Source organism: Oenanthe melanoleuca, chromosome 1A (assembly GCF_029582105.1).
Source record: "Oenanthe melanoleuca isolate GR-GAL-2019-014 chromosome 1A, OMel1.0, whole genome shotgun sequence".
Classification (NCBI taxonomy): domain Eukaryota; kingdom Metazoa; phylum Chordata; class Aves; order Passeriformes; family Muscicapidae; genus Oenanthe; species Oenanthe melanoleuca.
The window spans coordinates 68,130,545-68,244,199 of NC_079334.1; the positions used below are offsets into that span (position 1 = coordinate 68,130,545).

A 113,655-nucleotide genomic window follows, 5' to 3' on the forward strand; every position below is an offset into this window, starting at 1 on the left:
TCCTCCTCTTTTCTCCTCTTTTCTAAAAGCTCTGCTCCCTTTTTATTTTGCTATTCCTTCTCTCTTTTATGTTCAAATTGCCGCTCGTTATTCCCATTAACTCATCGTTTGGATCATTCCTGCTCCTCTTCTTTATTCCCTGTGATTGTGCATTGAATTAACAACGGATTAACCCGTTATTCCCCCCCAAAACTCTGATTTTTTTTTAATGCTCTTTTCCCCCATTTCTTGCTCCCTGTTTTGGTTTTTCGGGGATTCTGAATCCCTGGAGTCTGGAGCGCACCAGACTCGGAGTTCAGCGGGGTGGGAATGGTTTATAAGCCATAATTTGAATTTATTGTGGGTATTAAATTTCCCAGGAAAACTGGGATCACACAGAATCCTGTTGGATCATTCCCTCCCAAATCCTCTCATTCCAAACCCCCAAACCACTAAATCAGGCAATTCCCATCCCAAACACCAATTTTTTTATTATTATTTTTTTATTATTATTTTTTTATTATTATTTTTTGGGGGGGGAAAGAGCTCAAAACTGCAACAAACAATCCTGACCAAACCCATTCCGCCAAAACCCAGCAGGGAATTTATAAAATCTGGATAAAAAGCCACGGCTGGAGCTGCGAGGTGGAGATTCCATTTGCATCATCCCATCAAATATTGAAATATTGAGGAGCAGCAGCAGCGGGAGGTGGAAAAACCTTTTAGGAGAATTTTGGGGGATTCATCCTCCCTTTTTTTTTTGATGTGAGTGGCTTCAAAGGGCTCCATCCTTTCGGGGGAGCATCCCGATGGATTCCAGCCTTTCCCAGGGCGTCCCTGCTCATTCCCGGCTCCTCCTCCGCTGGAATTTTTTTTTTTTTTTTTTTTTTTTTTTCCTTTTTTGCCTGGAAGCAAAATCCAAGTTTTTTTTCTGCGTCACAGGGTTGGTGACTCAGCCTCTCTGCGTTCGCAGTTCAATTCCAGCAACGTTTTAATCCCAAATCCGACGAGCCAGAGCCGCTTCCAGTATTCCCGCAGTAATTGCCTTTAAATTGCCATTGAAATTTTAATTTACTGCCGTTTATCGGCCAGCCTTGATTTCCCTGGCACGACACTGGGGTGGAAATCCGAGGGAAGGAATTTCCATTTTGGCTTCTTTGCGTTGTTTTTTTTTTTTTTTTTTTTTTTTTTTTTTTTTGGTTGTGTTTTTTAGTTGTTTTTGTTTTTTTGGTTTTTTTTACATATATATTTTTTTCTTTTCTTTTCTTTTCTTTTTTTTTTTCTTTTAGTTCCTCCTATCCCATCTTTTCCCTGTCCTGGGAAAGCATCACCTCCATGACCTTCTTCCCCTCCAGGCCATGTCCAATCCTGATTTTAAACCATATTCCAAAATTTCTCCAGCCCAGGACAAGCAGGAAACCATTTATGAGAGACAAAACCCGGGTCTAAATTTTATTTTTGTTGCCTGGACTAGGCCTGGCTTAGACTCAGCTTTCCCACACAGCCTTAAGTGAGTTTAACTTTTCCTAAAACCATTTGAGATCCTCTCAGGACAAGAAGGATTAAAAACATTAAAAACCTGGCACTGGAGATATTTGGGATAATTTTGAGAAATATTTCAGCTAATTAGGAGAACTCTAATTAATGTCAGGTTTTTAGTGCACAAAAAGAATTTTTTTTTGAGCCATCCCTTGTCTGATCCCAGCTCCTTCAAAACTCCAGGCACTTGAAGGTCTCCTGGATTTGTGGGATTTAAGCATCACACAAATGGTTTATTACCCTCCAATCTGTCCCAGCAAACAGAGACATTCCCAGGTTTTTATGGTTTATTTACATCCCCAAATGGAATTTTCTATTGATTGTGTCAATAAACAGTCACCAATAAAGAGATATTTGTGTCTGATAGTGCCTGGAAAACTGAGTAACATGGATTTTCCCTCATCCAGGGAGTCCCTGCCACACAAATCTGATGGTTTTTTAATCTGTATTTTATTTTAAATGAATTTGTTTTCCTCCAACAACCACAGCAAACAAATTCCAAGCAGAGAATTCCACTTGTTCAGCTCCTGATTTGCTCAAGCAGCCAATTCATTCTCCCCTGAGAGAGATGAGGGGCTCAAGTGGGGATAAATCCAATTTTTCCTTCGCTTCCAGATGCTGGAAAATGCCATCAAAATTGGCCAGGATGGGTGAGGAGTCTGTGGCAACCTTGGAAAAAAAAAATTAATATAAAAATAAAAAATAAGTGAGGCTTTTTAACAGCTTTATTTGCAACCACAACAATGAAAAGATTTCCCAGTGCTGGATGTAGCTCCAGAAGCCAAAAAAATTCCAAATTGGGATAAAAAAAGCTGCAGCCCCCTGGGTCACACATTCCCTAAATCCTGTTCCCATTCCCAACTCCATCCAAAAATCCTTGGCCTGGAATGACCCTTGTGCTGCCAAAATTTCCCAAGGAATTACAAATTAATCCCCTCCAAGTTTCATTTGTCAGGGATTTACAATCCCATGGGACTGGGGTGAGGAATGGGACCCAAATCCCAACCTCAGGTCTTGGGGCAGTTTTTGATGTCAGATTGAGGGATCCTGCAGTTGGTTTTCCATCCTGGATTGTCCTCACCCCTCTTCCCTGTAAAAAAAAAAATAAGCTCTGGAGTGAAATTTTCCCAATTTTCTGACAGGGTGCAGCAGGACTGGATGGGAAAAACGGGATCAAGGGAGCCAAAGGTGACAGAGGCCTCCAGGGACAGAAGGGGAAACCGGTGAGTGAAAGGAAAGGACATGGATTGTTTGGGAAAAATCTGCTCCTTCCTGGATCCCACATTCCTGTCTCTGCTCCTTCCTGGATCCCACATTCCTGTCTGTGCCTTCCTGGATCCCAAATTCCTGTCTGTGCTTCCCAGATCCCACATTCCTGTCTGTGCCATCCCAGATCCCACATTCCTGTCTGTGCCATCCCAGATCCCACATTCCTGTCTGTGCTTCCCAGATCCCACATTCCTGTCTGTGCATTCCCAGATCCCAAATTCCTGTCTGTGCCATCCCAGATCCCACATTCCTGTCTGTGCATTCCCAGATCCCAAATTCCTGTCTGTGCTCCCCAGATCCCACATTCCTGTTTGTCCATTCCCAGATCCCACATTCCTGTTTGTCCATTCCCAGATCCCACATTCCTGTCTGTACTTCCCAGATCCCACATTCCTGTCTCTGCTCCTTCCCAGATCCCACATTCCTGTTTGTCCATTCCCAGATCCCACATTCCTGTCTGTGCCTTCCTGGATCCCAAATTCCTGTCTGTGCTTCCCAGATCCCACATTCCTGTCTGTGCATTCCCAGATCCCACATTCCTGTCTGTGCCATCCCAGATCCCACATTCCTGTCTGTGCTTCCCAGATCCCACATTCCTGTCTGTGCATTCCCAGATCCCAAATTCCTGTCTGTGCCATCCCAGATCCCACATTCCTGTTTGTCCATTCCCAGATCCCACATTCCTGTCTGTGCATTCCCAGATCCCAAATTCCTGTCTGTGCTCAATCCCAGATCCCACATTCCTGTCTGTGCATTCCCAGATCCCACATTCCTGTCTGTGCCATCCCAGATCCCACATTCCTGTCTGTGCTTCCCAGATCCCACATTCCTGTCTGTGCATTCCCAGATCCCAAATTCCTGTCTGTGCTTCCCAGATCCCACATTCCTGTCTGTGCATTCCCAGATCCCAAATTCCTGTCTGTGCTCCCCAGATCCCACATTCCTGTTTGTCCATTCCCAGATCCCACATTCCTGTTTGTCCATTCCCAGATCCCACATTCCTGTCTGTACTTCCCAGATCCCACATTCCTGTCTCTGCTCCTTCCCAGATCCCACATTCCTGTTTGTCCATTCCCAGATCCCACATTCCTGTCTGTGCATTCCCAGATCCCAAATTCCTGTCTGTGCATTCCCAGATCCCAAATTCCTGTCTCTGCTCCTTCCCAAATCCCACATTCCTGTTTGTCCATTCCCAAATCTCACATTCCTGTCTGTGCCATCCCAGATCCCACATTCCTGTTTGTCCATTCCCAGATCCCAAATTCCTGTCTGTGCCATCCCAGATCCCACATTCCTGTCTGTGCCATCCCAGATCCCACATTCCTGTCTGTGCCTTCCCAGATCCCAAATTCCTGTCTGTGCATTCCCATATCCCACATTCCTGTCTGTGCATTCCCAGATCCCACATTCCTTTCCATTCCTTCCCAGATCCCAAATTCCTGTCTGTGCTTCCCAGATCCCAAATTCCTGTCTGTGCTTCCCAGATCCCAAATTCCTGTCTGTGCTTCCCAGATCCCACATTCCTGTCTCTGCTCCTTCCCAGATCCCACATTCCTGTTTGTCCATTCCCAGATCCCACATTCCTGTCTGTGCCTTCCCAGATCCCACATTCCTGTCTGTGCTTCCCAGATCCCAAATTCCTCTCCATTCCTTCCCAGATCCCAAATTCCTGTCTGCTCTTCCTTGGATCCCACATTCCTTTCCCTTCCCACTCTCTAAATACCTCCATGCCTTCCTCATGGTCTTTCCCAAATCCTGGAAAACTCTCTTGTCCTGTTTTTTAGGAGTTGTCCTCCTCCAGTTCCCAGCATGCCCATATCCCAAAATTTCTTACTTATCCCATGTTTACCAACCTGAGTTTTCCTCTGTTTCTTACCAAAGCCCGAATTTCAATTTTCTTCTCATCCCAAATCCCTCTCTGCCCAGGAAACCAAGGAATCCTTCACCAAATCCCTCCTGGATCTCTCTTTCCTTGGATCAGCTCCCTCCTAAAAAAACTTCCAGCACACAGATGGGATTTTGGCCCAAAATTCCTGAAAATTCATCTCCTTTGTCCTTTTTTTTTCCATGCAGGGAGGGAAAGGTGACCCTGGGACCACTGGTGACACTGGGCAGAAAGGGACAAAGGTAGGACATGGATGAGATCCAGAGAAACCTCCATCCTTTGGGATGCCCAAAATTTTTGGGAAAGTGGTGACAGATCTTTGGGATGGCGCTGCTTGGATTGGGAGCTGGAAAAACATCCAGAGCTCCAAATAATAAAATTTGGATAAGCAGAAATAAATATGGGACAAGCAGAAATGGGGAAGGAGCTCCCAGCATTATCAGAATTCCTCCTCTGCCCTCATTCCCTGTGGAATTCCCTCATTCCTGCCTTTATTCCCAGGGATTTCGGGGGTTTCCAGGCAGGACCGGCGCCCCCGGAGCCAAAGGTGCCAAGGTGAGCCAAGCCCAGGATAATCTGGGATTAAAAACTAAAACTAAACCCTAAATCCTTTCTGATCCATAGCATGGAATCCTGAAGAATCCATCCCATTTCTGTGGGAAAATCCCTCTTGGAAGGAAGGGAATCACAGATAGGGAAATTTTTAGGCTTGCAGGGAATTTAAGGATAATCTGATGTTAAAAACTAAAGCAAACCCAGTTCAAATCCCTCCTGATCCATGGCACAGAATCCTGAGGAATCCACCCCATGCCTGTGGGAATATCCCTTTTGGAAGGCAGGGAATCACAGACTGGGAAATTTTTAGGCTTGTAGGAAATTTTGGGATAAAAAACTAAACCCTGACCAAATTCCTCCTGATCTAATTCCTTCCTCTATCCTGAGGAATCCATCCCATTTCTCTGGGAAAATCCCTTTTGGAAAGTCTATGAAGAGCAGGGAATCATGGAATGGGAAATTCTTTGATTTGTAGGGAATTTAGAGATAATCTGGGATAAAAAACTAAACTAAATCCTGCCTAAATCCCTCCTAATCCATATGGAATCCTGAGGAATCCATCCCATTTCTGTGGGAAAATCCCTTTTGGAAGGTAGGGAATTACAGACTGGGAAATTTTTAGGCATGTAGGAAATTTTGGGATAAAAAACTAAACTAAACCCAGCCCAAATCCCTCCTGATCCATGGTATGGAATCCTGAGGAATCCACCCCATTCCTATGGGAAAATCCCTCTTGGAAAGTCTATGAAAAGCAGGGAATCATGGAATGGGAAATTCTTAGATTTGTAGGGAATTTAGGGATAATGTGGGGTTAAAAACTGAACCAAACTTTGCCTAAATCCTTCCTGATCCGTGGTATGGAATCCTGAAGAATCCACCCCATTCCTGTGGGAAAATCCCTCTTGGAAATCCTACAAAGAGCAGGGAATCATGGATTGGGAAATTCCTAAATTTTCAGGGATTTTAGGGATAACCTGGGGTTAAAAACTAAACTAAACCCAGCTCAAATCCCTCCTGATCCATGGCGTGGAATCCTGAGGAATCCACCCCATTTTGTGGGAAAATCCTTGGAAGAATCAAGGGAATCCCTCTTGGACCAGGGAATCATGGACTGGGAAATTTTTAAGTTTGTAGGGAATTTTGGGATAATCTGGGATAAAAAACTAAACTAAATTCTGCCTAAATCCCTCCTGATCCATGGCGTGGAATCCTGAGGAATCCATCCCATTCCTGTGAGAAAATCCCTCTTGGAAATCCTACAAAGAGCAGGGAATCTCAGATTGGGAAGCTTTAAGGTTTGCAGGGAACTTTGGGATAATCTGGGGTTAAAAACGAAACCAAACCCAGCCCAAATCCCTCCTGACCCGTGACTTAGCAACGGCCTGGGCTCAGTTCTAAATTCGTGCAGGGCTCTTATCAGCACCATTAGTCCCTTATCAGCAAACAACGCTAATGAGCCTTAATGGGCTTTTTATGGGGGGTTTGGAAAGCTCGAGAAGAGAAATGGGAGCTGTTGGTGAGGGAGACAATGTTGTTGTTGTTATTATTGCGGTTGTAATAACTTTTAATTAATATTATTTTGATTATTATTGCTGTTAATATTTGATTTCATCAAGCCCCCCCCCCACCCCCGGCTCCATTTCGTGACTGAATTTTTGTCTGGGGAATTTCTCACTTATTTTCCTCTAGGAGAGCTTGGAGTTGGGATAAGCTCCAGTTTTAAGGATTTCCAGTTGTGTTGGTTATGAGTTTAAATTGGTGTTAATTAGTTCATTTGTCTCATTTGCCATGGGTTAAATTTTAGTGAGTTGAAATTTCTAGGCTGAGATGAGACTTTATCTCTGGATTATCCCTTTCCTTGCTTTTCCAGAGTTTTCCCAATAGATTTGGGGTTCTTTGTCCTCACAGCCCCTCTGCTGCTTTTCCATCCACAGGGAGAAATTGGCAGTCCTGGAAAACCAGGAATTCCAGGATCAAATGGACAAGATGGAGCAAAGGTGAGGATCTGAATCATCACAGAATCATGGAATGGTTTGGGAAGGGATGATTAAAGATCATCCCACAAGAGTTTTCCCAGAAGTTTTCCTAAATCCACCTCAGGAAAATGTTCGTTTCTTCCAAAGGGCATAAATTGGGATTTGCTGGAGCTGTTCCCATAAATCAGCACGGATTGGGTGAAGGTTCTTGGATATTGGGATTGGGATCTTTACTCACCTCAGCTGAGTTCATCCCTCCCAATCCTGATGCTCCACAGGCTCTTTTCCATTTTAAAGGGAATTTTCCCTCTCCTGGAACAACACCAGTGCCCAAACTGAGGTGACACTCAGCAAATCACTCCAATCCAAGGAAAAACCAGTTTATTCCCAAAATCCCAACCTTTCCAAGCCACAATTTTGCCTTGGCTCCTTCCAGGGAGAACCAGGAGCCTCAGGGAGCGACGGCGCCTCAGGAATTCCTGGGGAAAAAGGAGAAAAGGTTGGTGCTGACCACACTGCCATTTCCAAGGGATAAATCCCACATCCATCAGCTGGAGCTAACAAAATTTAACATTTTCCACATCACTGGTGCCCTTTCCAGAGGGGAAATGTCAAGTGGCTGGGACAGTAGGGTTGGGAATGCAGTTGGAAAAGGGCAGGGGAGGGAGGTCTCCTTAAATTCACCTCTGTCCATGGAGAAAATCCCAGTTTAGTGGGAGGAAAAGCCATCCAGAGGGGCTGGGATTCATTTATTGGGGATTTATTTGGGATTTTTATGGGATTCAGTCAGTTATTCCACCACCATTCCCAGGGTAAATCCCTGGGATGCTCTGGGGAGGAAAAAGTGGATCAGGCTGTGGGATGGGAAATGGGAAAGGTTTCCAGGCTGATCCTGAGTTCTGTTCTCATCCTCCTGAGGAATTCCCACCTGGATCACTCCCCACCAATCTTCCTTCTCAGCATTCCTTCATTTCCTGCTTTATTCCTTAAAAAAAACAAAAATAAACAAAACCCAAAAAACAAAACAAAACAAAAAAACACAAAAAAACCATACCAAAACCCAACCCCCTCAAAAAAAAAAAAAAACACCAAACCTAAATTTGTACTTTTCCATAAGGGAAAAAAAAATAAATCAAAATTTCTGTTAAAACAGACAATTTTTAAGGAAAAAAAACCCCAACAAACACAATCTCAGCAGCCTCCATCAAATCTCTTGGCATTTTCCAGCCCTTCAGGCCCTTCCTGCATTCCAGTCTCCAGCAGATTTGGGATCTAAAATGGATTTTATTGATAACAAACCCTGATGGTCAAACACCTCCTGAAGTCTCAGGTTGGATTCTTGATCATCATTCCCAGGGAATTCTCATTTCTTTCCTCTCCTGGTTTTCTCCTCTCCCACAAATTTCTTTTCCTCCACTGCTGGCTGTTGGATTTTTCCTTCTTCTGGGTTTCATGGGAATATTTTCTGTTCCAGCAGCCCTGGGAGAAAGCTCAGTGGTGAAGATGAGTGGGAAATTTATAGGTTTGGGATTTTTCTCTTTCCTGGTTTTTCCCAAATGAAAGGGTTCTGTTTATGTTCTGAGCTGGGAATTTAGGAATTCTTGGGAATAGTTGGATGGCAAATCCTGGACAAGGAAATGTGGAGAGCAGAGCTCCCACTCCAAAGGTGGAATGTGTTCCCATTTTCCCAATGCCATGGAAATGTTTGGATGGCTCTGGCTGCCCCATCCCACACCCCTGTGATTCCCAGGGAGCCAAGGGAGTTCCTGGGCTGGCAGGATTCAAAGGACAGACGGGATGGCCTGGGAAGGATGGAGGGGCTGGAGCAGCTGGAGCTCCAGGGCCACAGGGAGAGCCAGGCCCACAGGTGAGCAGCACCCTGGAACCCCATGGGAATCCCACAGCTCCTGAATCCCACAGGAATCCTACAGCTCCTGAATCCCACAGGAATCCCACAGCTCCTGAATCCCACAGGAATCCCACAGATCCAGAATTCCACAGGAATCCCACAGCTCCTGAATCCCACAGGAATCCTACAGATCCTGAATCCCACAGGAATCCCACAGATCCTGAATCCCACAGGAATCCCACAGCTCCTGAATCCCACAGGAATCCTACAGATCCTGAATCCCACAGGAATCCCACAGATCCAGAATTCCACAGGAATCCCACAGCTCCTGAATCCCACAGGAATCCTACAGATCCTGAATCCCACAGGAATCCCACAGATCCAGAATTCCACAGGAATCCCACAGCTCCTGAATCCCACAGGAATCCTACAGATCCTGAATCCCACAGGAATCCCACAGATCCTGAATCCCACAGGAATCCCACAGCTCCTGAATCCCACAGGAATCCTACAGATCCTGAATCCCACAGGAATCCCACAGATCCTGAATCCCACAGGAATCCCACAGGAATCCCACAGCTCCTGAATCCCATAGCTCCTGAATCCCACGGGAATCCCACAGCTCCTGAATCCCACAGGAATCCCACAGATCCTGAATCCCACAGGAATCCCACAGATCCTGAATCCCACGGGAATCCTACAGCTCCTGAATCCCATGGGAATCCCACAGATCCTGAATCCCACAGGAATCCCACAGATCCTGAATCCCACAGGAATCCCACAGCTCCTGAATCCCACAGCTCCTGAATCCCACAGGAATCCCACAGATCCTGAATCCAAACAGATCCTGAATCCCACAGGAATCCCACAGCTCCTGAATCCCACGGGAATCCCACAGATCCTGAATCCTACAGGAATCCCACAGCTCCTGAATCCCACAGGAATCCAAACAGGTCCAGAATCCCAGCAGGTCCTGAATCCCACGGGAATCCAAACAGGTCCAGAATCCCACAGCTCCTGAATCCCACAGGAATCCCACAGCTCCTGAATCCAAACAGCTCCTGAATCCCACAGGAATCCCAACAGGTCCAGAATCCAAACAGCTCCTGAATCCCACAGGAATCCCAAAGGTCCAGAATCCCAGCAGGTCCTGAATCTCACAGATCCTAAATCCCAACAGGTCCAGAATCCCACAGGAATCCCATAGGTCCAGAATCCCAGAAAGTCCAGAATCCCACAGATCCAGAATCCCACAGGTCCTGAATCTCACAGATCCTGAATCCCAGAAATTCCTAAATCCCAGCAGGTCCTGAATCCCACAGGAATCCCACAGATCCCAAATCCCAGCAGGTCCTGAATCCCACAGGTCCTGAATTCCACAGGAATTCCAGCAGGTTCTCAACCCCACGTCCAGAATCCCAGCAGGTCCAGAATCCCAGAGATGTGAATCCCACAGGTCCTGAATTGCACAGATCCTGAATCCCAGAAAGTCCCAAATCCCAGAGATCCTGAATCCCAGCAGGTCCAGAATCCCACAGGAATCTCACAGGTCCAGAATCCTACAAGAATCCCAGTAGGTGCAGAATCCCACAGGTCCTGGATCCCACAGGAATCCCAGCAGGTTCTCAGTCCCACAAATCCTGAATCCCAGAAGGTCCCAAATCCCACAGGTCCTGAATTCCACAGGAGTCCCATAGGTCCCAAATCCCAGCAGATCCAGAATCCCACAGATCTGGAATCCCAGCAGGTCTTGAATTCCACAGATCCCCAATCCCACAGGAATCCCACAGATCCTGAATCCCACAGGTCCTGAATCAGTCAGATCCTGGATCCCACAGGAATCCCAGCAGGTTCTGAATCCCACAGAAATCCCGGTAGATCCAGAATCCCACAGGAATCACAGCAGTTTCTGAATCACACAGGAATCCCACAGATCCTGAATCTTACAGATCCTGAATCCCAGGAGGTCCAAAATCCCACAGGTTATGAATCCCAGCAGGTCCTGAATCCCACAGGAATCCCACAGCTCCCAAATCCCAGCAGATCCATAATCCTACAGATACAGAATCCCACAGGAATCCCTGCAAGTCCCCAATCCCACATGAATCCCACAGATCCCCAATCCCACAGGAATCCCAGCAGGTCCTGAATCCCACAAATCCTGAATTCCAGCAGGCCCTGAATCCCAGAGATCCCAAATCCCACAGGAATCCCAGCAGGTCCTGAATCACTCAGGTCCTGAATCCCACAAATCCTGAATTCCAGCAGGCCCTGAATCCCACAGATCCCAAATCCCACAGGAATCCCACAGATCCCAAATCCCACAGATCCCAAATCCCACAGATCCCAAATCCCACAGGAATCCCTGCAAGTCCTGAATTGCACAGATCCCCAATCCCACAGATCCCAAATCCCACAGATCCCGAATCCCACAGATCCCCAATCCCACAGGAATCCCACAGGAGACCCACAGATTCCCAATCCCACAGATCCCCAATCCCACAGGAATCCCACAGATCCCAAATCCCACAGGAATCCCACAGATCCCCAATCCCACAGATCCCAAATCCCACAGGAATCCCACAGATCCCCAATCCCACAGATCCCAAATCCCACAGCAATCCCACAGATCCCCAATCCCACAGATCCCCAACCCCACAGGGATGCTCCCTGGCCACCCTGCTGTGCCCTGCAGTGTCCCCATGTCCCCCATCCCACGGCATCTCCATCCTCCTGCCCCACCCCCATTTCATTCCTCTCCCCAAATTTCCCCTCCCTCCCTCCGGGGAGGATCTGCCCTCCCCACGGAGCAACAATTCCAAGTGATCAGGACACCAGGTCATTCATTATCCCAGCATCAGGAGCTGCTGCCTCTCAGCTCCTCTTTTTAATGAATATTTTTGCATTCCAGCCACGCCAGGCACCTTTAGAAACACTTGGGGAAAAAAAAAAAAAATAAACCTGGAAATGAAATGTTAATTCCATCCATGAGCAGTATCACCCTGCCCTGGAAGTTTTCTTGAGGCAGCTTTGAGAAATAAAAAACTTTCCAAAGTGAAAAAAAAAAAAGGTTGGAAATTAAAATTCCCTCCGTTTGCTGGGAGAGTTTCAGGTTTGGATTAAAGAATGCAAAAAATTACCTGGAAGAACAAAGGATAAAAGAAAAGTTTAATAAAATAAAATAATGATTAAATAAAATAAATTGAACAATTGAATAAAATAACCTGAAAAACCAAATTTTATCCATAAGACCTGGTTGATTCCTGACAATGACAGCAATAATTTGGATTTTGGAGGATGGAAGTTGGGACAATTCCAAATTTTCTAGGAAAATCTGAATGAGTCTGGATCTCCAAGGTCTCCTTATCCTGCAGGAATTCTGACATGGATGGGTCACTTAAAAAAAAAAATCTCTATTCCACCTCATTCCAGCAGAATTTTCCTACATTTTTCCCAAAAAGCCAAAAGATTGACAACTTTTACACCACATCAGCCCCATCAGGATCAAAATTTGACGGGATTTTGGCAAATTCCACATGAAAATTAATGTTTTAATTAATTAATTAAAACCTACAATATCAATATCTAGAATAGGAGATGTTGATCAGAACATGAGGCTGCTCTTCAGAAAGATAAAAAATGGAATTAAAATGGAATTTAAATGAAATTTTAAAAAAAATGGGATTTAAGGCAAGAACAGAGGGATGCAGAGCAGAAAGATGAACAAGCAACTCAACCCACATTTAGCAATTCACAATTTTTTTTAAATCTCCTTAATCAACTCTTTTATCACAAAATCAACTTCATTTTTTCCTTTTTTTCCTCCCCAAATATTTTTTTTTTTCCCCCAAAGAGACTTGGGTTTTCTCCCTGCTGATTTGCCTGATAGAAACTGAATTTTACCTGGAAAATACCTCTGGAAATTGGCATCTTCCTTAAAAAGAAGAGCTTGAAGTCACTGAATAAAGCTCTTTAAAAGGAATTTTGAAGGGTGCTTATAGGAAGAAGGTGGAAAAAGGTCCTTCCAGAATAATAAAATATGGATTAAATCCCCCTCCAGCCCATGGAAACAAAATTATTCTTCCTTCTCCTGCTCCCCAGGCTGTGCCTTGCCATGAAAAATAAATCAAAGGAATCACAGGAGGGAGGAGGGAGCCAAAAGGTACAAGATTCCCTCATGGATATTTAAAAAGGCTGGAATTTTTGATGTTATTAGCAAGCCCAGAAAAGCCTGTCTGGGATAATAAATGACTTTTTTTTTTTTTTTTTTTTTTTTTTGGACACTGATTAAAGAGAAGCTGTGAGGTGCCACTTTTCCCACCCACACTGCTCCTGTGGCTTCTCCTGGAATTAAAGGAGAAACTCCAGGAATGCCTTTTGGGGTTGGGACAGAGGGAAAAAATTCCAGAGTGATGATCCCATCCCATCTGGAAAACACCTGACTGTCTTCTACTGATGGCCAGGTTGGGTTTTAGGGGGAAAATCCAAAAAAAAAAAAATGTTGGATAATTCTGGGAGTGCTGCCTGAAATCTCCTTTTCCTCTCCAGGGTCCACCAGGGAAAAGAGGGAGATCCCAGCTCTGCCTCCAGGGACCCCCAGGCATGGATGGGCCAAAAGGAGAAGTGGTCAGTACGGATCAGCACATCCCAAAATTCCAGACTGGGCTTGGATGAGCCTTGGATCTTCCAGGTTTTCATTTCTCAGCTTTCCAAATCTTACAGCAAGAGCAGAGATATTGAAATCCCGAATTCCAGGCAATTTTGCTGCCCAAATTTCTGCCTGGGGGAAGATTCCTGTGGGAAAACATCCAGCTTTGGATCAGCACATCCTCAATGCAGAGCAGGAATGAACCAATAATCAGTAATTAATGTGCAATGAATTAATTAATTCTCTGCTCAGCAGAGAATTCCAACAGGAGCTTCAGATCCCAATCCCAACCTGTTTGGGGTCAGTCCCTACACCCTGCAAATCCCAATGTCCCAAAGGGATTTTAGGGTCAGGAGTGGCACTGCTTTAACTCCATGTGCTGCTGGTGGATAATGTGATTTTTCCTGGCACTGGAAGCGAGTGTGGATTGAGAAAAATGATCCTCCCAGCTTTAATTGGGATCATCCTTCTTGTGCTCCTTGTCCTTTAATATTTTTGAGTAGCCTTAATGCACAAATCCAGTTTCCAGCAGTTCTGAGTGGAAAATCTGTCAGAGTGTTTTTATCCCTTGTTGACAAAGCTGGACATCTGGTTTTCCCATTTTTCCAGCACTGAGGAAATTGGAATTCATTGGAAGTTGGAATTTTCAATTGGAATTAATTGGAAGTTTCAAATCTTCTGCTTGAGCTGATTTCTCAAAGATTCTGTGCAGGCCAGATCCTCTCCATGTATCCAACCTCTTAAACTGATTTAAGGTGTTAAAATCCACATTGTTAGGGGGCTGAGCTCCCAAAAAATCCAGGATCTGGATGAGCTACTCACAGATATCCCTAAAATTTACAGGAAAACACGTCAGGCTTTTTGCCCACCTCCCCCCCAAGCTCTCATCCCTCAGGAGCACTAATTCCCAGAGCATTTCATGGGCAATCTCTGGAGATTTGGTAATGATCAAAGTGTTTTCAACAGGGGGAAAATGGTCCTGCAGGGCAGAAAGGAGCCAAGGGAGATCCAGGCCTTTCTGTGAGTGCTTTCTCCCAAAATCATTTCCCATTACAGGGGGGAAAAATGGAGAAAATCAGCCCTGAGAGGCTGAGGGGAGGAGGGGAATGCTGAGAAATGGGTTTGCTCTGAGAATATCTGGGAAATGAGGCTGCTGGTGTTACCCAGGGATGGCAGAGCTGGGCTCTGCAAAGCCAAGCCTAAACCCCCTTTAAGGCAGATTTTTTCCTCCCTCATCCTTCCCACAACTCCCAATTCCTGCTTGGCTGCTCCAGGGATGATCCAGCCCTGAGGAAAAGCAGGAGAGGGAATTGTGCCCCTTTTTCAAAGCATTTAGGGAAAAGCTGCTGCCCTGAAATCCTGAGAAGGAAGGAGAGGTTGAGCCACATGGATCAAAATTCCTCTTGCAGCTCCCTCCATCATCCTGGATTTTGTGCCACAAAAATTTCCAGAAATTTTTGTGCCACAAAATTCCCATTTTTTCCAGGGTTAATTTGGATTAATTTTCCAAGCAGGATTAATTTTAGCAGGGGCGTTGTGGGAAAGGATCTCCTAAATTTGGGCTGCTGAAAATTCCAGCTCCCTGCACGGAAAATATCCCAAAATTCAGAATCCCAAGAAGAATAAGAGGTGATGAAAAGATTCCCAATGGGATCAGTGGCTGTTGGCTGTCCCAGGGATGAAGGATGGGCTCCAAATCCATGAGATTGGAGTTTTCATTCCATGGGGAACAGCCTTGGCTGGGAAAGAGGCAGAGGAAACAGGAGGGGATGCAGCTCCAAAATCACCAAATGTGATCCCACAGCTCATCCCAAAGGGATAATTTGGATGCAGGTGGCTCCATGGGAAGTTTGGGAAATTGTGGCTTTGGGGACAATCCAGGAGGGTGGGGACACTCCTTGGAAAGCCAGCCCAGATTTGAGATGTGACATGGGCTGGGATCTCATTCCTCATGGCCAGAGGAGCTGGCTGCAGGAAAACCAGGAATTTCCATTGGGAATGAGCCACAAATCTTGCACAGAGCTCACCATCACACCAATCTCTGATATTGCACCCAAAACGAGGTGACTCCACTTTGGGGGGACAATTCAAGAGGGTGGGGACTCTCCTTGGAAAGCCAGCCCAGATTTGAGATGTGACATGGGTTGGAATTTCAATTCTTTGTGGCCAGAGGAGCTGGCTGCAGAAAAACCAGGAATTTCCAGAGGGAATGAGCCCCAAATCTTCAAATCTTGAACCCCGTGACACCAAATCCCCACTCTGGTTACACCCCAAACTAGGTGGCTCCACCTCGATGGGACAAGCAGGGAGGTGGTGCTGGGGTTGGAATTCATCCCTAAATTCCCTTTTCCCGCTCTGGCACAGGAGGAAGAGGTGAAGGAAGTGCTCAGGAGCGAGATGAGAGGGATTTGTGGTGAGTTGGCCCCGTGGTGACCCTGCCAGCAGCTAAATTGGAGCCATTTCTGTGCCAGCACACTTGAAAATGTCACCCATCAGCAGCAGGGGGTTGTGGAATTCCAGGCTCCTGACTCCCTGGAACTTTTCATTTTTATCCCTTAACTCCCCTCTCTCTTCCCATTTGGTTTTGGCAGCAAATCTTTCCCAAATTTCCTCGTGGATTGGGAAGGTGCTGGGTCACAGTGGGAAGTTTGGAGCTCACTGAACCTTTTAATTCCTGATTTTTGGTGGCATTTCTTGGCACACAGAATTCTCCTCTCCCACAGCACAAATTCTCCTCTCTACCACCAGCACAAAATAAAATTTTTAAAAATTTGGGATGGTTTTATCTTGGAATCCCAATACTTAAAGTTTTTAGGGTCTTGCTTTCCTTGCCCTGCAGAAATCCTTTTATTTGAGATCCTGAAAAACAAATTTTTTAAAAATTTGGGATGATTTTATCCCAGAATCCCAACATTTAAATTTTTCGGGGTCTTGCTTTTCTTGCCCTGCAGAAATCCATTTATTTGAGATCCAGCAGAACCTTCCTGCCCCATTCCCTGGGCTTTCCCTATGGATATGGAAAATTTTTAGGTTCACACCCACTGGAGTTGATAGGAAGCATTTGAACCCTTGAAAAGGGGGGAAAGGGATGAAAAATAATCCATAAAAAAAATTATTTCCTTGAAAAAAAAAAATCTTATTTGTGCTGGAAAAATAAAAGAGGCAAACAAACTCTTCCCTGTCTCTTCTTCCAGGTTGTGGAGGTGAGTTGGGAAGGAAGTCCATGGAAAAGGGTAAGGCTGGGAATTCATGCAGGAAAGGATCTTCTCCTTGCCCCAAAGCAGCCTGAAACTGCAAGTGAAAAGGTGGTTTTTAGGAATTAATGCTTTTTTTTTTTTTTTTCCTGAAAAATGTTGGATCACCAACAGCTTTTGGATTCTGGTTTGGGGGGGATTGGGTCTCCCTGAAAGGAATCTGAGAGATCACCTGAACCCTCTGGATTTCACCCTCTCCTCCAGGACATGATTAAATCCCTTCCTGACTCCCAGTTTTTAAAGCTGAACCCACAGAAATCCCAATCCCAGGATTCCTCTACCACCCCAAACCATGCCCAGGATGAGCTCCAGGACTCATGGAACCCTCAAATCCAATGATCCACGGAGCCTGGAGACCCCAAAAAAATCAAATTAATCCTCCATGATGCTCAATCCACAGGTCTGGAAGCCCACAGGCAGCTCCAAGGGTATTCCCAGCCTGGGGAATCCACTGGGAATGGTGGAAATTGGGAAGAAAATCTTGGCACAACTCATGGCACGACCCCATTGGAGACTCCAGTGAAACTTTCCTTGGAGCCTCCTCCCCTCCTTCCAGGTGAGCTCTGCTGCTCCTTCCCATCTTTCCAACCATGGAATCCTCTGGAGCATCCCCTAAATCCTCTTCCCTGGAATTGGGCAGGAATGAGGCAGGGATGGGATTCCCACTGAGCTGACAGTGAGGAAAATCAAAATATTCTTGGGATCAGTGGTGATCCCAACCTTCCAAAGGATTCCTTTTGAAAGGCTGGGAGGAGGCAGCTGTTTCCAAGCTGATTTTTCTCCCATTTTTCCCACCACATCCTTGGCTAATTCCAGTAAAACTTCCAGCCAGGCAGAAATGGCATCTCTGAGACCAAACACTCATCTCAGATTATTTCTGTCCAGGGCCTCATGAACATTTTAATAAAAACCACAGTTTAAAACTCAGGGAACAACAACAGGATCTGTTCCTGTTTGTGTTTTCCATGAGGCAAGAGCCACTCATGGACCTCCTGATCCCTCATCAGGGCTTGGATTTCCACCTGGATTTGTGGGAGAGAGGGAAAACAAAAGAGGGAGAAATTGAGGAATTATGCAGGGTTTCTCAAAACCCAAACTTCAGGGCAGGATTAAAAAGGAGGGAGAGTTTGGGATCACTTCTTGTAATTCAGTGAATGAAGATGCTCAGATTTTGTCACCAGGAGGAGGAGGAGGGTTGGGTACAGCAGAAAAATAATTTTTTCCTGGATGGCACAGCCAGAAAAATAATTCAGAATAAATTAAAAATCCCATTACACTGAGCAAGTCACCCCAATGTTGTCACCTTTACACCCCAAAATCAGCTGTGGTGTTGTCCTACAGTTTATAGGTGTGGGGTTTTATTAGGGATGCAAGTTTGGGAATTCCTTCCAAATTAGGGGGATGGAGCTGTGGAATGATTTCCCAGCCTGGGGGTTCGGGGCTTAATTAAATTTGATCACTGCCATTAAATCCTCTTTGTCATCCCAAGAATATCCTGTAGGGGAGGTCTCAATGCTCCAAATTCCAGTCTAAGAGGGAGCTGGACTCCATGATCCTTCCAATACCTTCCAGCTTGGGATGTGGAATAGTTTGGAATGAAAGAGCCTTAAAAATCATCCAATTCCAGGCCAAGGAGTCCAACAGAGATTTGGGTTCCAGGGTTTTTACAGCCCAGTTTCCAGTTTGGGACATGGAATGATTTGGGATGGAAAGGATCTTAAAAATCATCCAATTCCAAGGCAAAGATTCCAATGGGGATTTGGATTCCAGAGTTTTTACAGACCCTTCCAGTTTGGGACACGGAATGGTTTGGGATGGAAGGGACTTAAAAATCATCCAATTCCAGGCCAAAGGGTCCAATGGGAATTTGTATTCCAGGGTTTTTACAGCCCTCTTTCCAGTTTGGGACATGGAATGGTTTAGGATGGAAAGGATCTTAAAAACTATCCAATTCCAAGGCTGGGAGTCCAACAGAGGTTTGGATTCCAGGGTTTTTACAGGCCAGTTTCCAGTTTGGGACATGGAATGGTTTGGGATGGAAGAACCTTAAAAATCATCCAATTCCAGGCCAAGGAGTCCAATGGGAATTTGTATTCCAGGATTTTTACGGCCCTCTTTCCAGTTTGGGACATGGAATGGTTTGGCATAGAAGAGCCTTAAAAATCATCCAATTCCAAGGCAAAGATTCCAATGGGGATTTGGATTCCAGAGTTTTTACAGACCCTTCCAGTTTGGGACACGGAATGGTTTGGCATGGAAAGGATCTTAAAAATCATCCAATTCCAAGGCAGGGATTCCAACAGAGTTGGACTCAATGGTCTTTATTGATCCCTTCCAATTTGGGATGTGGAATGGCTTGGGCTGGAAGAGCCTTAAAAATCATCCAGTTTCAGGGCAAGGAGTCCAATGGAGATTTGGATTCCATTTTGGGACATGGAATGGTTTGGGATGGAAAGGATCTTAAAAACTATCCAATTCCAAGGCTGGGAATCCAACAGAGATTTGGATTCTAGGGTTTTTACAGGCCAGTTTCCAGTTTGGGACATGGAATGGTTTGGGATGGAATGGACTTAAAAATCATCCAATTCCAGGCCAAGGAGTCCAATGGAGAGTTGGATTCCAGGGTTTTTACAGATCCTTCCAATTTGGGACATGGAATGGTTTGGGATGGAAGGACCTTAAGGATCACCCAATCCCAAGCTCATATTCTATGATTTCATGGCTCCCCAAGACAGAGAGCTTTGGGAAGAGCTTCAGGAGTTTTGGGAAGGGTTTTGAGTCAAACCCATCAGTGATGGCCCCATGTAAGGAATGAACACATCCCAAAAAACCAGCCAAGCCTAGAACCAAACCCCAACCACCCTCACTCCCCTCCCGCCGCCGGTGCCGGACGTCAGAGTCTCCCATCTGGATCTAAACTCGATTTATGCCCCGGCAGCGCTCGGGATCAGATGGATGGGACATTCCAGGTGTTATTGAATCACAGCAGCAGCCAACAATCCCATTAAAAGCTGGGGCTGAGGCAGGAGGGCTCATAAATCCCCGTGCTAAGTGACGAGCGCGGAGCGGCTCCAAATATTAACAGGATTCTGCAGCCCCGGCGTTATTGCCGCCAGATTCCAATCGCTCCCGGCTTTCCCGAGCCTCCCCAGCTCCAGCCTGACATTTATCTCCAACAAACAGCCTCAAACACTTCCATTTTCTCTGACGAACGCCCAACCTTTCCCACGGAGTTGTTTAACACCATTAAGGGTTTTATTGCCGCCGGTTCCTCGCTGCCCCTGGCCGGTTGCTCCGTGACATTTATTAGGAGAACTCGTTAGCCACGGAAGGCTCCCAGGATCTTGGTTGAAATGCAGGATAATTTGTTTGCACGCCCTCATTCCGTGTGATTTCCTTGGTTTTTTTTTTGGTTTTTTTTCCTCCCCCCCAGCCCAGGCACGGCAGACAATGGGAACCTCTCAGCCAGAAGCAGACGGCCAATTACCAGGTGAAAAGCAGGAATTAAGTGGCATTTAGGGAAGTCACTTCCCAGGTGGGAAGGGCTGCTTGGCCTCGGGATCAAGGATGTGGCACTGAAGGAGTTGCACCAGGTTAAAACTCAGCTGGGTTTGAGCTGGTGGTGAAGGAACTGGAGGGGGTTTTGATCCAGAAAAAGGATCCTCCTGGAATTCCCTGCGTGCAAACATTCCTGTGAAAATATCCCACCTGGAATCCAGGGTTTAACCATCCCTTGGGAAAGGTCAGGGGTCACCGTGGTGGGAATCACAGGATGGGTGATGGAGCAACACGGAGCTCATCCCACTCTGGGAATCCAGAGCTGGATTTCCCTCTTTGTCCCCTCTGGGGGGTCTGGGTATCCCCATCTTTCCAATTTGGGAATCCACTCCTGGGAATCCCCACTTTTCCAATTTGGGAATCCACTCCTGGGTATCCCCACTTTTCCAGTTTGGGAATCCACTCCTGGGTATCCCCATTTTTCCAATTAAGGAATCCAGTGCTGGATGTTTCCCTTTGTCCCCTTTGGGAACCCACTCGGATTCCCTCCTTTGTCCACTGTGGGATCCAACCCTTGGATGGTTATGGGGTTGTTTTCCATACTGTGCCCTTTTCCCACCTGGATCCAACCCCTGAGTGGGTGTGGGGGTGTTTTCCAGAGCAAATCCAACCCCTGGATGGTTTTGGGGTGTTTATCCCCCTTGATCAAACCTCTGGATGGTTTTGGGGATATTTTCCAGAGCAAATCCAATCCATGTGTGGTTGTGGGGTGTATTCCTACCTGGATTCAACCTCTGGATGGTTATGGGGTGTTTTCCAGAACAAATCCAACTCCTGGATGATTGTGGGGTGTTTTCCAGAGTGGATTCAACCTCTGGATGGTTTTGGAGTGTTTTCCCACCCAGATCCAACCCCTGGGTGGTTTTTGGGTGTTTTCCCACCCAGATCCAATCTCTGGATGGTTTTTGGGTGTTTTCCCACCCGGATCCAACCCCTGGATGGTTTTGGAGTGTTTTCCCACCCGGATCCAACCCCTGGGTGGTTTCTGGGTGTTTTCCCACCCAGATCCAACCTCTGGATTGTTTTTGGGTGTTTTCCCATCCAGATCCAACCCCTGGGTGGTTTTTGGGTGTTTTCCCACCCGGATCAAACCCCTGGGTGTTTTTTGGGTGTTTTCCCACCCTGATCCAACCCCTGGGGGTTTTTGGGTGTTTCCCTGCAGCCCTGTGCCTGCAGCCCATGGATGAGGGCTCCTGCCAGCACCACTCCCTGCTCTGGTACTTCCACAGCCCCACAAACTCCTGCCGGCCCTTCCTGTTCGGGGGCTGCCGAGGGAACAGCAACCGCTTCCCGTCCCGGCGGGACTGCGAGCGGCGCTGCCAGGGCTCCGCAGGTGAGGCTGGAAATTCCCCCAGATCCCCTTTTCCTACAGCCAGGAGCTAAAACACTGAGCTGGAAACCCATTCAGGATTTTCCAGAGCAGGAAAACCCAGCCAGGATCATCCAGAGCAGGAAAACCCATCCAGGATTTTCCAGAACAGGAAATCCCATCCAGGATTTTCCAGAACAGGAAATCCCATCCAGGATTTTCCAGAGCAGCAAAACCCATCCAGGATTTTTAGAGCAGGAAATCCCATCCAGGATTTTTAGAGCAGGAAATCCCACCTGGGATTTTCTAGAGCAGGAAAACCCAGCCAGGATCATCCAGAGCAGGAAAACCCATCCAGGATTTTCCAGAACAGGAAATCTCATCCAGGATTTTCCAGAGCAGCAAAACCCATCTTGGATTTTCTAGAGCAGGAAAACCCATCCAGGATCTTCCAGAGCAGGAAATCTCATCCAGGATTTTCCAGAGCTGGAAAACCCATCTGGGATTTTCTAGAACAGGGAAATCCCATCCAAGATTTTCCAGAGCAGCAAAACCCATCCAGGTTCTTCCAGAGCAGGAAATCCCATCCAGGATTTTCCAGAGCAGAAAATCCCACTGAGGATTTTTAGAGCAGGAAATCCCATCCAGGATTTTCCAGAGCAGAAAATCCCACTGAAGATTTTTAGAGCAGGAAATCCCATCCAGGATTTTCCAGAGCAGCAAAACCCATCTGGGATTTTCTAGAGCAGGAAATCCCACTGAGGATTTGCCAGAGCAGCAAAACCCATCTGGGATTTTCCAGAGCAGGAAATCCCATCCAGGATTTTCCAGAACAGGAAATCCCATCCAGGATTTTCTAGAGCAGGAAATCCCATCCAGGATTTCCCAGGACAGGAAAAACCCATCTAGGATTTTCTAAAGCAGGAAATCAAATCCAGGATTTTCCAGAGCAGGAAATCTCATCCAGGATTTTCCAGAGCAGGAAATCCCATCCAGGATTAATCCCAATCCAGGACAATTCCTGAGCCCTCTGTGTGCCCATTTTTCCTGGCTGATCCTCAACAGAGCCAGGATTCAGCCAGGATTGGGATATTTATGGATGTGGGATGGGACAATCCCATGGTGTTCCTGAGCCACTGTGAGCTTGGGAATTCCAAGAGGGAGCCCAAACTGCAGCCAACTTCTGAAATTCCCATTTTTCCTCTTCCCTCTTTTTCCCAAACCAGGCAGAGGGAGATGAGCAGCTCCAAGAGCTTCGTTTAAATCCTGGAAGGATCCAAAACCTCTGGGATGGACAAGAAAAAACAAACATGAAGATGTTGGAAAGAAAGAAAACTGGAATTATGGACATTATGGGATGAGGAGAGGGAAACCTCTGGATGCTCAGGAAAAGGAGGATGGGAAGGACAGAATTCCTGAGCCAAACCAGGTGGCACAAATTCCTGAGTTTTATTTTTGTAAAATAAAAGTGTCTCAATGCCATGAAATTATGGATTATTTGCCAGGAAGAAGGAAACCTTGGGAATGGCAGAGAAAAGGGGGAATATCTGTTTTTTCCAGCTGGATCAGGTGGGTGGGAACCTTTTAGCCTGGTAAATAATTCCCTGTGAATTTTAGAAATTCCCACTTTCTTCCCCATTTGGGAATTCCCTGGGGCCTTTAGGAATTCCCACTTTCATCCCCATTTGGGAATTCCCTGTGACCTTTAGGAATCCCCAATTTCTTCTCCATTTGAGAATTCCCTGGGCAGAATAAAAGGAGCCATCCCAAAATCTCCAAGAAAAACAAGAGGGATCCAAACCAGGCTTCTCCCAAAAAAAATTCCACTTCCAATTCCTTGAGGAGCTCAGAGCTGCAACTTGTGGAAATCCAGTAAGAGGAATTCTAGGCAGGACTAAGGTCAGGCTCAGATTAAACCCAGCTCAAATTCCCATCAGAGAAATCTTGGAGAAACTGAGAACTGGAATATTTTTTAATTCCCATTGGATTAATCAAATGTTCCCTATGGATTTGCCATCCAGGCTTTGGCAGGGCCAAAACATCCTGGGAGTGGAGCCCCAGCATTTCCTTGGAAATGCCAGGTCAGCTCATGGAGTTCCTTGGAATTATCTCAGTGTGGGAGTGGGGGAGAGGTTTTAGGGCTCCAGAAAATTCCTGAGCATCTTTTGGAGAAAGGCCCTTGGAAAAAGCAGAGCTGAGCAGTGGAAATCTGGGATTTAAAGCTCAAAAATCCTCATGGGATTTGGAAATAAGGAGGGATTTTGGATGGTGTCCTGTCAGGATCTGTGGCTCCAGCACTGATGCAAATCCATGGATTTAGGATTGGAGTCTCACCTCACCCAGATGTTCAATGGGAAAAACTTCTGGAAGCACAGCTTGGCTTCCAGTGCCAGATCCAGGGGATTTGGGATCAGTTTGGGTGGATTTTCCCTCGTCTCCCAGGGAAAATGGGCCCTGGCAGGAAAGCAAACCCTGCTGCAAGCAGGGCAGGAGCTGTGGCTGATCCCAGCCTTCCAAGGAAAATATTTCTCTCTCAGAATTCCCTCCTTCTGGAAAAAAAAAAAAAAAAATCCATGAATTCTCCACAATCTATTAAAAAAAAAAAATCAAAATTCAGGTGAGGTTTGTCTGCTCTGGGCTTGAGGGAATCTTTGAAAAGAGAGGAATTGAAGGCTCAGATCCATAATTTTGGGAATCATTCCAAGAGTTTGGGATCCAGGCTCTTTCCAGGAGGGGATTCCTGCTGCTTCCAGCCAGGGAATCTTGAAACCCTCCAGGCTGCAGCTCTGATGCCCACGGTGGTTCCTAAGCAACCCTGACAAAGGAGAGGGAGGAGAGGCTGGGTTGGGATAATTTGGTAATTGGGAAATGAGGCTGAGCCTCCCCCAGCACCCCTGGATGAGATTGGATTGGATTCCTTGGGAAGGAGCCAAAATCCTGCCAGGTGGGAAAGCAGCCCTGGAAATGTTCCCAGCTGGAACTGGGGTGGTTAATTCTGGATTTTTACACTGGGAGGAATTAAAGGTGCCATTAATGGAGGGATGGATTTAATCCTGGATCGTGGAATGCTTTGGTTGGAAAGGATCTTAAAGCTCATCCCAAGGGCAGGGACACTTCCCATTATCCCAGGCTTGGGATGAGCCTCATCCAGCCTGGCCTAAATCTTGGGAAAGCCTCTGTGACCCCCTCCATCCTCTCTGGGAGCTTTTCCTGCCATGCACAGTCCTTTTGGGGTGAAATCCCTATTCCCAAATCCCCATCCCTGTTCCTAAATCCCCATCCCTGCTCCTAAATCCCTGTTCCCAAATCCCCATCCCCGTCCTTGTTCCCAAATCTCCATCCCTGTTCCCAAATCCCCATTCCTGTTCCCAAAATCCCCATTCCTGTTCCCAAATCCCCGTTCCCAAATCCCCATCCCCGTCCTTGTTCCCAAATCCCTGTTCCCAAATCCCCATTCCTGTTCCAAAATCCTCATCCCTGTTCCCAAAATCTCCATTCCTGTTCCCAAATCTCCATCCTTGTTCCCAAATCCCCATCCCTGTCCTTTTTCCCAAATCCCTGTTCCCAAAATCCCCATCCCTGTCCTTGTTCCCAAATCCCTTTTCCCAAATCCTCATCCCTGTTCCCAAATCCTCATCCCTGCTCCCAAATCCCTTTTCCCATTCCCAAATCCCCATCCCAGTTTGGAGCAGGAGCTCTATCCCTGAATTCCCATCCCCATCCCAAGACTGGAATTGCATCCCAACATCCCTGGGAAGGCAGAAAATCCTTGGAAAAACCTGGAAAACCTTCAGTGCCAGGCAGCTCTGCAGGGGGGAAAAAATCAGGATGGGTTTGTTCCTGGAAAACCAAGGGAAAAATCCACCTTGGGCTCATCCTGCTCCACTTGGCACCTGGAAAATCCCAAAAAATCCTGGAAAGGCAACAATGGAAGGAATGAAACATTCCCAGAAATTTCCCATAACTTTTCCAGCCTCAGCAGTGGGATCAGATCCCACATCTGGGTGCAGGAAAAATCAGGAGCAGCTCCTCCAAGACTCAGATTTTTGGGATAAAAGTGGATTTTATGTTGGAAAACAAAAAATCAGGGAAAATTCCCAGAGTCTGGGTGAGGATCCAAGCTTCCTTCATATTTTCCTGGATTTTTTTTCCTTTCCAACCAGGAATTTTTCCTGCATTTCCAGGGAGGTGCAAAAATCCCTTTGGAAAAGGGAACAGAATGAATAAAACAAACATTCCAGGAAAATTTGGAGGATTTGGGATTGTTTTTCCTCCTCCATCACTTTTTTTCCCTCCTTTTCCTTTGGAGGGAAAGCAGCAAAATCCAAATTTAATTCCAAGGAGTTGGATTTTTGGGTTTGGCCCAAAGTGATTTTTGGGAATTTCCAAAATATCCCAAATCCAGTTCATCCCAAGGAGCTTTCCTGGCATCCAAAGCTCCAGGCTTTAATTAATTTTATTAATGAATGGAACTAATTTAATTAATTCACAAGAAGATGAAACACAGTTTCATGGAAATCCAGGGATGCAAATCCCCATGGAAAAGGTGAAAAAAAAAGTGCAAAAAATGCAAAATAATTATTCAGGATTTTGTATTCCCAGCTCTTCTTTTCCTTATGGATGGAGTTTTCCAATATTTGGCCACCTTGGGAAAACTTTATGGATTTGAGCTGTCAGGAGGAGTGAAAATCACCCCAAAAATTGGGATTTTAAGGAATAAAAATCCCATAAAATCCCCTAAATCAGCCTCGGGGCAGAGGAAAGGTTTGCTGTAGGATTTTAGGGAAATTGGGAATTTCCCTGGGAAATCCTCCTCCTTCCACAGCCTGGAAAATGAAAATTAAATCTTAAAAATTGGGGGGGAAAAAGGGGAAAGACAAGTAGGAAAATCCTCCTGGCAAAACTTCTGGGATTTAGGATTTTTTTTTTTTTTTTTTTTTTTGGAATGACCCCAAATCCCTGATTTTTGATTTTTCCTGGTTTTGTGGAGATGAAATTTTAATGAGCTCCAAGCAATGATTCACTCCAGGAAATTCAGCTCCCAGGAAAGGTGGGAAAAGGGCTCCTGACCCTCACATCCTGCATTTTTTATAAATTTGGGACTTTTCAGGGAAACTTTTGGGAAGTTTGAGCCCTCCACGTCCTGTGGGTGCCCTGGGATGTTTCCTGCCTCAGAGATTTTTCTGGATTTTTTTTCCCCCTTGGAAATACAAAATTTCTGCAGGAAATTATCTTCCCTGCTCCTCCCAGGGTGGGGAATTCCAAATTGTGGCAGCCAAAAAAAAAAAAAAAAAAAAAAAAAAAAAAAAAAAAAAAAAAAAAAAAGTAGGATTTGCTTTTTAAAGGATAAACCAGAAAATTCCTTTTTTTTTTTTTTTTTTTTTTTTTTTTCTGCTTTCTCTTCCCTATTTTTTCTTAATAAAACCATGAAAATTCCATTTCTGGAGCCTCCCACAAGGATATTTTCCCTTCCCAGCAAAGCATTTTGTGGGAAAATAAATTTTTTGGGGGGAATAAAATTCAGGAAAACACCTCAGGATTGGATCCAGAGGTGGAAAAGCCACAATTTTGGGAGTGGGAACATCTCCCCACCCTAAATCAGAGCCCACCCAGGTCTCTGCTGCCTCCAGGGGTTTCTCCCAGGATTTTCCCACTTTCAGCAGGATTTGCCTCATTCCCAGGGAAAACTGCTCCCCTCCAGCTCAGCAATTCCTTTTCCAAGGAAGCTTCAGAAAGGAAATTTGGATAATTTGGTCCTGGAGCCTCCAGGAGAATCCAGCCCAGCCACAAATCCATGGTGGGACCCTTTGGAGGGAGCTGAGATCTTACTTGGATCCCATGGAAAAATCTCCATCCCCATCCCTGATCCTCATCCTGATCCCAGATCCCAAATTTCCATCCCAGTTCCCAAATCTCCATCCTGATCCCTGTTCCCAAATCTCCATCCTGATCCCAGTCCCCAAATCTCCATCCCAGTTCCCAAATTTCCATCCTGATCCCTGTTACCAAATCTCCATCCCGATCCCAGTTCCCAAATTTCCATCCCAGTTCCCAAATCTCCATCCTGATCCCCGTTCCCAAATCTCCATCCCAGTCCCCAAATCTCCATCCTGATCCCAGTTCCCAAATCTCCATCCTGATCCCCATTCCCAGATCTCCATCCTGATCCCCGTTCCCAAATCTCCATCCCTGATCCCAGTTCCCAAATCTCCATCCCAGTTCCCAAATCTCCATCCTCATCCCAGTTCCCAAATCTCCATCCTGATCCCCGTTCCCAAATCTCCATCCCCATCCCCGTTCCCAAATCTCCATCCTGATCCCAGTTCCCAAATCTCCATCCCAGTCCCCAAATCTCCATCCCAGTTCCCAAATCTCCATCCTGATCCCCATTCCCAGATCTCCATCCCAGTTCCCAAATCTCCATCCCTCATCCCAGTTCCCAAATCTCCATCCCCATCCCAGTTCCCAAATTTCCATCCCAGTTCCCAAATTTCCATCCTGCTCCCTGTTCCCAAATCTCCATCCTGCTCCCTGTTCCCAAATCTCCATCCCCATCCCAGTTCCCAAAATCCCCATCCCCGTTCCCAAATCTCCATCCCCATCCCAGTTCCCAAATTTCCATCCCAGTTCCCAAATCTCCATCCTGCTCCCTGTTCCCAAATTTCCCTCCCCACCCTTTTCTGCTCCCAAACCTTGGGGGATTCCAGGAGTTTCTGGGCACACTGGGACCAGTCAGTGCTGGGAGCCCAAACTGGGAATTTTTCCCACCTGGCAGCTGTTTTGGGGTGATCCAAGTTAATCCTGCTGGAGTTTTAGGGAATTTTAGGGAATCCCACACCTCGTCCTAACCATCCTTTTCTTCGGATTCTGCTAAATCCTGGAAGTTTTCCCAAAATTTCCATTTCCCAGGGATTTCCCTCCATGAATAGAAATGGGGGAAAAACAGGGAAAACCCTCCTAAATCCCGACTCTGGGAATAAAACCCCGTTTTTTTGGGATAACATCAATCCATCCCTGGAGCCAGAAAAACCTTTGGAATCCTCCCTGCCCCCAAAACCCCGGGGACAAAGACGTGCGTGATCCCACAAAATCCCGGCACTGACGCCAGCCCCACTTTGGGGTGACTCTTCCCAGATTTTGGGATCCGACGTCTTTCCCCCCCTTCCCTCCCCCCATTCCCGGTTTTTTCCCTCCGTGACGTCACCGGCTCGCTCTGATCTCATTTTAATGAAATCATTCCCAAGACAAGGCTCCACGTCTGGAATTACGACTCTAACCCCGTGATCCCTGATTTTTTTATAAATGCACCAGGGAGCGGGGAAAGGTTTCCAGAGAGAGGAAAAAAAAAATTATATATCTCAGCCCCTGAAAAAAAAAATAAAAATAATAATAAAAAAAAATAGATATAAAAGTCAGGGAGCAGCCAGAAGTTCGGGAAAGGCTCCTGATGCTTCTTTCCTGGCAGTGATTCCACGGCAAATCCTTCCCATCCCAAGATCCAGGAGAAGCAGGTGAGTGCCTGGATTTCATTTATCCCCCAGTTTGCAGAAACTTTAAAAATTCCTTGGAAATTTTCCTTGGGAAATCAGATTCCAGGGGGTTTATTTTAGGGAAAAAAAAAAAATTAGGCAGGGTAGGGAAAAGCAATGAAAGATATTTTGATATCAAGGGATTGCAAATTCCCTTCACCCTCCCTCCTAAGAAAAATATTTTTTTATTATTCCAGCAATTCTGGGAGGCAGATTGGAATAGGCAGCATGGGAAGGGTTGGGAAATGTTGGGAAAAGGAAAATTAGGGAGATAAATCCCTGCAGGGATGGGGAGCAGAGCGAGGCACCAGCGATCCAATTCCCTGGATTTTTGGGAATCAGCACCGGGAAAAGCTCCTCGGGGGAAGAGGAGCTGAAGAAGGTCCCACCCACAGTTTTATCCCAGACTTACTTCGGGAACAGGGAAAATTCCGGTTCCATCTCCAGCAAATCCCCGATCCCGCTTTTCCAGAGCGTTTTTTCCAGGGGCGTTTTTCTCCTTTGGAGCCGAGCGGGAGATTTCTCAAACGCTCCTTTCGGCTCGGCAGCATCCCGAAAAAATTCCTGGAAAACATTCCCAGCAATTCCCAGCGGGAGGAGCGGCTCTCGCAGGTCGCCCTGCAGCAGCGCGGGTTTCATTCCCATTTCCTCAAATCCTTTTTTTTTTTTTTTTTTTTTTTTTCTCTTTCCTTTTCCTGCTTTTTTTTAGCAAGCAGCTATTCCCAATTCCAGCTTTTTTTCCTGCTCCATAAAAACTTCCTGGAGCGTTGGAGCACAACCCCCCCCTCCCCCTCCCCCGGCAAAAACAAACCAAATCCTAAAAAAAAAAAAAATCAGTTTTTCTTTGCTTTTTTCCCTTTGATTTTTAAATCCATCCCGGCGAGGAGCAGGGATGGGCGGGGATGTTTTCAGCCGCGTTTTCCTCTTGTTCTGCCTTTCCCTCAGCTCAGCTGAGATTCCCAGATTTTTGTGAAGCAGGAAAAGCTGGAAAAAATCCCAGGAAAAGGCGCTGGGTTCAGTCAGAGGTGAAAATGCTGCTCCGAGATTCCAGACGGGGAATCTGGAAGGGCTTTTGGAGAATTTCCCAGTCCCCATCCAGGATTTGGGGTGGGGAAAAACCCCAATCCCAAAATTCATAGGGAGGGAGATGAAATACAGCTGGGGAAAAAAAAAAAAAAAAAAAAAAAAAAGGAATTTTGGGGTGGGAGAAATCTTCACCCTAAATCCTTCGGGAGTCTCAGGCTTGGATCACATGGAAAAATCGCTGTTCCCAAATCTCCACCCCCTTTTTTCCCCGAGAAAAATTAAATCCTGGGATATCCTCATGTTTAAATGGCCAAATGTGCCCCAAATTTGGGGTTGGAGGAAAAGAGTTTTGGGGTCCTACATGATCCCATGTGGAGGTTGAGTGCCTGGGGAGGGTTTTCCTTCCTTGATCCTGCAGGAAAAACTTTCCCTGGAATTCCATGGCTGCTCCTCTCCCACCCAGAGCCAGGGAAGGGTGGGGGGGATGGATTTTTGGGGAGGAACAGGAGTGGAAATGGAGCAGCTCCCCCAAATCCTGAGGGAAGGATTTTGGAGGGGTCAAATCTCCTCTTGGGAAGATGGAAAAGGGAAGAGTTAAGGGAATGAACTTCCCAAATCTCTCCTCTTTTCCATGGAGAGAAAAGAGCAGAGTTAAGGGAATAAATCCACCCAAAATTCCCACTCTGAGGAACACCAAAGAGAAAATTTAAGGAGAAGAGACATTCCCAAAATTCCCTCTCCAAGAGATGGAAAAGGAGAAAGTTAAGGTGATAAACCTGCCCAAAATTCCCTCTCCAAGCAATGGAAAAGGGCAGAATTAAAGGAATGAACTTCCCAAATCTCTCCTCTTTTCCATGGATAGCAAAGAGCAGAGTTAAAGGGATAAAGCTGCCCAAAATTCCCTCTCCAAAGGATGGAAAAGGGAAGAATTAAGGGAATAAAGCTGCTCAAAATTCCCATTCTGAGGAATAACAAAAAGAAAATTTAAGGAGAAGACACATTCCCAAAATTCCCTCTCCAAGAAATGGAAAAGGGAAAAGTTAAGGGTATAAAGCTTCCCAAAATTCCTTCTCCAGGTGACAGCAAAAGGCAGAATTGAGAGGATGAGACTTCCCAAATCTCTCCCTCTGTGGACAATAAAGGGCAGAGTTAATGGGAATAAAACTTCCCAAAATTGCCACTCTGAGGAACAGCAAAGGGAAAATTTAAGGAGAAGAGACATTCCCAAAATTCCCTCTCCAAGAGATGGAAAAGGGAAAAGTTAAGGTGACAAACCTGCCCAAAATTCCCTCTCCAAGGGATGACAAAAGGCAGAAAATTTAGAGGATAAAACTTCCCAAAATTCCCTCTCCAAAGGATGGAAAAAGGCAGAATTTAGGGAATAAACCTGTCCAAAATTCCCACTCTGAGGACCAGCAAAAAGAAAATTTAAGGAGAAGAGACATTCCCAAAATTCCCTCTCCAAGTGATGGCAAAAGGCAGAAAATTTAGAGGATGACACTTCCCAAAATTCCCACTCCAAGAACCAGCAAAAGGCAGAATTGAGGGAATAAACTTGTCCAAAATTCCCACTCCGAGGAACAGCAAAGTGAAAATTTAAGGAGAAGAAAATTCTAAATTCCACATTCCCAAAATTCTCTCTCCAAGAAATGGAAAAGGGCAGAATTAAGGAAATAAACCTGTTCAAAATTCCAAGAAATTCCAAAAACTTCCCAAAATTCCCTCTCCAAGAGATGGAAAAGGGCAGAATTTAGAGAATAAAACTTCCCAAATTTCCCCTTTCACGGACAGGGAAAGGCAATTTCATCCCCAGGAGAATTCCCAAGAAATCCTGCAAGCCCCCATGGGAATGAAAGCAGCAAAATTTTCCCAAAATCCAGGCTGGAATTCCAGTCCCCAAAATTCCCAGGGAACTTTCCCCAGCCAGGAATTGCTGTGAGAGGCGCTGGCCACAAGATGGGGCCAGAATATCGGGAATGGCAGAACTCCAGGATTTTTGGGATTGCCAGGGGGATTTCAGGGTTTTGGGAATTCCAGCAGGATTCCAGGTTTTTGGGAATTGCAGCAGAATTCCAGGATTTTGGGATTGCCAGGGGGATTTCAGGTTTTTGGGAATTCCAGCAGAATTCCAGGATTTTGGGATTGGCAGGGGGATTTCAGGTTTTTGGGAATTTCAGCAGGATTCCAGGTTTCTGGGAATTCCAGCAGGATTCCACAGTTTTCGGGAATTCCAGCAGGATTCCAGGTTTTTCTGGGAATTCCAGCAGAACTCCAGGTTTTGGGGAATTCTGGCAGGATTCCAGAGTTTTTGGGAATTCCAGCAGGATTTCAGGGTTTTGGGAATGCCAACAGAATTCCAGGTTTTTTTGGGAATTTCTGCAGAATTTCAGGGTTTGGGGAATTCCAGCAGGATTCCAGGTTTTTCTGGGAATTCCAGCAGGATTCCAGCAGGATTCCAGGTTTTTCTGGGAATTCCAGCAGGATTCCAGGTTTTTTTTGGAATTCCAGCAGGATTCCAGGCACTTGCAGAGCTCACGTGGCCTCAGGAATGTTTGGGGACATTTTTCCATCCTGGGAATGTGGGAAAAGCCCCACGGGAGATCCTTGGTGGGATTTTGGAGAGGTGAGGTGGGGATAAAGGGAAATTTGAAGGGTTTGTGGAGCAGGAGAGTTATCCAGGGATTCACAGCCCCCAAAAATGGGTGAAAAAGACCCAAAAAACCCAAAATTGAGCATATTTCATTGGAGGATCCTGGATGGAGCTGGTGGGACACAGGGCCATCCCACAGGGCCACCATTCCCACATCCTTTTGGGAATGAGGGAGGTGGGATGGGCTTGGGACATCTCAGGTGATGTCAAAAGGTCAAATCCTCCTCTCCATGGAAATTCCATGGAGGTTCCATAAAGGAAAGGTCAAATCCTCACCTCTGTGGAAGTTCCATGGAAATTTCTTGAAGGAAAGGCCAAATTCTCCTCTCTGTGGAAGCTCCATGGATGTTCCATCCAAGTTCCATGAAGGAAAGGCCAAACTCTCCTCTCCATGGAAGATCCATGGAAGCAAAGGCCAAATCCTCACCTCCATGGAAATTCCATGGAGATTCCCTGAAGGAAAGGTCAAATCCTCCTCTCATGGGAGCTCCATGGATGCCCCATCCAAGTTCCATGAAGGAAAGGTCAAACTCTCCTCTCCATGGAAGTTCCATGGAAGCAATGGCCAAATCCTCACCTCCATGGAAGTTCTATGGAAGTTCCATAAAGGACAGGTCAAATCCTCTTCTCCAAGGAAATTCCATGGAGGTTCCATGAAGGAAAGGTCAAATCCTCCTCTCCATGGAAATTCCATGAAGGAAAAACCAAACTCTCACCTCCATGGAAGTTCCATGGAAGTTCCATAAAGGACAGGTCAAATCCTCATCTCCATGGAAATTCCATGGAGGTTCCATGAAGGAAAGGTCAAATCCTCCTCTCATGGGAGCTCCATGGAAGTTCCATAAAGGACAGGTCAAATCCTCCTCTCCATGGAAATTCCATGGAGTAAAAGCCAAACCTTTCCCTCCACGGAAGCGAAGCTCCTTGGACACCCCCCTTCCCACCAGCACCCCAAAACCAAAGGTTGCATTCCCACCTGTGCCAACCTTCAGGTGGAACCTGGGAGGTGACTCTGAGCTCAGGGAGGGGAGTTGGGGGATTGGGAAGGGATTGGATCCCACCAGGAGCCGCGGGACGCTCACGGCCCTCTCTGCCCTCCCGTCGGTGTCCCCAGGGCCAGGCCAGCGCCATGTCCCACCCCAGGCTGCTGCTGCTGCTCGTCCTGCTGGGAGCCACCAGCACCAGCCGCGCCCTGAGCCTCTCCAGCGCCGCCTCCATCCTCAGCTGCCTCAAGGCCGCGCTGGCGGAAGCGCAGCGGATCCACCTCCAGGAAAACGCCGCGCTGGACAAGCGCCAGTCGCCGTCCCTGGAGGAGGCGTCCGAGGAGGAGGACGGGGAGGAGGAAGAGCTGGGGAAAAGGACATTCCCAGGGGATGGCCACTCCAAACATGTGTCCCAGGGGAAGGCCAAGAGCCACCAGAACCGGGCCAAGAGCGACCGGCGCGCCAAGGTGACGCTGTCGCTCGACGTCCCCACCAACATCATGAACATCCTCTTCAACATCGCCAAGGCCAAGAACCTGCGGGCCAAGGCGGCGGCCAACGCGCACCTGATGGCGCAGATCGGCCGCAGGAAGTGACCGGAGGGGGCAGCGGGCCGGGAGCGCCATCAGGGCCGCCTGTCCGGCCCACGGCGCCGCCTCACGCCCGCCTTCCTCCTCCTCCTCCCCTCGTCTCCTCCCCGCTCTCCTCCGCCTTCCTGCCGGACGTTTCCACGCGCTGGGAGAGGTTCCTGGGGAACCCGGGTCCGCCCAGGGAAGGTTCCTGATTAAAGCTCAGATCTCTGGAGTTTCCAATGCTGTGTTGTTCCATCTCCTGCTCCGTTGGGGTCGTAGGGATGCCAAAACCTCCCCATCCCAAATCCTCCACCAGCTGTCCCTGCCACAGCCACCAATCCACGGGAAGGGAAAAGGGACAATCTCAGGAGGGATTTCCCAGTTCCTCCTCCTGGGTTTGTCACCAGCACCTTCAGCATTACCCTCCCACCCCATGGCCTTGGTGTCCCCTGATGAGTCCTGGCCAGGGTCACCCCATGGTCCCGATGTCACCTGATGGATCCTGGCCAGGGTCACCTCATGGCTCCAGTGTCACCTCATGGGTCCTGGCCAGGGTCATCCACTCAGCCCCAGTGTCCCCTGATGGGTCCTGGCCAGGGTCACCCCATGGTCCCGATGTCACCTGATGGGTTCTGGTCAGGGTCACTCAGCCCCAGTGTCCCTTGATAGACCCTGGCCATGGCCACCCCATGGCCCCAGTGTCACCTGAAGGGTCTTGGTCAGGGTCACCCCATGTCCCCAGTGTCCCCTGATGGGTCCTGGCCAGGGTCACTCAGCCCCAGTGTCAACTGATGGGTTCTGACCAAGGTCACCTCATGGCCCCAGTGTCACCTGATGGGTTCTGGGGTCCTGAACAGGGTCACTCACTCAGCCCCAGTGTCACCTGAAGGGTCCTGCCCAGGGTAACTCCATGGCTCCAGTGTCCCCTGATGGGCTCTGGGGTCCTGGTCAGGGTCACTCAGCCCCAGTGTCCCTTGATGGACCCTGGTCAGGGTCACCCCAAGTCCCCAGTGTCCCCTGGTGTCCCCTGAAGGGTCTTGGCCAGGGTCCTCAGCCCTGGTGTCCCCTGATGGATCCTGGCCAGGATCACCCCACGGCCCTGGTGGGTTTGGATCCCCAGGAGCTCCGTGGCTGCTCCAAACCCACCCTGAGTCCCACCACAAATTCCCACCTGTCCCTTCTCAATTTCCCACTGAATCTCAGTTTTCCAGCTGGTCCAGTTCAGTTCTCCATCCACAGACCATCCGTGCTCCTCCTGCTCTTTCCCAGCCCCCTACACTCCCACATTCCCCTTGGAATGTTGATCCCTTCCTCCAAACCCTCCACCTCCCAGCCCCGCTGAAATTCCATCTCTTCCCTCATCCTTGTGTGCAGCAGGTTTGGGAGGTGGGGAGAAATTTGGGGAAGAAATTTGCCCCATCAAGGGCATGGCCATGGGGACATTCCAGGGGGGACACCAAGGGACAGCCAGAGGGTTGGAAATGTCCTGGTGGGTTGGAAATGTCCTGGAGAGTCACCAGAGGGACAATGACCTCCTGTCTCAGCTCCAGGGGTGCACAGGGGGGTCTTTTCCCATTGCAACCCGATGGAATCTTGGATTTTATGGAATTTTATCACCCAGTGTTAACACAGGCATTGTCCTCATTGTCCACCCAGGGAAACTGAGGCACAGGAAGAACAAGGTGTCCAGGGGGACACTCACCCCTCTGAGGGTTGTCCAGGTGTCCCCAGGTTTTCCAGGCTCAGCCATTGGGATGCTCAGGGATCCTTGGAAGGAGGGATTTGCTCAGGGCTGGAGGAGGAATCCCTGCTTTGAGCAGAAAGTTGGGAGAGATTTCCCACTGGGAAAGCCTGGTCCAGGTTGGGAAGAGCTTTTCCCACCTCCAGCCCTGCTTGGGATCCTTTCCCAGCTGCTGGCTGGACAGGGAGAACGTCCCAGCCCTGTGGGAGAGGCTGGAAATCCAAATTACCTGCCTGGAGCTCCCAGTGGATCCTCCTGTTCTCCCCTTCGGGGAAGGGAATTCCCAGGGAAGTGGGAAGGGATGAGCCGAGGCAGGGACAGTTTTATCAGCTGGTAAGGAGGGAAGGGGAAGGGGATCCTCAATTTCCAGCTGCATCCCAGTGGGAGAGTCCCACCCACAGCTGGCACCTGGGCAAACCCTTCCCAAATGGATCCTTTCCAAATTAACCCTTCCCAAATTGATCCTTCTCAAATTAACCCTTCCCAAACTGACCCTTCCCAAATTGATCCTTCTCAAATTAATCCTTCCCAAATGGATCCTTCCTTCCCAAATTAATCATTCCCAAACTGAACCTTCCCGATTGAATCCTTCCCAAATTAACTCTTCCCAAATGGATCTTCCCCAAATTAATCATTCCCAAATGAATCCCTCCCAAATTTACCCTCTCCAAATTAATTCTTCACAAATTGATCCTTTCCAAATTGATCCTTTTCAAAGAAATCCTTCACAAATGAATTCTTCCTTCCCAAATGGATCCTTCCCAAATTAATCATTCCCAAATGAATCCTTTATAAATGGATCCTTCCCAAATTAACCCTTCCCAATCTGATCCTTTCCCATGCCCTGCCCAGCCCGTGGGGCTGAAGCACTGGCAGATTTCCTGAGGAAATGGGATGGAAATGGGAGCACTGGAATCTGCACCAACCCCCCGTGGGGCTGGGAGCATCCAGAGCCTGGCAGTGCTGGGCAAGGGCAGCATCGATGTTTGGGGTGATTTGTGGAATTCTGTCAGATCCAAGGGAGGATTCCAGGCAGGATTCAGCCTGTCCTGCCTCTTCTCACAGGGATGAAACCCAAACTCTTGGTCTTGCACCCAGAGCTGCTCAGCCAGACACACAAACCCTCTGTGGATCCCATCCAGAACATCCCAAATCCTTCCCTGTCCCAGATCCCATCCCAAATCCTTCCCTGTCCCAGATCCCATCCAGCCCATCCCAAATCCTTCCCTGTCCCAGATTCCATCCAGCCCATCCCAAATCCCATCAAGCCCGTCCCAAATTCTTCCCTGTCCCAGATCCCATCCAGCCCATCCCAAATCCTTCCCTGTCCCAGATCCCATCCGGCCCATCCCAAATCCTTCCCTCTGCTGGATCCCATCCAGCTGATCCCAAATCCTTCCTGTCCTGGATCCCATCCAGCCCATCCCAAATCCTTCCCTCTGCTGGATCCCATCTAGCCCATCCCAAATCCTTCCCTGTCCCAGATTCCATCCAGCCCATCCCAAATCCTTCCCTCTGTGGATCCCATCCAGCCCATCCCAAATCCTTCCCACTGCTGGATCCCATCCACCTGATCCCAAATCCATAAAAATGGGATTTGGGAATATCCACATAAAAATGGGATTTGGGAATATCCATGAAAAATAGGATTGGGAGTCTCCATGTAACAATGGGATTGGGGATATCCATGTAAAAATAGGATTAGGAATATCCACATTAAAAGGATTTGGAAATATCCATGTAAAAACATGATTGGGAATATCCACATAAAAATGGGATTGAGAATATATAAGAAAAAAGGGGATTGGGGATATCCACAGAAAAATGGGATTGGGAATATACAAGATAAAAAAAGGGATTTGGAATATCCAAGCAAAAATGGGATTGAAAATATCCACATAAAAAGAGGATTAGAAATATCCAAACAAAAATGGGATTGGGAATATCCATGTAAAAATGAGATTGGAAATATCCAGGTAAAAACATGATTTGGAATATCCACATAAAAATGAGATTGAGAATATATAAGAAAAAAGAGGATTGGGGATATCCAAGCAAAAATGAGATTGAGAATATTCAATCCCAGCCTGATCCAGCTTTTTTCCCTTGGATTTTTTCCTTTTATTTTCCCTTGGATTCCTTTTTTTTTATTTTCCCTTTCCTTTTTTTTTTTTTTTCCTGCCCTGCTGCTTTTCTTGGATCCCTCAGAGCGAGGGGAGTCCCCAGAGGAGGAGGAACAGCCCTGTCCCTATAAAAGAGGGAGTTTTTATATGAGGCTGAGCACTGGAATTCCCATCTCAATTCCAGTTAAATTTCCAGCCCTGGCAGCAGGACAGGGATTGCTTTAGCAGGAATGAGTGGTTTAAAGATTCCTCAGGGAATCACTGGAAAAAAGTGGATTTAATCTAAAAGCAAAAGCGTGACAAAGCTCCTTGGCAAAGCTCAGCCTGCAGATTTTACTGGATGAGTAAAGCTCAGGGAAAAAGCAAAATAAAACCTAAATCTGAGCAAGCTGAAAGTAAAAATAAACAAAAATGAGCTGTGTGGAGTTGGGAATAGATAAGATCTTCCCATGGAATTCCTTAATCAAACTGAGCCCCCTCATCACCAGAGCAAAGGTTTAATCTTTAAATTAAAAAGCTGAATTCAAATTAAAGCACTTAACTAATGGTCTAATTTTAACAAAAGGTTCTGGAGAGTTTACTATCAGCAAAAAGTCATTCACTCAAATGAAAATTTGGATTGCCCCAGCTCCAGCTTTTTGAACCCAAATAATCCTGAATTTTGAATCCCCTTCCTCCCTGACCCCAAACCAAGGATAATGAAAAGCCAAAGCCTTCCCATGGAGCTGGAGCTGTTAATTCTGAATAAAACAGAATTAAGGATGGTGGATGGGAACATTCCCACAGGCTGGAATTCTGTAGGAGCAGCTTTGCTATTCCCAGGTAAGGAAAATAAACCCAAAGTCACTCAATGAGGATTCACCTCTTGTGGAGGGAACTGCAGGTTCCAGCTGCCCCAAAACTCTGGGATTTTCCCCAAAATCTCTCTCCTTTCTGGGGTGACTCCATTCCCAGGAAACAGCTCCCTTCCCTTTCCCTGTCCCCATTCCTGGCTGGACCTGGGGACTTTGGGGTGATAATTTTGGGGTGACTCAAGGGACCTGGACATTCCCAGGGGGTCACCTCCAGTCCTGCTGTCACCAATCCTGGATTTTTAGGGTCACTAAAGGGTTTTTGGGATCCTTCCACCTCCTGTCTCAAATATCAGACACAGCTCCCTTCCTCTTTCCCCACTCCTGGCTGGATTTCCCTGTTTTGGGAATATTTCCCAAATCCTCAGCACTCTCCCAACCACCAGGATTTGCTCAGGCAGCACCTGAGCTTCACCAAAGGTGGTGAGGAGGCCAAACCCCACCCAGAATTGCTCCCCACTACTCCAAAGTGATTCCCTGATCCCAGACTTGGGATTCCCTGAGCACAGCCACTCCAGACAGAAATTCCCACAGGATATAGGGCACTCCCCCCACACTAATTAGGGTTGATGACTCTCTCCCAGCACACCCTGATCAGCATTTGCTCTTCTCCTCAGGACATCTCCCCACAAAACCACCCTGGGTGAATCCAAGGAATTCTGAGCCACAAAAAAAAAACCCCTCTTTATTCATATACAAAAAGCCATTTGCATAGAAGTTTACAGGTGCATTTCTAATTCCAAAGTGCTTTTAACAAGAAAAAGCCAGAGCAAGAGTTTGCCATTCCAGCCAAAGCAGGCAGCATTCCCTGCATTAGGAACTGGGGTCTCCCAGCTAGGCAGGATGTCAGGCCTAACTTAGGCCTGACTCAGCATCACTCATCAATAAACAGCAGTGGGATAAAGCTCAAGACACCCAGGCTAAGGAGGGGCTCTGTGAGCCCAAACTATGCAAGCAGGGGAGGTTTAATACATCAAACATCGAGGTCCAGGCCGGTCCTTCAGCACCTCCAGATTGGAATTGGGGACAGAACTGGATTGCAGCTGAGGTCAGGACTGTGGATATGGGTAATATGCAAATGAGACTGAGAGCACTGCAGATTTAATCAGCAGGTGCAGCCTGATAATGAGGATACCCTGGCAAGAGCAAACAGAGCTCTGACTGCAAGACTGAGTCAAGTCTGGCTTAATGAGGAATCAGATTTTACCGAGTGGAGATGTAAAGTTTGTCTAGGTGATTGCAGTAAAACACAATGTAAATGGTAAAATAAATGTAAAATGGTAAAAAATAACTGTAAAATGAGCACATGTAGTGCTCAGTCAGGCTGGATTTTGGTTACCAGTCAGCGTCCCCATCTCTCTCTCATCGCCACCACAAGGCCAGGCCACAGTTTGTCAATACTCATCCTCATCACCCTCCTCCTCCTCTCCATCCACAGAGTCCCTTCCAACCTCCTCATAATCCTTCTCCAGGGCCGCCAGGTCCTCCCTGGCCTCGGAGAACTCCCCCTCCTCCATGCCCTCCCCCACGTACCAGTGCACGAACGCCCTCTTGGCGTACATCAAATCAAACTTGTGGTCCAGGCGGGCCCAGGCCTCGGCGATGGCCGTGGTGTTGCTGAGCATGCACACGGCGCGCTGCACCTTGGCCAGGTCGCCCCCGGGCACCACGGTGGGCGGCTGGTAGTTGATGCCCACCTTGAAACCGGTGGGGCACCAATCCACGAACTGGATGGAGCGGCGCGTCTTGATGGCGGCGATGGCGGCGTTGACGTCCTTGGGCACCACGTCGCCGCGGTACAGCAGGCAGCACGCCATGTACTTGCCGCGGCGAGGGTCGCACTTCACCATCTGGTTGGAGAACTCGAAGCAGGCGTTGGTGATCTCCGGCACGGAGAGCTGCTCGTGGTAAGCCTTCTCCGCCGAGACGATGGGCGCGTAGGTGGTGAGCGGGAAGTGGATGCGCGGGTACGGCACCAGGTTGGTCTGGAACTCGATGAGGTCGACGTTGAGGGCGCCGTTGAAGCGCAGCGAGGCCGTGACCGAGGACACGATCTGCCCGATCAGCCGGTTCAGGTTGGTGTAGGTGGGGCGCTCGATGTCCAGGTTGCGGTGGCAGATGTCGTAGATGGCCTCGTTGTCCACCATGAAGGAGCAGTCCGAGTGCTCCAGCGTGGTGTGCGTGGTCAGGATGGAGTTGTAGGGCTCCACCACGGCCGTGGACACCTGCGGGGCCGGGTACACCGAGAACTCCAGCTTGGATTTCTTGCTGTACTCCACCGAGAGCCGCTCCATCAGCAGGGAGGTGAAGCCCGAGCCGGTGCCTCCCCCGAAGCTGTGGAACACCAGGAAGCCTTGGAGGCCACTGCACTGGTCAGCCTGCAGCAGAGCACTGGGTATTTATCACAAGGACCAGAAAACTACCCCAAGAACACTGGATATTTATCCCAAGAACCAAAAAACTACCCAAATAATATTGGATGTTTATCCCTGTAAGGACTGGAATAACTATCCCAAGAACATTGGATATTTATCCCAAGAACCAAAAAACTAACCCAAGAATACTGGATACTTATCCCTGTAAGGACTGGAAAACTATCCCAAGAATATCAGATGTTTATCCCTTTCAGGACAGGAATAACTACCCCAAGAATATTGCATATTTATTCCTGTAAGGATCAGGATAATTATCCCAAGAAAATGGATATTTTTCCCTATAAGGACTGGAATAACTATCCCAAGAAAATGGACATTTATCCCTGTTAGGACTGGGATAATTGTTCCAAGAAAAACAGATATTTATCCCTTTAAGGACTGAGATAACTATCTCAAGAATATCAGATATTTATCCTTTTCAGGACTGGAATAACTATCCCAAAATATTGGGACAACTATCTCAAGAAAAGAGATATTGTTTCCCTGTAAGGACTGGGATAATTATCCCAAGAACACTAGATATTTATCCCTGTAAGGGTCGGGATCATTATCCCAAGAAAATTGATATTTTTCCCTGTAAGGACTGGGATAATTATTCCAAGAAAAACAGATATTTATCCCTTTAAGGACTGAGATAACTATCCCAAGAATATTGGATATTTATTCCTGCAAGGACTGGAATAACTACCCCAAGAATATTGGGATAACGATCCCAAGAAAATGGATGTTTATCCCTGCAAGGACTGGGATAACGACCCAAATAATGGATTTTTATCTCTTTAAGAACTGGGATAACTATGCTAAGAATGTTGGATCTTAATCCCTGTAAGGACTGGGATAATGATCCCAAGAAAATGGATCTTAATCCCGTAAGGACTGGGATAATGATCCCAAGAAAATGGATCTTTATCTCTGTAAGGACTGGGATAACGATCCCAAGAACATTGGATATTTATCCCAAAGAGTTGAAAACTATCCCAAGAATATTGGATATTAATCCCTGTAAGGACTGGGATATTTATCCCAAGTACAAAATTCCATTTGGAGCATCCACCGAGCATCTTAAACCTGGTTTTAACAGTAATTCTCCGCTTTTAGGACAAACACACATTTGGAGCATTCCCAAGCCCCAAACCAAATCCCAGCATTAACAACCTCACCTAAAGATGATTTTTAATTGAAGACTTTTTTGTTTTTCCTGCCCCAAGCTCCAAGAGGGTGTAACCTGAGCCCAAAGCGTGGCGCTGTCCCTCACCATTTTGCGGATCCTGCTGAGCACGGTGTCGATGATCTCCTTGCCGATGGTGTAGTGGCCACGGGCGTAGTTGTTGGCAGCATCTTCCTTGCCACTGATGAGCTGCTCTGGGTGGAAGAGCCCGTGGTAGGGCCCAGTCCTGATCTCATCTGCAGCAGGAGGAGAAATCAGGGAGAGAAATCACAGAGAAAAGTTCTGGGTGAAAAGTTTGATGGAGGAAAATCCATGGAATGTCCGCCAGGAGGGCATGGCATGGTTAGGGAAGGGTTGTGGGATAAACTCACATAGGTGAGGTCCTACAGAACTCCATCTTCACCCTACACCTACTCAGAAATCCTAAATTAATCTGTTATTAATCTAAATTAATGAGTTAGGACACCACAATTCCAGCGTTTTTGTGGGATAGGTTACCACAGGCTGGAAGCTCCACCTCCACTCTCTGCTTTCCAGCACAGACAAAATTCCCCCAGTGTTGACATTTCCACCTGACCCAGCCACAGAAGGTTTTTAATCCACTCCATCCCAACACTGGACACATCCCATTATCTCCTGGCTTACTCATTCAGTTCTCCATTTAATACCTTAATGAGGTGTCTAAAAATTAAGCAGAACCCAAACAAAAGTCTGCAATCCTTTAATTAGGACTAATGAGTCACATCCCAGATGGAAAGATAGGAGGAGAAGCCTGGAAGGCAGGAGCAGGTGGCTGGATTTGGAGTCATTTCCAAAATAAAATAATTATTATTTTCTAGGAAGACACCTCAAATTGAGGTGCCACACAAACAAACACCCAGAGATCCCTGAGGATGGGGAAGGGGAAGTGGGAGTCTTTAGGGATCCATCAGGTTGGACAATTTCTCCAAGATCAAGCTGGCCAAACAGGACAGCTGGGTCCCACAAACCTATGGAATGTGTGGCACCAGAACCGGATGTGCCACATCTGGCCATGGAATGGTGGAATTCAGGCCAGGACCACCAAGGCTGGCAAATCCAGGTCACTTTCCACCTGCTGAAGGTCCCAAAAGGAGGCAACAAAGACAAAACCATGGGTTTGTCACTCCTTTGGAAGTGTAAATTCTGTCTGCTTCCAGTGGCTGGGGACATTTAACCAGAGCAGAGGAGTGGGAGAAGCAGAACCCCATGGAAAAAGGGTTGGGAATCAAGGATTAAAGCTGGATCAAGGCCAAAACCCCAGTTTTACCAATGACAGTGGGCTCCAGGTCTATGAACACTGCCCGGGGCACGTGTTTGCCAGATGCTGTCTCACAGAAGAAGGTCTCGAAGGAGGAATCCACTTGCTCAGAGTTGGGATCCATGGATTTCAGCTGCTGGGAGCCAGGGATGGTGCCATCAGCCTGGATGCCGTGCTCCAGGCAGTAGAGCTCCCAGCAGGCATTGCCCATCTGCACCCCAGCCTGCCCGATGTGGATGGAAATGCACTCCCTCTGCAAAAGGGAAATTGGGAATTTCACACATCCTGGGGGTGGGATCAGGAGTTCCAGCCCCAACAGTTCTCCTCAGGGGTGATGAGGGAAACAGAAGTGTCCGGAGCTAGAATCAAACTGGGATTAAACCAGGATCTGCTGGGCAGCTGGACAGAGCATTCCCGGGAAAGGAGGGAAAGGAGGGAAAGGAGGGAAAGGAGGGAAAGGAGCTGCTGGCTCCAAGCTGGGGCAGGAAGCAGCTGAGCAGCACCAGCTCCAATCCCCACATCCTGATGGGAATCGGCAACAGCAGCTCCAAGCTCTTGACCCCGGGGAAAAAGCTCAGGGAGAAGCCAAGCTTGGAAAAGCTGAGCCAAGCTGGAGTCAGGGCAGGAAGGAGGCTGGAGAAAACAGGGATTGCCCCAGGGCAGAGTAAGGCTGGGTTACAAACCCGGATTTATCCAGGTCATTCCCAGCTCCAGGGAAGCTCCTCAGGCACCGGCGTCTCCTGGAGGCTCCCTGGGCACTTTTGGTGGTGCTTCCCTGGGTAATTGGCATCTGCTGCTTCCACCACGCCAAGATCAAAGCCAGGGCACAGCCTCCTGCCCCAGATCCCAAGAATCCAAATTATTGCTGTGCTGCTTCCCAAGGGATGGCTGGGAATGGGAGCTGATCCCACCCAAAGAGGACGAGCAGTGCAGCTGATCCCAGAATTTGTGGCATCCTGGCTCAGGTCTCACCTCATCTCACCCAGCTGGGGCCTGCTCAGGTAAGCCCAGCTTAGAGAGGGGTGGTGGGACCAGCAGATCCCAAATCTCCAGGGAAGTGCACAACCACCCAAAGTGCCCAGGAGTCTCCAGAAGATTCCAGCTGGACATCCCAGGACACCAAGCACTCATGGCAGGGAAATGTTCCAGTGAAACTTCATCTTCTTCCTTCCCCAAGCATGGATGTGCCAGGATTTTCCCATCCCACACAGCCAGGACAGAGCAAGGCAGGACTGGATCGTTCCTGGGACACGGGGACACCAACCCAGAGCTGCCTGAACACCCCAAATCCCAGTGAGGGCTGAGAACCCCAGTTCTGGGGGTGTGGAGGCTGCTGGGATCAGGGATTGGAGGGATCCCAATTCCTGCTAGGATCAGGGAACGTTGGGATCTGGGATTGGATCAGGAGCTGCTGGGATCAGGGTGTTGGCAGAATCAGGGGATTGTCAGGAAAAGGAGGGATCGGGGATTGTCGTGATCCCATTCCTTCTGGGATCAGGGAATGTCAGGAACAAGATCAAGGATTGTTGGGATAAGGAGCGGTGGGATCCCATTCCTGTTGGGATCAGGGACTGTTGAGATCAGGATTTTCAGGATCCCACTCCTGCCAGGATCAGGAATTTTCAGGATCCCACTCCTGCCGGGATCAGGAATTTTTTGGGATCAAGGATTGTCGGGATCCCGCTCCCGGCCGGAATCAGGGATTGCTGGGATCCCATTCCTGCTGGGATCAGGATTTTCGGGATCTTACTCCCGCCGGGATCGAGGATTGCCGGGATCCCACTCCCGACGGGATCAGGGATTGCCGGGATCAGGGATTTTTCGGGATCAGGGATTTTTCGGGATCCGGGACTGCCGGGATCCCACTGCTGCCGGGATCCGGGATCCAGGATTGCCGGGATCACATTCCCGACGGGATCAGGGACTGCCGGGATCCCACTGCCGCCGGGATCAGGGATTTTTCGGGATCAGGGACTGTCGGGATCCCACTCCCGCCGGGATCAGGGATTTTCGGGATCCCATTCCCGATGGGATCAGGGACTGCCGGGATCCCACTGCCGCCGGGATCAGGATTTTCGGGATCCCATTCCCGATGGGATCAGGGACTGTCGGGATCCCACTCCCGCCGGGATCAGGATTTTCGGGATCCCATTCCCGATGGGATCAGGGATTGCCGGGATCCCACTGCCGCCGGGATCAGGGATTGCCGGGATCAGGGATTTTTCGGGATCCCACTCCCGCCGGGATCAGGATTTTCGGGATCCCATTCCCGCTGGGATCAGGATTTTCGGGATCCCAGTGCCGCAGCCCCAGCTGCCACCTGCACTATGTGGGCAATGCTGGCTGCCCAGCCCAGCCCAGCCCTCCCAGCAGCATGGTTGCAATAGTTCCCCATCCCAGATTTCCGTGCTCGGCTTCCCAGCACTTCCCTGGGACAGCTGCTCCTCTCCCAAATCCCCATTCCCAGCACCTGCTGCACTGGGAGCACTGGAATTTGCCAGAGCTCAGGGAATGAGAACAAAGGAAAGGAAAAATAAAACAGAAAAAGTGGGAGCTGCTGGAAGGGAAAAAAAGTGCAGCGGTTTATTGGAGGTTTTCCCCTCCTCTAAAATATTCCAGAGGGTTTTTTTGGGATCTTCCCAACATTTGCATCCAGCTGAAGTGCCTTTTACAGACTCTGGCTATAGGCAGCCTATTGTTGTCCAGCTGATTTTCCCATTGGGAGCACCATGTAAATATTTAACACTTTTATGGCCAGGCCAGACCAGAAATCTGCAGACTAAAGGAAAAGTTCAAAGCCAAATCCCTGGGAGCCACTTTGAAGTTTTCTCCCATTTGCAACCAGATTTTTTTTTTCCAACAAGTTGCTCCTTTGCATCCACCCAAAAAAAAAAAGAAAAAAAAAAAATAAAAAAATAAAAAAGTGTCAGTTGGGATCCTCCTTCCCAAAAAGTTTCAGCTGGATCAGCCAAAAATAAGCAGGATTGCAGATTTTTTTTTTTTTTTTTTTTTTTTTTAAGTCCCCAGCTGCAAATGTTTTGGAGCAGGGATTCCATGAAAAAACTACATGGAAAAGGGGGATTTTTATCCATTTAATATCTAATCCCAAGGGTTTAGAGCAGACAAAGGCAACATGGCAGCTCATTCCTAAGGAAAAAAAAAAAAAAAAAAACAAAAAACTAAAAGTTGTGCTTGTTGCAGCACATTGGGAGTGTTAAAATTTTGGAGAAAAGGGGGACAGAAGGATTAAAAATTTAAATTTTAATCCATCATTTAGTTAAGGAAAAATTTGCTGGTCCTACACATATAAAAAATATAAATAATATAAAAAATCCCAACTTTTAAAAAACTTTCTAAGTTTCCAGACCCCACTCCAGGAGCTGCAAACTCCACAGGGAAAAAGCACCAAGAGGCCACTCCAACAATTCCAAGCACATCCCTCATTTTTCCCTTATAAGGAGCAAACCCTGAATCAATAACCCAGAAGGTAACAAGCAATTCCAACAAAGCTGCTGGAAATTCAAAAACCCCGGGAGAAAAAGAGAAGGAAAAGAGGGAATTTGGAGCTTGGGGAGGGAGTAAAAAAAAAAAAAAATTAAAAAAAAAAAAAAATTGGAAATGGAATGTTCTTACCATGGTGAGGCTGGGTAAGATCTGAGCAAAGCAGCTGCTGCCTCTGCCTCTCCCTGCAACTTTATAGCCCAGGAAATCCTGACTCCACCTGAATTTAAAGAAGTTTCTCCAAGCTTAAAGGAGCAGAGCTCCTTTTCCTTCCATCCCAAAAAAAAAAAAAAAAAAAAAAAAAATCGGGATTAAATCCAGCCCAGCTTGCAGGATTCCTATGATTAAAGGCAGTGTAATGTGAGTTTTTTGCTTTTTTTTTTTTTTTTTTTTTTTTAAGGGTTTTATTTCAAGAGAATAAAAGCTGATTTTGAAGATTTTTTAAGTGGAGTTAGTAAAAAAATAAAAAAGTTGGAAAAGTCTTGTGTGTTCCCACATAATTCACTTTATTCAGCAGGAACAATCTGCTTTTATCATTACTCACAGCAGTGCAACAAATATTCTTTATTTTGTCAATTTTTAAACATAATCCTGCAATTTTTGGTCTTTTTTTCTGCATATTATCCATGATTTCATGGGAATCTGCAGGGATTTGCACCTCTGGGATATTCAGGTGGAAGCTCAGCCCCTCTGGATTCCTGCCAAGGATTTGGAATCACTTTTGGCCCCATTCCTGTGGGATTTTCCAGATTCCAGCAGTGCCTGTGTGACTTTTTTCCTAATCCCCTCATTTACCTCTTCAATTCCCATTAAAAATCCCAAATTTTCTTTGGTTCATCCAACAATTCCCCTCATTTACCTCTTTATTTCCCATTTAAAAATTCCCAAATTTTCTTTGGTTCATCTAACAATTCCCCTCATTCACCTCTTCATTTCCCATTAAAAATTCCCAAATTTTCTTTGGTTCATCCAACAATTCCCCTCATTTACCTCTTCATTTCCCATCAAAAATTCCCAAATTTTCTTGGGTTCATCCAACAATTCCTCTCATTTACCTTTTTATTTCCCATTTAAAAATTCCCAGATTTTCTTGGGTTCATCCAACAATTCCCCTCATTTACCTCTTTATTTCCCATTTAAAAATTCCCAAATTTTCTTTGGTTCATCCAACAATTCCCCTCATTTACCTCTTTATTTCCCATTTAAAAATTCCCAAATTTTCTTTGGTTCATCCAACAATTCCCCTCATTTACCTCTTCATTTCCCATCAAAAATTCCCAAATTTTCAATGATTCAACCACAATTCCAAGGATGTCCCAAATGGGATCATGAGCAGGAATTTTTCCCTTTGTTCAGAATTTTTGGGATTTTTTTTTTCTTACTGGGTCCAGTTTGGGCTTCCCAGTATAAAACTCATACTGGTAAACTGGAGCAAATCCATGGATTTGGTTGGGTTTGGAGCAGGAATGTGAAGATTTGGGGAATTTTTTTTCCTTGGGTGTATCCCACACCTTTCCTGATTTTAGTGGTTTATTCATTAAATCATCTTTTAGACAATGCCAAATCCCAAATTTTGGTTTTTTTGGGTTTTTTTTGGGGGGGGGGAATGAGAAGGAAAAGAGGGAATTTTTGGAGCTGGTGGTGGCAGAGAGAAACTTGCTGGGATTTCAGCTTTTCTGGAGAAAAAACAAAATGAGGAATTTAATGGTTTCTTCACTAAATGTCTTTTTGTACAACCCCAAGTCCAAAATTTTGGGGTTTTTTGGGTTTTTTTTGGGAAATGAGAAGGAAAAGAGGAAATTGCTGGAGCTGGTGGTGGCAGAGAGAAACTTCCTGGGATTTCAGCTTTTCTGGAGAAAAGAGAAAATTAAGAAATTCAGTGGTTTGCTCACTAAATTATGTCTTTTTGCAACCCCAAGTCCAAAATTTTGGGGTTTTTTGGGGGGGAAAATGAGAAGGAAAAGAGGGAATTTTTGGAGCTGGTGGTGGCAGAGAGAAACTTCCTGGGATTTCAGCTTTTCTTGAGAAAAGAGAAAATTAAGAATTTCAGTGGTTTCTTCAATATATGATGTGGGTTCTGGACAATGCCAAATCCAAAATTTTTGGGTTTTTTGGGGGGAAAATGAGAAGGAAAAGAGGGGATTTTTGGACCTGGTGGTGGCAGAGAGAAACTTGCTGGGATTTCAGCTTTTCTGGAGAAAAAACAAAATGAGGAATTTAATGGTTTTTTCACTAAATGTCTTTTTGGACAATCCCAAGTCCAAAATTTTGGGTTTTTTGGGGGGGAAATTAGAAGGAAAAGTGGGAATTGCTGATGCTGGTGGTGGCAGAGAGAAACTTCCTGGGATTTCAGCTTTTCTGGAGAAAAGAGAAAATTAATGAATTCAGTGGTTTGCCCACGAAATTATGTCTTCTTGCAACCCCAAGTCCAAAATTTTGGATTTTTGGAGGGGAAATGAGAAGGAAAAGAGGGAATTTTTGGAGCTGGTGGTGGCAGAGAGAAACTTGCTGGGATTTCAGCTCCAGGCCAGATTTAGAACAGAATCAAGCAGTGCCCACCCCCCTCCAGAGGACTTTTTATAGCCAGAGCTCACAGCTGCTGCCTCCTTCCCAAATATCCCAAATCCCAAATATCCCAAATCCCTCCCTCTTCCCACTGCTGTTTTATCCCCTGGGCTAAATCCTGATCCCAAAACTCACCAGGAGCTGAGGAACTCAAAGGTGCTGCTTGGACATTTCAATTTTCTCCAAAATCAAAATTTTTTGGCCTTTGGAAGGGAAAATAATTTAATTTAAAGTTGTTTTTTTTTTCAGGGAAAAGTTGGAGAAGGAAAAAAAATTCCCTTTGCTTCAGGGATTTTTTTTCCTATGTTGGTTGAGCTGAAAAAATTGGGATTCAGAAACTTCCAGACTCTGCAATTCCAGTAATTTGCCCCCAGATTTTATTTTTTTTTTTTTTTAATTTAGTTAAAGCAAATTTCCCCCAAAATCACCTTCCAGCTCTCATTATTTCTTTTGGGTTTTTACCTAAGTAGGAAATCTGCCAATTTTCCACACCCCCTTCCCCACAAAGGCACTGGTGGGAAAATCCACTTTTGATCCAACCAATCCTTTGGACATCCACTTTTCATAATTTTTTTGCTGATTTTTTTTTTTTTTTGCTGATTTTTTTCAGAATTTTTGCTGATTTTTTTGCTGATACTTGCAGATTTTTTGCTGACTTTCTGCTGATTTTCTGCTGGTTTTTTGCTGATTTTTGGGACTTTTTTTGCCATTATTTTGCTGGGTTTTGCTGATATTTTGCTGATTTTCTGACGAATTTTTGATGAATTTTTGTTGATTTTTTTCCTGATTTTTGCCAAATTTTTGCTGATATTTGCTGATTTTTTGCCAATATATTGCTGACTTTTGCTGATTTTTTTTTTTTTTTGGCCAATATTTTTCTCACTTTTGCTGATTTTTCACTGATTTTTGTTGATTTTTTTGCTCATTTATTGCTGGTCTCTTGCTGAATTTTGCACTGATTTTTTTCTCAATATATTGCTGATTTTTCCTGATTTTTTTGCCAGGATTTTTTCTGATTTTGCTGCTTTTGTCCTTTTTTTTGCTGGATTTTTTTGCTGATGTTTTGCTGATTTTTTGCTGATATATTGCTGATGTTTGCTAATTCCTGCTGATTTTTTTGTGACTATTTTTCTGATTTTCGCTATTTTTTTGCAGATTTTTTTGCTGATTTGTTGCTGATTTTTTCCTGATTTTTGCAAACATTTTTCTGAGGTTTGCTAATTTTTGCTGATTTTTGGTTGGGTTTTGCTGATTTTTTCTGATTTTTTTCTGATTTGTTTTCTGATTTGTTTTCTGATTTTTTTTTTTATTTTTTTTCTGATTTTTGCTGATTTTTTTGCCAATATTTTGCTGATTTTTGCTGGTTTTTTGCTGGATTTTTGGATGATTTTTTGCCGGTATTTTGCTAATTTTTCCTGACTTTTTCCTGATTTTTTACACATTTTCCTTCAGCCAAACTTCACCTGCAAACACATCCAGCAGTGGGGTGATGTGGTTACACTCCCAAAATAAAAACAACTAACCTTGCCACCAAAAAAATTAATATAATTTATTTAATAATAATAATTAATCAATTAAAATATATTTTAAAATAAAGCATTTGGCATCAGCTCGAATTTTGATGTTCTTTATTATCCTGCAAAGAATGGCAGGATAAAAATTAATTTTATCCTGATGATAAAATGATAAAAATGATAATTTTTAAAATTATAAAATATGATAAAAATAATTTTATTTGCATTTTTTAAATGTTCTTTTTAAAATAACTTGGAGAAATATGGATTTGAATTCCTTAATGAGTTTTTCATGGATTTTTTTTGGATCCTCCACAGAGTGATACTTTCCCTTCCCACCTGTCTGGATGTGGAAATATCCAGGAAAAAAATGGAATTTGGAATACCAATGTAAAAATGGAATTGGGAATATCCAAGCAAAAATGGGATTGGAAATATCCATGAAAAAATGGAATTTGGAAATATCCACATTAAAATGGGATTGGGAATATCCACATAAAAAAGGGGATTTGAATTATCCAAATAAAAATAGGATTGGGAATAATCCACATTAAAATGGAATTGGGAATATCCAAGCAAAAAATGGGATTTGGATTATCCAGATAAAAATAGGATTGGGAATATCCAAACAAAAATGGGATTGGAAATATCCACATAAAATAGGATTGGGAATATCCATGTAAAAACATGATCCATGTTAAAATAAGCAGGAAATAGCCAAGCAAAAATGAGATTGGGAATATACAATAAAAAAAATGGGATTGGAAATATCCATGTAAAATGGGATTGGGAATATCCATGTAAAAACAGGATTGGCAAAAACAGGATTGGGAATATCCATGAAAAAATGGGATTGGAAATATCCATGAATAAAATGGGATTTTGGATATTCATGTAAAAATGGGATTTGGAATATCTATTTAAAAACAGGATTTGGAATATCCATTTAAAAACAGGATTTGGAATATCCATTTTAAAACAGGATTGGGAATATCCATTTAAAAACAGGATTGGGAATATCCAGGTAAAAACAGGATTGGAAAATCTCTGTTATGACCAGTTTCACTCAGCTTTAAGAACTCTGGGGAATGAAGCTGTGCCAGGGAAAGCTGAGGTTGGATTTTAGGAACATTTTTTAATCCCCCAGAGGATGAAGATTCGCAGGAAATGGGAATTCTCAAGGCTGCTCCAGGGGTGTTTGGACACTTGGAAGGGAGCAACAGCCTCACCTTGTCCAAAAGAGACAAAAAATCAGCAAAATCTTAGAGGAGAAACAGCTCCTTCCTAAAAAAAAAAAAAAATAAATAAAAATAAAATTAAAAAGGATCCAAGAGAAACAGACCTGGAGATCCCATCCTGGAATCTTTGCCCTGCTGACGTCCCAAAGGATGATCCCACAAAGACATTCCCAAATTTCAAGATTCAGAGCTCAGAATGCAAAGAAGAGCAGGTTTGGAGATTCTGTTCCAGTTTCCAGGACACAGCAATTTGGGAATGCAGAAATCAGGATGCAGCCAGTCCTGGAGAAGGATTGGGAAGGGATTTGGCTGGGGGAGATAAAATGGATGAATATCCACAAGCAGCTCCCAGCCAATATAAATGAAATGTTGAGTGAGGCAACACAACTTTGCTGAAGTGTTTAGGTTTGAACCCAAATGGAAACTTCACACTTTGCTCATGTTAAGTCTGCACTGGAATAAAAAGAGGAAAATTAATTCTCTTTTCTTTGGCATCATTTCCATGCTGGGTCTGAGTCCTCTGGCACACCTGGTGCCCCAGGAATGCTCCCTCTCCCATCTTAATGGATTCTTTTTCCCCCCAAAAAAAATCACAAATTCCTTCTAAAACCTTTAAATCCTCACTCTCACATCTGGTTATGTGCAGCTTTTTGGCAGCTTGAAGAGGGGACATCTCATCTGAATCAAAGTCCCACTTTAACAGCTGAACTCGTGGGGTTTACACCTCTGAAGAACCCATTTGTGATTTTTTTTTTTTTTTTTTTTTTTTTTTTTTACTTAAATAAAGCCAAGAAAGCAAAATGCTTTGTGCACATGTAGGGGTTTTAATGGGTTTATAAAAGAATTTAATGAGTTTCAAAGAATTTCATCCAAGGGCTGCCCAAAAGTTGAGCTCAGCCTGATGAACCTGATCAAGTGTAAAAGGCTGGTCCAGCACTGGGGTGTCAGAGCTGTTAAAAGGAGATTTTTTTTTTCCAAATTTGGCAAAATTTGCACTCCAGAGGAGATATTCCCAATTTATAAGCAGGGAAAATCCACCCCCTGTTATAGGGATGTTGGGGGTGTCACAGACCCCATCCCCTCCTCATCCCTGCCACTTTTCAGAGGGAAAAGGCTGAAATGGAGGAAAATCCAAATCTCAGCCAAGTGGAACAGATTTCCAGACAATCTCCTCAGCTGAGAGTATCCAAAAATTCACCCAGAGCCTTGCTGGAAGCACCACTTGACCCTGATGTGGGGTGGGAGGAACAGCAGGGGCTCCTGATGGCTTTTCAAGGCAGGATTTGGGGATTTGCTGCTGTCTGGCCAAAGCAGCTGCTTTTTTTCCAGCTCTATCAGATTTAAAAACCTCACCACAAATGGTTTAGGCAGTGGTTTTGTGCCATGACACAGCTCAGATTTCAATCCTTTGGGTGTGTTTTGAGAGAGGTGACTGGGGGTAAATTTTTGGGCTGCAAGCTGATTTCTGAGGTGTAATTTTTTGGTTTTTTTTAGAAAGGAGCTCTTTCTCCTCAAAAATGTTGCTGATTTTTTTGCCTCTTTCAGATTGGGTGAGGCTGTTGCTCTCCTTCTCAGGAAGAACTTTTCCCATTCCCAGTGGGATTTGTGTGGAAGGCTCATCCCACTCTTGTGCCCAGGGGCAATCCCAGCTCTGGAGCAGCTCAGCATTCCCTGATCCCATTCCCTGATCCCATTTTTTCCCTCAAGCTGTGCTAGGAGAAGTTTAGATTGGATTTTAGGGAAAAATCTCTCCATGGAAAAAATTGTCAGGCACTGAAACTACCCAGGGATCCCCATTCCTGAAGGAATTTCAAACCCTGTGGATGTGGCACTTGGGGACATGGGTGGCCCTGGCAGTGTTGGGAATGGTTGAATTCAATCCTAGAAAATCTTTTCCAACCAAATTTTTTCCCTGGCTGCAATAATCACATCCAAGCAAGGAGGGGAGCTGGGATAAAGCCATTCCCAGTGGGATTCGTGTGGAAGTCTCATCCAACCAATGGCTGTGAGAGAGGGGCAATTCTAGCTCTGGAGCAGCTCAGCATTCCCTGGATTTTGGGAAAATTCCTTCGTGGAAAAGGTTGTACAGCATCAAAATGGGCTGCCCAAGGCAGAGGTGGGCTTATCATCCCTGGAGGTGTTTAAGGAAGGACTGGACGTGGCACTCAGAGCTCAGCTCTGGCTGGCCACAGGTTGGACTGGATGGTGTGATAATTGATAAATGATTTGTGTTAATCATAGAAGTTTTGGAGTTTGTATAAACCAGAATGCTTAGAATAAGAAACGGGAAATATATGATTAAACCCATTCTGTTTAAATCCCCCTGTTATGAATATTCATGTTTCCTAAATAAGTTGTATCTACTGACAGCTTGCAAAACAAGGTGTTCAAACAGCACAACAGATTCTGCAGAATCAGATTTCCTGCCTTTGTGTGATCAATCACAAACTATCTGCTAAAGATCAGGCTTCTCAATTCTTCTGTTTTTATCTACCAAGACCAGATGGTTATAGGAACAATTGTCCCAAGAGCTGTTCCACTGTTTGGAAGTTTCTCTGACCACCACTGCTTACCTTGCAGAATTACTACACCAAAACAATAATAATTATTGATTCCTACAAGGAAAACCATCCTATAAAAAGGGAGCTGCAATCCAAGTTCGGTGGAAGCGTGGAGTGGGCGATGACCCCTCACGTTTTCCCCAGCGCTGCTTGCTCTGTCTATATAAAACAAACCAATCTAAATATTGCTAAATATCGAGACTTTGTTTCTCATTTATAACAGGAGGTCCTTCCCAGCCTCAGTAACACCACCATTCCCGGCGATATCGGGATGAGGACGGCCATGCCCTCACTGTGCCTCAGTAACGCCGCCGTTCCAGGCAATATCGGGATGAGAACGGCCATGGCCCTCACTGTGCCTCAGTAACGCCGCCGTTCCAGGCAATATCGGGATGAGGACGGCCATGCCCTCACTGTGCCTCAGTAACGCCGCCATTCCCGGCGATATGGGGATGAGGACAGCCATGCCCTCACTGTGCCTCAGTAACGCCGCCGTTCCAGGCAATATCGGGATGAGAACGGCCATGCCCTCACTGTGCCTCAGTAACGCCGCCGTTCCAGGCAATATCGGGATGAGGACGGCCATGCCCTCACTGTGCCTCAGTAACGCCACCATTCCCAGCGATATCGGGATGAGAACGGCCATGGCCCTCACAGCGCCTCAGTTTCTCCCTCAGCGCGCTCCGCCAGGGGGCGCTGCGCCCGCCGCCTCCCTCACAGCCCGCGCCGCCCTCTGGCCACGCCCCCGCCGCTCCTGATTGGCCGCCGCAGCCGCCGCCGCCATTTTCAAACCGCCGCCGCCATTTCTCCCCGGCCTGAGGCGCCGCCGCCGCTGCCGCTGCCAGTCCCGTTCCCGGTGCTCATCCCCATGGAGGCAGAGCCCCCGGGCCACAAACACCCTGGGCGGAGACGGGGCAGGGCCAGCATCTCGCCGCCGCCGGGCGGCACCCCCGGTGTGGCCGCCTCCTGCAGCCGGTAGGAGTCGCGATCCCCCCGTGAGGCGCTGAGGGTGACCCGCGGGTTGGGGGTGCCCTCAGAGGAGCCCCCGCCGGTTTCGTGTGTGAGGGGGGTTCCTTCGGCCTCCTTATTGCCGTGTGAAGGGAACCCCCAGGAATTTCCAGGGAATTCCCTCCCTTCCCCTCTCCTAAGGGGATTTCCTCTCCCGAGGGCTGTGGGAGAAAGCTTTGCCTTTCTGCCTCATGAGGTGGACGCTTCTTTCCTCAGAGTATAACAGCTTTCCCTGCCTGGCCGCTATTCAGGAGGGGGTTTGTAGCTGCTCTTATCACGGAATTTTAAAGGGCTGGAATGATCCTTAATTCTATTATCCCCAGCCTGGCCTTGGACACTTGCAGGGATCCCAGGAGCGGGGCAGGCACTGCATCATCTCCCTCTCTTGGGCATAAAATCAACCTCAGCACCTGCGCTGCCTTTATTCTGATTTTTAAACCCCAGCATGAGATGTCTGTTACTCTGAGATATGCAACTTAGGAGACTTTCCCTGAAAGAAATTTGTGAAATAATTCACCCTGAAGTTCAGCTCGTCTTATTTGTGTTGACCTCAAAATGTTACGTGGGTGTGTTTGGAATTTAAACAGATTTGACAGACCCAGATCAGCAGAGATTTGGGATTTTCTGTTGCCCTCAGTGTCAGGAAATCACTCCTCCAAGCATTCAGATAATGTGGAAACCTCTCATATCTGACAAAAGTGGCTTTAGTTATCTCAGCACTCAGAGTTTCTACCTCCAAATGCTGAGTTTGGATAGAAATTCATTCCTGGATGTGATCAGGGATCAACCTTTGCATCCCAGCTTGGCTTGGAGGGCTGAGAGATGCTCCTGCTTTTCCTCCAGCCTCGTTTTTCCATGGAAATGAGAGCGAGGAAGGTGAGTGGAGCATCCCTTGTTTTGAAACCTGGAAAAATTTCCCAGGGGCTGGAGTGAATGTTCTTAATTAGGTGATAAAAGCAAAGTAAACATTGATGAGCTTGGGTTTTACAAGCATTGTGTGAGTTCTGGTTGTGCAGAAGGGTTTAACAGGCTTTGGAAAAGAAATGTTTTCATAGAAACTCTCTTGAAAAATCAAACTGGAGCTCCTTAATTAGCACACTTTGTAAAGCAGAGCTTAATTGAAGGTTTTGGTAGGTTGGGATGGTCGAACATCCCTGGGTGAGGCTTGTTTGTGTGGGAGAGGCCAAGGAAATTGGGATAAAACTAGAGAGGAATGAATGCAGATCCATCTGGACACTCAGGGTGATGCCAGCTCAGCACCTCTGTGGTCTGGTGATGCAGATTAACTCAAGATGCTGCTGTTCCAGCCTTCTGTAGAATAATGAAAAAGTTTAACTGGGAGATCTCCAGCCCAACTTCAAATTTAGGTCAGCTTGGCATTGGCTGGGTGAGCTCTAAACCTCCATGGGCTGGGATTTTCTTACTTCTCCCAGCTTGATCACACTCACTGGGGGGAAATTCTCCTTGTATTTACAGGAAATTTTCTATGCTGCAGCATGTGCGTGTGGAAGGGTCTGTTTCTGGTTTTATCTTCTTTTTAGATTGTGTAGACAACACTTAAATTCCTTTTTTGCTTTTCCTTAAAAAAAATCCTTTTTTAGCCTTTCCATAAAAAAAATCCCTTTTTTTGCCTTTCCTTCAAAAATCCCTTTTTTTACCTTTCCCAGGCTCAGCCCCCTGCTCTCAATCCCTTTATTAATTCTGGGCATTTTTTGTGCTCCATTTGCTGTTTCTTGTACTGGGAAACCCAGAACTGCTCCTAGTATCCAGATGGGATCTCCCAAATCCCAACTGGCATCATTTGAGCTGTTTGCTTCCCCAGCCATGCTGCTGCAAACCACCAATAACAGAATTTAAATTGTTTAATCCTTGCAGCTGTTGGGGAAGTGGCAAACTAGGACAGAGTGACAGAGAGGTGTTTTTTTTAAAATTAAAAAAAAAACAATAGACCAAAATCTGGAAGCAGTTGGATTTTAAACTTTAGCCAAATGTGCAAAATTTGTGTTTTATGTTCAAGGCTCTGACTGGGATTTAAGCAGAGGCCTCCAGTCCCTCCTAAACTATAAATATATTTAATATCTGCACAACAAGTGAGCTCAGCCCCTGTTCACTGCCTCAAGCCGAGTGTGTGTGCACACATCCATGAAGGAGCTTTTGTCCCCAGCCCTGTAACCTGACCCCGAGTTTGCTGAAATCTCAATCCAGACACAACCAGAGCTCTGGGAACTTCTGGATTCCCTAAATCCAGCTAATTCCTAATTTATTCTTAGCCTTCAATTAGGGCTCCAACATTCCTGAGCAGTCTGGAATGTGCTGTTTCAGTGTGGGGTATTTTTAAAGTGTCCAATTTCACTCCTGCCACGCTGCTGGAGGATTCCTGATGCTCCCAAAAAAAAAAGAGGGAGGTGGGAAGGGACAGAGGATTTGGAGCAGTTTGTGGTGGCTAAAAAGGGAGGAGACAGTGACTTCACCCAGTTATGAGCAGGGAATGCTTGAGCTTGGGATGCTTTTCACATCTTCTCATTTTCTATTTATCTTTTTTTATTTCTTTTCCCCCCTGGCTATGCACCTGCAGCTCTTACATCAGGTTCAAAAGTGGGAGGTAAATACAAAGGGAGCTTTCCAGAGAAGAAAAAATTAAAAATTACTTTCCCAAGGAGACATTCTCTCTTTTTCCAGAATTTTTCCCAGCAGCACAGCAAGTGGATGAGCGTTTTTCTCTCAACCTTTCCTCCTCCTCCCCAATTCTAGCTGCAAGGAGATGATAAAAACTTGACAAAAACTTTTATCTGGGACAGATAAAACCCTATTTATTTGGAGATTTGTTTGTTTGCTCTCTAATCTTGTTCCAAACTTCCTGTTTTTTTTAATCTGAAGGTAAATCCAGGTGAAGCTTTCTGAGGGAACCCATGGAAATAAAGCTGAGGCCTCTCTCCTGTCCCCAAAGACACTTTGTCCTTTTTATTTTTTTTTATTTTATTTGTTTTTAATTTTTTTTATTTTTCCTGGAGAATGGCTCTGGAGCAGCTCCTTCCAGCTGGGAGAAGCTTTTTTCCCTTGGAAAACTGAGATTTTTTTTTTTTTCTCTCTCTCCAGAGCCAACCTGGAAACATCAACTCCAATGAGATTTTTCCCAATTAATTGGCTGATTTTGGACTAAAAGTGTTTTTATGAAAACACAAGATGGTGAAAGGTGAAAAAAATGCTCAGGGCTGGGAGAACCAGTTGCCAAAGGAACACAAAAGCTCAGAGTTTTGGGTTGGGTTTTTTCCCAAATTCTCAGTTTGGGGTCCCCAAAGCCTTCAGCCCCACTGAGGAGTTGCTTTAGTACCTGTTAAAAAAAAAAAAAAAAAAATCAAATTTTACCCTTCCACCTTTCCCTGTGGCTATGGGATTGCTGGATTAAGGGCTGAAAAAGGGAGAAATGTGGAATTTTTTGGTGGCACACTGATTAAATTTTTCAATTTTAATTCATCCCACTAAATTTTTAGTGTGATTTTTGGGGTTTTTTTGGCCATTTTAACTCTGATTTTCCTTGGATTTTTTCCCCATTCATTTTCCCTTGTTTTTTCCTCAAAAATCCCTGGAATATTGCAGGGTTTTGGGGCTGGTCTTGGGTGTTTCAGTGCAGCTTTCAGGAATTTTTGGGCCATTTTCAGTGCAATTTTTGGGAAATTCTTACATTTCTTAGGGAGTTTTTTAGATTTTTAGGCTGAATTTTTTCTGGGTTTTTCCTGATATTTTTCCCATAAATCCGTGGAATTTTGACAGGTTTGGGGTGTTTCAGTGCAGATGTCCAATGATTTTAGGACTTTTTGAGGGGAATTTTAATATAAAACAAAATCCATACAGGAATTTTGTCAGGGAGAGTTTTGTTTCTGGAGCAGCAGCAAGGAATTTATTAACTCATCCCCAGCACTGCCTTTAATGAAGCACTCAAGAGAGAGAGAGAGAGTCCTTCCTGAATTACATATTTCAAAAAAAGCTTTTAAAAACCTCCCTGATCACCTGCACAAGCTGCAATAAATTCAATTTGCTTTGATTTATTCCATTAAAAGCCAAAGTTTGTTGGCCACTGACCCAGCACTGCTGTGAGGCCCAAGTGCTTTTGATGCTGCTGCTTTTCTTGCCTTTCTTCTCCTTAATTGTGGCTTTTCTGCCTGCAATGTTTGTTTGCTCTTGATCTTGGCTGGGATTAAAGCTCAGTTCCAGCAGATTCTCCAGGGCTGCTGAAGATACAAACACTCACTTCTCCTTGCCATTATCACATCAAAGTTCACCCCAACTGGAAACTTTTGCTGCCCTGAAGAAGGTGCTGATTAAAATGCAGGAAATGTGCAACAGCTCCAATTCCATGTGGGATTTGTTGGTTTTTATTTGGTTTTTTTTTCCCAAAAGCACCTTGTGAGTGAGGAACAGAATAGTGAAGGTATAGAACATTTTATATCTTATTTGAATAGATATCAGCTATACTTGGTAATTTGTTATTGCTCAAATATCAGTGAACACTTGTCCAAATATCAGCCTTGAGTTTTAATTTTTCTATAGTAATTGTTTTAAAGAACTTAGCTTCTAAGTCTTTGTAATGCTGTCATTATAAATGATAAACAATTCCCAGGAGACCAGAGTATCCCAAGTTATGAATCCATTTTATGGCCTGAAATTACTTTATTGATACTTTAAGAATCATTCATTAAGAGAAAAAAAAAAAACAAAGTCAAATTAAGAGTTTTAGGTGTTTAAACCCCACTTGTGTCTTTTATTCCTTAGGCAAGAATTCCCCAATGTTCCAGCAACTGGGAAAGGGCTGGGAAAAAATGATCCCTAAAACTGAGTGGAATCATTCATTAAAAAAAAATAAAATTAATTCCTCACTTAAATCAAATTAAAACCTCACTTTTGTCCTTTGTGCCTTGGGCAAGAATTCCACAATATTCCAGCAACTGAGAGAGGGTTGGGAATAAATTATCCCTAAATCTGAGTGGATTTGGCTGTGATTTTGTGATGGTTTTTTCTGCCATAGAATAATGTTCAGTGCAACATTTTAAGGTGACTTTTCTCTTTCCCTTGAGTGCCAGGGTTTATTAAAATCCTGTTATTTTAATCCTATAAAATCCTGATTTTACTGGACACATTTCACAGCTTAGTGCAGAACTCTTGTACCTGATGTTTTCCTCCAAGGGACAAAGAAGGTGTGATCAGCTCTGGAAATTATTTCTGATTTTTCTTAGGATGTGTGAAATGTACAATTAATAAACCAAGCTGAAGGATCATTTCATGTCCTTTTGGTGGCCTCTGAACATGAAATTCTGGTGGAATCTCTTCTATTCCCAGTGCAATTTGGTGTTTTTCAATGCTTGGGAATGCTGGAAAAATGAATTTTCTCATAGGAAAGATGAGCTAAAGATAGGAGAATAAAAAACCAACCTGTCAGATTTTATTTTTAAACCATGCTGCAGCAGCAGGCAGTGATTAAAACCCAGGAAAACCTTTCAGCCCTCACCACCCCTCTGTGTAAATGTTGATTGTCTTAACACCAAGCTTTTAATTACTTTTCTGCTGATGAGAGACTTCTCATTATTGTCTTGTAAACCAGAAGTCAAGCTACACTTAGCAAATAATTATCTTCCCTCACAAATCATTATCCTCAACCTCCAGTTGTTTGTGCTGCTCTAATTAATATTTTCAGGGCAAGCTCATCTCAGGTGCTTTGCTGAATGAGAAGCCTCAAGAAGGGATTTAGGATGCCCAAAAAATAAGGAGAGGATCACCCCTGTAAAAATGGCCCTTGGTGATAAGGATGAGCCTTTCAGTGCTGCTTTAAATAAAAATAGTGAAATAAAACCCCATTTGTTGGTTGTGAAATAAAAACCCATTTTCTTCCCTGTTTTCCTTGTGAGGAGCTGCAGTAATTCTTAATAAAAATTGCTGAATTTATAAATCAAAAGCACTTGCAGCAGAGCTGGGTGTTGTTCTCCTGGTGTCTGAGGCAGGTTGTTAAAATCCTTGTTAAAATCTCTTGGAATTTGCTGTGGAAAAAGCTTTTAAAAAAATAAATATATATATTCCCATGTGCACAAGAGCTTTATGGACTGGGCCTTGCTGCTTTTAAAATCCTCATAATCCAGGATCCCAAATTTTGGGAATCATTCAAGTGAGAGAATATCTAGGGATGCTCCAAAGTGGGCTGGAGGGTACAGAAAATATCTATTAATAGGATTTATTTTATATATGGATTGCCAAGAAAGTATGCAGGAGTTTTCCTGACTTTAAATCAGGAATAAACCAGAGACAAAGCTTGGTTAAACCAAACACTGAGCTGAGTTTAGCTGGAGGGAAAGGCTCCATCTATCCCTGGTTTTGTTTATTTAATCCTCTCCTCAACTCCAGAAACAACAGCTCTGCACTGGATAAAAAGGAATTATGAAAATTGAGTGGGGACAGCACCTCAAATCATCAGGATCTCAGCTTCACAGTTACCTTGGCAATTAAAATTTTAAAATATTCCATCAGTCCCTGTTGTTTGCCCTCTTTGAAAAGGTTGAAACTCCCTGTGGATCAACACATAAAAATGGAAAATAACTTCTGGTAAACAAAGCTGAGCAAATTTCAGAGGGGTTGAGAAGTGGCAGCCTCCAAACCTTCTGTTCCTGGAGATGATTTCATGGAGGTTGGTTTGGCAGGCAGGGCAGGATTGTTGTTAACCTCTGGAATTGGGAGACAGCAAAGCCACAACCTGGAGTTGATGGAGAGAAACTGGGGAGAAATAAAAGTGGGAAGAGAGGAGGAGGAATTCTGCAGGATGCTGGGAAAAGGGTGGGATTGTGCAAAACTTGTGGGACAACTTCAGCTTCCACCTGGATGGTGCCATTTGGAAATAAATTTGGGAGCCAGAGGCTGGAAGTTCAGGAATGAGGGAGGAATCTTGGTAAAAAAATACAATTTAGATTTTAAAATGATAAATCTGGAGCCACCCCATTTTACAGACAATTTTTTATACTCAAAAGTTGCTGTCACTGTTTCATTTCCTGATTTGTGTTTCTTTTCTTGCTGAGGTTTTCCCAAAAAAAAAAAAAATTAAAATAGAGCTGAGATATAAAAGCAAATCCAGTGGAACTGATGGCAAAATTCACAATAATTTCTCTGATTTTACCAGAATATTCCCTGATTTTTCCCTAAACTTCTTTGTACAATGGATTAACTTCAAGTTCTTGGCAATTTGACTGTCATGGGATGTTCCCATTTTGGCTGATTTACAAGAATTTCCCCTCTGGATACTGGGAAAACTTCTCCCCTCTTTGACTTCCATCACTTCTTGCATTTTCTGGGTTTTTTTCCCCTTTTTCCTCTCTTTTCCTGTCAGTATTTTCCACTTTCATTTCTGTCTCTCTGCTCTGACCTGAGGGAACAGCAGGAAATTTGGGATCTGGGGAGCATCAAACCACAAAAATCCAAGGAAATTTTCAAAATACCCAAGAAAGGAAAGCAGAGATAAAGCAATAATACATGGAAATTAGAATTATTCCCAGAAATTATTGGGATAACAAAGGAATGGTCAGTTATTAAAAGGTCATTAAATTTAAGCTTTTCTATTCCCATTTTTTTACACAAATTCCTGGAAAGCAGCTGCAGTTTAATGGAATATTTACATGTGTAAATCCATTCCTTGTTCTAATTTTAATTTTTAATTGCAATTTTGCTTGGTTGGTTCAGCTGGAGAACTTCAACCCTTTTGGCTGTGAGAGATAAAAATAATTCCAGGGTTTCTCCACAGCTGGAATGGCAGGAAATCTCTTGGATTGTGGTGGTCCCACATTTCCACATCCTGGTGAGGAGGGAAACACCTCATTAAAGGTGCTGCCCTCATTGGAATTAATTGTTATTAATTATTTACCCAAACCTTCAGTGCAGCTGTGACTGGACAGGAAGGCAAGACTTGATCACAATAATTTTATTTTGGCTTCCTTTGAAGTGTGTCCAGAAATTCAACTGAGGTGAGGCTCTCCCAGTCATTTAAAGAGGAAAAAACTCCAATTATTCCAACCCTGACTCTCAGATGTTTGGATTAATCCCAGGTGGATAATGGGATTTTATTTTTCTCTTTCAGCAGCACCCTGTGCATGTCAAGGAATTCTCAAAAAAAAAGAAAAGAAAATATAAACCACATTTGATAAAATCAAACATTTACAGGTCCTGCCCCATTTGGGTGGTTCTCTGCTCCCAAAGAAAACTCAGACTAAACAACAAAACAAAGGCATGGAGCCAAAAATCTCTTTGGAATTGCAAATCCAGGTGGGCCCCACCTCGTGTGGAGGTGGAGGAACAACTCCAGCCCAAAGTTTCCTGCAGGTTTTAGCAGGCAATCCCAAGGACAAACAGCAGCAGCCTGGATTCCTGTGGAGCTGGGATGGGCTTGGAGCCTCTGATGTCTCTGAGCTCCTTCACAGAGGAAAAGAAAAACTTAAAAACCCCAAAAAAGCCTCGTGGAGATCCATCCTTGAGCGTGGGGAATGGAGGGGAGGTTTAATAGGGAAAAAATTCCTGAGTTATTCCAGAGCTTCCAAGGGTGGCATCCCATGATCCAAACAGCAGCTCCTGGGAGGCTGAGACAAGGCTCAGGCTTCTCCCTTTCCCCTCTGGTTGTTTTTTGTTTGTTTGTTTGTTTGTTTGGGGGGTTTTTTTGTTTTTTGGGGGTTTTTTTTATGTTTTTCCTGGAGCACTTTCTCCTTCCAGAGAATGAACCAAGGAACTTCTGGCTCAGACAGAGCTTTACAAAAATCCCTTTTTCATTCCCTTCCTTTCCCTCTAGGTGTCACCACTGCATTGGGAATCAGAGTTTTTCCTGTCAGTTCCAGCCACACTGTTGGAATTTCACTCCTGCTTTGAGTGAAATATTTCCAATAATTGACCAGTTGGGATTGATTTCATTTTACCAAGCAAAGCTGAAAGGAAATAATTCCTTAATACTTCAAGGTGATTTTTCCCCCCTTTTCCTGTACTGAATTAATATTTATGGAATCACAGAATGATTTGGGTTGGAAAATCCCAAAGGATTTTAAGGACCTTAAATCTCACTGCACCCTTTACCATGGGCAGGGACAAGCTGAGCTTACTCCAACCTGGTTTTAAATATCCTTAAATTTAAAATATCCCCTTCCTGAACCTTTGCAACTCCAAGGTCACCTGGGAAGGGAAAAAAAAAACCAAAAAGAAGCAGGTGAAGGTGTCCAGGATCTGTGAGCACGTGGGTGGGCTGGGAGTGTTCCTCACCTGTGTCCTCACTTAAAAGCTCTTGAGCAAAATTGTCTGGGTGGTTTGTGAGAGCCCCAAATCTGTTGATCCCCAGCATCAGAGAGACCACAAAAGTTGATTGCATAAAGGTGCAATTAAACTGATTTTTCCCTCCCACACACCCAGCAAACTCAGACTTTGGAACTGCTCCATGTCTGGCTCAGGGAGAAGGATCAGTTTAAACTGAGCTTTAAAGAGGTTTTCCAGTCAATCCAAGTTTAAACCTCTACACATGAGGTTTTCCAGTGAATCTCAGTGATTTCAATCCTAGGGTGGATTTTTTTGTTTTTTTAATTCCAGTTGTGTTCATGGGTCCCTTAAACTCCTCCTGTGGGTGTCCCTGCCCATGGAATTGGAGGAATTTTTAAAGATCCCTTCCAAGCCCAAGCAGTTTTATTCTGAACTGCTTGAGAAATATTACCCAGAGCACTAGGAAACATTAATGAATTAATTAATTAATGACCTGCACTCAGATTCCTTCACAATAACCTTGCTGCTTGTTCCATTGGACTTTGCACAGTGATCCTGGCAGCAGCTGCCTTGGATAATGCTGAATTCCTTGGATAATGCTGAATTCCTTGGATATTGCTGAATTCCTAAAACCCTCTCAAGCTTTTAGCTGATTAATTTGGATTTTTTTGGTAATTATCTCCTTGTTGCTCTGTCACTCATCCACATCAGGGGGCAGCTCTGAGCTCGTTCTGCAACCTAAACCCGTTTTCTTTGTGTGATTGTGAATAATTTTTAAAACAGACAGATTCATTTTCCTACTCACTGTCCAGGAATGTTCTCCTGAACGTGAGGAACCACTGGTTGAGCTGAGGGAGATTTAATAATGCTTTTCCTGTGGCCATGTCTAGCACACTTTCTCCTCTTTTAAAACAAAAAAAAAAAAAAAATCTGCTTTTTCCCCCTGCACTGGGAGATTTATTTTGTGTGTGGGTGGTTGGTTTGTTTGTTGTAAGAACTGGAAATTACTGTAAGGCTTTAATAAAACTTCTTTATTACTCTCTGATTAAAACTTGCAAATAAACTTCAGGTGTATTTATATTTCTCCCATGGAAAGAGATGAGAGAGGCTCTGAACTCTCCTTTTCTCCTCGTGTTTTCTGCCTTGGCCCCTGAGCTGCTTTTCCCTGCCAGGCTCCATAAAATTCTCCCTGGAGGCATCAGTTCCTTGTCTGCTGCAGTAACTGCATTTTCCTGCTTTTCTTAATCCTTCACTCTTGTTTTGTCTGAGTTTCAAGGTCTTTTTTTTTTTTTTTTTTCCTTTGTCCTTTATCTTCTCCTGCCTCCAAAACCTTCACGGACAGACAACCAAATAATATCCAAGATTTTCATCCCCACAAGGAGATTTTGAGTCAAACCTGATCCCTGTCACCATCTATATCTAGATTAGGAGAAAAGATGGAATCTCAAACTGGAAAATTCATCCAGGACTTTCTAAATCTTTAGAAAAAAAAAATATTTTCATCCCCACAAGGAGAATTTGAGTCTGACCTGATCCCTACCTCCATCCATGTGCACATTGGCCAGATTAGGAGCAAGGAAGGGATCTCAAGATGGAAAATTCATTCAGGACTTTCCAAATCTTTGGGAGAAAAAAAATTTCATCCCCACAAGGAGAATTTAGTCTCACCTAATCACTACCTCCATCCATGTGCAAACTGGCCAAATTAGGAGCAGGGAAAGGATCTCAGGCTGGAAAATTCATCCAGGACTTTCCAAATCATTGCAGAGCTGATTTTCCTCTCTTGTTTTCCCATCAGGAAGGAGAGGAAGGTCACAGGAAAATCAGGGGGTATCCAAACACACACAGGGAGGGCTGAGAAAAAATTATTTTTGCTTTTATTTTGGGGTTCTGTGAGAGCAGGTTTAGCTCAGACACAGATCCCAACACCTTTCCCAAAGTTCAAGGCTGAAATGCTGCAGGAGAAGGGAATCCAGGAATCTCCAAACTGCTGGAGCAGAGAGGGAGGTGGTTCAAGGTTAAAACAGCCTGAAGAAAGGGAATTTATCTTGCCTGAGCACAATGAAAGTGCTTGAAATGAATTAAACCAAACAGGGCAAAGGACTCTCCTGGCTGTGTCACCTGAGCCAGGTCCCTGCCTATCAGCTGCAAATTCACTTTTGTTTACTTTTTTTTTTTAATTTGGCAAGAGCAGGATGAAAGGGACTGTGCCTGGAAAAGTAAAAGCCTTAAACAAACTCTTTTGTCAGAGCAAAGTCCACCTTCAGCTCCTTGTAATGTTTAAATATTTCAAATATGAAGTCACTCTTTGCTGCTTTACCAGCCTGCTTCTCTTCCATTTTCCCCTGAAATTGTACAGACATTACAATCCCCAGCTCCACCCTGCAGCCATTTCCTGCCTCCCTTCTCTTTTCTCATTATTCTTTTGCTCCTTTCAGCTCCGTTTTCTCCTCCAGGATTCCCAGACTGTTCTCCTGCCCAAATCTACCCCTGGCCCCGTTTCTTTTTTTTTGTCCCTCGGGATAAATGTTAATCCCCCTCAGCAATGCAGGGCAGCTTTTTATAGCCCTGCTGATGCCAGCGAGGTGAATTTCCCCCTCTGCTCCAGGTGCTGTTCCCAAAACGATCTGGGTGCTAAACAGGACCAGGCTGATGTTTGAGAGGCTCCTTTTTCTTTCACTCCACCACTTTTGGAGTTTTCAGCCTTACCTGACAAATTTATCCACTGTATCCCCTTCTCCAGTCTCATCCTGATGCCACCAGGATAATTTTTGGCAGGAATCTTGCAGCTCAGTTGTTTCTTTGGAGTGTTCTCACCACAGAAAAAAAAAAAAAAAAAAAAAAGGGATTTGACCTCCCCCACCTCAGTCCCACTGAATTTTATGGCTTCTGCAGAACTGGAAAAATGCTGCCTTGGATAATTTTAAATCTAAGCTAAAAAAGGGGGGATTTGTGTCTGTCAGCACTCAGTGTGTGTTTTCCTGTGGGTTCTCTTGTGATAACTCCTGATATTTATTGGATCAAGCTCAGTTCCCACAAGAACTCAAAATAGTTGTCTGGATTTGCAGCAGCCTGGTCCTGCTTGGCTCCCAGGGCTTCTGGGCACTTGGAATTCCTCTGGCCAGACCCCTCTCCCCAGGGATTGCTCAAAATAGGGAGCACAGGGGAAGGGGCTCACGGGGGTGACACTTGGGGATGTTCAAATCCCACTGATTCCAGCTGAAATGTCTGGAAATGGTCAAAAATGAAACATTCTCATGGAGCCCTCGAGAGGCTGAATTTGTGGGAATGAAGAAAAGTCAGGTAAAGTGAATATGGAAGGGGCAGTGGTTCATGAAAGCATCCATAAAAACTCCATGAAAATTCCTTTTCTCCCAATCCACTCTCTATGGGACACTGCTCTCCTGGAGGGATTTCTGTTTCCAGCTTTCCTAACATCTTTGCATCGAGAAATCTGCTTTTATTTTGAATTTATTTCTGATTTTCCTTGTACTGCTGGTGGTTTTTCTAGACCACAAAACTCCCTCCTGACCTTGGGACTAAAATTGCTGAAGAACTATTTTGAGTAATCTTTAGTCAGGCTTTATTCTAAGCCTTTCCAAGTACCTGCTATCAATGTCCAGCTAGGATGACACAAGCAAGTGAGGCAAAAATGGATTTATGAACGTTATGTCTAGAAATTTCAGGATTGATTTCACCTAAAAGCCAAATCTGAGCCTCAGCCAGGGTTCCTTTACAGCCCCTGCAGCACCAGAGGCGCCTCAGGGCAGCTTCAGATGCCTGGCTGGAGGTGTCACCATCCTGCAGGAGTGACAGCAGAGTGACAGGAGGGCCTGGGCAGCTGCTGCCAGCCAGGGGGGACAGATGAGATCAGCCCAGCCTGGAGAAGGGGAGCTGAGCTCTGGCATGTGCTCATGTCCATGGAGTTTTATTTCTGTGCTGGGTTTAATGAGCAAGATTAGCCCCAAGCTCCTCGTTCAGGGCTGATTGACAAGGGCCTGGTGCTCCCAGATTTGTGCTGTGGGAGATTTTGGGATCCTGGCTCTGCTCCTGCAGAACCCAAATTTGGGCTTTGGGAATTGGGGGATCCTGGGCTCTGCATCTCCTGCTCCTGCAGCACCCAGATTTGTGCCTTAGGAGATTTTGGGATGCTGGGCTCTGCTCCTGCAGCGCCCAAATTTGTGTCTTGGGAACTTCTGGCATCCTGGGCTCTGCTCATGCAGCACCCAAATTTGTATTTTGGGAGCTTTTGGGCCCCAGCTTTGGGAGATTTTGGGATCCTGAGCTCTGCATCTCCTGGGCCAGGGTTGCTCCAGCAACACCCAGATTTGTAGTTTGGGAGATTTTTGGATCCTGGGCTCTGTTAATGCAGCACCCAGACTTGTGCTTTGGGAACTTCTATGATCAGCTTTGGGAGATTTTGGGATCCTGGGTTCTGCATCTCCCAGGCCAGGGCTGCTCCTGCAGCACCTAAATTTGTGCTTTGGGAACTTCTGTGATCAGCTTTGGGAGATTTTGGGATCCTGAACTCTGCATCTCCTGGGCCAGGGCTGTTCCTGCAGCAGAGACAGACCCTGCATGGCTGCTGAGGAGCAAAATATTTTGGCAGCAGCTGCATCACTTCTTCCCCAGCCCTCCCCTCCTCCTCCTGCTCATGTTTGCATCACAGCCCTGGAAAGGAGAGCACAGAGCTCCTGGAGTGGGCAGATCCTTGGAATGTGCTTACTCACAGAGCAGATGATGCTCCTTCCCTCAGCAGCTTTCATTTTTCTCTCATTCAAGGAGAAAGTTTTCCTCTTTCCAGTGATGGATTATTGCCACAATCCTCTCTCTGCTTGGGGGATGGAGTTCTCTGCCTGTGTGGGGAGTTTATTCCATATTCCAAAAAAAGCCAGGGGTGGAGGTGGATGTCTGGGGAGGGGAGAGCTGGGGGTGCTCTGAGGCATCAGTGGCTTCAGGAGGTTCATGGTTGTTGTGATAGGTACAAATTAAAGGGGAAATTCAGGTTGAAAATCAGGTTTAATATCAATTCTTTACTGTGAGGGTGATGAGATCCTGAAACTGAGGTTGTGGCTGGCTTTGAATCCCTGAAGTGTTAAAAAAAAAAGTGGGAGAAGAGAAGGCTCCAGGGAAACCTTGGAGCTGCTTCCAGGGCCTGGAGGGGCTCCAGGAGAGCTGGAGAGGGACTGGGACAAGGGATGGAGGGACAGGACACAGGGAATTGGGAAAGGGGAGATTGGGGAAAGAATTCCTGGCTGGGCTGGAATTGCCAGAGAATCCCTGAATCCCTGCAATGTCCAAGGAAAGGTTGGACATTGGGGCTTGGAGCACCTGGGACAGTGGAATTATCCCAAAGTCACCCCAGAATTATCCCAGAGTTACCCCAGAATTATCCCAGAGTTATCCCAGCTCCACAATTCCACATGGAACCTCTGCTGCTGCCAGTGCCAATGTTTGTGGAGCTGGGTCATCAATGAATTCCCTGGAATAACAATCCCACAGGGATTAAAGACCTTTGTGAGCTGCTTCATGTCACTGCTGAGCTGCACTGCATTAACTGAAACACAGACATTGGAACAACCTGGACAGCTGGAAAGGGAGTGGGATGGGGAAAAGAGGAGCCTGGAGTGTCCTTTTTGTCATTATTGGGTTTTGGAAAAGAGGAGCCTGGAGTGTCCTTTTTTCCATTTTTGAGATGGGGAAAAGAGAAGCTTGGAGTGTTCTTTTTTCCACTTTTGGGATGGGGAAAAGAGAAACCTTGGAATTTTCTTTTTTTCTACTCTTAGGAAGAGGAAAAGAGGAGCTGGAGTGTCCTTTTTTCCACTTTTGGGATGGGGAAAAGAGGAGGAAAAGAAGAGCCTGGAGTGTCCTTTTTATCATTATTGGGATGGGGAAAAGAGGAGCCTGGAGTGTCCCCCTGCAAAGATCTTTTTCCCCTCTGGAAATCCCTGCCTGTCAACCCTAACTTTGGATTTCCTTGGAGCAGAGCAGGAGGGAAGTGTGAATGCAAAGTGGGAGGAAAAATGTTTGGCTCAGAAGGGAAATGTGTGGTGGGGAGATGTCCCTGAACCCTGTGCTGGCAGTGGGAGCCCGTGCATGGGGAGGGCAGGAGGGTGATTATTCTGGGATATCAGTGCTTGTTTAATCTCTTTAGGGTTTATCTCCAGTTCAGGGATTGCTGCTGGGATATTCCAAACCCTCCTGCTTGGAAAATGGTTGTGCTGAATCCCATAAAAATCCCATAAAAGTGTTCCCTCTGGAGTTCCATCCTGCCCAGAGCTTCCTTTGAGAGTGCCAAGAGAAAAGAACAGAATTATGGCAATTCCACAAAAGTACAGGGAGTTCTCAGCACTGCTCAGTCCCATCCCTGATCAGCTCCTACTGGAATTCCTAAATTGGAATTACCCTGCAAATTATTGCACTTTTCAAACCACCCAGCATTCCTATTTAATCCTAATTGCTCCCTATTTAATTAGGATCCCACTTGAATCCAGCCTACACCATTTTTCTATTCAATACAATTAAAATATTGAATTATTCTGTCTTGCTTTGAGATATTTCAAACCTCTGTCAACAGCAAAGCTTTTCCCCTGGAGCTTTGCAAGATAAGGAACCCTGATAAGCCCAGCCTAAGTGCCCTGAGTCAGGCTTTGTTTGCTCACAGCTTGGGAGGCCTTTTCCAGCAGCCAAAGCCTCTGGATATTGTGGAAATATCAACTTTAACAAGTTGAAAATAATTTTTTTTTTCCCTGCAGACAAGCTTTAAATTAAAATTCAAAAATTCTTTGTGGAGCTTTCTTGTTCTTATCATTCCAAGCAGTATTAAGTGATTGTTTGGGGAAAAAACATCCTAATTTTAATCTATTCCTGTTGCTGTTCACCATCTTAAAACTGGTTTATATTTAAGAACATCTTGCTCTGAAAACACCAAAAAAAAAAAAAAAAAAAAAGAAAGAAAAGGAGGTTGGAAATCAGAGGGGAAGGAAACACAAAATTGCTGCCCAGCCTGAAGAATTTATTTTGGAACTTCCAAAAAATTCAGAGTCCTGCCAGATCAAAGCATTTCTGCAGTTTCCTGGAAAAGTCATCAAAAAGAAGGGAAAAAAAAAGGGAGAGGCAGAATGATGCTGACTGGGCAGTGCTGATTTACAGGAAAAAGGCAGAAAAATGACATTAATGGGAATTTGCTCTGCTGTGCCTCACCCTCTGACTGACGGAAGCTCTTTGTGGCTTCTTCTGCATTCTTGCTGACCCCAAAATCTCATTTATGGCTTTTTTCCCCCTTTCTTTTCTTAAAACCAAACAGCAAAAATCAAGATATAAAAAAAATAAAATAAACCCAGCCTGTACCTGGTGAGCACAAGCAATGAAAAGATTACGAACAACGTCAGGCTCGATAGAAAAATTTGCTTTTTTTTGACAAATAGCTTTAAGATTTAGGGGTGTTTTTGCAGCACTGTTGAACTTCTCTCTGAAGGTAAATCATCAACCTGGCAGTGAAATTGCCAGGACAAATTTGGCCAAGGGCTGAGTGCTTCCATAGGATCCTGGCAGGAGGATCCTGCTGTTTATCCAAGGAAGGTGGGGAACAATGAGAGTTTCCTGCTCTGCTCTCAAAGAGAAACAATCGAGCTGCCCACTCTCCCTTATCAATTCCTTATCTATTAATTACCCAAACTTCCTCTATTAACCTTATTGGGGCCACATCTCCTCCTCTGCTATGTTGCCAAACGGGTTTTGCCTTCAGGGCTTCTCTCTGACTTGGAAATCCAACTGGAATTCTCTCTTTTAAGGTTAAAAATGTTCCCTATGGATCGTCAACATGGCAATCTCTATTTGAACAGCAAGATTTTCTCTTGGCAGTGTCATCATTTACTGGGAAAAAAGCCTGGAACATTTCATTTCTTGAAGCAAACAGAGGGTACCAAAACAGAAATGTTTGTTCTTTTCTGGACAAGGTTGCCCTGAGTTTGGAGGGATTTGTTTTGCCTCGACATTTTACATCTCCAAACTTTATTTTTGTGCCTTCCCATAACCCTGAACTCCTTAATCACTCTGAGGTATGAATCAGCCTGCCCTAATTAACCCTTTCTGCTCCTGCTGAGACAAGGAGAGAGTCTGGCTGCTCCTGCTGCCTCAAACACAGAAATTCTGCACAAAATCCTCAAGGATATTTTCCTGGGATGTGACCCCACACAACCTGAGCCTGTCTGGGTGACAGTGACAGAGCAGCCATGTCCCTCCCAGTAAACAGAGCCATGAACTCCAACTGGCACCAGCTGGACACTTTATTTTGCTTTCCTCAGATCTTAAAATATTCCAGCCAGGCCACTCTGAGCTTGCTTCAATCCATCATGGAGTGTTTGTGTTTTGAGCACTGCTCAGCTCTGCTTCTGCTCACGTTGATTTGTGGAGGGAAAACTTGGATGGTTCCAGGTCAGCATCCATGACCTTTGCCTCACCTGGGCTGGATTCAGACCCGTGCCAGGGATCCCCCTGAGCAGCCCTGAGTCAGCCCTGAGCAGGGAGCCAGGAATCCACAGGAATCCACCTGGGGCCAGGCAGGTGACTCAGCTGGGGCTGGGAAAGGCTGCAGGGAGACAAAACCAGCCCAGGGCTGCTGCCACTGCTCTGGGCTGGAATGGGACCTCATCACCATCATCACCATCATCATCACCATCATCATCATCATCATCATCATCATCATCATGGACATCATTTCTGCTTCGCTCTCTTCTCATCTGACTCCTCTAATTAGAAGAGGAATCATGGAATGGTTTGGGTGGGAAAAGACCTCAAAGCTCATCCAGTTCCCACCCCATGGCAGGGACACCTCCTGCTATCCCAGATTGCACCAACCCCAGTGTCCTGGGACATCCCAGGGATCCAGGGATTTCTGACAATTCCATTCCAGCCAGGAATTCCTTCCCAATCTCCCCTTTCCCAATTCCCTGCGTCCTGTCCCTCCATCCCTTGTCCCCAGTCCCTCTCCAGCTCTCCTGGAGCCTTTTCCAGGTGAACATTCCCAATTTTCCAGCCTTCCCTCCCAGCAGAGCTGCTCCAACCCTCTGCTCATCCTGGTGCTCCCTAAATGAAGAGGAGGAAAGAGCAGCAGGTCTGGACCAGGCTCTGGTCTAGCAGAAAACTTTGGAGTTTAAGGAATGAAGGGAAGTTTTAATTTTCAATATTCCCCACTTCTCCTGGGAATTATTAACTGCATTTCCCCCTCAGAGTGACCAAGGGACAAAGTTCTGATGCTGGAGTTTGAGGGGGAGAAATTTCTTTCCAGCTCATGTGGATAACTGGAAAACCAAAGTTTCCTGTAAGGAGTTTTGAACCTCTTCCCTCCAACAAAAAAATGCTGCAATTCCCAAATTAATTCCTCTCATGATCATTCCTCCTGTTTTTTTTTCATGGTTCTATCATCCTGATATTGATGATTGGGAGTTTCTTTGAGTGGTTTTCCAGCCTTCTGTGGCTTCCAGGCCATGATCTGGGTGCTGCTGGGCTGGAAATGAAGATTCCTGGGATATTCTTCATCCCAAAACTACAAATTCCTGCCTTTCTGGAGGCTCCATCCATTCTGCCTTTGGACACAGTTTGCAGGCCATTAATTATATTCATTTTTCAATCTCTAGTCAAGGAAGGTTTAATCAAACTCCTTGATTACCTCAGGTGAAATGTTGGGATTTTTCCTGAAAAAAAAATAAAATCCTGCTCTATTTGAAACGTCAGAGAAATCCCATTCCGAGATTTTCAGACACATTCCTGCCCCAGAATTTGGGAATGAATCCCTGAAATTCAGAGGATTTGCAGCCTTCTGTTATTCCCTGTTTTTCCATAATCCTGTGGAATTTCAGGATGAAGAAGATGAGAAGATGCCAGACAGCAAAAGGGAAAATCTCCCCCCACAAAAAAAAGCAGAAAAAAAATTGTGTGATCTATTTGGAACTAAAAACCCATAAGAGACACAAACCCTTCCATCCTCTGGCCAGAAGAAACTGTAAAAAGTAAAAAGTTCTGGCTGGAAAAAATTCCTTAAATCCAGCAGAGGGTGAAAGTTGGGAGTGGAATTTGTTTGCTCAGGTGGGGCTGGTTCAATAAATGGCTCAGCTTTGTTCAAAATTGGGATTACAAAGGGCCCTTTGTGTGTGCCTCAAATTAAAATTAAATCAAAATTATGATTATTTTTTTCTTTTTGCTGTTGTATCTTCTTTTTTTATTTTTATTTTTTTTAATTTGGGATCAGAAAGAGCTTTTCCTGCAATTCCCATTGGGAAGTTTTACACAGATCCCCCTTTTTATTGTAGAAAATCAGAATTTTCAATCCAAAATTGCAAATTTGGCTGGAGAATGCTGGTAATCCTTTGGCTTCCTCCTTCCCAAAAAAATTCCAGCATTCCTTGTTTTGGCTGTGGTGGGAGGTGTGGAAAACATGGAATTTATCAATTCTGCAGCAGCCTAAGAAAATAAATAAATAAATAAATAAACAGAATAATAATAATGTTAATAATAACAACATAATATTAATATTAATAATAATAATAATAATAATAATAATAATAATAATAATAATAAAAAATTTTTTCTGCTCACAGGTACCCTCTGAGACGAGGCAGCTCCTTCACATTCCTGACTCCAGGCCCACACTGGGATTTTACCCTGGTGAGTGGAACAGCTGGAAAATCAGGAATCCAGATGTGAAGAAAAATCAGGAATCCAGAGGTGAAGGAAAATCAGAATCCAGAGGTGAAAACCCCTCTGGAAAAGAAGGAAAAAACAACATTTTCCTTTAATAATTCCTGAGTTTTCCCTGCTTTTTGCACTCAGGGATTCAGGAAATTCTGGACACTTTTCCTTGCTGAATTCCTGATTTTTCTGATGTGTTTTAGCCTTGGCAAAGTGGGGAAATAAAATGTTGGTTTTTTATTCATTAAATGCAAAAAAATCTGGATTTTATTGGTGTGGAGAAGCTCCTCAGAGGAATTTATTGATCTTTTTGTTAAGTCTCTTTTTTCCATCCTTTATTTTCCAAGCTCTGGAGCAGGTAGGGAAAGATTTCCCTCTGGAATTTCCCTTTGGAATTTTCTGTCCTTCAAGCACTGAGGGTTTTAAGGAATTCCAGTTCCATCCTAAAGCTCATTCCCATGATTTGCTAATCCCATCCTCAAACCTGGAAAATTTCCTTTTCCAAACCCAACCCCTGGAATTTTGGGATGAGCTGATCCAGCTGCTAACAAAACCAAAACCACAAATTCTTGGAAATTTGAATTTTGCTGAGTTTTAGGAACTTTCAGCTCCATTAAACCTAGATTTTTAATTATTATACAGCCTTAAAATTATTCTTTTAAACCTGAAAATTCTGTGATCTAACAACACAATTTTTTTTATTCCTATGCCAGTGCCAAAAAATCCTCTTTTCATGTTTGGCCAAAAGGCTAGAAAATGAAAGAAGAAATCAGACTTAAGCCAGAATTTTCCATGCCAAAGTGAGATGGATTTTTAAGGAATGATCAGTGTTTGTTCTAAATAATTCTGAGAAAACATTCAATCAGTTTGGGTTTAAACATCCTCTGACTGGAATCAAAATTCCTCATGGAATATTTTCCTTTATTCCCTTGCATTTTTGAGGAATTCTTGCTGGGAAATTGGGAGTTTTGTGGATTTAATAATTGTGAAACCTCATTAAAATTTCTGATTTCAGGTGGGCAAAAAGCACCAAAAACCATTCTCCCCCTTCCAAACCAAAATATCCTGGATTAAGGCAAAAAAAAAAAAAAAGAGGAGAATTTAATTGGAATTATTTTCCAATTATTTCCCAGTTGCTTCCAAAGAATTCCTGCAGCTTCCCTCAGAATCCTTGAAATTCCATTTTCAGCCTTGCTCCTGAGGTGTCTCTGAAACAAAATCCCAAAATATTTTCATATTTGAATATTTTCCAAATATTTTCATTTGCCTTCCTGAGCAATAATTTTGTTTAAGTTTCTGCCCCTAAATTGGGTCTGAGGGTTTAATAAATCTGGGAAAATTAATTTTTTCCACAAGATTTGGGGGCTGGGAGAATGGGGATTTTCTCCTTTAATAAATTTGGGAAAAGGATTTTTTCAACACTGTTTGGGGGCTGAGAGAATGACAATTTTCCACTTTAATAATTTGATAAAAAGGATTTTTTTCCACACAGTTTAAGGGCTGAGAGAATGACAATTTTCCACTTTAATAATTTGGAAAAAGGATTTTTTTTCCACATGATTTGGGGGCTGGAAGAAGGGAAATTTCTCACTTTCATACTCTGGGAAAAGAAATTTCTCCACATATTTTGGGGGCTAAGAGAAAGGGAATTTTCCCCTTTAATAAATATGGGAAAAGCAATTTTTTCCACAAGATTTGGGGGCTGAGAGAAGGAGAATTTTCCCATTTAATAAATTTGGGAAAAAATATTTTTTCCACATGATTTGGGGGCTGGTTGAAAGGGAATGAGTGGGATCATGGATGGTAGAAGACCCAAAAATGGGAGAAAAAAAATCAATTTTTTCAGTTGCTTTTCCATCTTGGGACTCCAAATCCTTGAACTTGAGCTGTTTGCCCTGGAATTTTTCCCTTCTGGCTCTGGAGTGCAATGTCTGTGATTTTCTCCAGAATGAAATTGGGCAGAGGAAATGGGGCTGCAGCCAATGGAATCCTGAGTCTGGCCAGTTTAAAAACAACATTTTGGCCTCACTTTTGTGTCTGGGTTTGGGCTGGAGCTTTATGGGAAAAATTTAAATCCTCCACCCCATAAGGAAACAAAAAAATCCCAAAAAAAAGAGCTTTATTGCAGCTTTTTTTCCCCATAGAGAAATCCTGAAATCTTAATTTTTTGGGAAAAATCACCTAGAAGAAATCCTGGAATCCTCTTTTTTTAAAAAAAAAATCACCTGGAAATCAGCTGGAATATTTTACTGATTCCAAGGGAAAAATATAAAACCTGGATTTGCATTTTCTCAAGGTTTTCAGGGGTCTGAAAAAGGATGGAATAAAAAATATTGGATTTAAAGATATGATGTGGGAATTTTTTCCTCTCTGATCAGCAAATCTGTCAGAGGAAGGATTCAAGTGAGAGTTGGGATCTTGTTTTTGCAAACTCAGAAAGAAAACCAGAAAAATTGAAATAATTGAGGAATTTTATCCTTGAATGCACTTTGAGCTGAGGAAAAAATACCAGCACCCAAATTGCAAAAAAAACCCCAAAATGTAAGAAATTTGTGAGTGAATTTCTGTTAAACATCACCATGAGCTGGATATATTTAATATTAAACACTAATTAATATTTAATTAATTATTAAATAATAGCATGGTGTGGACAGGCAAAAAATAAAAATAAATTTATAAATTTAATTTAAAATGGCTATAATTGCTAAAAATGTTATTAAAAATACTAAAAATTGTGGGTTTTATGGCCTAAAAACATCATAAAAAGGAGCATTAAACACAAAAAAGAATTTTTGAGAGCCCTTCAAGGCACCTTAGCAGCAGATTCTCAAAGGAACTTGGAAACTGAGCATTTAAAAAGAATTTTAATGCATATTTCCATTCAGATAAATTCCAAATTTCAGCTTTAACAGAAGTTGGACATCATTAAAAATTGTCTTTAAATATTTGAGTGCATTTGGAAATGATAAGAAATCAGGAATTGCACCTTTGCACCTGCCAGGAGGTCAAAGTGCTGCAGTGGGAGGGCACAAAAAATGAAATTTGAACTTTAGGGGGAAGAGGCTGCTTCTCCTAGGAGAATTTAATTGGAATTATTTTCCAATTATTTCCCAATTGCTTCCAAAGAATTCCTGCAGCTTCCCTCAGAATCCTTGAAATTCCATTATCAGCCCTGCTCCTGAGGTGTTTTTGAAATAAAATCCCAAAATATTTAATATTTGAATATTTTCAAAATATTTTCATTTTCCTTCCTGAGCAATATTTTTGTTTAAGTTTCTGCTCTACTAAGTCCCTAAATTGGGTCTGAGAGTTTAATAAAGTTGGGAAAATGAAATTTTTCCCCACAATTTCAGGGCTGGGAGAAGGGGAATTTTCTACTTTAATAATTTAGGGAAAAGGAATTTTTTCTCAGGATTTGGGGACCATGACATGGGGAAGTTTCTCTAATACATTTGGGAAAATCAATTTTTTTCCCAGGATTTGGGGGCTGGGAAAAGGGAAATTTTCTACTTTAATATTCCAGAAATAATGGAAAATGTCAGAAATCTCAGTGCAAATGCCTTCAATCATTATTCCAATTATTCTTTTCTTAGGAAGGGAAATGAGCTGAGAATTCCTAAGCCTAAAACCTCATTTTTATCCATTTTTTTTTTTAGCCACTCACATTCCCAAACAGAAATTCTGCAGCCCAAAGGAATGGGCGATCCCAAAGCTCTCACACACAAGCAGGGACTTTCTAAATAAAATATAAATATAAATATAAATATAAATATAAATATAAATATAAATATAAAATTTTAAATTAAATAAAATAAAAATCCAGAATTTCTGTGTCCCTTGAATGTCCAAGACCAGATTGAGATAGTGGAGGTGACAGGTTGGGGACAGGATGGTTTTTAAAATCCTTTTTAATCCAAACTATTCCAGGATTTTACGACCTTCAATAAATCCCAAATCATTTCCCAATGGTCCCTACTTAAAGATTTAATTCCCAACCACAATTACAGGAGTGCATGGAAAGAAGCTTCAAGACAAATAATTCAATTTCCAGGTGACAAACATCATTAAATAACAAAAAAATTGCGTTCAACTTTCAATTTTTGAGTTCTTACACTTAGCTAAGGGTGTAAAAAAAGGAAATATCTCCAGATTGCTGTATTTAAAATTAAATTTCTGACCCCCAAACCCACAATTTTTGGTTTCTCACAGAAGAGGAAGCGCCGAGAGAAGGACGACGACGTTGTCAGCTTGAACAGCCTCGACTTTAAGGTACTGAAATTAATTTATAACACCTGAAACTGAATTTACAGCACCTGAAAATGAATTTACAACATTTCCAATCCCCTCCTTTGGCAATTCCCGCTGGGGGCTGTGGAGTTTTGTGTATTTTGAATTTTGGGTCGTGCCCAGCTGCTCCTGCCTCAATCCCAAATCCCAAACCCAGCCCAGGTTGGATATTGGCTGAAATAAATTAGTTTTATCCACAAAACCAGATTTTTAAAGCGTGAAATAAATGAGTTTTACCCCCAAAATCAGCGTTTTTAAAAGGTCAGGAAAGGCAAAGCCTCTTCCAATGTTATTTTTGTTTGATTTCATTGCTTGGGTGGGGTGAGAACGAGCTGGACTGGCTGGGTGGGAAATTAAAGGGATTTACAGAGGGAAAAACCATTTCTGAGGGAAAAACTCCTTCCCACTGTCCGTCTGTCTGTCCTGAGGGGAAGATTTTCCAGCTTTTCTGAGGGAAAAAATTCCTTTTCCCTTCCTGAGGTGAAACTTTTCCTGCTTTTCTGAGGAAAAAAATTCCTTTTCCCCTTCTGAGGTGAAACTTTTCCTGCTTTTCTGAGGCAAAAATTCCTTCATTCCTGCTGAGGTGAAACTTTCCTAAGGGAGAAACTTTCCCACTGTCCATCTGTCTGTCCTGAGGGGAACCTTTTCCTGCATGAAGGAGAGAAGCTGAAGTGAAGCTTTTCCTGCTTTTCTGAGGGAAAAACTCCTTCATTCCTGCTGAGGTGAAACTTTTCCTGCTTTTCTGAGGGGAAAGCTGCTTCCCATTGTCTGTCTGTCTGTCCTGAGGTGAAGCTTTTCCTGCTTTTTCCCTGCTTTTCTGAAGGAGAAATTCCTTCCCACTGTCCTGAGGTGAAGCTTTTCCTGAGGGAAAAACTCCTTCACTTTCTGCTGAGGTGAAGTTTTTCCCACTTTTCTGAAGGAAAATTCCTTAATTGCCCCTGAAGTGAAGCTTTTCCTGCTTTTCTGAAGGAAAACTCTTCCCACTGTGTGTCAGTCTGTCTTGAGGGGAAACTTTTCCTGCTTTTTTCCTGCTCTTTTCCTGCTTTTTTCCTGCTTTTTTCTGCTTTTTTTCCTGCTTTTTTTCCTGCTTTTTTCCTGCTTTTTTCCTGCTTTTTTCCTACTTTTTTCCTGCTTTTCTGAGGGAAAAACATCCTTCATCCATCCTGAGGTGAAGCTTCTCTCAGGGAGAAACTCCTCCCCACTGTCCGTCTGTCTGTCCTGAGGTGAAGCTTTTCCCGCTTTTTTCCTGCTTTTCTGGAGGTAAAACTCCTTCCCATTGTCCTGAGGGGAACCTTTTCCTGCTTTTCTGAGGGAAAAACTCCTTCATTCCTGCTGAGGTGAAACTTTTCTAAAGGGGATAAAACCTCCTTCATGAAGGACTGAAGCTGAAGCTTTTCCTGCTTTGCTGAAGGAAAAATCCTTCCCATTGTCCATCTGTCTGTCCTGAGGGGAACCTTTTCCTGCTTTTCTGACAGAAAATTCCTTCATCTGTCCTGAGGTGAAGCTTTTCCTGAGGGAAAAACTCCTCCCCATTGTCTGTCTGTCTGTCCTGAAGGGAACATTTTCCTGAGGGAAAAGCTCCTTCATTCCTGCTGAGGTGAAACTTTTCCTGCTTTTCTGAAGGAGAAATTCCTTCATCCCTCCTGACATGAAGCTTTTCTGAAGGCAGAACTCTTCCCACTGTCCATCTGTCTGTCCTGGGGGAAACATTCCCTCATCTGTTCTGAGATGAAGCTTTTCCAAAGGGAAATACTCCTTCCTGAGATTAAACTTTTCCCACTTTTCTGAGGAAAAAACTCCTTCACTCCTCCTAAGGTGAAACTTTTCCTGCTCTTCTGAGGAAAAACTTCTTCCCATTGTCCATCTGTCTGTCCTGCTCCTTTGGAGAGGGGAAGGAAGAGAAAAAAGGAATTTTCCTGTCTAACACCCCTTTAGTCAAGGCTTAGCTAAGTGAGGTTTAAGGTTCATTAGGCTGAGATTAAAGGAATTGGCTGGTGGGGCATTTCCTGTGTGAGCTCACCTCGTTTGCATTTCTGAAGTCATTATTTCTGAGTTATTTATCTTGAATTCTTTCTTCTGCATTATATATTCTGCATTATTTCTTCTGAATTATTTATCACAAATTTATTATGGATTATTTCTGAATTATATATTACGGATTATTTCTTCTGAATTATTTATTATGGATTATTTCTGAATTATATCTTCTGGATTATATCTTCTGAATTATTTATTATGGATTATTTCTTAATTATATCTTCTGAATTATTTCTTCTGAATTATTTATTATGGATTATTTCTTAATTATATCTTCTGGATTATTTCTTTTGAATTATTTCTTCTTGATTATATATTCTAGATTATTTATTTTGGCTTTTATATACTGGATGATTTCTTCTGAATTATATATTATGAATTATTGCTTCTGAATTCTTTCCTCTGGAATATATATTATGGATTATTTCTTCTGGATTATTTATTCTGAATTCTTTATCCCAAATTATTTATATATTCTGGATGATTTCTTCTGAATTATATATTATGAATTATTGCTTCTGAATTCTTTCCTCTGGAATGTATATTATGGATTATTTATTCTAAATTATTTCCTCTGAATTCTTTATCCCAAATTATTTATATATTCTGGATGATTTCTTCTGAGTTATATATTATGAATTATTGCTTCTGAATTCTTTCCTCTGGAATGTATATTATGGATTATTTATTCTAAATTATTTATTCTGAATTCTTTATCCCAAATTATTTATATATTCTGGATGATTTCTTCTGAGTTATATATTATGAATTACTGCTTCTGAATTCTTTCCTCTGGAATGTATATTATGGATTATTTATTCTAAATTATTTCCTCTGAATTCTTTATCTGGAATTATTTATTCTGGATTATTTATCCTAAATTATACAATATGGATTATTTATTCTGAATTATTTATTCTGGATTATTTATCCTGAATTTTATATTATGGATTATTTGTTCTGAATTATTTCCTCTGAATTCTTTATCCAGAATTATTTATTCTGGATTATTTATCCTAAATTATATACTATGGATTGTTTATTCTGAATTATTTATTCTGGATTATTTATCCTGAATTTTATATTATGGATTATTTGTTCTGAATTATTTCCTCTGAATTCTTTATCCAGAATTATTTATTCTGGATTATTTATCCTAAATTATATACTATGGATTGTTTATTCTGAATTCTTTATCCTGAATTATTTATTTATTCTAGATTATATATCCTGAATTATATATATTATGCATTGTTTATTCTGGATTATTTCTTCTAGATTATTCATTCTGGATTATTTCTTCTGGATTGTTTATTCTGAATTGTTTATTCTGAATTAATTATTAATTCCCCTGGAATTGCTGGATCTTTTCCATGATTGCCCAGGCAAATTCTGGGTTTTGACCTCTCCAGCCTGGATCATTCTGAAATTCCAGGATGGAAGGAGAGGGAAAAAAAAAAAAAAAAAAAAGAGTTTGTGACCCTCTGACCCTGATTTTTTTAGGTTTGTTTTGTTCCTATGCAATGGGAGTGTTCAGACAGGGAAATCCACCCTAAGGGAAAAGGATTTTCTTATTTTCTTTAATTTTAATTGGACAAGCTTTTTATGTGGAGAAAAAATTCCCTGAGTCATGGTTTCTCCCACCAAGCAATTGTGAAATTAAAATATCACCAATCATTTTAACAGAAATCTTCCAAGGAAAAAAGGGAAATCCCTGGGCTAAAGTTCTAAAGTTCAGCTTTTCTTTCACTTGATTTTTTAATTTATTCTCTAAAAAGAATGAAGCTCTGCTGGATTGTTGGGATTTTGAGGCACACCCACCAAGGAAACTCCAAATTTTTGTTAAAATACATGAATGGTGCTGCTGGAATTGTAATTTCCAGGCTTTTTGATCCCAACCCTCCAGGATTTTTAAAGTTTCAAAATATTCCTTTCAGATTTCCCAAACTCAGCAGCAGCACTCCTGAGCCTCATTGAGCTGTTCCCAAATTCTTCTTTTCCTGCATTTAATCAAGATGAACCCAAAACCTCAAATTTGGCTCCATCCCAGATGAAATAAAATCACAAGAGAAAAGCACAATAATTCAATAATGTTCTGATCAAACCATATGTTTTTTAGCCTCTGATAAATTGATTTTTCCAGGGTTTTTCTCTCTAACTCTGCAGCAAAAATGGGATTTCAGCTCCAGCAAATTGAACTGAAAAACCCCAAATTTTCCACCCTACCCCATGTGCTTTTAAAATAAAGCTAAGAGGAAGAAAATATTTAATTTTCTATTAATTTGGATCTTTTTTATTAATTGGGATTTATTTGATTTTTATTAATTGGGATCTCTTTTATTAATTAGGATTTTTTTTTTCTGAAAAGCTTCAGCAATCCCTTAATGCTTTTTAAAGCTCCCATATTCAGATTATTCCACACACTGGGAATGTCCAGGGGGATTAAATGCTTTTATTTTGATTTATTTCCTTGCTTTTTACTCAAAACCCAACCAGATCCAGCAAATCTTTGAGGTTTCTTCCTTGAGGTGCAGCTTAAAACCTTCCAAATATTCCCAAAATCTGAGTGGGATTCCTTCAGCCTCTTCTCTTTTGGGGAGAAAATCAGGAATTTTCTTTTTGGATCAAGCCTGGAACTGCACTAGAATGTAATTTATAATTGACTAAAGCAAACTTGGGGATGGAGGGCAGGAAATTCAGTATTTCCTGCTCTAATTCCTACATTTCAGGTGAGTTTGGGATGTTTCTGATCCCAAATCTCCCTCATATTTAACTATAACAAATTTAGGAATGGATGGCAGGAAATTCAGTTTTTTCTGCTCTAATTCCTTCATTTCAGATAAATTTGGGGCTGTTGGTGACCCCAAATCTCCCCTATATTTAACTATATTTAATAAATTTAGGAATGGAGAGCAGGAAATTCAGTTTTTCTTGCTTTAAAGCTGAATTATTCCTGCATTTCAGGTGAGTTTGGTGGGGCTGTTGGTGACCCCAAATCTCCCTCATATTTAACTATTAACAAACTGGGGATTGGAGGGCCAGAAATTCAGTTTTTCCTGCTTTAATTCCTGCATTTCAGGTAAATTTCGGATGTTTGTGATCCCAAATCTCCCCCATAATTGACTGTAACAAATTTGGGAATGGAGAGCAGGAAATTCAGTTTTTCCTGCTCTAATTCCTGCATTTCAGATAAATTTGGGGCTGTTGTTGATCCCAAATCTCCCCCATATTTAACTATAACAAACTTGGGAATGGAGAGCAGGAAATTCAGTTTTTCTTGCTTTAAAGCTGAATTATTCCTTCATTTCAGATAAATTTGGGGCTGGTTTTGATCCCAAATCTCCCCCATAATTGACTAACAAATTTGGGGAATAAAGGACAGGAAATTCAGTTTTTCCTGCTTTCATTCCTGCATTTCAGGTGAGTTTGGGGCTGTTGGTGACCCCAAATCTCCCCCATATTTAACTATAACAAACTTGAGAATGGAGAGCAGGAAATTCAGTTTTTCTTGCTTTAAAACTGAATTATTTCTGCATTTCAAGTAAATTTGGGGCTGTTTCTGATCCCAAATCTCCCCCATATTTAACTATTAGCAATCTTGGGGATGGATGGCAGGAAATTCAGTTTTTCCTGCTCTAATTCCTGCATTTCAGGTGAGTTTGGGGCTGTTGGTGATCCCGAAGTGCCCCCAGGGCTGAGTGAGTCAGGGAGGAAGCAGGAGGTGTTTTTTTGAAGGGCTGGGTGTGGATCTTGATGGTTGTTAGCAACTAAATAAACACTGACAGCCTCCATTTCACCCGAGGCAAAACGAGCAAAAAAATCTCTTTTTGGGTGAAGTTTTCTCCTCCTGGGTTGGAAATCTCAGTGAGGATCCTGTTTGTGACCCCCTAAGCTATGTCCTTTCCAAGTGTCCCTCTCATTTTAGGGGAAATCTCAGCCCAAATTTCCAACTTCTCACTGATTTAAGTTTATTTTTAATGTGAAAAATTGCTTTTAAAAAAGAGGAGAGAGGGAGAAAATCCTTGTGTCCAGAAAATTCTGGGTTCTTGCCAGTGCAGACCACTCCATCAATAAGTGTCATTCCATGGGCAGAGTCATCCCAAAATCCTTCTCATTCCTCTCAAAAATCTTCTCATTCCTCCTAAAAACTTTCATTCTTCTCAAAGACATTAATTGCTCTCAAAAACCTTTTAATTCCTCCCAAAAACCTTGTAATTTCCCCCAAAACCTTCTTATTCCTCTCAAAAACCTCATTTCTCCCAAAAACTTGTCATTCTTTCAAAAAAAATTTAATTTCCCCCAAAACTTTCTCATTAATCTCAAAAACTTTCTCATTTCTCTCCCAAACCTTCTCATTCCTCTCAAAAATCTTCTCATTTCTCCTAAAAATCTTCTCATTCCTCCTAAATGTTTCCTCATTTCTCCCAAAACTTTCTCATTCCTCTCAAAATCCTTCTCATTCCTTCTAAAACCTTCTTTCCTCCCAAAAATCTTTTAATTCCTCCCAAAAACTTTCATTCCTCTCAAAAAATCTTCTTTCATCCCAAAAACCTTCTTTCCTCCCAAAACTTTGTCATTCCTCCCAAAAAACTTCTCATTCTTCCTAAAAATCTCATTCCTCCTAAAAACTTTCATTTTTCTCAAAAACCTTCTCATTTCACCCAAAAATTTTCTCATTCCTCCCAAAAATCTTGTGTTGCCTCACAAAACCTTGTCATTCCTCCTAATAATCTTCTCATTCCTCCTAAAAATCTTCTCATTCCTCCTAAAAATCTTCTCATTTCTCCCAAAAATCTTCTCATTGCTCCCAAAATCCTTGCAATTCCTCCCAAAATCCTTGTCACTCCTCCCCAGAACCCTTGGCTTCATAACCCAGCCTAAAAATCCTCCCTAAAAAAACAAAAAAAAACCAAAAAAAAAAAAAAAAAAAAAAAAAAAAAAAAAAAAAAAAAAACCACAAAAAAACACCACCAAAACAAAAAACAAACAAACAAACAAAAAAAAAACCCAAACGTCCTTCTATTCCAAACCCCTCCTTCCCTGTCCTTCCCTCATCCCAAAATTCTGATGGGAATTTTCTTGGCCTGTCCCATTCCTGCAGGAACGTGCCTGTGCATAAGTTACAAATTTGTGTTTGAAAATCCACTTTGATCCCATCAGCAGCTCCAAGAAAACAACTCCTGCCACAGGAGCTGAAAAACTGCAGCTTCTTGCTCCATTAATCTGAGAAAAAAAAAAAAAAAAAAAGGAATTTTGTGTTTAATAATATCCCAGGATTGGCTGATCCCTGATTTCTGCTCTCTCATTCTTATTCATGAGATGGAAATTGGTTTTTTCTGCCCTGAGCACAAGGAAGATGAGGGAGCTCATTCCAATTTTACCTTTCTTAAATATTCCCAAAATGTTCAAGGATGGATTTTACCATTCCTAAAGATTCCCAAAATGTTCAAGAATATTTCCTAAATATTCCTAAAATGTCCCAGGGTGGACTTTACCTTCCCTAAATATTCCCAAATGTTCCAGGGTGGTTTTTACCTTTCCTAAATATTCCCAAAATGTTTAAGGATGGATTTTACCTTTCCTAAATATTCCCAAAAATGTTCAAGGATGGATTTTACCTTCCCTAAACATTCCCAGATGTTCAAAGCTGGATTTTACCTTCCCTAAAGATTCCTAAAATGTTTAAAGGTGGATTTTACCTTTCCTAAATATCCCCAAAATGTTTAAGGATGGATTTTACTTTTCCTAAATATTCCCAAAATGTTCCAGGGTGAATTTTACCTTCCCTAAATATTATTCCTAAAATGTTCAAGGATGGATTTTACCTTCCCTAAATATTCCCAAATGTTCAGGGTGGATTTTACCTTTCCTAAATTTCCCAAATGTTCAGAGTTGATTTTACCTTTTCTAGATATTCCCAAAATGTTCAAGGGTGGATTTTACCTTTCCTAAATATTCCCAAGAATGGATTTCAGGGAAATCAGAGTTGATTTTTTTTTTTGTGTCTGTTTACAGGAGTTGAATGGCTGCTAATTATAATCAGCTCCCAACATCCAAAAAAAAAAAAAAAAATTCCAGAGCAGCTCTTAAAGTTTTTGGATGACCCAATGGTCTCTTGTTGGGTCATCACCTACTTCTGCTCATTTTCCAGAATCCTGCTCTGAATTTGGCTGGGAATATAAATATCCAGGAGTGGAATGTTAAACACAGCTCATGGCCAATAAACAACCTCACTTTGGGGTCCCACTGAGCATGGACAGCAAAAACATCATCCACTAAAAATATCCCAGTAAAAATAGCTGGGAAGGGATGGTGTAGGTGGCTGGCAATTCCCAGAAAACAAAATTTCAGACTGGCAATGGGATGGATTGGATGCTTTCATTTCCCCAGACTCACAGCCACCCAAGGGATTAAAACTCCTCAGGTTCTTGTTTTGAATCCAGATATCAGGCACCTTCCAGGATCTGGGGAAAAAACTGGGAAAACTGGGAAATTCCACTGAGGAATACCCACCTCCCTCCAGGCTTCTCCTTCCAAGCTTCTCCTCTGCAGCCAGGGTGGAACTGAGAGCTTTGACTCCTGGCTTTTGGATTTGGGATCAAATGGAGCCATCCCAGATTTTCCTGGGAATGGTTGGGATTGGTGCCAGACCAGAGTGCTGGAAGGATTCTCCATCTGATGATGGGCTGAAAATCCCAATCCTGCTGGGATTTTATGTCTTCCTGCTGCTCCAACGCCTCATTTCCTTGAGTTTTTCCAAGAGAAAAGTTGGGATCAGGTCATGTGTGTCCACCCTGGGGACATTTCCAGCTGTTGGGGACAATATTCCTGCATGGTCACACTCTGGTAACCCCTGGCATGAGGCAGGTGCCAGGTGTCACTTCAACAACCCAAATCTTCCATCAGCACGCTGGAATTTTGGGATTTGAATGTGTGTTTTCTTCAGAATTCATCCTTTGTTAATCTCAAATTTCTTGGAGCTGAAAGAACAAATTGGCATGGCAATACTCTAGGGAGGATTTTTTATTTGGTGGCAGCACTTCCAGGAATCAATTCCAGGAGCAAGGGTGAGGCTGCCCAGGACTCAAGGTAAACAGCTCTGTGGGAATGGAATCCCAGCCTGCAAAGCTGAGGGAAGCTGAGGGTTGGGTGATTCCCTGTCACTCCAACCCTTCCCAGCTCCCTGATTTGATGACAGGAGGGATTTTGCTCCTGGAAGTGAAAATCTCTGTGGGAATCCAGGGCAGGAAGGCTGGGGATGCCCCCTGGCAGGAAGGAGAGCAGGAAGAACTGGTCTGGTATCCATGGCTGGTATCCATGGCCTGGTCCAGCTGCGTTCCTGAGGCTCCTGGAGGGACAGGAGAGGGGGAAGGGAGATCTCTGGGATTGAAGGATGTGTCCTGGAATTACAGCCCAGGCTTTATGGGGAAATCCATCCATCTGAACTGCTGCTCCTTCCTTTTCCCATATTTTGGCTTTTATCTGAGGGTTCCCAAGTTCCACATCCCTCAGGATGGATTTATGGTGCTCATCTCCATCCCTCAGGATGGATTTATGGTGATTTCCACACTCAGGATGAGTTTATGGTGATCATCTCCATCCCTCAGGATGCATTTATGGTGATTTCCACCACTCAGGATGGATTTATGGTGCTCATCTCCATCCCTCAGGATGGATTTATGGTGATCATCTCCATCCCTTGGGATGGATTTTTGGTGCTCATGTCATCACTCAAGATGGATTTTTGGTGCTCATGTCCATCCCTTGGGATGGATTTATGGTATTTATCTTCATCCCTTGGGATGGGTTTATGATGCTCCTGTCCATCCCTTAGGATGGATTTGTGGTGCTCATGTCATCACTCAACATGGATTTTTGGTGCTCATCTCCAACCCTTGGGATGGGTTTATGGTGATCTCCACCACTCAGGATGAGTTTATGGTGTTTATCTTCATCACTTGGATGGATTATAGTGATCGTGTCCATCCCTCAAGATGGATTTATGATGCTCATATCTATCATCACTCAAGATGGATTTTTGGTATTTATCTTCATCACTTGGGGTGAGTTTATGGTGCTCATCTCCATTCCTCGGGATGAGTTTACAGTCATCATCTCCAACACTTAGGATGGATTTTTGGTGTTTACCTTCATCACTTAGGATGGATTTATGGTTCTCATGTCCATCACTTGGGATGGGTTTGTGGTGATATCTCCACCCCCTGGGATGGATTTATGGTGATCATCACTCAAGATGGGTTTATGGTGATCATGTCCATCACTTGGAATAGATTTTTCGTGATCATCTCCATCCCTCAGGATTTATGGTGGTGGTGTCCATCCCTTGGGATGGGTTTATGGTCATCATCTCCACCATTTAGGATGGATTTTTGGTGATCTCCACCACTCAGGATGGGTTTATGGTGCTCCTCTCCACCACTTGGGATGGATTTTTGGTGTTTATCTCCATCCCTTGTGATGGGTTTATGGTTTTCATGTCCATCCCTTGGGTTTATGATGACCATTTGTATCCCTCAGGATGGATTTATGATCATATCCATCCCTCTGTGGGTTCATGGTGCTCACCTCCACCACTCAGGATGGATTTTGCCCCAAAATTGTTGATGACCTGTCGAGATCCCATCCCAGGCTGGGCCAGCTGGGAACTGCTGCTCTCAGGGAACTGGTGGCCTTGCCCTCCCCTTTCTCCAAAGAAAAGGCATTTCCCAGGACACAAATCCCCAGCCCTGCAGCTCTGTCACATCAGGCCAGCAACATTTCCTCACCCTGACCTCACCTGTCCCTTGCATCAGCAGGGATTTGTCACCTCCCAAAGTGTCAGCAGACAGTCAGGGATCCCCACGAGGGCCCTGCCCCGAGGACAGTGCAACACCCACGTCCCCAAACACTCAGCTGGGAGCAGGAGGAGCTTTGGGGACAGGGACATCACGTCCTGCTGCTGCTGGGAAGTGTTTCAGTGTCACCTTGGTGTGACTCTGCCTCACACCTCCCCTCACAGCTCCTGGCTCTTCATCTTCCTGGAGAGAAATGAGTCCTGAATCTTTAGGTCGAGTTTAACAAGGCTTCAACCTTAGATTTTAGGAGGAATGGGTTTGATACTCTCTAAAAAAAAGGAGCAATTCAAGGGAGGGTTTGTCTGTTCCTCCCCTGAGTCAGCATCACTTTGGTGTTAAAAATAGCAGATTTCAGTAATCCAGGAAAGTGTTTTTGTGTCTGAAAGAGTCACAGTCTGTCCTTTCAGCAAGTGGAAACTCAGTGTATCCTGAATTTCTGAGAATCCTCCATGTCCTGGCCTTGCATGGCAGAGGTTAAGTGGCTGCAGATTTGCTGAGAGAAGCAAACAAAGGCAAAAATTAAAAATCCAGGGGAGGGGACAGCAGGATTTTCCTTTTTCCCCTCCTCCTGACTCTGAAAAACACTGCAAACCTTCTGCTGGAACCCACCCCAAATTTCTCCCCTTGGTCAGCACAGGTAGGCAGCCAAATCAGTTTATTTTTACCAGCACAAGAAGGCTTTTATTTCAAAGAGATTTGCAGCAGTGCCAGGAATAAAAAGGACTTGAACAAACAAACAGAAAATCCAAACCCTGTGCAGCTCCAGCCAGGCCTGCCGGGACAGGCTCCCCTGGGAGAGCAGGGGGAGAGGCTCAGCCCAGCCCCAGAGCTCTGCCAGCACAGCTTTAAAGCTCACAGCAGACTTAAAAGCACAGGTCTAGACAAGAATCATTTAAAAAAATATATAAATTTTACAGCAGCAAAGGTTTTATGCTCCAGCCTTGGCCAGGAGAGCCGCTGTTAGGAGGAGGTTGTCCTGCCACGCTGTAAATGCCAGGAAAAAACAGTAAAAATGGGGAAAAAAAACAAATGTATGCTTGGCTTTGTGGGATCTCTGCCCTCCTTGCAGCAGAGTCTCTTGGAGGTTCTGTTTTTCACATAATCCCAGGATAAGTGAGGTTGGAAAGGACCACAGTGGGTCACTGGTCCCACTCCCAGAGCACAGGGAGGGCACAGGGAGTGTCCAGGTGGCTCTGGAATGTCCCCAGGGAGGAGCCCCAGCCCCTCTCTGGTCTCTGCCCCATCCAGGGATCCCATCATCCTGGGATCATTCCTGCCTGTTCCTCTGGTGCCACTGCTGGGCCCTGAGCAGCCCCTGCTCCTCCTTGGGATCTCCTTTGGATCCTGATCCATGGATGGGGTCCCTGAGCAGCCCCTGCTCCTCCTTTGGGATCTCCTTTGGATCCTGATCCATGGATGGGGTCCCTGAGCAGCCCCTGCTCCTCCTTTGGGATCTCCTTTGGATCCTGATCCATGGATGGGGTCCCTGAGCAGCCCCTGCTCCTCCTTTGGGATCTCCTTTGGACCCTGATCCATGGATGGGGTCCCTGAGCAGCCCCTGCTCCTCCTTTGGGATCTCCTTTGGATCCTGATCCATGGATGGGGTCCCTCACCGTGCCCCCTTTCCCCTGAGCCTCTCCAGCCCCTGAACCATCCTCACATCCCTCCTATCCTGAGGAACCCAGAGGTGGACACGGCACTCACAGGAATAAACAGAATTTTTTTGGGAGTTTTTTTGGGAGAAGTTTGAAAGAATTTGGGGCTCCGGGCACCGAGGGGGCGTGGCTTGTCGAGAAGGGGGCGGGGTTTGCGCACTGGCCCCGCCCCCTGCGGTGAGCTCGGGGCGCGGCGCGCGGCGGGCGCAGAGCGCGATGAGCGCGGGCTGAGGGAGGGTCGGGGCTCCCGCGGCCATGGTGGCGCACGACGAGCTGGGCGGGCTGCTGCCCATCAAAAGGACTATCCGGGTCATCGATGCGCAGAACCAGCACTTCAGGGAGCAGGAGGTGAGCGGAGAGGGGGAAAAATGGGGATTTATTTGAGGGGAGATTTGGGGAGGGGGAGCCCCCTCAGCTTCCCGCCCTCCGCGTCTGAGGGGAGGCGGCGAGCCGGGCAGAGAGCGGGGTAGCCGCTCTCTACCTGGCTTAAAAAACTCTCTATATGTATTTCAAGTTTATCTCTATTTATATATATCTTTTATGTACATATATGTGTATGTAATTTTATATATATATATGTATATATGCCTGCAATGTATTTAAGCTTTTAGCCCCCAGAGTGCGACCAGGCAGCCAGAACCGATCTCGACGCCTCATCCAGCGATTTAAAAAACTATATATGTTTAGATCCATGTATATATATCTTTTTTATATACATATATATACATTATATGTATATACTTAAGCTCATAGCCTTCAAAAAGTGAGCCAAAACCAATCTCGATGCCTCACCTGATCCTGCTCCCCCCAGGTTGCTTTTCATTTAAAATTCGCCTGTTTTCGTTTAAAGATCGCCTGTCTCCATTTAAAAATCCACTTTGTCTCTCAGCGCTCTTTCCACTGACAGGATTTTTCCTAATTAGGTGCTTGTTTGCTGCTAAAACCGAAGAAAAACCCTTCATGGGGTTTGTCAGGCTTTTGAGGGCTGGTTTGTTTGATTGAAGTATTGTTATTTTTATCGCGTGTTGTTATGCAGATGGTAATGATTGCGCTGCTGGGAGGTGTTCCCAACCCTCCTGCTGCGACAGGAGCAAAAGTTCAGCAGCCAGGTAGGGCCCGGCTGCCTTGGGCTGGGTTTATTGCTCAGATTAGTGGCGAGATGAGGTGGAAAAGTTAAAAAAAAAAAACAACCAGGCGTCTCGAGACATTGCTGGGGTTTGAGGGCTCAGCGCCGAGTCACCGAGCTCAGCAAATCCCGACTTTGCAACAGCCAAACTTGGGCAATCTCATTGTGCAAAAGGGAAACCAGATGTTGGGGGAGAAGAAACAGAAAGCAGAGCTCTGGGAGGGGAGCGAATCGCCTCTAATTCCGAATCCCTGAGCCAACACTTCTGTCTGAGCTGCAGTTATCAGTGCACATCCCTGGTCGGGAATGGGCTCTTGGATTTGGGAAAGGTGTGGTTGCTCGCTCGGGGCTCAGCACGCTCCTTACACAGAGGTGGTCAGGAGGCTGATGATTTCTGGCAAGAATTATTCATGTTGCTGACTAAAATCCCCTTTTTGCTGAATTGGCTCAGTAGGAAAAGTTCTTTCCACGGATGGTTTTGCCATTGGTCACCGTGTTTGTGTGGGGCTGGTGTGGAATTGCGTGTGGCACGTAGCAATTGCACTCGAGTAAAGGGATCCTTGTAAAAACCACTAATTATTACCTAGCATGGGGGAAAGGTTGTAGGCGTGCTGCTGAAAAAAAATCTTGCTCAAAAGTACAGCCTGGTTTTCTTTCCAGCAAGGTGCAATCTTTTCATGAGTTAACCTGCACTTAGAAGCACTTAAAGGAATTTCAGGAGTGTGAAATCTCGCCTGGCATAAAATTAGTTTTAATGGCTGTGCTCGTGATGTATTAATTCACTGGGAAAATAATAATTCCTGATGGAGCTGTTGACCCCGCCGGGGTTTTAATTATTTGTGAGTGCTGTAACACCCCCGGATTGTTACAGAAACCTCCCAGACTTTATTGTAATCCGGCTCCTGTAAGGAAGACGGCGTGGAGACAGGAGAGTCATTGTTTGCAAGTACAGAGCTAAAAAAAAACCCTCCTGAGCCCGAGTTATCCGCAGCATGAACCGCCCGCAGTCTCGGCTTACACCGGGCCGAGACACAGAGCTCGGCCAAGGGGGAGTTCCCGAGCGCAGGGGTTTGAGTTTCCTCCTCCCTGCTCCGGATCAAACGATCTTCAGGACGAGAGCAACAACCAGATGGGGTTTTTTGGCAGTCGAGCCGTGTCTGAGGAGCGCTCAGACACTCAGTGGAATTTTTTTTTTTTTTTTTCCTCTTTAAGAGAGGAAAACCAGCCTTTTGCTAAGCTGAATTCAGGAATTCCTGCTGCCAGCCCTTGGACACGCGCACGTGTCACTTCAGGCGGGCACAGATGTGCTGGGAAGGCATTCCCGCATTCCCACATTCCCACATTCCCGCACGGCCCGGGGCTCCCGGCCCTGTCACTGGATCTCTGCAGAGCTGCAGCGCTGACCCTTCCCCAGTGACCTGCTGGAGCCTCCCCGTGGCTTGAGGTTTCTTGCTTTTCATTTTCAGTGTCACATTTTGCTTCTCCAGGCTATTTTTATCCCTGGCCTTGTCAGAGCCGTGGGTGGCTTTGTGTCTGTGTCTTCTCTGCTTCAGTCCTGCACTTTCTTAAGCTTCTTCTGGCCATGTCTCTTTATTTATCCTCCTGCACTGATAAATGATTTTCTAGAAGTAAATACCTCCCTTTTCTTCCACTCAGAAACATCTGCAGTAAATTAAACCTTCCTTGTTGTCTTTGAGCCTGGCCTAACTTTCCAACCTTTTCCTGGCTGTCCCTGTCTCGAGCTCAGTGGAGGAGTTCCTGGTGTCCCACTTGGAGTTCCTGGTGTCCCACTTAAACCCAGCTGAGCATCCCATGACCGAGGACACTTTTACAGCTTTTCCCCTTTTTTATGGTACCCTCTTAACTCTGACATTCCCCAAACATTTCCAGCGCAGCTTTGTGCTGGCCAAGAGCTCTTTTCTTACTGCACGGCTCATAAATTGTTTCTTTTCATGTTCCCCCCCCTGCAAGTTTGAAGGCTGAGCTCAGGGTGAGCTCACCTCCTCCTCCTCCTTCTCCTCTATTGCCCAACACCGCGTGTGGGCAGGGCCCCTGCTGGGGTCGAGTTGCTGAAATCAGATCTTACACACACACACTTCAGCTCCTTCAGTCTTCATGACTCAAATCCAGCTCTGTGTGTTCCTATTCCCCTTTTTTTTTTTAAGTTTTGTTTTCAACATTTGTCACTTTTGAGCAAAGGGTTTGGCCACCGAGCTGTGCTGGGGATGGAAACAGCACAGAGTTCATCCTCAGCAGCCTCCACAACCTCTGCCTTTTGAAATTCAGCAATAATTAACCAGTTTTAGCTGAGCTGAACCCAAATTGGGGCTGCTTCCCTGTCCTGCTCTGAGTTCGTGCTGAGCTGTCTCATGAGGATGAGTCACGTCCAGCTCTGTGCCAGATGTTTGGGAGCACCAGGACAGTCCTGCAGCCTTTTCCCAGCCTTAACTCAGAGCCCATCTCTTCCCCTGTGCACACCTTTCCTGCCCAGCCCTCACCACACAATATTTTTGATCTCAAACACATCGAGTTGCCAACAGAATTTTCAAAACTGAAGCAGCAGGAGCTTTCCAGGGGCGTTTCCTCTTTCTTGGCAGCGTTTGGGTCAGGACAGACTTGAGCTCCTGGAAGGGATTAGTGGTGGAGAAAAGCAGAAGCTCCAACTTTCAAATCTAAACAACGTGTAAGAAAAATTACAGTGATTGCAGGGGGTGGGGAAGGGCAGGAGGAGGATGAAACTTTGCAAACTGAAGGATTTCAGCTTTATCTGTGTGCGTGTCCCTCGCAGGAATGTCCAGCTTGTGGTTGTTTCTGTGCTGGGCCCCCACTGCTGCTCTGCTCTCCAAAATAAAATGGAAAAACACATTCTTTCTCCAGAGGAAAAGATGAGAAAATGGAGAAGCACATCCCAGCTCCATCTTTAGCTGCCACAGAGTGTCAGAGAACACTTTAATCTATTTCTGTTCAAAGCATAACAGTCCCTGCTGGAGCCCTATTTTGAATTCTCACTGATGTTCTCTCACCTCTTTTAACTCTGGGCAAAAACCTCTGCAGTTTAATTGCAGCCTTAAAGTTCAGACAAATATTTATAGCCTTGAAAGATGAATAGCTGCTTCCAAACACTCTTCCTTGCTGTGTTTGCCACTCCTTAAGTGGGTTTGTGCTTTTGGAACCTGCCTGAGAAATTTCCAAGGGAGGCACAGCCAGGACAATTTGTTCTCTGCTTGCTTTGCAGGAGCCAAGCACGAAACGGGTCCGGCCTTTAGCACGAGTCACCTCCCTGGCAAACCTGATCTCTCCTGTCAGAAATGGGGCAGTTCGGCGCTTTGGGCAGACAATCCAGGTGAGAACAGAGCAAAACCCAGAGATTTGGGCAGGGGGTTGGTTGGGGGAGTAAAACAGGCACCTCCCTGGGATTTTGAGGCGTCTCTTGGAGCTCTCAGTGACCTTTTATGGGCCTCGGGGGTGAAAAGTGCTACCTCAGGAGTGCACGGGTATAAAGTGCTGTATAAACAGGTTCAGCAGTAAATAAAACCAACTGCCTGAGATAAGGAGCTGATAAGGTGCCCCAGGCCTGGGCACACGTGTGCTGCAGCATGAGGGGAGCTGCCCCTGCTGCCCAGCAAGGGAGCTCTGTGTTCACACCTGCAGATAACAGCATGTCTGCAAAACACCAGGGCAAGGTTCAAGTGGCTTCTGATTAACCTCTCCAGAGGAAGAGTTATGATCCTTGTTTATTTACTTCCTCATGCCTTGGAAATAAACCCAAGCTTTGCCTTCCCATCTTCCTCCCTAGCGGATCAGGGCAGGGAGAGGGGCATGGAAAACCTTGCCAAGCTTGATTAAAGCTTTCCTTTATCTGAGGAAAAGTGTCTGGGTGTGTTTTCCTGCCAGAAGGATGAAGGATTGGGAGTGCTGTGGATAATACTGCAACGCTTCTGAAATGTTGGCTCACCACGTTTGTTTTTAATATTCTTAATTAATTTCTTTTAAATCCCTGCAGTCGTTCACCCTTCGCAGTGACAGCAAATCCCCTGGCTGTGCCCAGAAATCATGCAGCAGATCTGCTGCTCCTACTCCCCCTAAGAGAAGGAGCAGTGTCCTTTGGTCTGAAATGTTGGATATCAACACGAAGGAATCCCTGAGCACCAAAGAAATCAAGCGCCAGGAGGTAACTGCCCATGAAAAACAGGCTTGGGAGCAGCAGCCTTTTGTCTGGGAAGAGTAACAACCTTTAGGGAGGGGGCTCATCTTCCTGTGCACCTAAACCTGAGCTTTCTGTCTGCATCAGCCATGGGAAAAGCAGGATTCCACTCTGGAATCCAGTGTGACCCTTTGGAGATGCCAAACTTTCCACGGCATTCCTGAAATCCCAGCCCCGGCCCCGCTGGCTGCTCTGCAGCTGCCCCAACCTCAGGTTCCTCACAGAGCCAGCTGTCTTTCTCCTAAAGCTCCTGACAATTGGTTGGGAGCCAAGCAGCAAGGCCTTGGCTTGCCTTTTTCCTGGAGTTCTTGGCCAAATCTTGTGGAGACAGCACAGGAGCCGCCGGAAGCCGCCTGGGATTTGACCTCTGCGGTTTCGGGGGTTTTGTGTTTGCTGCCTCGCCTGGCTCACAGCAGTGATTTAAAAGGCTCTAATATTTAATTTGGCTCGTGCAGGGGCCATCAGGGCTTTCACACAGTTGGAAGCAGAGCAGCTTTCTCAGGGCTAGCAAAGTAGATTTACTCAGGGTTGTCATGCCCAGGTGCCACCGAGCGGTTGGGGTGGCCAAGGGGCTTTTCAGGGCAGGCTGTTCATCATGGCAGCTGAAAGGCTCTTTCTGGCATTCAAAATAACTCTGGGTGCTTTGTCCCCTTCCTCCCAGGCCATCTATGAAATGTCCAGGGGAGAGCAGGACCTGATTGAAGACCTGAAGCTGGCCAGGAAGGTGAGTGGGGATTTTTCCAGAGAATAATGAGGGTTTTTTGTACCTGCAAACATGACGTGGGAGCTTTATCAGCCCCAGAACCCCCAGCTGAAAGCTGGCCCAGAAAGCTGACGTGAGCACTGGGCCAGCACTGCTGAGATTGCACCAAACCCTGCCATAAAAGGATTGTGCAGAGCTGCTTGGGGACTCCCTATCCCAGCTGGGAACAGTCCAGACAGGAAAATCCTTCTCGTTTAAGTCTCCATACTTCACAGAGTGAATCTTTTAGCATAAATCAGTGTTACTCTTTCTGTTGCTTTCACTTGTTTCACCTGATAAATCCCCTCAGTTTAACTCACCAGCTTTGGGGCTTGGCACATCTGAACATCTTTGAAAATATTTTATTTGACAGGCCTACCATGATCCCATGCTGAAACTGTCCATCATGTCTGAGGAGGAACTCACCCACATTTTTGGGGACTTGGATTCCTACATTCCTCTGCATGAAGGTAAGAGCAGCTGGGTGGTTTGTGCTGGCTAGGATTTAACCTCTGCTTTCTCCTGTTACTCGTTGGGGCATTGCTGCAATTCCTCTTTTTGTGTTTCCATTCCAGACTTACTGGCAAGTTTGGGAGAAGCAACAAAACCAGATGGAACAGTGGAGCAGATTGGGCCCATCCTTGTGAAGTGGGTGAGTCCAGAACTTGGAATCAAAGGGCTAAAACTGAGCTTAGAGAAGGTTTAAAGGCAGAAGCTGCAAAGCTCTGGGGCTTTTGTGACCCTGAGTGCAAGACTGGAACGGAAATCCTGGCAATTCTGAAAACAATGGGATTCTGTTGGCTGGAATGGGCCCTGATTTCACCCCAGAGACTTGGAATGATTTGCTGATTTAGGGTTGAAGTGTCTGTGTCTCCTGGACTCTGTCCCAGTGTGATTCCAGGACTATTATCCTTGCTAATCCCAAACACTGGGAGCTTCATGGGCTCCCTGTGCTCATCCTCCTCACAAGATCCAGTTGTTTGGAGCTTCATGGGCTCTCTGTGCTCATCCTCCTCAAAGGATCCAAACATTGGGAGCTTCATGGGCTCCCTGTGCTCTTCCTCATCTCCCTCATCCTCCTCACAGGATCCAAACACTGGAAGCGTCATGGGCTCCATGTGCTCATCCTCATCTCCCTCATTCTCCTCACAAAATCCAAACATTGGGAGTTTCAAAGGCTCCATGTGTTCATCCTCATCCTCCTCACAGGATCGAATCACTGGGAGCTTCGTGGGCTCCCTGTGCTCATCCTCCTCAAAGGATCCAAACATTGGGAATTTCATGGGCTCCCTGTGCTCATCCTTATCCTCCTCACATGATCCAAACATTGGGAGCTGCATGTGCTCATCCTCATCTTCCTCACAAGATCCTTGGCTTCATTACTGGGATAAACACCCCAGTGGTGGCTGTAGAACTCCACCAGTTTGCCGTGCGAGGGATGTTTGCTTTTCCCACAGGGAATCTGACTCCTAAATCTGCTCTGTTCCCTGCAGTTACCCCGACTCCACGCCTACAAAGGCTACTGCAGCAACCAGCTGGCAGCCAAGGCCCTGCTGGATCAGAAGAAGCAGGACAGGAGGGTGCAGGATTTCCTGCAGCGCTGCCTGGAGTCTCCCTTCAGCCGCAAGCTGGACCTCTGGAGCTTCCTGGACATCCCTCGGAGCCGCCTGGTCAAGTACCCCCTGCTGCTGAAGGAGATCCTGAGGCACACCCCCAAAGAGCACCCCGACATCCACATCCTGGAGGAAGCTGTGAGTCATCCTGATGTGCTGCTTCTGACCCAAGGATGTGGTTTGGGAGCTCCCAGGGGCGTTTTCTTGAGGGGCACAAATCTGTGCCAGGGAAAGTGAGGGATTAATCCATGTGGATTGAATCCTTTGGAGTTGTGAGGGAGCAAGAGCAGAGGTCACACAGGGTTTGTTAATCCCTCTTAATCATTTGTTTTGGCTTTTAGATATCTATAATCCAAGGAGTCCTCTCTGATATCAACCTGAAGAAGGGCGAGTCTGAGTGCCAGTATTACATTGACAAGCTGGAATACCTGGATGAGAAGCAGAAGGATCCAAGGATTGAAGGCAGCAAAGCTTTACTGTGCCATGGGGAGCTGAAGAATAAAAATGGACACGTGAGTCCCTCATTTTGCACTAATCAATTCTCAAACCTTCCCTCAGAGCTGGTTTAAACTCAGAGCAGGACTGGGAGCCTTCCATCCTTAGGGATAGTTTAGATATTGGATAAAAAAGCAGAGGAAATCCCTTATGGGCAGCCTCGTTTCAGGGTGTAAGGGAAAGTTTCCTGCTGACAGCTCCACAGTCAGCTTTGGGAAGCTGGAAAACCATTAGCACAGAATGCCCAGAGAAAGTGCTCTCCATGCAGAGGGATTTCCTGCCACTGTTTACTTCCAGGTGCTCTGACATTCCCCATGAGGAGCCCTGGCTCTTCCAAACAAAAGGGTTCCTGCAAAGCCTGTTTGGCTTTGGGCTGGGCTGCCTGCAGTTTATCTCCCACCCGCTGCTCTCCAGGCTTTGCTGCCTTTTGTCCTGATTTCAACCTCAAATCTTCTCATGTTTTCTTTGTTGATTGGATTTGTTGTTGTTTTTTTGTCTAATTGGCCGTTTTACTCCTGCACACGAGGCGTTCCATGCTCTCAGGAAAGATATGGCTCCTTATCATCCTATGTCTGTGTCTGGGAATCATCATTCCCTTTCTAGGGAACAGTAAAACCAAATCAATAAAACAATAAAGCTACTGATGTAATCCTTGGCATTGTCACAGGAGACTGAAAATCATTGTGGGTGAAACTGCAGATAAGGTGGCCTTGAACCCCAGAGGATGTGTGAGCTCATGGAATGGAGAGTGAGCGTTGGGATGTTTTCCCTTGCAGAAACTCTACGTGTTCCTGTTCCAAGAGATGCTGGTGCTGACGCGGCCGGTGACGCGCAACGAGCGGCAGGCGTTCCAGGTGTACCGGCAGCCCATCCCCGTGCAGGAGCTGCTGCTGGAGGACCTGCAGGACGGGGACGTCAAGATGGGAGGCTCCTTCCGAGGGGCTTTTGGCAATTCTGATAAAGGTATGGATCTGTGAGTTCACAGCCAGGGCTTGTGTTAGAAAATGTCCTTGTCTCCCTGCTGGATTTTGGGATTTCAAACCTACCAATGCCATCTCTAAATGCCAGCTGGGAACATATGGATGATACAAAGGCCCCTGGGAATCTCATCCCTGAGACAATGAAACATTTCATGAGAGATGCTCCCCCTTCCTACCAAAATCCCTGTTATCATTTAGGATTTCTATTGGTCTTTAACTTTACTAGATGATTGGTCTTTTCTCACCTAGAATCTTAATTGGATAGTTCTCAAGTTACAGTTTTACTGGTTAGAATTTCAATCCCCCTAAACCCTAAAAAGACCCCTTGCTGTGCTATGTAACTGAGTTTTGCTGGTAGAACCCTTCAAAGAAATAAAGCTCCCTGCAGAACCTCTACAGCATCTCCTGAAGTCTCATTCCTTGCTCATTCAGCTGAGAAGCTGAATTCTGCCTCGGGGGCCCCTGGAGCTATCCAGACCTCATAGCAGCCCAAAGCTAGAACTACCCTAGCCCAGGCAGCTGCAGGAACTGATCCACTTTTCTTTTTATCTGCAGCCAAAAACATTTTCCGAGTGCGTTTCCAGGACCCCAGCCCGGGCCAGTCGCACACGCTGCAGGCCAACGACGTGTTCCACAAGCAGCAGTGGGTGAACTGCATCCGCACGGCCATCGCCCCCTTCCAGAGGAGCACTCCTGCTCCAGAGCTGAAGGAGCTGCCTGAGCTGAGTGAGGAATCCGAGGAGAACAACCCCTCCGTGCCCAACATCCCAGCCCAGCAGCGCCAGTCGGGAGTTTCCCACATGGAGCTGGACGAGAGCGCGGCCGAGTGCGGCTCCGTCCTGGACTCGGGGCTGAAATCCCACAGAACCTCATCCGGGCACAGGAAATCCAGGGAGAAGCAGCTCAGTGGGAAGAGGAAAGAAACGCTGGTGTAAGGAAAAAACAAAAAAAAAAGGAGCCCTGGTACCACTCTGGGGGAAAACTGTTAATTTATAAATAATTCCTTGTACATTTTCGTACCGGGGGCACCTTCGGGGCTCCACGGATCAGATCCTGGGTTTATGTTGGAATGGCAGCTACTGGTGTGCAGTCACTGTTGAACTGGGCTCTGTTTTTACACTCTGAATCCACCAGGGGTTTCCAAAATCTGAACACCACATTTGGGTTACTGGGAGTTTCCCACTGCTGTGGTAGAGAACGGAAAGTAAAGTGGAATTTTGGGCAGCACCGGGGGTTTTGATCAACACTGCAAAAGTCCTTTAAAGGACTCAGCACCTGAAGTCACTCTGGTGTGTGGTTATGGTAATTCCTGGAAATTTGCATGATGCAAAAGGAGAAATCCTAAAAAAAAACAGACCCCAAGTTCAACAGGTTCTCAATTCACCTACTGGAATCTTTGATCTCTGTGTGTCCTTTGTACATTCCTCTGTCTCACTCTTGTATCCTGCCAACTATTTAATTTTTTTATTAGTTTTGGGGTTGGGATTTTGGGTGGGGTTTTTTTTTTGTTTGTTTTCTTTGATTGGTTGTTTGGGTTGTTTTTTTATTTTTGTACTTTTGTTTCTCAGACTTGGCATTTCCTTTCCAGTACTTGATCCTTCATGCTCCAGGGGGTGATGTCCCAAGTGTCCCTCACATCACCCCAGAGCAATCCACTGGGAGGAGACACTACTGAAAGAGAACTGCTTTACTGCAGGGTGTAGGAAGGTTGTAGGCACGTTGTAAAAGGGTTTGGGGAGCAGTGAGTAGAGGGGTAGCAGGGAGTGAAGGTAGATTTTTGTTGCCTTTTGGAAATGAAACACTTCCCATCGGGAAGCAGGACTTGGAGGCAACCAAGGGGTTCTTGCATGTGGTAGAAAGGTAGAGGAGGAGTTGGAGGTGTGAGGAGAGCAGGAGGAGTGGTTGTAAATACTCAGGGTGGCAGCACTGCCATCTTCTAGCACTCCAAAGATCCAGAGGAAATCCAGGGAAAGATCCAGCTTGGGAACAGGGCAGCAAAGGGGGGACAGCTCTGAGCACAGTGGGGTGTCCCTGAAATCTGGGACTGGGATCCTGAAATCCAGGACTGGTGAGTGGGATCCTGAAATCCATTTAGGTTTGGGGAGTGGAATCCTGCAGTCCCTGTGACCTGAAATCCAGGTTTGGGGACTGGGATCCTGCAATCCAGAATTAGGATCCTGAAATCCAGGCTTAGGGAGCCATTCCTGAAATCCAGGCTTGGTGAGCAGTAACTCCACATCCAGGGATTGTCACTGCCTGTCCCGTGTCCAGCTGGGAACTTTGGGGGTGGGCAGAGGGTGTGTACATAGACACAGCGTGTGGTTCTCTGTAAATGTTGTACAGTTTCCAGTGCCAAGTTCCATTAAATTCCTGACACCTCTCACCTGCCTCCTGTGTCCGTGCTCCAGGGATAAACAGGGATCTCTCCAGGCTGAGGCTCCAGGAGGAACCCCTGTCCTCCTGCCATGAATTTTGTGTTCAGGCAGGACAATCTGGCATTTTACAGCTTCCATGTCCAGGCAGGACACGAGCACAGCAGCTGAGTTTATGGACTCAGTTTCTCAGGGAAAAGGGATTCTCCTCACCCACCCCTCATTTAGTAAAGGTTAAACCCTTGGGAAGGGGGATCCTGCTGGGCTGATCCCGAGGATCCTGTACCAGGATAAACCCATCCATGTTCCCAGTTTTCCCAAAACCTGCAGCCTGACCTTGTGTGGGGTGTTCATGGAGCAATCCCAGCTCCAGGCTGGCCCCACTCCCCCGGGAGGGAGGGAAGGAGCAGCTCCGGTTTTGGGGACAGGATTTACAGCTGAGCCCTGACCTCTGATTGGATCCAGAGGGAATTCAGCCCTGCCCGAGCAGGGAGAAGCTGGAAAAACAGCTCCTCCTGTAAAAAAAATAAAAAGCATCAGTGAGCTGCTGGAGCACAGGGAGAGGAAATCCCATGGATTGTCTGTTTGTCCTCCCCAAGAGAGGCTGGGCTCAACCTTTGTCTGGTCCTGCAGCCGACGGCAAATCAGCCAAAAATCCTTAATTCCCTTTGGAAGTAATTCCCTTCAAATAATTCCCCGCAGCCCCTGCTGCTTCCAGTCCCCGCTCTGTCCCTCCGGCAGGAATGTGCAGCCGTCTGAGCCCTCCCTTCTCCAGACTAAACAAGCGCCGCTCTGCTCCCCGGGATTCCTCCCGAGCTGAATTCCGCGGGATCCGGCTCATTCCCCATCCATCCATGGGCGTGGAACCCGGGATAAAACCCCCAAGGGCTGAGCGGTGCCACCCCCGTGCCAGGAAGGGGCTGGGGACGTGTCCGTGCCCACGGATGTGGCAGCTCCGCCCTGGGCGAGCAGCTCCGGCTCCGTGTTTGCCTTGGGATCCGCCCAGCGCAGCCGCCGCCTCCCGGCGGGACCTTCCCGGAGCTGGGGGCGCCGTGGGGCACAGCCCGGCCCCGGAATTCTGCATCCCAATCCTCTTCTCCAGGGTGACTCCTGGCATCAGGGTCCCTGCGCTGCGGCTTGAGGAGCTGCCCTTCAGCACCCCCTTGGATTTGGGAATCTCCGTGGAAGCAAAGTCTAAAACAAGGCACCAAATCCCAAATTTCACTCCAACAACAGCCCCGAGACCCTCGCAGCCCTTCTGGCATCAACCCTCTCCAAAATCCCGTTTTCCACACTGAACCCGGGTGGGTTTTTTTCGGGGTTTGTGGAGGTTCCTCCCCCTCCCCTGCCGCTCCTGGATCCGTCTGGGCTGGTTCGGGGACTCGGGGCCCCGCGGAGCTTTTCCCTGTCGGAGCCGCTTCCCTCCCAACTTTCCCTTTTTCCATGAATTCATCCCCTCCCAGCCCTCCCCTGCCGCGTCTGCAGCTGCAAACCCAGACACATCTGTGCACATCTGGGCACGAGCCGCCTCGGGAGAATCCAACTGGAAGCTTTTCACCTTCTGGATTGGGGGAATTTTCCCCTCATTTCTTGGATTGGGCCCCTCAAAGCCAGACACCGAGCCTGGAAAACTCCGTGTGAGGCTTTAAGGGGCCCTCCTTCATCAAAGCACCAACTTCCCCAGCTCCAGGTGGAGACATCCCGGGAAATTCGGCTGCCAAAAAAACCCTGCACGCTCCCAATCCCACCGTGGTGGTCTCCCCTTCCCTGTGCTACCCCTCAGCCCACCCACTGTAAATAGGATTAGGCCATAAATCACGGGATTTTATGGGCCAGCAGGAGGTTTTAGTGGGATAATTATCCTGATAAATGAGGTGCAGTTAAGCACAGACAAAATAAAGGGCTGGCTTTGACCTTATCCTGAAAATGGGGATGGGATAATGGGATATGGTGAGTGCTGGTCACAGGGATATAAAGGAATGGGATGGGAGGTGATGGGTGCTGGTCATGGGAATGGAATGGGATAAAGGTGATGGGTGCTGGTCACGGGGAGATGATGGGTGCTGGTCACGGGTTGGGATGGGATCCATGGGATGGAAGATACGGGATGGCAGTCACGTGGATTTCACGGGAAGGAAGCAGCAGATTCCACTTTGATCCACACCAAGGGCAGCACAGCCCCTCCACCCTCAGCCAGGTGACACAGGGACCCCAAATCCTCCCCGATTTCAGCTCCAGCCCCTCTCCCACAGTTTGAACCAACACTGAACCCTCCCGGCTCTCCAAACCCCGGTGACCTGTTGGGATTTTCCTCTCCCAGGCGGTTCCCAGCTCCGCCTCCCCTTGGCTCTTCCCTCAGTTTGGATCTCATTAAACCTGGAGCAGAGCAGCCAGTGTGGGCAACAGACAGAGAATGAGGGAGCAGCTCTTGCCCAAGAGGAGCTGCCAGGGCCTCCCCTCCCCGAAACTCTCCCCAGACAGGTTCCCAGCACGGCTCCCACAATTCCTCCCGGGAATTGCAGCGTCCCACACGCCCAGAGCTTTTTCCAGGGGAGGTTTTCCCCAGAGAGCTTTCCTCTCCCACATTTATCCCACCATTCCTCAGGTATCCCATGGGCTGGGTTTGATTTGTGCCCTTCCCTCCAAATATCAAGCTGGGTTAAACTGGGATCAACTGGCGCCCATTTCCTGTAGCTGAGAAAGTCGAATTATCTTCTGCTGTGGAACTTCCATGGTCCTGCAGCTCCTTGATCCGGCTGGTGAAGGTCACAGGGCTGTTGTGGGCACAGAGGAAAGAGGGAGGGATAATGGATGGATAGCATCCAGGGATGGATGGATGGATTGCATAGAGGGATAGATGGGATTTATGGAGAGATGAATGATGGAATCCATGGATATCGATGGGATCCATGGATGGATGGATGGGATCCATGGATGGATGGATGGATGGATGGATGGATGGATGGATGGATGGATGGAATCCATGGATGAATAGATGGGATCCATGGATGGATGGATGGATGGATGGAATCCATGGATGAATAGATGGGATCCATGGATGGATGGAATCCATGGATGAATAGATGGGAACCATGGATGGATGGAATCCATGAATGGATTGGATCCGTGGATGGATGAATGGAGAAACACCCCCTCATTTGTCACTGTCCCCTCCTTTACTCCCTGAGTAAGAGATGAGTAAACCCAGCCTTACAATGGGGAGAACACTCAGCTCAGCTCAGCCCTGAGTAACAGGGCAGGACCCCAGAGCCCCCCTCGCCCCACCTGGATCCCCGGAGGTGACTCAGGGCTGCAGCAGCTCCGGATCTGCCGGGACCTGCACCGGGATCCTCCCTCGGCGCCTCTGATGTGCTGCCAGCACTGCCTGGGGCTGGGACACTGGGACCCCTCCTGCTCCTTGTACAGCTCCAAACCTCCCAAATATCCCTAAAACCGGGAAAATCGCTGTCACTCCCCAAAACCACAGAGCCACAGCCCAAATCCCTTCGGGAGGGCTTGGCTGGGATCTGACCCTGTGGGAGCAGCGGGATGAGAGCCAGGCTGGCCTAAGGGGGTTGGGTCACTTCTTCCCCAGCTCCCAAAAATTCCGTGTCCATTCCCATTCCTGCCTCCTCCTGCTGATCCAGAAAGAGGCTGAGGAAGGGAAGGAGGGAAGAAGGGAAGGAGGGAAGAAGGGAAGGAGGGAGAAAGGGAGGGAAGGAGGAAGGGAGGAAGGGAGGAAAGGAGGAGGCTCCATCTCCTCCTCCTGCTGATCCAGGGAGAAGCCGAGGAAAGGAGGGAAGGATGAAAGAAGGGAAGGAGGGAGAAAGGGAGGGAAGGATGAAAGCAGGGAAGGAGGAAGCTCCATCTCCTTCTCCTGCTGATCCAGGGAGAGCCAAAGAAGGGAGGAAGGGAGGAAAGGAGGGAGGGAAGGAGGAGGCTCCATCTCCTCTTGCTGCTGATCCAGGGAGAGGCTGAGGAAGGGAGGAGGGAAGGAGGAGGCTCCAGGCTCCATCTCCTCCTCCTGCTGCTGATCCAGGGAGAAGCCAAGGGAGGAAAGGAGGAGGCTCCGGGCTCCATCTCCTCCTCCTGCTGATCCAGGGAGAGGCCGAGGAAGGGAGGGAAGGAGAGAAGGAGGGAGGGAAGGAGGAGGCTCCGGGCTCCATCTCCTCCCCGCCGGCGCCTCGGCGTGCCGGGACAGAGCCGCGTGCTCCCTGGGCAGCGCCATGGCGGAGCGGCTGTCGGAGGAGAAAATCGCGGAATTCAAAGAAGCTTTTTCCCTCTTCGACCGCGACGGCGACGGCTGCATCAGCAGCAAGGAGCTGGGCACGGTGATGCGCTCGCTGGGCCAGAACCCCAGCGAGGCCGAGCTGCAGGACATGGTGGGAGAGGTGGACGCCGACGGCAGCGGCACCATCGACTTCCCCGAGTTCCTGTCGCTGATGGCGAGGAAGATGCGGGACACGGACAGCGAGGAGGAGATCCGGGAGGCGTTCCGGGTGTTCGACAAGGACGGGAACGGCTACATCAGCGCGGCCGAGCTGCGGCACGTCATGACCAACCTGGGCGAGAAGCTGACGGACGAGGAGGTGGACGAGATGATCAAAGAGGCCGATTGCAACAACGACGGGCAGGTCAACTACGAGGAGTTCGTCAGGATGATGACGGAGAAGTGATGGCTGCAGCTCCAGGTAACTCCCTGGGATGCAGCACCCGTGGAAAACCCCCAGATCTTGGCTCTACACCGTGTTTGTGGTGCTTTTGTAATTTCTTTTTTTTTTTTGTCCATAGGGAACAGAGGTTGTGGTGGTGGTTCTACCCCAGCCCCTCCATCCCCTCCCACCTTCTCCAGGCTGGAAAAGTCTTCTGTGTTTGATTTGCAGATGGATTTGGGGTCCCCGTGGGATGTCTGGTGTCTGTAGATATTCCAGTGGCCACTGAATATTCCCTGACACCCCTGAGTCCAATAAAAAACATCCCCCCACATCCTGGTGGCTGCTTCATTCGGCTTCTCCTTGGGATCCTTGCAAAAAAAACTTCCCTGAAAACCTGGTCAGGCTCAAACCTGAGCCAGCTCATCTCCATCCTCTTCCCATTCCATCCTCCTCCCAAAAAGCTGGAACGATGCCAGAGACCATCCCAGATCTCATCCCTTTGGGGATCTCAGGGGTGCTTTTCCCTCTTGCAAGCCAAGAAAACTGGTTTATCCCTAATCCCCATCCCAAAGCCGAGCAGAGCAGGGCTCACCTCTGCTGGCCGTGACTCGGTTCCCCCACCGAGGGGGAATCCTGGCATGGGATCGTTCCCTCCACAGAGGAACCTGAAGGAAAATTGATTTTAATGGGTCTAATTAACGCTCTGTCGTTAACGAGCAAGAGCTCTGGATGTTCAGCCCCACTTCCAGCCCATCCCTGGGGCTGGGAACTTTGGCAATCCCAGTTGTTTTCCCGGGAGAACCGGGCGGGTCCTGGCAGAGCCCAGCACACCCACACTCGCTGCCAGCAGCTCCTCCTCGCACTCCCAGGGTGAGAACAGGGCAAGGTCCAGCCCCAAAATCCCCAAATCCGGCAAAGTCCAGCCTCAAAATCCCAAAATCCAGCCCCAAAATCCTCAAATCCAGCAAAGTCCAGCCCCAAAATCCCCAAATCCGGCAAAATCCAGCCTCAAAATCCCAAAATCCAGCAAAATCCATCCCCAAATCCAGCCCCAAAAACCCCCAAATCCGGCGAAGTCCAGCCTCAAAATCCCCAAATCCGGCGACGTCCAGCCCCAAAACCCAAATCTGGCAAAATCCAGCCTCAAAATCTCCAAATCCAGCCCCAAAATCCCCAAATCTGGCAAAATCCAGCCCCAAAATCCTCAAATCCAGCCCCAAAAATCCTCAAATCCAGTAAGTCCAGCCCCAAAATCCCCAAATCCAGTAAAAATCCAGCCAGAAAAAACTCCAGAGTGCCAGAGTCACTCCAGGCTATTGTTATGGGATGGCTAAAATTAGTCCTTCCCAAGAACCAGGATTATTTATTTAATGTCAGGATCCAAATCCAAACCCATCCTGGTATTTTTAGGCCTGACTTTTTTTTTTTTTTTTTTTTTTTTTTTTTTGTTTTGTTTTGTTTTGTTTTTTTTTTTTCTATTTTGGGGTTGTTTAATTTCTGGAGTGTTTTTTTCCACTTATCCCAGGATGGTTTTTCTAAATGATGATCCTGAATGGGAGGCTGGATCAACACCAGGAAAGTTTATCCATGTTTTGCCATTTTTCCCTGAATTTGGTGCTTGGGAAGATTCTCCCCAGCATTCCTTGGGATGGACACATGGATGGAGAGGATGGTCCCATTTTTTTCAGCACTGGAAAATGAGGGGATTTCTCTTCCCAAATCCAAGTTTTCATCCCCAAATTGTCCCTCTGGAGGAGAAGGAGCTGATGGAATTGCAGGATCCAGCCCACAGATCCATGAACAATGGAATTCCATCCATGGTTAATAATTTAATTAATTTAATTAATCAAGGTCCACTTGGAGCCTGGGAAGTTTGGAGGATCCCTGATCCTGATTTTCCACCCTAAAACTTGGTCAGGATGTTCCTGCACCTGGGGATGGGATTGAAGGATGGGATGGGAACTGGGAAACATCTGGGATTGGACCTGGGGGTTCATCCAGTGAATATCTGGGAGAGGGATCACCTGGGATGGATCCTGGAAGATCATCTAGGGTGGGATTTGGGATAGGGAATTGCCTGGGATGGGTTCTGTGGGATTGTCTGGTGTGGGAACAGGGGTAGGGAATCACCTGGGATGGGTCCTGGAGCATCATCCAGTGTGGGATTTGGGATAAGGAATTGCCTGGGATGGGTTCTGTGGGATCATCTAAGCCAGGACCTGGGGTAGGAATAGCCTGGGATGGGATCCAGGAGATCATCTGGAGTGGGGATAACCTGGAATGGATCCTGTGGGATCATCCAGTTTGGGATTTGGGATTTGGATCACCTGGGATGGGTTCTGTGGGATCATCCAGTGTGGGATTTGGGATAGGAATCATGTGGGATGGGACCTTGGGATCATCCAGTGCAGAATCTGGGATAGGGAATCACCTGGGATGGGATCTTGGGATCATCTGAGAACTGGGGCAGGGATCATCTGGAATGGGTCCTGAGGGATCATCTAGTGTGGGATTTGGGATAGGGATCACCTGGGATAGGAACTGGGAATCATCTGGGATAGGGAATCACCTGGAATGGGTCCTGTGGGATCACCTGGGATGGGTCTTGTAGGACCATCTAAGCCAGGACCTGGGGCAGGAATCAGCTGGGATGGGATCCAGGAGATCATCTGGAGTGGGGATAACCTGGAATGGATCCTGGAGAATCATCTACTGTGATTTGGGATGGATTTTCCAACAAAAAAAAAATCCACTGAGGGCTCCAGCACCACCCAAACCCAGGGATCCACCTCTGCCCCCACTGCTCCCCATTCCCTGCTCATCTGGACACTGTTTTTCCCCTAAAATGGAATTTTTAAGGCAAAAAAAGCAGCTCAGGAGCCTCCCCACATCCCCCACCCTAAAGGAGCAGAGCTGTTTGCTCCAATCCCAAATTCTCCCCACTCCCTGGAATTTTAGCAACCCGAGATGTTCTCACCCCGTTTCAACAGCAAAGCTTCAAAAACACAATAATTCAACAACACTGAGACCTCCCAAGGTTCTCCCAAAGGAAAAACAGGATTTTTTTTTTCCATTTTTTCCCTTTTCCCCCCATATTTCCCCTTTCCAACCCTCTGGCTCCCTCCCCCTCCCCAGCAGGAACTCAAGCATGACGTGGTGCCTGGGAAATGTCTGCAGGGAGGGGAGGCCCCTCCACATCCAGCCAGAAAAAAGTCTGGAAAATCTGGGAGCAGGATTGATCCAGGTCAAAAATCCATTTACAAACTCGTTTTTTCAATGCTTACTTTGGGAAAAGCTTGTTCAGTTTCCCAAGGGTGGGTTTTTTGGTTTTTTTTTAATGTTTTAAAGGGTTTTTTCTCCCTGGTTTTTCACTTTTGGGTTATTTGTGAAAGGAGAAAATCCTGTCTGAGGGAGAAATGAGAAACTACACAAACCATCCCAAAATCAGGCATGGGGGAATGTGGGAAATGTTGTCCAGGAATGGCCAAAATGATGGAAAAAGAAAATTTTGGTGCCAAGTCCAACACTGAGGCTGAGCTTGGAGCAGAGGGGAAAAACTTTGGGGGAAAAATCCCTGATTTTGGGGCTGGAGGGGTTGGGTTTATCCCCAAATTCTTTCTTTTTTTTTGCATTTAATTCCATTAATTGATGGAATTCTGGGGGTGAGGAGAGGGAAATAAAGGAGAGAGGAGCTGGGGAGGAGGGAGGGGACAGGAATTGGGGACAGGATTTGGGGACAGGAACTGGGGACAGGATTTGGGGACAGGAATTGGGGACAGGAACTGGGGACAGGAATTGGGGACAGGAATTGGGGACAGGATTTGGAGACAGGAGTTGGGGACAGGAACTGGGGACAGGATTTGGGGACAGGATTTGGGGACAGGATTTGGGGACAGGAACTGGGGACAGGAATTGGGGACAGGAATTGGGGACAGGAATTGGGGACAGGAACTGGGGACAGGATTTGGGGACAGGAATTGGGGACAGGATTTGGGGACAGGAACTGGGGACAGGAATTGGGGACAGGATTTGGGGACAGGATTTGGGGACAGGATTTGGGGACAGGAACTGGGGACAGGAATTGGGGACAGGAACTGGGGACAGGATTTGGGGACAGGA

The 113,655-nt window shown here is 45.5% G+C and overlaps 4 protein-coding genes and 1 long non-coding RNA gene across 7 annotated transcripts; 4 read left to right on the plus strand and 1 right to left on the minus strand.

Annotated features, from left to right (window-relative positions):
- Window positions 1-29,085: 29,085 nt before the first annotated feature.
- On the plus strand, window positions 29,086-34,632 carry UCN3 (urocortin 3). Of its 2 annotated transcripts, XM_056482285.1 has the most exons (3): window positions 29,086-29,332; window positions 32,885-33,004; window positions 34,147-34,632. In XM_056482285.1, the coding sequence occupies exons 2-3, from the start codon at window positions 32,954-32,956 to the stop codon at window positions 34,603-34,605; spliced, it is 510 nt and encodes a 169-aa protein (XP_056338260.1). In that variant the 5' UTR covers window positions 29,086-29,332; window positions 32,885-32,953; the 3' UTR covers window positions 34,606-34,632. The 2 variants fall into 2 exon arrangements, with proteins under 2 accessions (XP_056338260.1, XP_056338259.1); XM_056482284.1 differs by lacking the exon at window positions 32,885-33,004 and having other exon boundaries at window positions 29,087-29,332; window positions 34,152-34,632.
- A 46-nt stretch (window positions 34,633-34,678) lies between these two features.
- On the plus strand, window positions 34,679-34,821 carry LOC130248497 (uncharacterized). The gene is made up of 2 exons (XR_008839637.1): window positions 34,679-34,753; window positions 34,786-34,821. It is a non-coding gene; the product is annotated as an uncharacterized LOC130248497 (long non-coding RNA).
- A 5,035-nt stretch (window positions 34,822-39,856) lies between these two features.
- On the minus strand, window positions 39,857-47,857 carry TUBAL3 (tubulin alpha like 3). Its single transcript, XM_056482286.1, has 4 exons — window positions 47,812-47,857; window positions 44,188-44,431; window positions 42,987-43,135; window positions 39,857-41,674 (listed from the first exon to the last, which is right to left on the minus strand). The coding sequence occupies exons 1-4, from the start codon at window positions 47,812-47,814 to the stop codon at window positions 40,691-40,693; spliced, it is 1,380 nt and encodes a 459-aa protein (XP_056338261.1). The 5' UTR covers window positions 47,815-47,857; the 3' UTR covers window positions 39,857-40,690.
- Window positions 47,858-56,351: 8,494 nt separating this feature from the next.
- On the plus strand, window positions 56,352-104,892 carry NET1 (neuroepithelial cell transforming 1). Of its 2 annotated transcripts, XM_056482287.1 has the most exons (12): window positions 56,352-56,532; window positions 76,425-76,491; window positions 80,725-80,784; window positions 97,711-97,818; window positions 98,479-98,646; window positions 99,341-99,403; window positions 99,795-99,891; window positions 99,997-100,073; window positions 100,915-101,172; window positions 101,376-101,546; window positions 102,306-102,492; window positions 103,065-104,892. In XM_056482287.1, the coding sequence occupies exons 1-12, from the start codon at window positions 56,426-56,428 to the stop codon at window positions 103,442-103,444; spliced, it is 1,743 nt and encodes a 580-aa protein (XP_056338262.1). In that variant the 5' UTR covers window positions 56,352-56,425; the 3' UTR covers window positions 103,445-104,892. The 2 variants fall into 2 exon arrangements, with proteins under 2 accessions (XP_056338262.1, XP_056338263.1); XM_056482288.1 differs by lacking the exons at window positions 56,352-56,532; window positions 76,425-76,491; window positions 80,725-80,784 and adding an exon at window positions 93,527-93,697.
- A 4,215-nt stretch (window positions 104,893-109,107) lies between these two features.
- On the plus strand, window positions 109,108-110,044 carry LOC130248500 (calmodulin, striated muscle). Its single transcript, XM_056482289.1, has 2 exons — window positions 109,108-109,572; window positions 109,673-110,044. The coding sequence occupies exon 1, from the start codon at window positions 109,108-109,110 to the stop codon at window positions 109,555-109,557; it is 450 nt and encodes a 149-aa protein (XP_056338264.1). The 3' UTR covers window positions 109,558-109,572; window positions 109,673-110,044.
- The last annotated feature ends 3,611 nt before the right edge of the window (window positions 110,045-113,655 follow it).

Bases quoted from the DNA above. Each gene is read 5' to 3' on its own strand.
- UCN3 (XM_056482284.1), top strand. From the start codon at position 29,124: ATGCACCAGGGAGCGGGGAAAGGTTTCCAGAGAGAGGAAAAAAAAAAT. The intron at 29,333-34,151 runs GTGAGTGCCTGG...GGGCCAGGCCAG, and splicing joins CCAAGATCCAGGAGAAGCAG to CGCCATGTCCCACCCCAGGC.
- TUBAL3 (XM_056482286.1), bottom strand. The intron at 43,136-44,187 runs GTAAAACTGGGG...CTCCTGCTGCAG, and splicing joins CCTGGAGCCCACTGTCATTG to ATGAGATCAGGACTGGGCCC. The intron at 41,675-42,986 runs GTGAGGGACAGC...GCTCTGCTGCAG, and splicing joins TCAGCAGGATCCGCAAAATG to GCTGACCAGTGCAGTGGCCT.
- NET1 (XM_056482287.1), top strand. From the start codon at position 56,426: ATGGAGGCAGAGCCCCCGGGCCACAAACACCCTGGGCGGAGACGGGGC. The intron at 80,785-97,710 runs GTACTGAAATTA...CTTGCTTTGCAG, and splicing joins TGAACAGCCTCGACTTTAAG to GAGCCAAGCACGAAACGGGT. The intron at 99,404-99,794 runs GTGAGTGGGGAT...TTTATTTGACAG, and splicing joins ACCTGAAGCTGGCCAGGAAG to GCCTACCATGATCCCATGCT.
- LOC130248500 (XM_056482289.1), top strand. From the start codon at position 109,108: ATGGCGGAGCGGCTGTCGGAGGAGAAAATCGCGGAATTCAAAGAAGCT.